The 144179-nt window shown below is 35.3% G+C and overlaps 1 non-coding gene across 1 annotated transcript; it reads right to left on the reverse strand.

Moving 5' to 3' along the window:
* Positions 1 to 21697: 21697 nt before the first annotated feature.
* On the reverse strand, positions 21698 to 21804 carry LOC141694920 (small nucleolar RNA R71). The gene has a single exon (XR_012564199.1). It is a non-coding gene; the product is annotated as a small nucleolar RNA R71 (small nucleolar RNA).
* Positions 21805 to 144179: the final 122375 nt, after the last annotated feature.

Consider the following 144179-nt stretch of genomic DNA (forward strand, 5'->3'; position numbering starts at 1 on the left):
CCATTCATGACATGTTCCCTAATGAAGTGGTACTTGATGTCAATATGCTTTGTTCTTAAATGTTGTACTGGATTTTTAGTGATGGAAATTATACTTGTGTTATCACAGAAAATGGGAATTTTGTCCACTTGTAGACCATAGTCCAACAATTTGTTTTTTATCCACAAAATCTATGCACAGCAGCTACCAACAGCAATATATTCAGCTTCAGCTATAGAAGTGGAAACTGAATTTTGCTTTTTACTGAACCAGGACACAAGCTTGTTCCCTAGAAATTGACAGGTTCCTGTTGTACTTTTTCTGTCTATTTTACAACCTTTATAATCTGTATCTGAATAACCAGTTAGATCAAAACCAGAATCTCTAGGGTACCAAATGCCAAGTTTTAGAGTTCCCTTGAGATATCTAAAAATTCTCTTTATAGCTACTAAGTGAGATTCTCTAGGATCAGCCTGAAATCTAACACAAAGACAAGTAGAAAACATTATATCTGGCCTACTAGCTGTTAAATACAGAAGTGAGCCAACCATGCCCCTATAGCTTGAAATATCCACAGACTTTTCAGTAGTGTTTAACTCAAGTTTAGTTGCAGTGGCCATGGGAGTTTTTGCAGATGTGCAATCCATTAGATCAAACTTCTTTAAAGATCATGAATATATTTAGTTTGACTAATGAATATTCCATCACTAATTTTCTTAACTTATAAACCAAGAAAGTAAGTTAGTTCTCCCATCATGCTCATTTCATACTTTGCATCAGTTTGGAAAACGTTTTGCAAAGTTTTTCTTCTGTAAAGTCAAATATAATATCATCTACATAAATTTGAACAATTATACTCGAGCCATTAACATTTCTAAAGAATAAAGTTTTATCAACAGTACCTCTTGTGAAGTGATTTTCCAAAAGAAACTTTGATAAAGTGTCATACCAGGCTCCAGGTGCTTGCTTCAGTCCATAAAGTGCTTTCAAGAGATAGTAGACATATTTTGGAAAATTTGGATCTTCAAAACCAGGAGGTTGACTGACATAGACTTCCTCCTCCAAATCTCCTTTCAGAAAGGCACTTTTGACATCTATTTGATAGACCTTGAAATTGGCATGGGCTACATAAGCTAAGAAAATTTTGATGGCTTCAATTCTTGCAACAAGAGCAAAAGTTTCATCAAAATCTATTCCTTCTTGTTGACAGTAGCCCTTAACAAGCAATCTAGCTTTATTCCTGACCACTATGCCATTTTCATCCATCTTGTTTCTGAATACCTACTTGGTGTCAATTGGATTCTTTCCTTTAGGTTTGGGTACCAGCTTTCATACCTTGTTCCTTTTAAATTGGTTTAGCTCCTCCTGCATAGCTAAAATCCAATCAGGATCCAACAAAGCTTCTTCTACCTTCTTTGGTTCTTCCTTAGATAGGAAGTTGCTATATAGACATTCTTCTTGAGTTGCTCTCCTTGTTTGAACTCTAGAAGATGCATCATCAATGATGAGCTCAAAAGGGTGATCTTTTGTCCATTTTCTTTGTTAAGGTAGATTAGGTCTAGATGAAGAGGCCTCATTGTTGTCTTGATGTGTGACTGAGTTTTGATTATTAGAAACTCCCCCTGAGTTTGTGAATCTTTGATTTGAGAAAGGGCTACTTTCTGTAAGTGATATGTTTTGACTCTCAGCTTCTCTCATTGTTCTAACAGATGATGCACTTTGTATCTCGACAGATGAAGCTGATTGTCTCCCGACGGATAAGGCAGATTGTCTCCCGACGGATGAAGCATTTTGTAACTCAACATATGTTGAATTATGTGCTTTATTAGTTGTAGATTTTTCTGCATTATCCTTAGTCACAGTTTCTTGATCACTTTCATCATCACTGTCATCACTACCCATCTCCACATTATAAAAGTTGAGGCTTTCATGGAAATCTCCATCTTGCAGTCCTTCAATCTTTTTATCATCAAACACAACATGTACTGATTCCATAACAATGTTGGTTCTTAGATTTTAGACTCTATATGCCTTTCCCACAGCATATCCAACAAAAATTCCTTCATCTTCTTTAGCATCAAACTTTCCATGTTGATCAGTTTGATTCCTTAAGATGTAACATTTGCAGCCAAAGACATGAAGAATATTAAGAGTTGGCTTCCTGTTCTTGAACAATTGGTAGGGTGTCATGCACTTTGCTTGACTTACCAAAGAGATATTTTGAGTGTAGCAGGCAGTATTCACAGCTTCAGCCCAAAAGTATGTTGGTAACTTTGATTCTTCAAGCATTATCCTTGCAACTTCAATAAGAAATCTACTCTTTCTTTCCACTACTCCATTTTGTTATGGAGTTCTTGCTGCAGAAAACTCATGCATAATACCATTCTCTTCACAAAATGATCTCATCACAGAATTCTTGAACTCAGTTCCATTGTCACTCCTGATTCTTCTTACTTTAAAATCAGGATGATTGTTGACATGCCTTATATGATTGATGATGATTTCACTAGCTTCATCTTTGGACTTTAGGAAATATGTCCAAGAGAACTTTGAGAAATCATCTACAATTACTAGGAAAAACTTTTTCTTGAGATGGACAACACATTGACTGGTCCAAACAAATCTATGTGTAACAATTGCAAAGGTTCTTCAATTATTGAATCAAGCTTCTTTCTGAATGATGCTTTGATCTGCTTTCCTTTCTGGAAGGCATCACACAGTCCATCCTTAATAAACTCCACTTGAGAATAACCTCTAACTAGTTCTTTCTTGACATGTTCATTCATGGTCTTGAAGTTTAGATGGGAAAGCTTCTTGTGCCAAAGCCAACTTTCATCTTGACTTGCTTTACTAAGAAGACAAGTGACTGATTCCGCATTTGATGAGTTGTGTAATAACTCAAATTTTTTAGACTTTGTAAAAACGTTTAATGAATAGTAACCCTGACAGACGGGGAAAACTTTTTAGCCCACACTATGTTGTGCATGAGAAAATGAGTTTCAAAGTTGATATTATGATTATACGTACCAAATGAGTGTATGTAAAAGCTATTAGTTTTTGAAGAAAACGAACTTTGAAAAATGACCATAATTACGAATCATCGAGGATTACGGGATCACAATATAATTACGAATTTAAAACCCTACGGATTTATATCCAAGGATGATACTTCAAAACATAAAGAATAAATACGAAAGGATTTACGCCGTGAACCGTTTACGAGAAATTATTACGAGAATGTTTAAGCGACCGAACAAACGCGTAAATGATTAAATAAACGTATCACGCCAACAAACCATGGTAGAAAAGTAACCATGGTTACTTTATCAAATAGTAAGCTAATGTTATAGGCATGATCATCTAAGGCTAGAGAATAGTAAGCTAAAGACTAAACTACTAGCTTAGCTTGTAATCTAGAAAGGGCTAGCAAGATTTGTCCAAGGATTTTCCAATATAAATCTATTATAGGTTATGTACTAGAGAATATACAAGCATATCACAAGTATTATTCAAAGAAGTATCCAAGAAGCAACACAAAAACTCTCTCTCTCCCACAACACCTTCCATTCGACCCTAGCAAGAAACAAGAAGAAATCATTTTCAAAACTTCAAGCTTTAGCCATGGAAAAATTCCCCCATTAATTCTAAAGCTTCATACATCCTAAACTAAGGTAAGATAAATTTTTAAGCTCATTTTATCAAGGTTTGATGAGTGAAATAAATTCAAGAAAGATGATAGTGAATAGTGTGAATAGTAACTCTTCTTTGGTTTCTTGATTTTAATGGTAGATTTACGTTCCAAAAAAAAATACCAAGCACTCCCAAGAGTTCACCATCATCAAGAACACATCTCAAGATCTCAAGAAAGGTATAAATATTTGACCCATCCTTACTTAAGATTTAGGTTAAAGAATCTTTTAGAACATAGTTGTAAACCTAGTTTTGGTGAATGTATTGTTGTAATCTTGATGTTTAGTTAAGTAGATTTAAGGTTGATGATTGTTGCCTCAAGAACATGATGTTATTTAGAGGAGTTAGTGTGGTGATGATGATATGATGATTGTTGGTGGTATTATAAAGATTTAAGGCGTAAACGAAACTCGGATCGTAACCATAATATCGTTAAAATGAACAAAACGTAACATTAAGTTTCTGCAGAAAGTCCCGAAAATATAAACTGTAGTTTCTTGAAAAATAACACTTTATTATGATATAAAATTTTATAAGGATCGTTTAGGCGCTTGAATCGCTTGATTACGATTTCGATTTACGGATCAAAACTTATGACCGTTTTACTAAAAGTGATTTACGCGACAAAAACTGCTACAAGTTATGAACTTTGGAAATAAAAAGGATCGACTTAAAAATGTTTGTAAATCATGAAATTTTTACAGAGAGTAGTAAATAGAGTTCCTTAACTTATATAAAAATTTCAAGTGAAAATAATGATATTTCAATTTTATAAAAATATCGGAGCCAAGACCGCGCGATTAGAATACCGTAGAATCCATAAGCGGAACCGACGATGAAAATGAAAATGGACATAAGGTACTTCAAAAAAGGAAGCGACCGTAATGTGAATAAGGACTTAAAGAAATAATAAGGGTAATACAAGTTGAGAGGGTGCATAATAAGTAGCATATGAGTGCGAGTCGCCGTAAATTAGAACGGGACCTAACAAAATGATTTGTGTTTATGGTTACAGATTTTCGAGCGGAACCTAGAGCATCCTCCACCTCGAGATACCTAGGTAAGTTTACGAACCCAACTCCGTATACTATTGTATTGTGAAAGGATTGTTTTATTATTATTTGCATTAAAGCCATGCTTGCCCTGATATTAAGTAATTGAGTTTTCGCATAATGTAGCAATGTTGTACAATGCGTATATGTCGTAAAATGTTTAATTTCGCCACGAGCGTGACATATAATTATAAGACCGAGAGTCGGTAGGGATTTTAAAATAAAAACCTGAGAATAATTCCGGTGATATTTATAGGATCATTGAAGTCCTTGGTAGTTACGTTTTATGGGACTCAACGTCCAATTACGAAACATTAAAAACCTCGAACTTTTATTAAAATGATTTCCAAAGATCGCATTCTCTCAACTATATTTTATTGTTCGAATAATAAATATTATATAACTAATAATTTATTATGGGAGAAGTATTCTCCAACGATTATTTGTTTCAAACCCGATTAAATATTAAAGATTATTAAATTACTTAAACATAAATTAGTTGAGGAATATTATTTCAATATTCTTTTAGAAAGTATAATTATTCGAGGTTTAATTATTTAACGATTAATATTTAATTATTAATTATTTATTTAATGATTTATTTATGATTTAAAAATCATAAAACCTGATTTGAAATACTTTCTGATTTTCGAAAAATCATTCGAATAATTTCAGATTGTCGGAGAATATTATCTTGACTTATTTTAAATATTTTGATTATAGTTTCAAAAGAAACTCCCCATTTATTTAATTATCTGTTGACAACGGTCAACTCACATCCTTAGTACTTCCTCCGAAAATTCTCGGAAGTACATATATACGTACAAATCAAAGTGTACCTATCAACAAGCAATATGCTTGGGCAACAATATAAGTTCTAGATATATGATGGGATTCTTACAAGGACAAGGAGGGGTAGACTCCAGTACTTCATGGACTGGGAACACTACCAATTTACTACCACATGAGAAGGTATCTTATATACTGATAAACATGTGGAGTATGCGTACCTGAGAGGGATGGACGCAAAACCGTGTCTTGAGAGGGATAGACGCGAAGTTTGTAGCTGAGAGGGATGGACACAGAAAAGGCCCGAATGCGGCCAGGGTGATAACCAATAACAAAAAGGGAATCGTCCTTCTACTAGTAGAAAAGGTTACTATTTCTGTAGTACGACTGATCATCATATGCGGTGGTTCCAGTGAATGTCCTAATCTTCCGATTGGAATTGTAATGCAATACCGTAACCCAAGCCTAGGTGCTGCGTTTACCATTAAAGTATTCGCAGGATAATAAATTCACTAAAGAATTATTTTCAAAAGAAGGTGTGTATCACCAAGGAAAACTATTTTTGAATAAAACATAATTATCATATATGACATTTTTACTTGAGTGTATCATACAGTCATTTCATACTGTACATTATTATGTTGGGAATTATAGCTCACACTTGTTTTCTTAAATTAACACAACACAATAGTGAATCAAAATGCCTATCATGAAACTCACAGCCAGGAAACGGGTAGGAAACGACCAGCTGTTCCGTAGGATATTTGGTGCGGTACCACAGGTAGACCGAATAAGCTGGATTGGTTTTCAGTTGTTTTTAGTCCGGCTTATTTACATGTATGACTTATGTAAGATAATGAATAAGAAGCAAATATTTGGCCGAAGGATGATCCTTAATTAAAGGTTATTTCCTCGGTAAGACTTAATTACTTTTGGGTTGTAATAATTATCACTTTGTGGATTGATTTACTCTATTAATGAATGGTTCATTTCTAAGATAATAACCTATAAGTGTGTGTGTGTGATAAGTGTGGGGTCGTAAAAGTGTGAGTATTTATATATTGTGATACGAGGTAAGTGTTATAAAGTATTCAAGATGGCATGGCCTCCTAGATCCTTGACCCCGGATTTTGGGGCGCCACAAGTAGAAGTCAGCTAGGTACACATTTCCTTTTCTCACTCCAGTGAGAACCACTTTGTTGCTCTTTTTGTTTGTCACAACACAGGCTTCTGAATTTCCCTTATCATAAAGTTGGCTGATACTCAACAAATTATGCTTGAGACCATCCACTAGGGAAACTTCTTCAATGATGACATTGTCTTTTGAAATCAAGCCATATCCCACAGTATAACCTTTGTTGTCATCTCCAAAAGTAATACTTGGGCCAGCTCTTTCCTTGAACTCAGTGAGCAGGGTAGAATCTCCAGTCACGTGCCTTGAGCAATCACTATCTAGATACCAAAGATTCTTTCTGTTTCCCTGCACACATCAAAATCAAATCAAGCTGATTTTGGTACCCAAGTTTCCTTGGGTCCTGCCTTGTTAGCTTTCTTCTTTGGTTTCTTAAGTTTGATCTCATTTGACTTGGGAATTTCTTATTCATCCTTAGTCATCTGAGTTGGACCTTTGAAACCAGTCATTAAAACAGAATTATCATGCACATTTTGATTAACAAGAAAAGGCATGCTATTTGCAAACATGTTATTCTGGTAAGGCATGCTAAATGGCATTTGAGGCATACTAAATGCAGCATAATAAGGATTAGGTGCAAATGGCATATTAGCAAATTGTGCATTCATATTCTGAGTAGACATAGCATTCATAGGCATGGTAGGCATAGCAGTCATGTTGGGAAAAAAAGAGGGTGCGGATATAGGAGTAGGCATGGCAAGTTTGCAATTAACAGACAAATGATTGACACTATCACACTTAACACAGATTTTTCTTGGTGCATATTTATTAGTGTATAGTTGTTATGTTTGTTATTTCCTACTTTCCCATTTCTATTATTTTTATTTTTAGCTTCTATTTTAACCTCAATCTTCTCTAATCTGTCATTTAATTGCTTGATAGACAGATGACCAACATTAACTTTCTTTTCCTTCTTGACTTGACTTGATTCTCCAGGAATAAAGTTCTTAGAAACTGATCCATATTTCTCATTCAACTTAGCTAGCTTAGCTTTGCTAACTGGTTTACTCACAGCCGATGGATGTGGCTCCTTGTCACTCGACATATAATCTTTTTGATTATCCGATGGATGATTTTCATCATCCGTCGAGTCCACATCTATAAGCAATCCTTCAACCAAATTGGACTCAAGCTTCTCTATACTCTTCTTCTAGGCTGCATCACAAAAGGACTCAATACCTTGAACTTTAGTAATTTGAGCATGGACATCTCTGGATGATTTCCATGCCTTAATGACTTCCTGTTCTCGTTCAAGCTACTTCTTTAAAATCTCTTCTTTCTTCAAGAACTTAGTTAATTCATCCTTAGCAATCTTACACTCAATTCTCAATTTCTCAAATTCAATAAACTGAGACTCTAGCACATTATTCCTCTCACTTAAAAACAAATTATTTTCTTTAATTTTAGCATTTACCTTAGTGAGGGACTTAAGTGTAACACGCAGGTGATATAATTATGTGGACATGTCATTTATTGCATCATTACACTCAGCTTTAGATAAATGTGCTAGGTTGGTGGTGATTAACTGATTGCTTGAAGAACTTGTTTCTGTTTCATCAGATTTGGCCATTAGGGCTAGATTGACATAGCTTGTTTCTTCATCTTCATCCATCCCATCTACATCCCAATCATTCTCCTGTATGATGAAATCCCTTTCCTTTTGTTTGAGCAACTCAAAGTATTTTTGTTTATAATCAACAGGTTCAAACTTCTTTTTGATGAAATCAGACTTTCTACATTCACTAGAAAAATGACCAGCCAAGCCACATTTGAAACACTTGAATTTTGACTTATCAACCATGTTTCTATTTGGCTTAGCTGCTTCAAAATTCTTCTTGAATTTGAGCTTGGAAAATCTTCTGGATAAGAATGCTAGATGTTCATCAATATCATCCATGTCATCTTGGCTCAATTGATCTTCATTATCAGCAACCAGCCCTTTACCCTTGCTTTCACAGACCTTTAATGTAGACTCAACAACTTCTACCTTCATCTCTTTCTCCTTCTCTAACTCAGCACCAGTGCTATGGACCCTCCTTTCTTCCTTCCTTTCTCCATCCTCTCATCTTGCTCTATTTCAAGCTCATAGGTTTTCAGGATGCCATACATGTAACACCCACAAATTCGGGGTCGGGATCCGGGTTGTCACGAGTTCCATTTTCCTTAATAACACTTAATCTTAATAAATAACCAACTATTGCGTACTGTGACCCTATAATATACACACACACACCACAAGTTATAGTCTCAGAGATGAATACCAAAAATAACACAAGTCATTTTATTCCACAATTTTAAGTCATTACACCTCAAAAGGATTTCTGAATAAATTTACATATTCTTTGCATTTTTTACAATTCATAAATATAAATAAGTCCGATACAGCAAAAGTTGAAAGCCTAGCCTATTGGTAGTTCCTACCTCAGCTACAGTGGCATCAACACCTACAAGAAACTACAGAATGTTTCCTATCCGCTCGTGAATTGGGAGCTTGGTCCTGTTCATCTTGTCTAGCTGTTGTTGTATGATGAAAGAATAAAGCAATGGTGAGCAACATGCCCACCAAAATAACATGTATAATAATTAACAATAAATGAGCATTCTTATAGTACTCATGAAAGTCATGGTCAAGCAGAATTGAACCAAGTTTGATATCTTAACGCAACGAAGTCGTAAAATATTCAGTATATATACATACATATATAGTTTTAAAAAAAATTTGAAATCCTCTGACATGTATAATATACACAGAGTTCCAATTTATAACTGTCTAAAAATATCGTTGCAAGGTGATTTTATAGATCAAACCTTGTCTCAATGTTTTTCTGAAAATCTTTGTCATGTATAAGATAATCTTTTACTAGATATAAGATGAAAAGATAAAGTTACAAGATACTCCAATATACTTATATCTTTTACGAATACTGTTTGAACTACCACCGTTCAAGGTATAATCAGTTTCAAAAGTTCATCACATAGATGAGACTACAAGATAAGACTTGAATGGAATCAATCTTTGAAATATCTTTTAAAAGAAATGAAGTTACGAGATACTTCACTAATTCCCGATATATATATATATACACCTATACATATATCTCATACACTTCTTGAAAACCTCTGTTATGAAAAGTATAAACAGAGCTGTAATATCCAATAAATTTGGAAAGAAGAAAACTTTGGCATAAACTCGATATCTTGATGATCAGGCAAATATATCCATTAAGTAACCTTTTCTACTAGTAGATGGATGAATTCCTCGCCGATCATCACCCTGGCCGCATTAGGACCTCGCGCTAGACTGTTACCCGTCCACCCACGCGTTGATGGACTGTCACCCAGCCTCTTACACCTTGATAGACCGTACGCCGCGCCCTGTCGCTTATGCCGACTCAAAGGTCAGAATCTTACAGTGAGTTCACGGGTCCTAAAGTTAATGTAATATCCCATATTTTCAAATATTATTATTATTATTATTTGGAATCTTTTATGTGATTTTATGTGAATTTTGGTGAATTATCTGGTAATTGGAGTTGATGCTTTGGATGTTTATATATGATATTCTTTGAGTATTTTAATTTGTATATGTCTAGAATAAAATTTAGATAATGGTGATATTTTCTTGTTAGGAATATGTGTATTAGTTTGATGATAAGTTAAACAAAACACTTAAGTAGAAATCTAATGTTTGTAGCCTCAATGGATAAGACCATTCTGGCTATCCGTTGATGGAGTAGCTTTACTTAGAAATAAGTTTAGTATTGTAGCACATTTCAGTTTCTGTATTTAAGTTATAATTCTTAGATGTTGTGGGAAATTATAAGTCATGTTGACTACTAGTGGATATGCAAATAGGAGGGCTAATTGTAAATATTTCATGCCTTGTAATTTTGTATAAATGAAGTAGTATCAACTGATAAATTAAAGGCTTTCAACGGATGAGACACAAAGCTTCAACGGATGTCTCTAAAGCTTCAACGGATAACATCCATCAACGGATGAGTGCATCAACGGATAAAGCTTCAACTACTAATACATCAACGGATAAAGCTTCAACTGATAAAGCATCAACGGATAAAGCCATCAACGGATGAAAGCTTCAACGGATGCTCAGTTCAATAGCAGTTGACAGTGATAATTCATGAGCTGACAGAGGCACATGGATTGACAGAGACAATTGGAATGTGGTAGCCTCTTGGAGGAATCAAGAAAATGCAGCATTTCCATTCTGGTGCAAACAAGGAAGTATTCAAAGATTCACAGATTATCCTAGATTGCATTGGATAGAGAAATGAAGAAGAAACATGTAAAGAACCTTTTTAATTGTATTTGTACTTTTGTCTTCACTTGTAAACTTGGTGATATATAAACCAAGTTGCAGCTAGTAATTAGATGGTGAATTTTTCCAGAGCTGTTTAGAAAAATCCAGAGAGAAAATCATCTACGCAACTGTGATCAATTCTTTGAATCATAGATTTTCTGAAATACACATCTCTGGTGGAACAACAAATCCACCAGAATAGTTTTTGAAGCCTTTGTGTTCTTTACATTTATGTCTTGAATATATATATCTGTCTGCACCTGCTCAAAACAATTCACACACAACTGTTCATCAAAACACTTAGCCTTTGAAACTGCTCAAAACTTGAAAAGTTTTGAGATTTACATTCAACCCCCCTTCTGTAAATCTCATTGTTAGTTCCTTGGGAATAACAATTGGTATCAGAACAAGCTCTTAACTTAGAAAGAGTTTAAAGATCTATTCTACTAACATCACGAGTAAGAAGGATATTGGTGTAAAGAGTTTAATCCTGGAAAGAGATAATTATCATCACTAGAAAGTGAAGATGCATCTACATCTTATCTCTCAAGATGAAAGCTACATCAACTGCATTGAAAATGGTCCTCACATCCCATACAAGGTGGCCACAGCTGCAACTGCCACAGTTGCTATTTGACAGTCTATTCCCAAGCCAAAAGCAGAATGGACTGATGAAGATATTGAAGATGTTCACAAGGACAAGAAAGCCATGAACATTCTGTTTAATGGCCTAGATCAAGATATGTTTGATAAAGTCATTAACAGCCAAACTGCTAAGGAAATTTGGGATACTGTGCAACTTATCTGTGAAGGTACTGAACAAGTTAGAGAAAACAAAATGCAGCTTATCATTCAACAGTATGAATACTTTCATTTTGAAGAAGGAGAATCACTGAATGATACCTTCAATAGATTTCATAAACTGTTGAATGGATTGAAGCTGTATGGCAGAGTGTACCAAGTCAAGGATTCCAACTTAAAATTTATGAGGTCTCTACCAAAGGAATGGAAGCCTATGACTGTTTCACTAAGGAATTCTCAAGATTATAAGGACTTCACACTTGAAAGATTATATGGATTTTTGAAGACCTATGAACTTGAGATGGAGCAAGATGAGCTGTTGGAAAAGGGAAAGAAAAAAGGTGGATCAGTTGCACTTGTAGCTGACAATGAGAAGACTGAAGCTAGGAATGAAGAAAAGACAATGCCAAGTCTCAAAATTGGCACAAGGAAATCAGAATCAAGCAAGGGAAAGGAGCAAGTAGCTGAGGTTGAAGATAGTTCCAGTCAAGATGACTCTGATGATGTTGATGAACATCTGGCTTTTCTGTCCAGGAGGTTTGCAAAGATGAAATTCAAGAAAAATGCTAGATTCACTAAGTCAAACAAGAACATGGTGGACAAATCTAAGTTCAAATGTTATAACTGTGGCATAAGTGGACACTTTGCAAATGAGTGCAGAAAGTCAGTTTCTGAGAAGAAGAAACTTGAGCAAGTGGATTAAAAAAGAAATATTTCGATTTGCTCAAACAAAAGGAAAGAGCTTTTCTAACTCATGATGACTGGGCAGCGGATGGAGCCAATGAAGATGATGATATGGAATATGTCAACCTAGCCCTGATGGCTAATTCTGATGAAAATGAAACTAGTTCATCAAGCAACCAGGTAATTACTACTGACCTCTCTCACCTTTCTAAAATTGAATGCAATGAAGCTATAAATGATATGTCCAATGAATTATATCATTTGCTTGTTTCCCTTAAATCACTAGCTAAAGAAAACACAAGAATTAAAGTGAATAATTTGTTTTTAAGTGATAGGAATGCTGTGTTAGAGGGTAAGGTAATTGAGCTTGAAAAGATTAAAATCAAATGCTTATCTGTTGAGAGTGAACTAGAAGAATCTGTTAAGAAAGTAGAAATTCTTTCTAAACAATTAGAACGTGAGCAAGATGTAATCAAGGCCTGAAAAACATCTAGGGATGTTAGTGCTCAGATTGTCAAGGTTCAAGGAAATTGAATCACTCTGTGAGAATGCCTGGAAGAAAAACAAAAAGGAAGTAGAATTAATTGATGGATTGTCAACGGATGTGGAATCAACGGATGATGAAAGTTATATGTTGAAGGAAGAAAAGGAGCATCCGTTGAAGGCTCGTCAATTAAAACAGGCAAGTGATTCTAAAATGAATAATTTGAAAAATCTCAATAAGAAGTTTGGTTCAACTTCCAAGAACTTTGTCAAAGAAGAAGCCAGCACATCCAAAGATGCCAGTAAGGTGAATATAGGACACATGACTATAGATCAGTTGAAAAATAGGCTTAAGTTGGTTGAGGATAAAAAGGAAACTAAAAGGAAATCTAATAGAAATGGGAAGGTAGGGATTAACAAACACAATAATTACACACCTGATAAGTATGCTCCCAGAAAAAGTTATGTGCATTGTAAAAATGTTAATCATCTATCTGCTAACTGCAAGTCTGTTAAGAATACTCCCATGCCTCTAACTCCTTCCATGCCTAACATGTCTATGTCACCTTTGCATGCTATGCCTGTTATGTCTCAACAGAATCCTCATGCACATTTTACAAACATGCCATATGTTTATAATCCTTATTTTGCTGCATTCAGTATGCCTCAAATTCCATACAACATGCCTATGTGGAATAATATGTTTGCACAATCTATGCCTTATCAAATTCAACCAAATGTGCTAAATGATTCTGTGACTAAAACTAAACTTCAACCAACTACATCTGAGACCAAGGTTGACCCAAAGTTACCTAAGTCAAAAGATGCAGGAAGTATGAAGTCTAGCAAAAAGACTAACAAGGCTGGACCCAAGGAAACTTGGGTACCAAAATTAACTTGATTTGATTTTGTTATGTGCAGGGAAAAAGAAGGAATCTATGGTACTTGGACAGTGGTTGTTCATGGCATATGACAGGAGATTTCACCCTGCTCACAGAGTTCAAGGAGAGAGCTGGCCCTAGCATAACCTTTGGAGATGACAGCAAAGGGTCCACTATGGGATATGGCTTGATTTCAAAAGAAAATGTTATCATTGATGAAGTTGCATTAGTTGATGGTGTCAAACACAATCTATTGAGCATCAGTCAACTATGTGACAGAGGGAATACTGTTTCCTTCAATTCTGAAGCCTGTGTTGTCACAAGTAAGAAGGACAACAAAGTGGTTCTAACTGGAGTTAGAAAAGGGAATGTGTACTTGGCTGACTTCAACTCTACAGATGCAGAATCAATTACTTGTCTTTTCAGCAAAGCAAGTCCAGATGAAAGTTGGCTATGGCACAAGAAGCTGTCCCATTTGAATTTCATGACAATGAATGATCTAGTCAAAAAGGACTTAGTTAGAGGAATGCCTCTAGTGGAATTCTCAAGGGATGGACTGTGTGATGCTTGTCAGAAAGGAAAGCAAAAGAGAGCATCATTCAGTAAGAAGCTTCAATCAGCAATTGATGAACCATTACAACTGCTACACATGGATCTTTTTGGACCAGTCAATGTATTGTCAATTTCAAGGAAAAGATATTGCCTAGTGATTGTAGATGATTTCTCAAAGTTTTCATGGACCTACTTTCTTGGATCAAAGGATGAAGCTAGTGAAATCATTATCAATCATATCAAGCAAGTCAACAATCATCTAGATTTCAAAGTAAGGAATATCAGGAGTGACAATGGAACTGAGTTCAAGAATTCTACCATGAGGTTGTTCTGTGAAGAAAATGGGATCATGCATGAGTTCTCAGCTCCAAGGACTCCACACAGAATGGTGTGGTGGAAAGGAAGAATATATCACTAATTGAAGCTGCAAGAACAATACTTGAAGAGTCAAAACTCCCAACATATTTTTGAGCTGAGGCTGTTAACTGTGCATGTTACACTCAGAATATTTCTCTAATCAATTAGGCAAAAGGCATGACTATCTGTCAATTGTTCAAGAGAAGAAAACCAACCTTAAACTTTCTTCATGTCTTTCGTTGCAAATGCTACATTCTAAGGAATCAACCTGATCACAAAGGGAAGTTTGATGCAAAGGCTGATGAAGGGATATTTGTTGGTTATTCTGTTGGAAAATCATATAGGGTCTACAATCTAAGAACCAACATTGTTATGGAATCTGTGCATGTTGTGTTTGATGATAAAAAGATTGATGGACTAACAGTTGAGGGACATCATGAAGGACTCAAATTTGACAACAGTGAGATATATTGTGATGATAGTGAAGATGAGAATGATGGAGAAGGCACCTTAAAAAGGATTCAAAATCTGCCTTTGGATAATGCACAAAATGTTGCATCAGTTGAAAGTCATAATTCAGCATCCGTTGATAGAAGTAAAGCAGCATCCGTTGAAAGACAAAGTGCAGCATCCGTTGAAAGATAAAGTGCATCATCCGTTGAAGTACATAAGGAAGCATCCGTTGATCATAGTCTATCAACGGATGATTAATTTACTTCATCAGTTGATAGAACTCCCAGTTCCTTTCAAAGGATCAGTAACTCAGGGGGAGTTTCAACGAATCAACACTCTATCTCACATCATGACAATACTGAGGCAACCTCATCTAGAGCTAATCTACCACCTCAAAGGAAATGGACCAAGAATCATCCTTTTGAATTGATCATTGGTGATGCAACGTCTAAGGTGCAGACTAGAAGGGCTACTCAAGATGAATGTCTATATAGTAGTTTTTAAAAGGAATATGTCCTAAGTCCAATCATGTATTAGGATTTAGGAATAACTCTTTATGTAATCTGTTTTGATTTCATTGATTTTAATAAAAGACTTGTTTTGTTTTTATTACGGGCTCTATCTATTTAAGTGTTTAAATAAGATATACCATAGTTTAGAGTAAAGCTTTTTATGAATTATGATGAGATCATAATAGTGAGACCTAAAAGATGATAACTCTAAACTTAAATAGTTCATGGTCGTAGGATTACTAACTGGTAATTAATAATCTGCAGAGATCGGTACATACTATGCTTGCTTCATTATGAAGGATGTCTGTTCTCATAGACATTTGTGTGGTGACACTATAGCTAGTATATAGGTGCTTATTATAGAATAAGTTCACTGAACATGACTCACACAGCTGAACAACTGATGGAGTTCACTCACGTGTCAGCAGTTATTCACATAGTGATAGTTGTACAAGTATCCTTAGACTTGAGGTCATCATAGTCATCTTGTGTACACTGAACTATGCTTTGGTTTAGTTCTTAGTTTCCAGGGACAATTATTAGGGCTCTACTGGGTATAGGAATTTGTACACGAAGATAGTGTATGATCAATAAAGGATCTACCCCTTCCAGTGAAGGAAGCGAATGTTCAAGGCTGATCCACTTATGCTAGTTCAGGAATCTCTGGCCAGAGTGAATGAAATTAGAAAGGAGTTTCTAATTTGCATTGAACTACGCATAGTAAATGGTAAGCAAGTGATTAAATTAGATAGGCTTGACACGAGATCCATGCCTTGTATTTAATCGGGATATTGTAGGGTAGAAGGAGTTTATTGTACGGTAACTATTCACTGAATAGGTTCTTGGTATTCTAAGCAGTGAATTCATATTATCCGGATAGTCGCGATATGCTGAGAAATATCCCTCACGATGTAGAATAATTGTGATTAATTAATTAATCATATTTAATAAATTAGAGAATTTATATAAATAATGATAAAATAGTTTTATTATTATTTATTTCTACTACTGGCTGAATATTGAACCTACAGGGTCACACCATAAAAGAGAATGATTTAATGGTGGAGGAATTAATTAATAATGGCTGATAATTATTTATTTATGAAATAAATAATTAATTGGCAAATTTAATAATTGATTAAATGAGATTTAATTGATTATAAATTAATTAAGAAAAGTTCTTAATATTATTAAATAAAGGATTTAATTTTTGGAAATTAAATCAAGAGAGAGAATTATTACTAAAGTGTTTAGAAAAAGGATAATAATTAAAAGGTGTTTTAATTATTAATGAGAATAATAAATGGGATAATAATAATATTATTTATGGGAAAATTTCAGCTGAAAATTTTGCCTATAAATATACTATTATAGACCCTATTTTCATTCGAACCCCAAAACCCAAAAAGTTTGGAAAACCCAATTCTCTCCACCTCCTTCCTCCTCCTTAACATCGTTTTCTTGGTGGATACCGGTGGAGTGCTTCACACTTGAGGAGCAACTGCTAAGGATCTCTGATCGTTGTCTCCGAATTATTTTAAAGGTTAGATTCGATCCCTCGAATTTTTATTCATGATCTGTATGCTTTTATTTGGATTTTATATGTGCGAAAGTGTTCTGCCGTGCCCCTGCTGCGATTAAAAATCCAACAATGGTATCAGAGCTTAGGTTGTATGCATATAGATCTGTGGTAAAAATTTCAAAATTTTATGTGCTTGTATGAATTAATTATGATTTTTACAAGTTATATCATGGATTAATTTTGTCTGATGAGAAATCGTTTCTCAGAATAATTTTGAATGTTGATCTGGGTTCTACAAGTGTTGTAGATCATCTGGGTATTTTTTTCATAATTTTATGATGTATAGATTATTTATTATGAATTTTTGAAGTTGTATCAATTAAATTCGTAATTAAATAATCATATATATATAAATTAAAGTATACATATATATATATATGTGTTGCTGCTGTTTGTCTGCTGTGTTAAAGAAAGAACAGGTACGGCTGTCAGTATCAGCACGGCGATCGAGAAGCTGTCCGGCGGCTGCTGCAAGAAAAAAAAATAAAATAATAAAGGGTGTCGCGCATTCCGGGAATGCGTTACACCCTGTGGCGCATTCACGGAATGTGTTACACCTTTTAATTGGTTAAAAGGGTTGTAATGCATCACCGGAATGCGTTACAGGGCTTGTAACGCGTTCCTGTAATGCGTTACAGCCCGACTATTTACATTAAAATTGATTTTCTGGGAGTTTCGTAACTCCATTTTAGGCGTGCAATATACCGTTGGATTCATTTTTCCGAGACGGATCTAATGGAGTGATCAATTTTAGTTTATATAAAAGTTTTGAACTGTTTATATTTCCGAAAGTGTTTTAAAGCTGTTTTTAACTGTTTTTAATTGCTTTTAAATGCTTCATATGATACATAGAGATGTATATTGCTTAGACTAATGTGCTAGATGATGTAACATTCCTACCTTGATGATTATTCATGTTTATATATGTGATATATGCTTAGTTTATCATGCGATGATAGATTTAGGTGAACTTAAATGAACATAAGGCGTACGTTAGACAACCTAGTATAGTGAAATTGTTTCATAACCTTAATAATAATATTATGAATACAATCATGAGATTCTTGTGTTTATGAAATACGTAATTGAATATGAATTTTCGATATGAGAGAAAGGATGATTCTGTCAACAACAGATTTCTATCTGTAAGAAAGGGTTATTAAGTAACGCCTCTTGACAATGCTCCACCCGATCTGGGAATCATCTGATTATTGATTATTGATTTGAAATATTTAATTTAAAAGGAAGAATTTCTTTATAATATGATTATGATTGTAACATAATATAATCCCTCTAAAATTAAATAATATCAAGTAGTAATTGGCCAATGACACAACGGGCTTGTGTCGGTCATAGCCTTCCAACATGATAGAAAAGTAGTTCTTAGTTTTGAATCATTGTCGGTTCGTACTACAGCCGAGGGCTTTGATTTCGAAATAAGAAATACTTGTCTATTACATAGAGATGTGTACATTGAATAAGAATCTAAAGGTTGCTCAATGTTGCAAATGTTGCTCAATGCATCATGCTAGCTTCCATGAACATTGAGCTACAGAAGTAACATGAGCATATGGATGCTCACACTATCCTCGTGCATCTACAAGAGTTGTATGATGTGGCGGGGAGGACAGCTCGATATGAGATATCGAAGGAGTTGTTCGGTTGTAGGATGTCTGAGGGATCATCTGTGAATGACCATGTACTTAAGATGATCAATTTGATTGAACGTCTTGGACAACTTGGTTTTGCCATGGATGGGGAGCTGAGCCAAGACTTGGTCTTGCAATCGCTTCCAAGTTCGTTCTCGCAGTTTGTTGTGAACTTTCACATGAAAAAGTTGGATGTCAGCCTGCCTGAACTCCACAACATGTTGAAGACTGCGAAATCGAATTTTCCCCCTAAGAAGAGTTATGTTCTTCTAATTGGTGAAGGTTCCAATCCAAAGAAAAGGAAGAGGAACTCTTCCAAGAAGAAGAAAGTAGGTGAAGAAAAGCCGGTTCCACCAAAAGCTGAAGACCCCAAGAGCAAAGTTGTTTGCTTTCACTGTAACAAGGTGGGGCACTGGAAGAGGAACTGCAAGGTTTACCTTGCAGAATTGAAGAAGAAGAAGGGTAGTGAGACTACCGCTTCTGATTCAGGTATGTTCATGATAGAAGTGAATATGTCATTAAATCAAATTTCTACTTGGGTATTGGATACCGCCTGTGGTTCTCAAATCTGCAATTTGTTGCAGGGACCAAGGAGAAGTAGGACTCTTGAGGAAGAGGAGGTGATTCTACTGATGGGAAATGGAGCAAGAGTTGCTGCTGAAGATGTAGAATCATTTCATTTACATATGCCTACGGGCAAGACTATTATTTTAAATAATTGTTATTTTGTTCCCTCGATTGTTGATAAGTGGATTTTATATCCACTTGGAACGCTTTATTACAAGCTTAAATTGGTGTTTTGGACTCAAGTTGTTGGTATTTTGATGTGTTTTTGTGTTATTGTATTTCAGGTATCAGTTAAATGAAGAAAAGAGCTTTTAAAGGAAATATGATGAAAAATGATCAGAATTGGAAGCCAAGGCCATTGTCAAGTTGTAGAGAATCTCAATAGCTTCGCGTGGGCAGTTGAATCGCCTAATTCTGACGAGTAGAACTCAAGTTATGGCTAAAACAAGATTCATCAGAATATTTTTCCCAGTCAGTAGCTGAGCGCCCGCTCAGGAGAGCTGAGCGGCCGCTCAGGGCGCGGCTGGTCGCTGATTTCGCTCAAAAAGCCTTTTTTGAGTAGAATTTGACGATTATAAGGGTCCAGGTCCACTAGGGGCGTATATATACTTAAAAAAAGGGTTTTCATCATCCGGGAAGATTGGGATACCAAGGAGAAGACCTAGAAGCACAGAACAACTCCGAAAAAGAAGATCTTGTTTTCAACTTGTGATTCTTTGAATTAGTTGTAACTTTGGATGCTCGTTTTCGTTCTTGTTGAACCTAGATCTCGTTTATTCGTACTTTGATTATTATTTAGTTTATTAAGACCTTGTTTATAACATGCTTTCATTGGAACCCATGGTGACGATGAGTTCGATTATGGGCTAATCGTTGTCATGGGATTCTAGCGGATTTACTTATGGATTTCAATAATTAATTGTTTCGATATCTTGGTGTGTGGTGATTGTATGATATTCTAGTATTGGTTGTGCTTATTCGTCTTATGTGCGTAGCTAACATATAAGATAGCGTGTTAATCTCTATTGAAGCGACAGTGAATATAGAGGTTTAGAACTTGCCATGCTAGCATAGGTTCATGTACGTGTATGCATGATTCGTAGGTAACTTTAACCGTTTTACTTGCCCTATGTAATCAAGATAGATAACTTGTTCTTAAACCGTTATGTTGTCAAATTCTATAGACATATAGGGTCTCAATATAATTGGTGCCTATTCAGCTTCTATCTCTTTTGTGGATGTCTGGTAGAATGGTACTCGTGCAACGAAAGTTGGCGTTTATCAGTTTCGTGTTATCTGATTAGTGTCATCACCATCACATGCTAAGGTTAAAAACAATAAGGCTATTGAATGAAGTATTTAATGAAGTTAGGATCCCATGTTTGTCATATATAGTAATTCAACCTCAATTCTCTTAGTTAATGTTATTTAGTATAATCTCTTAGTTTAATAAAAACCCAATTTGTTATTTGTCTTAGCATTGAGCGATAACCATACATTGTTGCATAGGTGCATAAATTGAACTTAACCTAAACCAGTCTCTGTGGGAACGAATCTGATTTATATCTTATACTACTTGCGAACGCGTATACTTGCATGAATATTAGCGCGTATTTTCGCCCTAACAAGTTTTTGGCGCCGCTGCCGGGGACTCGGTGTTAATTTTTAGTTTATGTGCTTGTCATCAGTGGTCGTTAAAGTTCACTGACTCGGATTCTTTTACTTTCACGGTTTATTTGTTTGTGTTTCAGGTACTCATTACAATGGGAGATCCAGCAGCATGAACGAAAGCCTTGATGGATTTTTCTCAACCCAAGATCAATGACATTCAATCTAGCATTATCCGGCCAGCTATCACAGCTAATACCTTTGAGATCAAGCCTGGCATAATTCAATGGGTACAGACTTCAGTCCAGTTTGGAGGTTCTCCAACGGAAGATCCCAATACACACATTAGGGATTTCATTGAAATATGCGACACCTTCAAGTTCAACGGGGTTTCTGAAGATGCTGTGAAGCTGAGACTGTTCCCATTCTCTCTGAAGGACAAGGCTAAGAGCTGGTTACACTCTCTACCAGCTGGTTCGATTACTACTTGGGAAGATCTTGCTCAGAAGTTTCTTACTAAATTCTTCCCTATGGCGAAGACAGCTGCACTCAGGAATGCTATTACTCAATTTGTGCAGCAAACGGGAGAATCGCTAAGTGAAGCTTGGGAGCGCTACAAGGAGATGCTTAGGAAGTGTCCTCATCATGGAATTCCTGATTGGATTATCATCACTTGTTTTTAAAATGGGTTGGGAGCACAGTCCAGACCCATGCTCGATGCAGCATCAGGCGGAGCATTATGGGCAAAGAGCTATAAGGAAGCTTATGATCTAATTGAACTGATGGCTGCTAATGAATATCAGTATCCAACCCAGAGATATCCACAGGGCAAGGTAGCAGGAGTTCTTGAAGTGGATACAGCTACGGCTATCACTGCTCAACTAAAAGCGTTGTCTATGAAGATCGATTCTCTGGCTAACTATGGTGTTAAGCAGATAATTAGTGTTTGTGAGCTGTGTGCAGGTCCGCATGCGATAGAACAATGCGCTATATCTAGCGACTCAGCTCAGTTTGTGAGCAACTTTCAGAGATCGCAATAGCCAGTTCCTGCCACTTATTATCCTGACAACTGGAATCATCCTAACTTCAGCTGGAGTAACAATCAGAATATGATGCAACAGCCATTCCAGCAGTTTGCAAATAAGCTATTTAATCCTCCTAGTTTTCAGCAACAATTTACACCAAGACAACAACTCCAACTTCAACAACAAACTAATGATGCAGGTCTATCTTTGAATGAAAAATCTGAATTGGAGGAGTTGAGGCTTATGTGCAAAAACCAGGCTCTTATATGCCAAAGCCAGGCTGTTTCTATCCAGAATCTGGAGAACCAAATAGGGCAAATTGCTAATGCCTTATTGAATCGACTACCAGGAATGGTTCCTAGTGATACAAAAACAAATCCAGGTAAGAGGGAAGTTGAAGAACAGGTGAACGCCATCACCTTAAGGTCTGGAAAGGTCGCAAGCCCCCAAGTTCAGCAAGACGAAGAGCCTGAAAAGTCTCAAGTTCCAGAATCTGAAGTTTTGGCTGAAGAAGATGTGCAGAAGGAAGTAGAGGTGGAACCAAAGAAGACTACTGTGGAACACACTCCTCCTGAGAGTAATACAGGGGAGAAACAGATCTATCCTCCACCTCCTTTTCCTAAGAGGCTGCAGAAGAAAAAGCTGGATAAGCAGTTTGAGAAGTTTCTGGAGGTGTTCAAGAAACTTCATATTAACATACCTTTCGCTGAAGCTCTTGAGCAGATGCCTAGCTATGCGAGGTTTATGAAAGGTATTCTCTCTCGGAAAGTGAAGCTCGATGACTTAGAGACCATTGCTCTAATGGAGGAATGCAGTGTTGTGCTGCAACAGAAGTTGCCTTCGAAGCTTAAAGATCCTGGAAGCTTCACTATTCCTTGCACCACCGGAAACTTGTTGTTCGACAAATGTTTATGTGATTTAGGAGCTAGCATCAATCTGATGCCCTTATCTATCTTCAAGAAGCTTGGTCTTCCTGAGCCGAAACCAACATACATGTCATTACAACTAGCTGACCGTTCCATCGCTTATCCACGAGGTATAGTGGAGGATGTCTTGGTCAAGGTGGATAAACTCTTCTTCCCTGCTGACTTTGTAATTCTTGATTTCGAGGAAGATAAGAAGATTCCCATCATCTTGGGAAGACCATTCTTGGCTACAGGCCGAACTATGATCGATGTGCAAAAAGAAGAGCTTACGATGAAGGTTCACGATCAAAAGGTCACTTTTAATGTGTTCAAGGAAATAAAGTTACCCACAGCTAAAGAGGAGTGTTTTAAAGTAGAGCAACTGCAGGTTTTGAATGCACCTCCGTGGAAGAGGAAGTTGGATGTGCCATTCAATTCTCTTGGGTTAGCAGAGCTGAAAATTTCTCAGGAGTGTCTCAAGCCGTCTATTGAAGATGCTCCCACACTTGAGCTCAACCCACTACCAGATCACTTGAGTTATTCATTCTTAGGTGCACCCCCTGACAAGGGGTTGGGATATATCTTTGCTGATGTAGAGGGTAGCCGAACGGATCCTCCAGTGCCTATAAAGGGTTCTTCTCATGTGCAGCAGGTAGTTGATAGGACTGGTGTTGGTGACGAGCAGTACAGGCGAGTAATTAGGCGTATGGAGGCCATACACGACATTCACCGTCATTTTGCTGAAGATTTGACACATGCTTTCGGTACTATTTTCCGAGACACTAGTGGCGAGGTTGATTGGCCACCTGATCCTCCACCCGATGAGGGTGAATCTCCCGCTAATTAGGTATGCCTGAAATCCTTATTATTGCCTTTAATGAGGACATTGAAAATTTTAAGTTTGGGGGTGATAATGTAAGGATTAGTAGTGTGTGTCCATATAGATTCATATAGATTCATGTTGCATGTTTAGTTGTAGTTCATTCATATTTTTGTATGATTGTTCATTTAGGACATATTTGTTTGTTTTTATGTAATTTCATATAGTTGTATTTATATGCATATTTAGCATGATCCCTTAAGATGAACTATGATATTGGATAAGTTGATGTTGATTTGAGTGTGGTGATGAGGAATAGAGGGATGTTTAAGTCTTAATGAATTGATTTGCATGCCAGAAATAAATATTTTCACAAAGTCCCCGGCAGCGGCGCCAAAAACTTGCTAGGGCGAAAATACGCGCTAATATTCACGCAAGTATACGCGTTCGCAAGTAGTATAAGATATAAATCAGATTCGTTCCCACAGAGACTGGTTTAGGTTAAGTTCAATTTATGCACCTATGCAACAATGTATGGTTATCGCTCAATGCTAAGACAAATAACAAATTGGGTTTTTATTAAACTAAGAGATTATACTAAATAACATTAACTAAGAGAATTGAGGTTGAATTACTATATATGACAAACATGGGATCCTAACTTCATTAAATACTTCATTCAATAGCCTTATTGTTTTTAACCTTAGCATGTGATGGTGATGACACTAATCAGATAACACGAAACTGATAAACGCCAACTTTCGTTGCACGAGTACCATTCTACCAGACATCCACAAAAGAGATAGAAGCTGAATAGGCACCAATTATATTGAGACCCTATATGTCTATAGAATTTGACAACATAACGGTTTAAGAACAAGTTATCTATCTTGATTACATAGGGCAAGTAAAACGGTTAGAGTTACCTACAAATCATGCATACACGTACATGAACCTATGCTAGCATGGCAAGTTCTAAACCTCTATATTCACTGTCGCTTCAATAGAGATTAACACGCTATCTTATATGTTAGCTACGCACATAAGACGAATAAGCACAACCAATACTAGGATATCATACAATCACCACACACCAAGATATCGAAACAATTAATTATTGAAATCCATAAGTAAATCCGCTAGAATCCCATGACAACGATTAGCCCATAATCGAACTCATCGTCAACATGGGTTCCAATAAAAGCATGTTATAAACAAGGTCTTAATAAACTAAATAATAATCAAAGTAGAATAAACGAGATCTAGGTTCAACAAGAACGAAAACGAGCATCCAAAGTTACAACTAATTCAAAGAATCACAAGTTGAAAACAAGATCTTCTTTTTCGGAGTTGTTCTGTGCTTCTAGGTCTTCTCCTTGGTATCCCAATCTTCCCGGATGATGAAAACCCTTTTTTTTAAGTATATATACGCCCCTAGTGGACCTGGACCCTTAAAATCGTCAAATTCTACTCAAAAAAGGCTTTTTCAGCAAAATCAGCGACCAGCCGCGCCCTGAGCGGCCGCTCATATAGTTGCATTTGCATGCATATTTAGCATGATCCCTTAAGATGAACTATGATATTGGATAAGTTGATGTTGATTTGAGTGTGGTGATGAGGAATAGAGGGATGTTTAAGTCTTAATGAATTGATTTGCATGCCAAAAATAAATATTTTCACAAAGTCTTATAGGGTTGCTTTTGATCTAGATCATGATCATACTTGTTTATTGTTGAGATTTAATCACTTGGTTATATTTAGAATTTGTGATATTCTCGTAATGACGTAAAAACACTGATTTTTTTTTATTTGGAGAAAAACTTGGATTCCATTGCTAGTTGTTGTAAGGCTAGGTGTCAAATGGCTAGTAGTCGGCTCATATTTTTATGAGTAGTCTAGGGTTGAATGAGATGGAGCGAAACGCACTCATTCAGAAATTGTTGAAAAAAAAAAGAAAAAAGAGAAAAAAAAGTATGTGTTTATGCATAATTGATCAAGAGTGAGCTCTTTCATACTCGAGTTATTAAGTTCTAGGGGACTTTGTGCCTAGTTACCTAAGGCTTTTATAGTCTGGGATCCGCTAACCTAACGCTCGCTACATGGGTATTATTGTATAAGTCTTTTGGGACCTCATTCATTGCACGATCAAATAAGCATCTTTGCTATGTATTCAATAATAGTGTGAATCCTTGTATAACTCTAGTAGAAAGGAGGTGTTGTGAGTCATAATGCGTTTATTGTCTATTCTGTTTATAAACTTTTGATTGTTTCAATGATAGATAAGTTAGGGTTATTGATCTAGTATCGAGAGTATATCTGTTAAGCATCCACACCCGCACGTTTCTGGTTTGTGAGTTGGTTTGTGGGATTTATTTGAACTCCGTTTCAAGTTATTGCATTCTTAGAGGCATTGGTTTATTCACTTGGTTACGGTTATTCTGAGGGGATCGATTGCATTATCATTTAGTTGCATTCACGTAGTTGCATTCATGCATTAGGTTTGTTTTGTAGTTTTGAGTCTGTTTATGCTTGAGGACAAGCATCGATTCAAGTTTGGGGGTGTGATAAGTGGATTTTATATCCACTTGGAACGCTTTATTACAAGCTTAAATTGGTGTTTTGGACTCAAGTTGCTGGTATTTTGATGTATTTTTGTGTTATTGCATTTCAGGTATCAGTTAAATGAAGAAAAGAGCTTTTAAAGGAAATATGATGAAAAGTGATCAGAATTGGAAGCCAAGGCCATTGTCAAGTTGTAGAGAATCTCAATAGCTTCGCGTGGGCAGTTGAATCGCCTAATTCTGACGAGTAGAACTCAAGTTATGGCCAAAACAAGATTCATCAGAATATTTTTCCCAGTCAGTAGCTGAGCGCCCGCTCAGCAGAGCTGAGCGCCCGCTCAGGAGAGCTGAGCGGCCGCTCAGGGCGCGGCTGGTCGCTGATTTCGCTGAAAAAGCCTTTTTTGAGTAGAATTTGACGATTTTAAGGGTCCAGGTCCACTAGGGGCGTATATATACTTAAAAAAAAGGGTTTTCATCATCCGGGAAGATTGGGATACCAAGGAGAAGACCTAGAAGCACAGAACAACTCCGAAAAAGAAGATCTTGTTTTCAACTTGTGATTCTTTGAATTAGTTGTAACTTTGGATGCTCGTTTTCGTTCTTGTTGAACCTAGATCTCGTTTATTCGTACTTTGATTATTATTTAGTTTATTAAGACCTTGTTTATAACATGCTTTCATTGGAACCCATGGTGACGATGAGTTCGATTATGGGCTAATCGTTGTCATGGGATTCTAGCGGATTTACTTATGGATTTCAATAATTAATTGTTTCGATATCTTGGTGTGTGGTGATTGTATGATATCCTAGTATTGGTTGTGCTTATTCGTCTTATATGCGTAGCTAACATATAAGAGAGCGTGTTAATCTCTATTGAAGCGACAGTGAATATAGAGGTTTAGAACTTGCCATGCTAGCATAGGTTCATGTACGTGTATGCATGATTCGTAGGTAACTCTAACCGTTTTACTTGCCCTATGTAATCAAGATAGATAACTTGTTCTTAAACCGTTATGTTGTCAAATTCTATAGACATATAGGGTCTCAATATAATTGGTGCCTATTCAGCTTCTATCTCTTTTGTGGATGTCTGGTAGAATGGTACTCGTGCAACGAAAGTTGGCGTTTATCAGTTTCGTGTTATCTGATTAGTGTCATCACCATCACATGCTAAGGTTAAAAACAATAAGGCTATTGAATGAAGTATTTAATGAAGTTAGGATCCCATGTTTGTCATATATAGTAATTCAACCTCAATTCTCTTAGTTAATGTTATTTAGTATAATCTCTTAGTTTAATAAAAACCCAATTTGTTATTTGTCTTAGCATTGAGCGATAACCATACATTGTTGCATAGGTGCATAAATTGAACTTAACCTAAACCAGTCTCTGTGGGAACGAATCTGATTTATATCTTATACTACTTGCGAACGCGTATACTTGCGTGAATATTAGCGCGTATTTTCGCCCTAACAATTGTGAGGAATATTATTCCAATGTTAGATTTGGCTGGATTTTCATTTATTATTGAGAATAATGAATGTTATATTCTTAGAGATAATATTCTTTATGGACGTGGTACTTTAAATAATGGTTTGTATATATGTGACATAATTTACTTCAGATTGAACAAACTAATAAAAGAAAAGGGATGATGAAAATCTCACTTTATAGTGGCACTGCAGTCTCCATTTAGTAGACATGGAGAGAGGGCTGCAAATTTGCAAGGAATGGTACACACAGATGTATGTGGACCAATGTCTACGCAAGCCATGGGTGGATTTTCATACTTCATTACTTTCATAGATGATAGATCTGGATTCGGATATGTGTTTGATGAAACACAAGTCTGAGGCCTTTGAAAAGTTCAAAGAATATAAGTATGAAGTGGAGAAACAAACCAAACATAGTATTATAATTCTTCGATTAGATCGAAGTGGTGAATACTTGAATGGAGAGTTTCTGGATTATCTCAAAGTAAAAGGTGTAGTCTCCCAGTGGACTCCTCCAGATTAGTATCTGAAAGGAGAAATTGAACTTTGTTAGACATAGTTCGGTCCATGATGAGCTATGCAAATCTTCCAGTATTCCTATGGGGTTATGCATTGGAAACCTCAGCATATTTACTGAATAAGGTGCCTTCCAAAATCTGTTCCTCAAACTTCATATGAGATATGGAAAGAAAGGAAACCGAGTCTTAAACACGTTAAGATTTGGGGATGTCCAGCTTATGTCAAGAAAGTTGACCCAGATAAGCTGGAATAACGATCCGTAAAATGTAGTTTTGTGGGATATCCTAAAGAGACTATAGGGTATTACTTTTGCATCGATCATCGGGTGTTTATCTCCAGACATGCTACCTTCTTGGAAAAGGAATTTATCCTTGAAGGAAACAGTGGGAGCAAAATTGAACTTGATGAAGTTCAAGAAGCACAAACTACTACAGATCGAGTGGAAACACCTGTTCTGACTGAACAACCTTTTGTGGAACAGCCCATTCATAGATCAGTGAGAGTGTCTCGCCAACCTGAGAGGTATTATGGCCTTGTCATTGAGAATGACAATGAGTTGTCGATCATTGATGATGACGACCCTGTAACCTATAATGAGGCTATGAGTAGTGTTGACTCAGAGAAATGGCATAGTACCATGAAATCCGGAATGAAATCTATGTATACGGGATACAAAAGAATGATTAGAGCAGATGGCCAGGTGGAGACCTTTAGGCCAGGCTTGTGGCAAAAGAATTTGCTTGCGATTGCTGCTTACTACGACTATGAGATCTGGCAAATAGCCAGATGGTTTTCTTTCCAAGAGAAATGAAAACCTAGTGTGTAAGCTGCTGCGAACCATATTTGGTTTAAAGCAAGCTTCTCGAAAGATGGAACATTCGTTTTGATGAGACAATCAAAGAGTTTGATTTTATCAAAAACGTAGATGAACCATGCGTCTACAAAAGGGTTAGTGGGAGCGCGGTAACATTTCTTATATTGTATTGAATTAGAGTTGACACACATAACAACATAGCAGACCCACTCACAAAGCTACTTTATGAAAGTCACTTTGATCGTCATAAAGACAAGATGGGTATTAGATACCAGAGTGATTGGCTTTAGTACAAGTGGGAGATTGAAAGGAATAGGTCCTAAGTCTAATCATGTATTAGGATTTAGGAATAACTCTTTATGTAATCTGTTTTGATTTCATTGATTTTAATAAAAGACTTGTTTTGTTTTTATTACAGGCTCTATCTATTTAAGTGTTTAAATAAGATATACCATAGTTTAGAGTAAAGCTTTTTATGGATTATGATGAGATCATAATAGTGAGACCTAAAAGATGATGACTCTAAACTTAAATAGTTCCTGGTCGTAGGATTACTAACTGGTAATTAATAATCTGCAGAGATCGGTACATACTATGCTTGCTTCATTATGAAGGATGTCTGTTCTCATAGACATTTGTGTGGTAACACTATAGCTAGTATGTAGGTGCTTATTATAGAATAAGTTCACTGAACATGACTCGCACAGCTGAACAACTGATGGAGTTCACTCACGTGTCAGCAGTTGTTCACATAGTGATAGTTGTACAAGTATCCTTAGACTTGAGGTCATCATAGTCATCTTGTGTACACTGAACTATGTTTTGGTTTAGTTCTTAGTTTCCAGGGACAATTATTAGGGCTCTACTGGGTATAGGAATTTGTACACGAAGATAGTGTATGATCAATAAAGGATCTACCCCTTCCAGTGAAGGAAGCGAATGTTCAAGGCTGATCCACTTATGCTAGTTCAGGAATCTCTGGCCAGAGTGAATGAAATTAGAAAGGAGTTTCTAATTTGCATTGAACTACGCATAGTAAATGGTAAGCAAGTGATTAAATTAGATAGGCTTGACATGAGATCCATGCCTTGTATTTAATCGGGACATTGTAGGGTAGAAGGAGTTTATTGTACGGTAACTATTCACTGAATAGGTTCTTGGTATTCTAAGTAGTGAATTCATATTATCCGGATAGTCGCGATATGCTGAGAAGTATCCCTCACGATGTAGAATAAATGTGATTAATTAATTAATCATATTTAATAAATTAGAGAATTTATATAAATAATGATAAAATAGTTTTATTATTATTTATTTCTACTACCGGCTTAATATTGAACCTACAGGGTCACACCATAAAAGAAAATGATTTAATGGTGGAGGAATTAATTAATAATGGCTGATAATTATTTATTTATGAAATAAATAATTAATTGGCAAATTTAATAATTGATTAAATGAGATTTAATTGATTATAAATTAATTAAGAAAAGTTCTTAATATTATTAATTAAAGGATTTAATTTTTGGAAATTAAATCAAGAGAGAGAATTATTACTAAAGTGTTTAGAAAAAGGATTAATAATTAAAAGGTGTTTTAATTATTAATGAGAATAATAAATGGGATAATAATAATATTATTTATGGGAAAATTTCAGCTAAAAATTTTGCCTATAAATATACTATTATAGACCCTATTTTCATTCGAACCCCAAAACCCAAAAAGTTTGGAAAACCCAATTCTCTCCACCTCCTTCCTCCTCCTTAACATCGTTTTCTTGGTGGATACCGGTGGAGTGCTTCACACTTGAGGAGCAACTGCTAAGGATCTCTGATCGTTGTCTCCGAATTATTTTAAAGGTTAAATTCGATCCCTCGAATTTTTATTCATGATCTGTATGCTTTTATTTGGATTTTTTATGTGCGAAAGTGTTTTGTCATGCCCCCGCTGCGATTAAAAATCCAACAGTTTTCTATCACAGGAGGAACCTAAGAGAGTGGAAGAAGCTCTATTGGATCCATATTGGATTTTAGCAAAGCAAGAGGAGCTAAACCAATTTGAGAGGAATAAGGTATGGAAGCTGGTACCCAAGCCAAAGAACAAGAGCTCTATTGACATAAAATGGGTATTCAGAAACAAGATGGATGAAAATGGCATTGTCATAAGGAATAAAGCTAGATTGGTTGCCAAGGGCTATTCTCAACAAGAGGGAATAGATTTTGATGAGACATTTGCTTCAGTTACAAGACTTGAAGCCATCAGAATCTTTCTAGCCTATGCAGCCCATGCCAATTTCAAAGTCTATCAAATGGATGTCAAGAGTGCATTTCTGAATGGAGAATTGGAGGAAGAAGTTTATGTAAGCCAACCTCCAGGATTTGAAGATCCAAACTTTCCAGACTATGTGTATTATCTGTTGAAAGTACTCTTTGGACTAAAGAAAGCACCTAGAGCCTGGTATGAGACTTTGTCAAAATTTCTCCTAGATAATTACTTCACAAGATGTACTGTTGACAAAACTCTTTTCTTTAGAAATGTTAATGGCTCTACAATACTTGTTCAAATCTATGTAGATGATATTATATTTGGTTCTACAGATGATAAGCTTTGTAAAAAGTTTGATAAGTTAATGCAAAGTAAATATGAAATGAGCATGATGGGAGAGCTAACTTATTTTCTTGGTTTACAAGTTAAACAAGTTAGTGGTGGAATTTTCATTAGTCAAACTAAATATATTTATGATCTTTTAAAGAAGTTTGAATTAATGGATTGTTCATCTCCAAAAACTCCCATGGCCACTGCCACCAAGCTTGAATTAAACAAGGCTGAAAAGTCTGTGGACATTACAAGTTATAGAGGCATGGTTGGCTCAGTTCTATATTTAACTGCTAGTAGACCTGATATAATATTTTCTACATGTCTCTGTGCTAGATTTCAAGCTGACCCTAAAGAATCTCACTTAGTGGCTATTAAAAGAATTTTCAGATATCTCAAAGAGACTCCAAATCTAGGAATTTGGTACCCTAGAGAGTCTGGTTTTGATCTAATTGGCTACTCAGATGCAGATTATGTAGGTTGCAAAATAGACAGGAAAAGTACAACTGGCACCTGTCAATTTCTAGGGAATAAGCTTGTGTCCTGGTTCAGCAAGAAGCAAAATTCTGTTTCTACATCAACAGTTGAAGCTGAGTACATTGCTGCTGGTAGTTGCTGTGCACAGATACTGTGGATGAGGAATCAACTATTTGACTATGGGCTAAATGTTGACAAAATTCCAATATTCTGTGATAACACAAGTGCCATTGCCATTACTGAAAATCCAGTACAGCACTCAAGAAGCAAGCACATTGACATCAAGTACCACTTCATAAGGGAATATGTGATGAATGGTACAGTGGAACTCCATTTTGTTCCAAGTAAAGAGCAGATTGCAGACATATTTACCAAGCCACTTGATGAATCAACATTCACAAGATTAGTAAGTGAGCTAGGTATACTTAATTATTCATAAATTCATGTCCTTATTATAATTTATTTTGTAGCCTGAAATGAATTTGTTGCAAAAACAAAGTTGGCTTTAAGTAAAGTTAATTCTATCAATGGATATTCCCAATCCGTTGAAAGCCAAAATTGTTCTATCAACGGATGTTCATTATCCATTGAAAGACAAATACATTTCTGGTAATTTTATCCTTCAACGGATAAAACTGTGTTAATCGTCAACGGATAACTGTTTACCTCATCCGTTGAAGTGTCACATCAGTTTTTTTAAGTAAGTCACAGCTGTTGATTCTTTTACTTAACCGTTGATACATATATATATACACAATTTTATGTATTTGTATTAAAGGCAGTTTTTAGAATTCATACGGTTTTCTTTATTCTCAAACGGCTGTAATTTACTTAAAAATATTGTTTAATCATTCTCCTTATGTTTTAATTTGAGAAAGTATAAAAGTCCTTTAAATTCTTATTTTCACTTTACGCTTTCTTGCATTTTTTTTCAAAAGCTTTTACTCTCCTTCTCTCCCAAAACTCTCAACTTTTCTCTGCAACCTCTACCCACTACAATGGCACCAGTAGTAAAGATAATGTCCCAGTCTGGATTTGTCTATGAGAAAAACAATTTCGTAGCTTTGGTGGAAAAGAATGAAGCCCACTCAGATTATCACAAGATGATGGACTTCATCAGGAACTGTAAACTAAGCTATGCAATGCTGGAAGCCCCAACTATTTACTGTGAGGTAACTGAGGAGATTTGGACAACTGCAGAGTTCAATCCCACTAATATGACCATCACTTTCACTCTCAAAGGTAAAGATTACTGTATTAACTGTGATGATATACAATCCTGTTTCAAACTACTTGAGAACAATGCCATGACAACACACACTGATAATGATGTATCTAGAATGTTAGATTCCATAGGCTATTCTTTTGATTCTGCTAGTTTAGGGAGTATTAGAAGAAAAGGCCTTAGGAAAGAATGGAGTTTTCTTGGTGATGTCTTTATCAAGGTTTTCTCTGGGAAAATTAGTAATTTTGATGCAGTAACTTCATCTCTTGTTAATATGCTCTATATGCTAGTTTCTGATAGGTATTTTAATTTTAGCAACTATGTTATGCTGGAATTAGGTACCAGGTTAGGTAACAAAGCTAATAGACCTCATAACATCTACTATGCTAGATTCTTTATATTATTGGCCAACCATGTTGCTGAAGGTTTGGTCATAACCAATGAGAGTAATAAACTCAAGTGCTGGGCACAAGAGAAAAGAGTCCTTGTAGACCTTTTGAGAATTAACCTCAACAATCAGGTGCCATTGGTATATTTACCAATAATGAATGCACCTCAGGTAAGTGAGGTAAATACTTCTTCAACTCCCACTACTTCCAACCCCATTATTTCTTTGCCTTCAAGTGTGGCCATGGAATCTGTGTCTTTGTCCCAACAGATTCCTACCAAGGCCACCAAACCTAAAGTTTCAAAACCAAAGTCAAAGAAAGCCACCTCTGTTGTTTCTCAAAAGACAACAGTTGTAACAACTACCATAAACCCTGAGGGGAGTGAACTGGGTGTGAGTGGTGAGGGGAGGGGTGAACATCAAGAAACCCCCCAGGATAAGGTAGGAGAGGTGAGTGATACCCCAGCTAGCCAAGCCACAGTTTCTCAAAAGACTGTGGTGGTTGAAAAGGATTCAAACTCATCCCTAGTTGCATCCTCCCAAAAGGGTGCAGCTATTGAAAATAGTCCCCAACCAGGGACACAGAACAAAAGAGGGAGGGACACTAAAGCCACACACTCACCTGTAAAAGCCTCTGCAAGAAGAAAGAGGGTCAAAACCTTAGTTTCCACACAGGGTGCACATACTGCACAGATACACCCACCTGTATCTATGCCTTCTCAAATTCAGCTTGATGTGACTCCAACAAATGTGGAGTCACAGCCCCATTCTCTCAAAATTGACACACATCAATCACCAAATTCTTCATCACCATCTCTGGATGTGGACATGATATTCACATCAATTCCTAATTCTCCCTCTTTACAACTCAGGGAGGAGCCCCACTCAAATACTGGTGATCATCATCTTTTAGATGATTTGTTGGATCATCAGCCAATTCTTTCAGACTTAGTTGAAGAATCTGTGTCACCTAAATTAAAATCAATCCACACAGATTCAACAATTATGTCACTTTCAATTTCTACTTCTTTTCCTTCTTCAACGGATATTCCTCATCCGTTGACTAGTGGTTGTTCTTCGACGGATAAGCTTAACAACAGTTATCCGTTGATACCATCCGTTTCTACTTCAACGGATACTCCCTATCCATTGATAGTCTCTACACAAACAACTGACTCAATTCCAAGTGTAGAAGATATGGTTACTGTACAATCACTTCTAGGATTGAGGGAAGGGAGTGAAAATTTGAGTGAGAGGCTGGGTTGCTCCCAGGCAAAAGGAGAGGTGGAGAGTCTAAATATGCATGCTATTTCTTCCAGAATGGCAAAAGAAAGTGAGAGGAGTGCCACCTTAGTAGGTGAAGGTGGGGGTGTGAGGAGTGTGAGCCAGGGGGAGCCCCTGATGCAAGAAAAGAGAGAAATTGAAAGAAAAGCAGGTACAGAAGGTATAAGGGTGGATCCAGCCATTGCTAATGAGTCAATGATTGTGGATGATGCTGAAAAGGAAAGACAATTTCAGTAACATTACAAAGCTGTAATTGATAACAATTCCTTGGATGCTGACACTTTTACTCATCCTGTATCAGCCTATCAATTGTTGGCTACTCAGGGCAATGAGGAGGCAGAAAAGACTTTAAATCTAGTACATACTTCAGAATCTCTACAAAGGGATAAAGTTGTTGTCAACTTGATGCCTTCTACAGCTGGTGAGCCATCTGAAGAATTTGGAGTAAATTATAATGATGATGACCTCTATTTCATTTGATGGAAGCATGAACTTAGGGGGAGATGAAGGCCCAAGTTCTATTCCAGATTTACCTGAATGGGCATTGACAAAGGATTCTACACCAGGACAATTCAATATATCCTTAGTTAAACAAATCATGTATATCCAAAAAGCCATTCAGAACACCTCCAATGCTGGTACCAAGGCTATTCTTCGAGCCCACCTAGATTCTCTACATCTCATGAAGCTACAACAATTAAGACAGAATCTGAGTGTGGATGAACTCAAGAAGGATATAGCTGACTTGAAGTCCTATAATTCTGAGAAGCTGGATTCAGTCATGCCCTATGGTACCATGCAGGACTTGTTATTGAGACTGAGAAGAGAATCAGATGCTGAAAAGAGGATGGCCAAATTGGAGGACAGAGTTCAAGTTATTGAAAACTCTGTGGTCACCATTCTTCAAAATCAACATTCTCAAACAAGTCTTCTAATGCAATTGGCTAAAGTACAAGGCCTGACTCCTCTCCTTGATGATAACAAAAAGGGGGATAATAAAGTGGAAGGGGGAGGGGAGCCAGTTACAAACATTCAAATATCCAAAGTGCTAGTTCCTACCATCACTACTTCTCCAACACTTCAAATCAAAGGAAAGCTTGATGGAATTGATCTAATCCAGTTAGCAGCAGCTGATATGAAGGTGAAGGAGTAAAGGAGAAAAATTGATAAAAGGATGCAACAGGTGTTTGGCTCTACAACTTCAAAATCATTATCTGTGAAACATAGCACAAAGGTTGAGCCAATCATTATGGAGCATAAACCAGTAAGGAGGAATAAGGTTGGAGAAACTTTTTTCAGGAATTTGAAACCCATGGTACTCAAGCCATCCACTACATTCAACAGGGACTCTACAAAGAACCCTCTAAACTTTGGTCAACCAAAAGAAGTGGATTTTCCTCTTCCAAAACCTGATGAAGACAAAGTTTTGGGTGGTAGCATCATAAAGCACAAAGAGACCAATGATGTAGTGGAAAGAATGAATATGGCTATCATTTATAGAGAGGGAAAGAGTATCTGTATGATGCAAGGACATCCCAAATTCTCAAAAGCCAAGAGGGAAGAAACCATGAGGTTAAAGGAAGAAGCTAAAAAGCTGAAGGCTGACAAAAGAGCACAAGCAAAGCTTGAAAAACAGCTAAAGTCAAGTCAAACTGAAGAAAAGAAGAAGATTGAAGACAAGAGTGAAGAAGACAAGATTGAAAGCAGAAATGTGGATATGGGGAATGTAGTTGGTGAGAGTGTGGAGGAAAGAAATGAATGGCAGAAAGGGAACAGAAAGAAGGAAAATGCAAAAAGGAAGAGTGGAGATGACATTGTGGAAACCCAATCAAAATCTAAACCACTACCTTTTATTCATGAACCATTTGTTGCTGATCCTAGTATAAATGTCCATGGTGAACCAATCATCCCTAAAGAGGAACCTATTGATTGGGACACCATCAACTTGCTTACCTTCCTAACTACCTCTCCACCACCAAAGAAACTGAAAAGAAAATCCAAATCAACACCTCCCCCAACCTCAAGTAAATTCACTCAGGAATATAAACCTAAGCCTAAGCCACAAGCCTCAAAGGATGATTATGTTCACATTTATGACATAAAAGAGTTTACAGATATTGAACTCTATCTGGATGAGCTGGAGGAAGTAAGGGGAATAAGTGCATATAAACAGCTCCCATAAAGGCTAGTGTTCAAGTATAAAGGAAGTGAGGAAAGGACTTGGCCTCTTCAAAGAATTCTGAATGAAGACTATTCTACCTTGGTTAGAGTCTACTTAGCTATCAAAAGGGATTCTGGCTTTACCAGGACTGCCAAAACTGAGATTCTCAACAAGATTGCCAGCATAAGGAAAACTTGGTGGGAGTCTAATTCCTTGCCTAGAACATTACTCATACCTGAGCATGGAATTACAATTCATAAATCACCTCATTGGTTGATGGAGTTCAGAGACAATAAAGGAGTCAGAAGATTTTTCAGACTTGAAGACCAGCTTAAAATTGCCAGTAATGAAACTCTCAAGGACATGCAATCTAAGTTGGATATCAGTGAAGAAGATGAAGCTGAATTCTACAGACAACTCCAACTCCAAGTAGAGGAAAATGAAAGGAGGCTAGGGAAAAAAACAAGGGATCAAAGGAAAAGAAAATAATTTGCTTAGCCTAAAGGAGCATCCTTGGAAATAATGTAATTCTTCAATTCTATCTCAGTACATACACTTTTGCAGCACTTTTGAATTTCTACTTGATTTCAGTTCATATATTTGTTAAGTATTTTCTTATCATCAAGATAAACCCAAATTTATGCCTACAATTCTAGTAGACATAAATAGGGGGAGATTGTTAGGAATATGTGTATTAGTTTGATGATAAGTTAAACAAAACACTTAAGTAGAAATCTAGTGTTTGTAGCCTCAACGGATAAGACCATTATGGCTATCCGCTGATGGAGTAGCTTTACTTAGAAATAAGTTTACTATTGTAGCACATTTCAGTTTCTGTATTTAAGTTATAATTCTTAGATGTTGTGGGAAATTATAAGTCATGTTGACTACTAGTGGATATGCAAGTAGGAGGGCTAATTGTAAATATTTCATGTCTTGTAATTTTGTATAAATGAAGTAGTATCAACTGATAAATTAAAGGCCTTCAATGGATGAGAAACAAAGCTTCAACGGATAACATCCATCAACGGATGAATGCATCAACGGATAAAGCTTCAACTGCTAATACATCAATGGATAAAGCTTCAACTGATAAAGCATCAACGGATAAAGCCATCAATGAATGAAAGCTTCAACGGATGCTCAGTTCAATAGCAGTTGACAGTGACAATTCATAAGCTGATAGAAGCACATGGGTTGACAGAGATAATTGGAATGTGGTAGCTTCTAGGAAGAATCAAGAAAATGCAGCATTTCCATTCTGGTGCAAATAAGGAAGTATTCAAAGATTCACAGATTATCCTAGATTACATTGGATAGAGAAATGAAGAAGAAACATGTGAAGAACCTTTTTAATTGTATTTGTACTTTTGTCTTCACTTGTAAACTTGGTGATATATAAACCAAGTTGTAGCTAGTAATTAGATGGTGAATTTTTCCAGAGCTGTTTAGAAAAATCCAGAGAGAAAATTATCTAATTTGTACTAGGACGCAACTATGATCAATTCTTTGAATCACAGATTTTCTGAAATACACAACTCTGGTGGAACAATAAATCCACTAGAAAAGTTTTTGAAGCCTTTGTGTTCTTTACATTTATGTCTTGAATATATATCTGTCTGCACCTGCTCAAAGCAATTCACACACAACTGTTCATCAAAACACTTAGCCTTTGAAACTGCTCAAAACAAGAAAAAGTTTTGAGATTTACATTCAACCCCCCTTCTGTAAATCTCATTGTTAGTTCCTTGGGAATAACATTTCTGGTAATTTTTGGACTGTTAGGTGATTTTATAATGATTTATGGATTTATTAATTATTATTTGAGTAATTACAAAATAATTTTATAAAGCCGGGAATCGTCCAACCTCAACCGTTTTTACGTTTTTACAACCCGAAACTCTTTCGAAAACTCCTCCCTAACCTAATCTGGTAATTTCGAACATTTTCCGTGTTTTGACTTTTTCGATCCGGATTACGGTTTGACACGTGTGCAGCCCGGCGCAAGAATTTCGGTACGATAACCATTTCGATAAATCAACAAAACCCGTATTCTCGAGAGACGGGATATTTTTACAATATTTTCGTATATGGTGTTTTATGAAAAGCTCGGTTTTGATAATTATCCAAATCTGGTATTAAATTGTATCATTTTTATAGTTACTTAGCGGCTAAGTAATCTATTTTTGGATCGTTTTGCAGTTGCTTAGCGGCTAAGCAACTAATTTAATGATCCAAAATGATCCAGAGTGAACCAATATTCCGTAAATATAAATAGCCTATTTCTTATTTCATTTATTTCGTTTATTCATTTGCAACCAGTAAAAATACAGTAAATATAGAGAAAAACCCTAGAAAGCGATACGTTCCTGAGAATCTAACGCACGAACGAGGACGTTACCGAACTCCGATTCGGGCGTGTAATATATCAAATCGAAGCTCTCGAAAAATACTTTCTGATTAAACCAACCATTTCAGTGCAGAAATCAAGGTGATTTTCTTATTTAATTATTTTAATTCAAATTATTTATGAATTAAAATATGAATTTTTGCAGACGTGATTATCTGAGTGTTTTGATGATTCTATGTTGTAGAGCATGTTTTTCTGGTCAATTTCATATATTATACTTCAAAAATAGAGTTCAATATCATATAGAAAAGGGTGTTTGATTTTTGAATTCATGAAATTAGGTTTTTAGAACTTTGAATGTTCTTGATTAAATTTGGGAACTTTTAATTGGTTATACATGTATTTGTTTGAGCATGAGGTTTAGATTGCACAACATTTGAGTGTTATTTTGCACCCAGAATCATCGAGTTTGGTTCACGATTGGCTGAATTCAGGTTCCGGCAGTTTTCGCCGGTTTTCTTTCAATTTAACCGGAGAAATCACGGTATGTTAGATATATTTGTGACGTCATGTATAATATTAATTTGTGTTTAGTTTGCAGATCTTGACTAACAAGACAAATCAAGACTTAACTGGAAATCAGTACTTATACTGAAGTCAGAGCTTAAGATATCAGAACTTAAGTTATCAGAACTTAAGTTATCAGAAGATATTCATCAGAAGATAATATCTGGACTTAAGAAGACATTCAGATAAGAAAGGCGGTTGATTGAAGGAAAGAAGATCAAGACTAAAACAAGAAGAGATATGTATGGAGAAGAATTATATGAAGAATAGAAGACTTGAGGAAAAATAACTAATTTATATATTTTAGGATACATAATTATATTAGATATCAATTAGAAGATTATCTTGTAACTATGTGTCTATATAAACACAACATAGAGTTTACACTATATGTGTTATCATTATCGAGAATATTATTTATTGTAACCCTAGCAGCTCTCGTGATATTTGTTCATCACTGAGAGAGAACGGTTCCATTGCAATATTGTTTTATTAATAAGATTATTCTGTGTTACATACTTGTGTTCTTAATTCGATTTGATTGTACTATACACTGTATTCAACCCCCTTCTACAGTGTGTGTGACCTAACAAGTGGTATCAGAGCCAATATGTTAACACATATACAGTAAAGATCCAAAACAATCATGTCTGAAGAAGAACAAACTCCAACCAAGCCCACCAAAACTGAAGAAACTCCAAAGACTCAAATCCATAATCGATATGAGACAATTAGGGTTCCCATACTGAGACCTTCTGAGTATCCCATATGGAAAGTGAGGATGACTATGTTTCTGGAAGCTACAGATCCAGAATACCTTGACAAAATTCATGAAGGACCACATAAGCCAACCAAGCTCTCTATTGTAGTTGCAGATCAGCTAGCAAAGACTGTACCAAAGGAGAAAAGTGAATATACAGCTGAAGATATCTTATCTATTGCCAAGGATGCAAAGGAAAGATATTTGCTGCATAGTGCCATTGATAATATCATGTCAAATAGGGTAATTAACTGCAAGACTGTAAAGGAGATATGGGATGCCTTGGAGACAAGATGCCAGGGAACTGATGTAATTAAGAAGAACATGAGGACTATACTCACTCAAGAGTATGAGCACTTTGGCTCAAAACCTGATGAGTCATTAACTGGTTTATATGACAGATTTGTCAAACTCTTGAATGATTTGTCACTGGTGGATAAGGAATATGATTTAGAAGATACTAATCTTAAATTCCTTTTAGCTCTTCCTGAAAGTTGGGATTTGAAGGTAACTACTATAAGAGACAACTATGCTCTTGATGAAACTACTCTTGATGAAATTTATGGTATGCTCAAAAATCATGAACTTGAGATGGATCAAAGAAGCAAGAGACATGGGAGAAAGTCAAGAACAGTTGCTCTTAAGGCTGAGGAGGAATCCCCCAAAGTTGCTGTCTTAAAGAAAGGTAAAGGAAAGGCTCTCATCACAAAGTCTGATACTGAGTCATCAAGTTCTGATAATGATGAGGATTCGAAAACTGAAAGTCTATCTGAGATGGATGCTGATGAAGAGATGATGAGATTGTGTGCTCCTATGGTGAAGGGTATCACAAAGATAGCCTACAGGAAATTCAGAAGGGGAAAGAAGTTTTCTAGGAAAAGTGGAAGTTCTGAAAAGAAGGGATTCAGAAAATATGAAGGCAAAGCAGGAAAGTCTGACAGAGGAGATTACTCAAATGTTAAATGCTACAATTGTGGTGAGAAAGGCCACATATCTCCTGATTGTAAGAAAGGAAAATGTGACAAAGGTAAGGCACTTGTCACAAAGAAGAAAAGCTGGACAGATACTTCAGATTCTGAAGATGAGGTAAACTATGCCTTGATGGCAAATGCTGATAGCAGTTCTGATGCTGCCGAGTTAAAGGTACCTCAAACAACTTATGCTTTTCATACTGATGATATTACTGAGTTGAGATCTTATTTTAAAACCATGTTCATTAGCTATAGAGATCAGACTTTAATATGTGATAGGTTAACTTCTGAAAATCTGGCTTTTAAGAAAAGGAATGACTATTTAGAAAAGGAGTTAGTTATGTTCCATCAAACTCAGGAAGAAAGAGATGATGCTTTTTATGTTAGAGATGAAGTGTTAAAATTGAATCAATCTCTAAAAACTGAGTTAGAAAAAGAAAGAGAGATTATCAGGACTTGGATTAACTCTGGCAGAACAAATCAGAATTTAGTAAGTAGTGGAAACTGGAAAGAGGGCTTAGGTTATGGAGATGATAAAGGTGAAACAGGAACTGAACAAATTAAGCCAATTATTGTTAAATAGACTAATAAGCCAAAGATAAATCCTGTTAAGTTTATAGCTAAAACTGTAAAGTCTGATTCTGAAAAGATGGAAGATATTGAGACAGAAGTTAAGGCAGAGTCAACTTCTGACAAATTAAGACAGGATAAACCAGCTGAAGTTAACATAGGCTTGATGACAAAGAAGCAGCTTAAGTACAAGCTGAAAGAGATTAAGAATGTAAACAAGGTAAAGCCACCAAGGAAAAATAGGAATGGAAAGGAAGGTGTGAATAAAAGCAATAATTTTATGCCTGTTCCTAATGCTCCTAGAAAGAAATGCTATAACTGTGGAAATTCTAACCATCTGGCTTCTTTTTGCAGGAAGAATAAGAATATAAATTCCTTACCTTCTAAGTCAGGAGTTAAGAGTCAGTCTGTTAGGTTTAAGCCACAAAATCCTTGTTTTCATTATGGTAATATATGGCATTCCATTTATACTTGTAAGGAATATCATAGTTTGTACTATGATTATTATCAAATAAAACCTTCTTTGAAGAAAGTTGCTATAATTCCTTCTAGTGTAAGTTCTGATGCAAAGTCTGATACTGTAAATTCTGATAAACAACATGTTAGCATAAACTCTGAAATTAAATCCGCTGCAAATGCTAATAAAATTAACAAGGCCAAAGAATCCAAGCAAGTCTAGGTCCTTAAAACTAATCATTACTGGTTTTTGTGATGGCAGGGCAACAGGAAAAATGTAACGCCCCCAAATCCGGGGTCAGGAATCTGGGTCGTCACGCCATCCTTCACTCATGTGTAACCTGGTATTGATTTATTAATCCAACAGACCCCAATCTCATACTCACACATACAAGTTATAGTCTTAGAAATGACATACAAAATGTAATCTTCTTTTATTACACTCAATGTACTTTACAGGATCTCAAACAATTATTTATAACCTCTACATGAAGTTACAATAATTACAACTGATATCTTATATCTATCTGATACTCTAGCACACCTGAGATAAAGCTGCCAGGGATCCTCCCCATGACTGCAAGCGACTAAGTCCCACATCGGCATACTGGTTATCTGTTGTGTTGTGTCATTTAAAAGAAAGCAAGAGTGAGCTATAATGCCCAGCATAATAATGTACAGTATGAAAATGACCGAATGATAAACTTATGTAAAACATCATATTTGATAGTTATGTTTTATTCGAAAATAGTTTCCCTTGGTGATACACACCTTTTACAAAAATAATCCTTTGGTGGATTTTATTAACCTGCGAATACTTTAATAGTAAACCCAGCACCTAGGCTTGGGTTACGGTATTGCATCACAATTCCAATTGGAAAAATAGGACATTCATTGGAGCCATCGCATACGATGATCAGTCGTAATACGATAATAGTAACCTTTTATACTAGTAGAAGGACAACACCTTCACGTCTTGGTTATCACCCTTGCCGCATACGGGCTATGTGTCATCATTTCAGGTATACACACACTTCACAGGTCCATAGGTACATATTGTACCATCTCCTACGGTACCAGTAGTCTATCCAATACACGAAGTACTTGGATCCTACCTCTCCCTTGTCCTTTAGGAAATCCAATCATATCTCGAGAACTCAAACCACATCGAAGTTCCGCCAAGCATTTTGCTTGTTGATAGGCATAGCTTTACTTTATATATATATGTACTTCCGAAAGTTTTGGAGGAAGTACTAAGGATGTGAGTTGACCGTTGTCAACAGATAATTAAATAAGGGGGAAAAGTTTCTCCTTGAAACTATACTTAAGATATTAAATAAGTCGGGATAATATTCTACGATGATCTGAAATTACTCGAATGATTTTTCGAAATCAGAAAGTATGTTTTAAATCAGGATCTATGATTTTAAATCAAAATAAACTCTTTAATTAAATAATAAATAATTAAATGATAATCGATAAATAATTAAACCTCGAATGAGTTTACTCTTCAAAAGAATATTTAAAATAATATTCCTCAACTAGTTTAAGTTACGCAATTAATAATCTTTAATGATTAATCAGGTTTGAAATAAATAATTGTTGGGGTATACTACGCCCACGATAAAAGAATATGTATATATTATTTATTATTCGAATCAATAAAATATAGTTTAGGGAATATGATCGTTGGGAAATCGTTTTAATAAAAGTTCGAGGTAATTTAATGTTTCGTAAGTGGACGTTGTGTCCCTTTAAAACGTACCATTATAGACTTTTAATCGTCCAAAACATCTCCGAGATGATTCCTGGGTTTATACTTTATGAAACAAAACTGACCGACTCTCGGTCTTACGACTTACACATCACGCTCTACTATAGCGTTAATATTCTTAATTAAAACACCTCCGGAATACTTCCGGGTTTTCATCAATTTTTTATTGATCGATCCTCGGTCTAAAATATATACACGCCACGCTACTATAAGCTTACACCGACCTTCTCTCGATCTAAATATAATATTTCGAACTCGATATGAACATATACTAGAAATTATCAACAATTGAGTAATGTAATACACCTCAAAATTCATTAAACAGTTTAAAGCAATCTCATGCATATATCACAGTTTTGTAAAATATTCACAACACAACAGTTCTTAAAAGGTAGGGTTTGAAAACTTTCCTGGGTATCTCGATGTGGAGGATGCTCTAGGTTCCGCTCGGAAATCTATAACCATAAATACAGTTAGGTCCTGTTCTAATTTACGGCGACTCGCACTCATGTGCTACTTATTATGCACCCTCTCCACTTATACTACCCTTATTATTCCTTTAAGTCATTATCCACATTGTGGTCGCTTCATTATCCTATGTATCTTAGGTTCATTCTCATTATCGTCGTCGGCTCCGCTTATGGATTCTTACGGTTTCTACTCGCGCGGTCCGGCTCCGATATTTTTATAAAATTGATAAATCATTGTTTTCACTTGAAATTTTTATGGCAGTTAGGAAACTCAATATTTTACTCTCTGTAAAAATTTCATGATTTATAAACACTTTTAAGTCAATCCTTTATATTTTCAAATTTCGTGATTTGTAGCAGTTTTTGTCGGGTAAATTACTTTTACTAAAACGACCATAACTCTTGATCTGTAAATCGGAATCAAGCGATTCAAGCGCCTAAACAATCCTTATAAAATTTTCTATCATAATCAAGGGTTATTTTTCAATAAACTACAGTTTACAACTTCGGGACTTTCTGCAGAAACTTAAAGTTACGATTCGTTGGTTTTAACGGAGTTACGTTTACGATCGGGGTTTCGTTTACGCCCTAACTCTTGACACAACCACCAACAATCATCATTTCATCATTAACATAAAAAATCCTCTCAAGAAAAATCATGTTCTTGAGGCAACAACAATCAACCTTAAATCTACTTAACTTAAACTTCAAGATCTCAACAATACCACTTCTGAAACTAAGTTTTCTACCACATACTAAATCGATCTTAAAAATGAATCCTAAATAAAGTTGGGCCAATGATTTTTACCTTTATTGAAATCTTGAGGTGTGTTCTTGAGGATGGTGGAGTCTTGGAAGTGCTTGGTATGATTTTTGGAATCTAAAACCACCATTGAATTCAAGAAACCAAAGAGAGGTTACTATTCATACTATTCACTAGTGAGTTTCTTGATTTTATTTCACCCATCAAACCTTGATAAAAAGATATGAAATAATTTTCTTACCGTAGTTTAATTTCTAGGAGGCTTGAGAATTAATGAGATGATTTTTACCATGGATAGATTTTGAGTTTTGAAATTGAATTCCTCCTTTTCTTCTTGAATAGCCGAATGGAACAATGTGATGGGGGGTATTTATACTTGCTTCCCTTGGTTGCTTAGCTTGGTTGCTTTGCTAGATTGCTTCTAGGAAATGGGGTGGAAGATCTTGCACTTGATTTTTATTCTCCTAGGTTGAATCCTAGGTTTATTCTTTGTTGCAAATCTTGGGAACAAATCTAACTAGCTTGCTAGGTTACAAGCTAAACTACATGGGTTAGCTTCCTTAGCACACTATTTTTCTAGCTAGCTTGATCATCCTGTGGTTAGATCACTATTTGATAAATTAACCATGGTTACTTTCTTACCATGGTTTAGTTAGTGCGTTACATTTATTTAATCGTTTACGCGTTCGCTCGGTTGCTTACACGTTTTCGTAATACTTACACGCAAATGGTTCGCGATGTATTTCCTTTAGTATTTCTTCCTTATATTTTTAATTATCATACTTGAATATAAATCCGTAGGGTTTTAATCTCGTAAATATATTGTAATTGTCGTAATCCTTGATAAATCGTAAATACGGTCGTTTTTCAAAGTTCATTTTCTTCAAAAACTAATAGCGTTTACTTACACTCATTTGGTACGTATAATCGTAATATCAACTCTGAAACTCATTTTCTCATGCACTACATAGTGTGGGCTCAAAAGTTTTTCCCGTCCGTCAGGGTTAATATTCATTAAATGTTTTACAAGGTCTCAAAAATTCAAGTTATTATATTACCATTCATAAAGATCTTTTACCGATGTCAAAAATTTGGGTTCTTACAGTCTTCCCCCCTTAAAAGGATTCCGTCCCGGAATCAGTTCAGAAACATGTAGGGATATGCTTCTCGCATGACAACTCGAGTTCTCATATTTGACCTTGAAGTATTTGATCTCTTCATAAAATTTCCACTCATCCATCCAATATATTTCGGGGTACTTGTCCTTGTAGTCTTATGACCCTACACGTCACTCGACCTACGCTAAGTCTGGCTACGAGTTTATTAGCTCATTTTCCATCATATGTTTGGTTTTAACGGTTAAATTTTCTAACCTCGATTCGTGGTACTCGTTATAAACTTGGTGACCGTTCGACGATGGTGCTAATTTATAAGTCAACTTTCTTAGTCCTTTAATTCTTCAACTGGTCCAATAAATCTTGGGTTCATCATTCCTTTCCCTTTCGAATCTCATCACTCCCTCCTCGGGAGGTACTTTCAACAATACTTGGTCCGCTACTTCATACTTTCTATCTTTATAGTTCTGGTCCATATATCTCTATTGTTCATCCTGGCTTCCACTAGCCGGGTTTTGACAAGTTCTAGGAATTCCTTTGGTCTGTTGACTCAACTATGGTGTAGTATCCTCCGCTTACCAATTTCTTCCCAACCTAAGAGATAACGATTCTTTCTTCCGTACAAGCTTTGTAGTCATTCCAATGCACGCATGATAACTCGTTATTGTCGATAATTTGATTAACGTCAACTGGCCACTTCATTTCCCTTAAAAATTGATAACATGGATGATTAGCGCATCTTCTAGTGTTTGGAATCATCTTTCAACTTATTTGTTTCCCCTACATCACTCCTACTAGTGCTAGAGTTTCATTCCATGACGTTTTCCCATTTTGGGCGCATCATCTCTGTCGATTAAGTTATATAAGAAGTTCTCATTTCTACACGCTCGTCTCCTGCTACACGCTTAACGCCAGATTTAACATTTCTTCCCGTGGTAACGTAAGGCACATCCTCGTTCTGTTGCCGTCTTGAAAGAAGCACCATTTCATACGCAATTTATTGACACGTTTTAGGATCGTGCAACGTTCAGCTTCTGTCATCGGTCGGACTTCTTTAATCATTCCCCGTATAATATCTATAGCATATCCATTCATTTAATATCCCTTTGGTGTCATTGACATAACAGATTCTGGGTCGTACTTGTTATTCTCGCCAGTGCCTTAGACGTATTCACGTTTATTGGTATCTGCTACCAGTGGCCTTTATAGGGCGTGTACGATCTTCTTTGCCTTTTATAAGTTCTGACAATGACATTCTTTATTCTTTCACGTTGCCCTTCGTAAGGGATATCGGCGACTATTTTCGTATGCTAGCGTGGTAAGTACATCTACACGAATTATCTGTCCATAATAGATGATTCTCCAAACCTTTCCAAATAAAAGGTTAGCCGCTAGACATATCTTCAATGATCAGAATAGTCCTCTCGTTCTACTTGTCGATTTGAGAACTCTAAGTTGTGCCTCTGTCCGTCCTTTTTCGTAAAATATCTTGGGAAATAGTCCCATTGTGAAATTAAATCTTGGGTCCTTGTGCGGCGCAGTCGTCACGGGGTCTCTCTGTCCCAATTATCTCTTCCGTGTTCATAAAAATTTTGTAGAGTGGACATCTATCCTTTGCATAATAAATAAGCAGTCTTATTTAATCTATCACTCAAAATCCTCAAATAGCACGACGGATAACTTGGTTCTTGATAATCCTCTTTCAAAATTTATTATAATTAACTCTTAACCCTATTTGGGTCATCTACAAGTCAAAATCGCCAAAATTTTAACCCTCGCCTTTCCGTTTTCATTTTCCAACTATGTCGAATACTTATTTACCTACTCGATGATATCCCTTTTCATATTCTGTCATGACTAATATCTGTTTATGTTTTTAGGCATCTTTAAGCCTTCTTATTAAGTAATAAAGCACTCTTTTCATACGATCCTTCTCATCAGTTATTCTGAGATTTGTCATCCTCCATATATCTTTTCCTAGTTAAAGTATCGGCCACCACATTGGCCTTTCCTTGATGATAATAGATTCCTCAATCATGGCCTTTAATCAATTTGACTACCTCCTCCATCTCGTGTTCAGTGTAAAAAAAAATTCCAAAATTTTCTCATAAGTAAACTCCTTGTCTTTTTCAGTCCGAACCTTATCGTAATTATTCTAGATTATTATTAGAAAGCCTTATGTCACGGTCCTTAAGCTGCGTAGACATATCATTAGACTTCACGCAACATCCTATTTTTATCGTCGAGTAATTCTAGCACGGGATTGCTACTAACCTTACCTTCAATTCTTGAAAATCTTATTCCTCAAATTCATACATGCTTGGTTTTTCCCGAATTTATTAGCATCTCTCCCGATAATGTTTCATAGAAGTGTACCTCACCAATCACGTCGTATCCCCATTTTCGTTCTTCTATAACTATATTAATGATACTTATGATAATAACTAAATATGGTATTCTTCTCTTTAAAACAACTTACTCATCACGATGCTCCGATTGCACCATCATAGCATTGAGCTTTTAGTCTCATATTACAACAATCGGTTCTCAACTATACCTCTCTTTGTTGGGAAGGCAATTAGCCTTGGAAAAATGATTTTCATGATATCGATGAAATTTAGAAAATCTTAACAAGATTTCAAAATCTGACATCTGAACAAATAATGAGCTCTGAATAAAAGATTCACAACACTCAAAAGATTTATAACTTGGAAGGAAGAATATAATAAGGATTATCCTTCCATGTCCTTAAAATTCTATATTGTGATATTCTGGAGAATATCCATTGAAAGCAATGATTGCTGAATAATAACATCATACGAATGACACTTGTAAGATTTTTTCATTGAAGGAATACTTTTCTTCTCAAAAAAAATGAAAGAAATATCGAATAACATCCTCAACCAAAGGTTAACCATTGAGGTCTCAAAGAGGAACTATTTTGAAAGAAAGAATTTTATCCAATGATTAATAAATAAGGAAGTATATTGTTCTTCAATCACTTTGTAATTTTAATTGGATATTCGTTATACAAATGAAAGAATAAAATATTTCATGAACAAAATATTTCATAAAACTGAATATGAATTCTCGTTTGAGTGGGCGACCTAGTTAGGTCTCAATTAAATCATTCTTTGAAAATTTCATCAACAATTAAATCTGGCATATATAATGCACTATGGAATAATCAAAATTTTATGGGAAGTGGAACTAGCAAAATAATAACTAGTCCATATCAAGCAATATTATCAACCGGCTAAGAAAATGGCTAGCATAATTGATTTGGCCCATAGCAACTAGCTAGGACGATTAGCTAGGAATTCATCGTATTAATTAAAATTTTGACTAGTTAGGACAATTAACTAGTCATTCATGAGAACATATGCAACTAGGCATATTTCAGTTTGTTTGAAAAAAAATCTCAATATCGTAGTCACTGAAGAAATTGTGGCTACCTGGATGACGATTTTGAAATAAGGAGTTTTTAAATTTGGGTCGAGAAAGACAATTATAACTCTGAATCAAGTGGCCTTGGCATCGCAACAATCGATAGCCTCTTATCAAATATTTCTTTCCAAATAAAGGGTACACTCATAGGTGCCCTAGTTCACATACTTTATCAGATCTTTAAAAAGAATTGAATTCGGAATGCCAATATCAAATTGATACCCTTACTATGATTTCAAAGTTTAATATATAATTTCATCCAGATTAGAAGGAAAGGATTCCCGAGGAATATATGGATATTAGATCATTCATGTTTTTAACAATTTGTTAGATATTTACAATCTCGACTGAGAAGAGTAAGTATGAAAGAAGAAACAAATGAGGATACTCATTATGAATGTTCATCGATGAATTGAGGAAAAATTTATATATATATATAAAAATCTATTGGATAATTGAAATGATGTATAAATATCTCTGAGTTGAACAAGAAGATCATAATCTATGAATGAAAGTTCATGGATTAACTAAAAGAATTGAACAAGTCCTGATACAGAGAAAGACTATTCAATATGGTCACATCAGAAGTTCAAAGTAGGGAACAAAAAGATTGCCTGATATAACTTATCAAGGCAATACGAACGATCAACAATTTGGAGGGAGTAACGGGACAGTGAGTAGGTGCCAAAAGATTTCACTGATTATCCTAACTCTCGTCATTATCCATCTGAGGATGATCCCACCTCTTCTTCTTCTTAATTCCATGTTTCAAATAGTTTCTCTTTCAACATCATTTTAAAATAGTTTACTAACTTGACTGTCGCACGTATATCTGTCATTCCGGTGTTTTACCTCGAAGACCTCACTCAGAAATATTCCAAAAACATCTGTTAAGCCGATAGTTGCCTGCTACGTGCATCCATTACTAACAATAAGTAGTCAGTTCCCCCTGGGAACAAATCAAAGAGATCACTTAGGGATCTCAATGTAATCCATAAGTTCAATGGCATGTGTGTGTAATTGAACATACGTTACCGAATATATTAGAGGTCTATGAGTATATATACATAGCCTCTGACATCATATCTACCGAAGAATTCCACTCTGGACTCACTGGTCTATCCCTTTTAAAAAGGTTCTAAGATCGAACCATCGCTCGTTAGAATCTTACGCCATTTAATTATAGACATGCCATCGATTCTCGATGCTCTTAATTTTTAATCTAAACCATCATATCCTTATATGTTAAGTGCACTAATAATATTATGTAGTGTACTTGTCTTACGATGACACTTGTATATCATATTCAAATCTTCCTTAACGGAAATAAAAATCCTCAAGGGTATATCAGACACTATCTCTGCTGAATTCTTTATTAATACGATATTCACCTTCTCATTGGTAAAATGACACCTTCAACTAGTCTGGGTCAATAACCTCAATTGTATATTAATAATTAGACTTTATGGTTCTCACATGTGATGCCCCTTCTTAGGCAACCTACACAAAACTACAGGTAATAAGGCTCGTGTTATCAAAATTTACATATGGTGTTGGTAATATCGTCTTTACCCCAACGCTCTGGAGACTCAGCTCTAAGTTCTACATCCATATCCTTGGCAAATCAAATATGATTCTAATTTTTCTCCTCATCATTCTGATAATCTCCAATGGTCTCATTAGTCATACCTTAATACCTCAAATATACACTTATCCTAACCTACCCATTGGGGCTACATCCGGTCGTCCAATGATGAACTCTATATGAGCTCTTACGCAATCTCGCATCTAGACAGATTCCTAACACTCTTATCTCTAAGTACTATAACTTAATGCTCTAATACCATTTCTGTAACGCCCCCAAATCCGGGGTCAGGAATCTGGGTCGTCACGCCATCCTTCACTCATGTGTAACCTGGTATTGATTCAATAATCCAACATACCCCAATCTCATACTCACACACACAAGTTATAGTCTTACAAATGACATACAAAATGTAATCTTCTTTTATTACACTCAATGTACTTTACAGGATCTCAAACAATTATTTATAACCTCTTCTTGAAGTTACAATAATTACGACTGATATCTTATATCTATCTGATACTCTAGCATACCTGAGACAAAGCTGCCAGGGATCCTCCCCATGAATTCAAGCGACTAAGTCCCACACCGGCATACTGTTATCTGTTGTGTTGTGTCATTTAAAAGAAAGCAAGAGTGAGCTATAATGCCCATCATAATAATGTACAGTATGAAAATGACTGTATGATAAACTCACATAAAACATCATATTTGATAGTTACGTTTTATTCGAAAATAGTTTCCCTTGGTGATACATACCTTTTACGAAAATAATCCTTTCGTGGATTTTATTAACCTGCGAATACCTTAATAGTAAACCAATCACCTAGGCTTGGGTTACGGTATTGCATCACAATTCCAATTGGAACAATAAGATATTCATTGGAGCCACCGCATACGATGATCAGTCGTAATACGATAATAGTAACCTTTTCTACTAGTAGAAGGACGACACCTTCACGTCTTGGTTATCACCCTTGCCGCATACGGGCTATATGTCCTCATTTCGGGTATACACACACTTTACAGGTCCATAGGTACATATTGTACCGTCTCCTACGATACCAGTAGTCTATCCAATAGACGAAGTACTTGGATCCTACCCCTCCCTTGTCCTTTAGGAAATCCTATCATATCTCGAGAACTCAAACCATATCGAAGTTCCTCCAAGCGTTTTGCTTGTTGATAGGCATAGCTTTACTTTATATATATATGTACTTTTGAAAGTTTCGGAGGAAGTACTAAGGATGTGAGTTGACCGTTATCAACGGATAATTAAATAAGGGGGAAAAGTTTCTCCTTGAAACTATATTCAAGATATTAAATAAGTCAGGATAATATTCTCCGACGATCTGAAATTACTCGAATGATTTTCCGAAATCAGAAAGTATATTTTAAATCAGTATCTATGATTTTAAATCAAAATAAACTCTTTAATTAAATAATAAATAATTAAATGATAATCGATAAATAATTAAATCTCGAATGATTTTACTCTTCAAAAGAGTATTTAAAATAATATTCCTCAACTAGTTTATGTTACACAATTAATAATTTTTAATGATTAATCAGGTTTGAAATAAATAATTGTTGGGGTATACTACGCCTATGATAAAAGAATATGTATATAGTATTTATTATTCGAATCAATAAAATATAGTTGAGGGAATATGATCGTTGGGAAATCGTTTTAATTAAAGTTCGAGGTATTTTAATGTTTCATAAGTGGACGTTGAGTCCTTTTAAAACGTACCATTATAGACATTTAATCGTCCAAAAAATCTCTGGGATGATTCCCGGGTTTATACTTTATAAAACAAAACTGACCGACTCTCAGTCTTACGACTTACACATCACGCTCTACTATAGCGTTAATATTATTAATTAAAATACCTCTGGAATACTTCCGGGTTTTCATCAATTTTTTACTGACCGATCCTCGGTCTAAAATATATACACGCCATGCTACTCGCTAGCGTCAACATTCTCAATTATAAACTTCTCAGGGATACTTCCGGGTTTTTATAAGCTTACACCGACCGACTCTCGGTCTAAATATAATATTTCGAACTCGGTATGAACATATACTAGAAATTATCAATAATTGAGTAATATAATACATCTCAAACTTCGTAAAACAGTTTAAAGCAATCTCATGCATATATCACAGTTTTGTAAAATATTTACAATTCAACAGTTCTTAAAAGGTAGGGTTTGAAAACTTGCCTGTGTATCTCGAGGTGGAGGATGTTCTAGGTTCCGCTTGGAAATCTATAACCATAAACACAATTTGTTAGGTCCCGTTCTAATTTACGGCGACTCGCACTCATATGCTACTTATTATGCACCCTCTCCACTTATACTACCTTTATTATTCCTTTAAGTCATTATCCATATTGTGGTCGCTTCATTATCCTAAGTATCTTAGGTTCATTCTCATTATCGTTGTCGGCTCCGCTTATGGATTCTTACGGTTTCTACTCGCGCGGTCTCGGCTCCGATATTTTTATAAAATTGAGAAATCATTATTTTCACTTAAATTTTTTATGGAAGTTAGGAAACGCAATATTTTACTCTCTGTAAAAATTTCATGATATATAAACACTTTAAGTCGAACCTTTATATTTTCAAAGTTCGTGATATGTAGCAGTTTTTGTCGCGTAAATCACTTTTACTAAAATGACCATAACTTTTGATCCGTAAATCGGAATCAAGCGATTCAAGCGCCTAAACGATCCTTATAAAATTTTCTATAATAATAAAGGATTACTTTTCAAGAAACAACAGTTTACAACTTCGGGACTTTCTGCAGAAACTTAAAGTTACGATTTGTTGGTTTTAACGGAGTTACGTTTAAGATCGGGGTTTCGTTTACGCCCTAACTCTTGACACAACCACCAAAAATCATCATTTCATCATCAAAACACAAACTACTCTCAATAACATCCTGTTCTTGAGGCAACAACAATCAACCTTAAATCTACTTAACTTAAACTTCAAGATCTCAACAATACCACTTCTTAAACTAAGTTTTCTACCACATACTAAATGGATCTTAAAAATGAAACTTAAATAAAGTTGGGCCAATGATTTTTACCTTTCTTGAAAGCTTGAGGTATGATCTTGAGGATGGTGGAATCTTGGAAATGCTTGGTATGATTTTGGAACCTAAAACCACCACTGAATTCAAGAAACCAAAGAGAGGTTACTAATCATACTATTCACTAGTGAGTTTCTTGATTTTATTTCACCCATCAAACCTTGATAAAAAGAGATGAAATAATTTTCTTACCTTAGTTTAATTGCTAGGAGGCTTCAGAATTAATGGGATGAGTTTTACCATGGATAGATTTTGAGTTTTGAAATTGAATTCCTCCTTTTCTTCTTGAATAGCCGAATGGAACAATGTGATGGGGGGTATTTATACTTGCTTCCCTTGGTTGCTTAGCTTGATTGCTTTGCTAGGTTGCTTCTAGGAAATGGGGTGGAAGATCTTGCACTTGATTTTTATTCTCCTAGGTTGAATCCTAGGTTTATTCTTTGTTGCAAATCTTGGGGACAAATCTAAGTAGCTTGCTAGGTTACAAGCTAAACTACATGGGTTGGCTTCCTTAGCACACTATTTTGCTAGCTAGCTTGATCATCCTATGGTTAGCTCACAATTTGATGAAGTAACCATGGTTATTTTTTTACCATGGTTTAGTTAGTGCGTTACGTTTATTTAATCGTTTACGCGTTCGCTCGGTTGCTTAAATGTTTTCGTAATACTTACTCGCAAATGGTTCGTGACGTAATTCCTTTAGTATTTCTTCCTTATATTTTTAATTATCATACTTGAATACAAATCCGTAGGGTTTTAATCTCATAATTATATTTTGATTCCCGTAATCCTTGATAAGTCGTAAATACGGTCGTTTTTCAAAGTTCATTTTTTGCGAAAACTAATAGCATTTACATACACTCATTTGGTACGTATAATCGTAATATCAACTCCGAAACTCATTTTCTCATGCACTACATAGTGTGGGCTCAAAACTTTTTCCCGTCTGTCAGGGTTACTATTCATTAAACGTTTTACAAGGTCTCAAAAATTCAAGTTATTATATTACCATTCATAAAGGTCTTTTACCGATGTCAAAAATTTGAGTTTTTACAAAAAACATCATAGTTCTTGATAGTGGATGTTCAGGACATATGACTGGAAATAAAGCCCTGCTATCAGACTTTGTGGAGAAAGCTGGCCCAGGAGTTTCTTATGGAGATGGCAACATGGGAAAAGCTCTGGGATATGGAAATATCAATCTTGGAAATGTCATCATTGAAAAAGTAGCTCTAGTCTCTGGACTTAACACAATCTGCTGAGTATTAGTCAAATCTGTGACAAAGGTTATCATGTGGATTTCTTTGAAGAACATTGTGAAGTTGTAAGCAAATCTACAGGCAAAGTTGTTCTAAAGGGATACAGGCATGGTAACATTTATGAAGCCAAGCTTTCAACAAGTTCTGATGGTTCTGCAATCTATCTGTTAAGCAGAGCATCAATTGAAGAAAGCTGGGATTGGCACAAGAAACTCTCTCATTTAAATTTTAATAATATAAATGAACTAGTCAAGAATGATCTTGTGAGAGGACTGCCAAAATCAGTATTTTCTCCTGATGGCCTTTGTGATTCATGTCAAAAGGCAAAACAAAGAAAGTCTTCATTCAAGAGCAAGACTGAATCTTCAATTCTTGAGCCTTATCACCTACTACATGTTAATCTATTTGGTCCAGTGAATGTCATTTCTATTGCAAAGAAGAAATATGTTATGGTCATAGTAGATGAGTTTACCAGATACATATGGGTGTATTTCTTGCACATAAAAAGTGAAACTGCATCTATCTTGATTGATCATGTCAAACAACTGGATAAATTGGTCAAAGACTCTGTGAAAATCATAAGAAGTGATAATGGCACTGAGTTCAAGAATTTGATCATGGAAAAGTTTTGCAAAGACCATGGAATAAAGCAGGAATTCTCTGCTCCTGGAACTCCACAACAAAATAGAGTTGTTGAAAGAAAGAATAGAACTCTTATTGAAGCTGCACGAACTATGCTTGATGAGGCAAAGTTACCAACTACTTTTGGGCTGAAGCTGTGTAGACTGCTTGTTTTACTCAGAATGCAACACTTATCAACAAGCATGGAAAGACACCATATGAGATGGTGAAGAAAAAGAAGCCAAATCTGAAGTACTTTCATGTATTTGGATGCAAGTGTTTTGTTCTTAAGACTCATCCTGAACAGCTATCCAAATTTGATCTTAAAGCTGATGAAGGAATTTTTGTTGGATATCCACTTTCCATAAAAGCCTTCAGAGTCTACAATTTAAGAACATGGGTTATCATGGAATCTATCAATGTCTCTTTTGATGATAAGAAGATTACTGGACTTGAAGATTTCAATGATCATGATCAGCTGAGATTTGAGAATGAAGTTTTAAATTCTGATTCTGTAAATTCTGATAGTCTAAATCCTGATACTGCAAACTCTGACAGGTTAAACTCTGATGTTATTAAAACTGTGGTGACTACGCCAAAGGAAAATGCACCTGTGCATGGGGAGCATATTGAAGATCCAACCACATCACAAGAAGCATCAAAACCTAGAACAGGCTCTTCAAGTTCTGATTCATCAAGTTCTGATGGGCCAACTTCTGATAATTCTGGAAACTCAAATTCTGATTCATCAAGTTCTGATGGGCCAAGTTCTGATAATTCTGGAAACTCAAATTCTGAAGAATCCAACTCAGAGAGCATAATTTCAGGGGGAGCATCAGAAGTGGACTAAAGTACATACACCTGACTTGATTATTGGAGATCCTGAAGCCGGTATTAGAACTAGAACAACAACGTCAAATGAATGTCTCTATCATTCTTTTCTTTCTCAGGCTGAACCAAAGAAAGTGGAAGAAGCTCTTCAAGATGCTGATTGGGTGCAAACAATGTAGGAAGAGTTAAATGAATTTGAAAGAAATAAAGTCTGGACCCTAGTGCCAAGACCAAAGAACAGATCAGTTGTTGGTACAAAATGGGTGTTCAGAAACAAAACTGATAGTGATGGCATAATTACAAGAAATAAAGCAAAACTGGTTGCAAAGGGATATTCTCAACAGGAAGGAATTGATTATGATGAAATATTTACACCAGTTGCTAGATCGGAAGCCATAAGGATATTTCTGGCTTATGTTGCTCACAAAAAAGTTTACAGTCTTTCAAATGGATGTAAAAAGTGCTTTTCTTAATGGAGAATTGGAAGAAGAAGTATATGTTGAACAACCTCCAGTTTTTATAGATTCAAAATTTCCTCATCATGTCTACAGACTTGATAAAGCACTTTATGGCCTTAAGCAAGCTCCAAGAGCATGGTATGAGACATTAGCTCAGTTTCTTCTGGAAAGTGGATTTAATAGAGGGACTATTGACAAAACTTTATTCTATCTCAACCATGGAAAGGACTTACTTTTGGTGTAGATATATGTTGATGATATCATTTTTGGTTCTACAAATGACAGACTTTGTAAAAGGTTTTCCAAACTAATGCAGTCAAGATATCAAATGAGTATGATGGGAGAACTTAGCTATTTTTTGGGCCTTCAAGTCAAGCAGAATGAAGAAGGAACTTTTATTTGTCAATCTAAGTACACCAGAAATTTGTTGAAGAAATTTGGAATGCAATACTGTTCAAGTGCATCCACTACCATGTCCACTGCAACAAAATTGGATAAGGATACTGTTATATCATTAGATATTACTGATTACAGAGGTATGATTGGCTCACTACTCTATCTAACTGCAAGTAGACCTGATATTATGTATGTTACCTGTCTTTGTGCAAGATTTCAAGCAGATCCAAGAGAACCTCACTTAACAGCTGTGAAAAGGATTTTCAAGTACCTTAAGGGTACTGCTGATCTAGGATTGTGGTATCCTAGGGAATTAGACTTTAAGCTAATAGGTTACTCATATGCAGATTTTTCAGGGTGCAAAATTGACAGGAAAAGCACAAGTTGTAGCTGCCAATTTCTTAGAGGCAGGTTAGTTTCTTTGTTTAGCACTAAATAAAAGTCAATTTCCACATCAACTGCAGAGGCAGAGTACATTGCTGCAGGAAGCTGTTGTGCACAGATTCTTTGGATGAAGAATCAGTTACTGGATTATGGGTTAGAATTTTCTAAAATACCCATTTAATGTGATAATCAAAGTGTTATTGCTATGACAGGTAATCTAGTGCATCACTCAATGACAAAGCACATCAGCATTAGGTACCACTTCATAAGGGAACATGTGATGGAAGGTACAGTGGAATTGCATTTTGTTCCAACAAATCAACAACTAGCAGATATCTTCACAAAACTACTGTGTGAAGCTACCTTTACAAGATTGGTAAATGAACTTGGAATGGTTTCAGGTTCTTTCTCTAAATCTGTTTAGTTTATGTTCTGATACACCAGACTTTATGATCAGTATTTACAGATATTACTATCTTTATGTAATTTGTGCTTAAATTGAAATTTTCCTAAGTGCTGAATGTTGTCTGATGTGAATTTATAAACTCTAATAGTGATATGAATGTTTCTGTGACTATTCAATCCAATGAGGATAACTGTGCTAGATGCTGACCTAGTAGTCTCTAATATACTAGAGATCCCATGTTTGAAGTAATTGTTTATGTGGAAATCTTTTAACACAAGCAAATTCTGATATTGAGCTTGGTTAGGTTTACTTTGTGTATCTTATTACTAACTCAAAAACTAGAATAGTGCTTCTTATCTGTTAAGTTATGATTTTGGTAAATCTTATGGATGTACTAAGTACTGATAAGCCTCACTTATCAAAAGAAAATGTAGACAAAATAAATAAATATCAGGTACTCCTTTGAGATCTAGAGAAAAATATATGTGGAAGGGAAGACCCAAGTGCATTGCCGGTATTAAGTAATATGCATTAGAAAAGCAAAATAAAATTTTCTTGGTGACTTTTCACATTCTCTGATTACTGGAGAAATACTCTGATAATAGCATAAATAATGATAGAAGTTGTGACTCACTTACACTGAGAAGCCACTGTGATAAAGAATGTTAAAAGATGCATAAAATGAGCACAAAACAGTTGAGGTGGACTCATCAATGAACTCATTCTATAGTAGACTTCAGACTAATGACAGATTTTGAGCAAAGTTCTTAGTTATGCCTTATTTCTAAGATGTACTGAAGTGACTCAGACTTTACTCTTTGTCTGATATTTAACTTAAAGCACACACTTACACTCCATATGAATGATGAAAATTACTGTGGTGATCAATGTTGTTTTAGATGAATAGGTTAAGTGTTAGTTGCATAAATTCTGAGGACAAGTTCTGATGGAAGTTCTGATGATTAAGTTATGTTGAAACCATATCAGTATTTGTGTGAAGCATTACAAATAAACATTCACTTTTTGAGTAAAGGAGCCATATTCTGATGACCTTTAAATTCTGATAATAATCAAGTTCTGATGCTTACGTGGCAGTATTTATTTACTTGATTTATTTTTGGTCAATACTTGAACGGTTATATTTTATCAGGATATTGGTTTAAGTGAGAAAAAGACAGTAATAATCATTTGTTTAGTGGGAACAATTTTTGTTTTGAAAAACTGCATGTGCATAGTAATCATTACTTATTTCCCGTACCCATTAACTTTGTCTTAACTACTGCATGGCTGACAAGTGTAACGTCTGTTCCACTTCTCAATAACTGCTGTCAAGTGGAGTGTAAAAGAGATAAAAGATTTTAAAATATTATATTTACATTTCTTTCTATCTTCTCTCTCTCTTTTCTCTTAATCTCTCTCTGACGGTTTTCTATACAGATATTTTATCAAACACCTTTCAGGCTCTCTTATTTCTCACTTCCTATTCAATGGCACCCAAGGATATAATCTTTAATGGAGCAAAGTTCGTCCCCAACAAATATGCCGCCATTCTCACTAAGAGTGAAGCTCCTGCGGAACTTCATTTAATCAGGATTTCTTATCTCATAGTGAAATTAAGGTTCACTTTGACGCAGCCATCCTATTTATCTGGAACTCAAGTTCTGATGTTTTGGCGTACAGGACTTTATGATGATGGTGGTAAGAATGGGACTCCAAGCATCGTGTTTACAGCAAAGGAGGTTGAGTATGTTGTTACTCCGGCAACAGTTCGAAAAGCTCTACACCTACCTCAAAACTGTCAATTCAGTTCTGCTGTTGAGGAGCCATTGCTACAGCAAATGATGGCTAATCTTGGGTATGAACAGAGTTTGGCTAAATTGGGTCAACTCAAATGTCCATATATTCGAAAGGAATGGAGCTTCTTTTTCGATTGCATCACGAAGACGTTTGCCAACAAGTGCTCAAATTTTGATGCCATTCCTATTCTGACACAACAAATTGGGTATGCACCCCTAAACCAGTCTCATTTTGATTATGCAAAGACTGTGTTATGTTTTATAGGAGATAGGATGAAAGATGACATGAATGTAGTTTACTTTGCTAGGTTTTGTCAGTTAATTTACAGTTACTGTACATCAGATGAACCACAATTAGCAAGTGAACAGATAGAACCATTCAGATTAGCTAAGAGGGCTTTTACTGATCTTTTAACTGCTGACAACAAGAAGGGAGTTTTGAGACCCCTTAGAATTCCTTTATCAGTAAAGTAAGCCCTTGTAAATGCTGATGCTGCTACCTATTCATTGCTATATCCTGATGTCCAACCCACCAACACACAACAGCCATCAGTACCTACTACTGTCACTCAACAAACACTCACATCAGAACCAACCATTAATCAAACACAGCAACCACAGCCATCAGCACAGAATCAAGTGAAGCCTTCTTCTTCTAGAGCAAAGAGGACTAAGACAGTACCTCAGTCACAGCAGAAAAGAAGGAAGATGATCTTAAGAGATGAGTCTGATGATGAAGTACAGGTTCAATCATCAGAACCTATTGTTGAAGTAGCTGAGAAGGTCTCTTCTCAGAAAGCTCAAGAAACTGGGAGTTCTAGGCCCCTAAAAAGGCTTAGAAAGCTAAACTCTGATGATGAAGCTCCCAGAGTCTCTCCATCAACTAAGAGACTTAAAAAGCAAAGAGTAAGGAGGGCTGTAGAATCATCAATCTCTGAAGAAGGAATGGAAGCAGCAGCTGAGGAAGGAGGTCAAGAATCTCTGATCTCAAAAGACCTAATTGTGATTGAATCTCTTCCCACTACTGAACTAGACTTTACTGAAGCTCACAAATCTCCTATTCAAGAGCCAGAGAATACTCAAGAATACATGCCTACACCTCATGTGTCTCCTATCATTGATCAAGTACATGTTGATACTCCAGGTATAAGTGCTGAAATAGATATTCACAACTTGAATGTGCCTGAGGTTCTGTACTTAAGCTCCAACCATTCCTCAGCAAACTCCACCAGCAACTCCACTGCTAGATGTTGATGTCCATGCAGATGACTCTTCTATTGCTTCACATACAATTATTCTATCACAAGATGCTGATACTGAAGATTCTGCAAGTTTTGTTGAAGTAAATGCTGACAATACTGGCGAAGCTGTTACAAATGTAAATGTTGATGCAGCTGGTCCTTCAGGACATGCACCTCTACAAACAGTTGATAAAGCTGAATTGATTAAAAAGTTTGTGAGAGAGGATGCACCAGTACCTTGGAGTAAAACTAATAGAGGAAGGGAATGGATCAAGGAGTGGAACAAAGTTGATTTTGTTCCTACTACAAATATTCTTGCTGAGCACCTGGCTAAAGCTGATGAGATGCTGATGAATGATGACTTCAAAGCACAGCTCAGAGTTACTGCATTGAGAACCAGGAACCTTCAAGGTCAACAATCAATAACTCAATCCAAGGTGGACAAAATTCAAGAAACACTGATTCAGCAAGTCATGAACTTTAAACTGGATAAGAACAGATTTTTCAAGCCTGCCTTTAACAGAGTTGAGGATATTGAGAAAGCTCAGGAGAAACAGCAAGCTCAGATTGCTGAAGTTCTAAAAAATCAAGCTTCTCAACAAGTTCAACTAAATGAAATCCAATCTTCAGTGGAACTACTTCTCTCTCCTACTACCTGATGATGCCAAAAAGGGGGAGAAGGTGGTTAAGTCCAAATGCTTTACTGATTTATCACTGAAGAAAAAGGATGATGGAAATGATGACCAGGGAAACTCTGAAAAGGGTGGAGGTCATGGTCAAGGCAAAGACTCTTCATCTAGGAAAGCAAGAACTTCTACACAGAGATCAAGCTCTGATGCTGATAAAAGAATAATTTCTGATAAACAAGTTCTGACTAAGCCTGATATTCTAATACAAGGTGAAAGTCAAGAATCACAAAAGTTTATGCAGACACTGAAGCTCAAGGGGAAGGAAACAACAGTCTACTATCAAGACCCCAAGATACAGGAGCTGGACTAAGCCTGATGTTCTAATACAAGGTGAAAGTCAAGAATCACAGAAGTTTATGCACACACTGAAGCTCAAGGGGAAGGAAACAACAGTCTACTATCAAGACCCCAAGATACAGGAGCTGGATGAAGAAATTTCAAAAAAATTATTTCTCAAAGACAATCCAGGAATGGACTTTGAAAGTCTGAAGGAAGAAGAAGCCAGACTTAAAGCAGAAAATGTCAAATCCAAGTCTAAAGCTTCTATTACTACAAAGAAACCTCCAAAGCCTAAGGGCATTGTGATTAAAGAGAAGACAAACTCTGAGGCAACTAAATCCACATCCAAAGCCAAATCACAAGTGGAGATAGATCCAAGGTTCAAGGGCAAAGCTAAAGTTGATGATTCTGTAAAAATCTATCTGCCAATCATGGATGAACAAGTAAATGCAGATGAAGATACTAGTCTGATTTTGAAGAAGAAGAAGAAGAATATTCAAATGACCTCTGACAGAGCTCATGTTGTTCAAGATCAGGACTTAGTAAATTCTGATATTACAATGAAGCAAGCAACCTCTGACAGAGCTCAAGTTATCTTGATATCAAAAGATAAAGGAAATAAAACCTCTGACATTGCTCATGTTAAACCTTCAAAAATTCTAATACATGGGTTTACTAAAGCTTAACAATCTGCTCAACCAATGAAGAATTCAATAAATATTTTTAAGGGTAGATTGATTTAAGGGAAGGAAGCTAGAGATAAAACAGGACTGGGTAATGCTGATGAGAGAAGAGTAAAAAACTCTACCTTAGATCCTACATTTCTTTCTGAACCAGGAGTAGGAACAACTCCAGAAAAACTAAATCAATTGGAGTCTGTACAGATAGTTTACAATTCCAAGCTGAAAGAAGATATAATGCCTTATTTTATGACAGATGGAAGAGTATTCCATATAAGGAAGGATGCAATTCGGTTAAAGTATTACGAAGAACTGCAACATGTGCTATTTCTACTTCAAGTAAAGAACATATCAACAGATGGTGCTGCTAGTTAGTTAAAATCTGATATTCAAAGACAGAAGAAACTTTACTCTGTAAAGTCTGACAGACCATACTATCCAAAGTATAGAGTTCACAATGGAGAACTAGTTGAGATGAAGCCTAATACTGCCAAAATCACTACATTTATGGGTATTAAGGGTGTTGAATTTAATCTGGAGTCTGACAAAGCTTATCTGATCATACTGGATCAGGAAATAAGGAAAGCAAAGAATAATGATCTCAGGGCTGCTATCTTTCAGACAGGTGAAGATACAGCTGAACTTAAAGATGCAAAAAGGAGCATGCAAAATGAACTTGAATATGCTGAGAGGAGTTTGTTAAAGAACTATCTCAGAACAACTCCTGATATTCGAGAGATCACACACTGAAGCTAAGTCAAGGACTACGACTGTTAAATTTTGAAGGATATACAGGCTAAAGACTTTAAGGATGGTAAAAGCTACAAGGACTGTGAATTGTAGTTATCTAGTCAAATTCTCATATGCATTTGTACTTAATGTTTTTGACATCATCAAATATCTATTGAACTTGTATATTATGCTAATTTACAAGTTGGGGGAGATTGTTAGATATATTTGTGATGTCATGTCTAATAATGATTTGTGTTTAGTTTTCAGATCTTGACTAACAGGACAAATCAGAACTTAACTGAAAATCAGTACTTATACTGAAGTCAGAGCTTAAGATATCAGAACTTAAGTTATCAGAACTTCAGTTATCAGAAGATATTCATCAGAAGATAATATGAGGACTTAAGAAGACATTCAGATAAGAAAGGCGGCTGATTGAATGAAAGAAGATCAAGACTAAAACAAGAAGAGATATGTATGGAGAAGAATTATATGAAGAATAGAAGACTTGAGGAAAAGATAACTAATTTATATATTTTAGGATACATAATTATATTAGATATCAATTAGAAGATTATCTTGTAACTATGTGTCTATATAAACACAGCATAGGGTTTACACTATATGTGTTATCATTATCGAGAATATTATTTATTGTAATCCTAGAAGCTCTCGTGATATTTGTTCATCACTGAGAGAGAACGATTTCATTGCAATACTGTTTTATTAAAAAGATTATTTTGTGTTGCATACTTGTGTTCTTAATTCGATTTGATTGTACTCTACACTGTATTCAGCCCCCTTCTACAGTGTGTGTGACCTAACACGGTGGTCGTTGTTTGTGATTTTGGTTGGTGTTTTGGGAGTCCTGTGATCACGAGAAACTAATCTCGATTAAGAATCACTGAGAAAGGTTGCGTTTGAGCTCCGATCGGAACTGGCCGGATAACCGATTGTTCGCCGGTTTCAGGAGGAAAGTCCGACGGCTCGACATGTTCTTCGTCGACCCGGTTTTTGACCCGGAAAGTTACCTAACTTTGATCCATTTTTCCTCAATTTCCTACCCTGAAAACTGTTTGTGCAGTTTTATTTTTAAAATAATCCAAAATTCTTATTTTTAATTCCAAAATTCATTATTTATTATTTTGAAAATTATTTTTAATTCAAAAATAAATCTTAATTATTTAATTAGTCAATTAATTTAAATATTAATTGATTAATTAATTTAATTAGTTATTAATTAATTTTAATTGATTATTTAATTAGATTTAATTATTTATTTTTGACTTAAAAATTCCGAAAAATAGTTTTGAGCTTTAAAATATTATTTTAAATTATTTCCAGGCTCGATAATTCTTATAAAATTATTTTCGGGTGTTCGAGCACTATTATTCAATTATTAAATGATTCAAAGACCCGTTTTTATTTCGAAAAATGTTTAAAAATTCATAATAAATCAATCGTTCGTCCGTTTAATACGAAACGAACTCGTATAGACTCAGAAAAATATTCCGTTTCAATCAAAATACTTTCGAGACCCAAATCCTTTTGTTTCGAAAGGTCTCTTGTTTTACAAGTCATTGTGAGTCAATTATTGATCGATAAATCATATATTTGGCCCGAATTCAGTTTTAAGCGTATCGAGTCAAACCTTTTGATGAACCGAGTCATATGTGATATGAATTATTTGATACGTGAGTTATGTATTTATGTGCTATGTGAATTACGTGCATACGTGGGTTAAGAGTCTTGTATTTGACTGTCTTCTTTATGCGTAGGCTATCGTATGGGTAGACGATAGGATTTTGACGCGCAGTTCGTCGAGTAATTATCATTTAGACGATTAAAGTGTTATATTTTAATTATAGATGCGTATCATTCGAATTTATCAGGACAAGACGTTGGATAAAGAGTAGGATGGAATGGTATTGGGTATCTGGCTTTTAGCAATCGTAGGAGCAGCATATCAGTAAAGTGTTGAAAAGACAGACGGAGATGTTTTGAGACAGAATATCAGAATAGATGCGTCATTGCGAGTGTTACTAACTGCTAAAAACCCCAAAGGCAAGTATCCCTATCATCACTTATTGTTCAAGTGATATTTATTTTAAATATTTTTATGCAAGTATTGCTTTCCCTATTCTCAGTTCAGAATAAATAAATGTTTTACATATCGCTGAATTAAATGATTCTGTTTATGCAAGTACTCTTCTGCTATTCTATGTTCAGAATAGCTAAGTGATTTTACTTATCAACTGAATGGATTTATAAATGTTTTGGATTTTGAGAAAAATGATTTTGGTGCAAGTATTCCTGCCCAAGTGAATGGGGGAATAAAATTATTTTGGGTGTCAATTATTATGACCCCTTTTCAATAAAATGTTTTAAGATTGGATGGTTACTGGTTGCGTAAGAGGCCGAGGCACGATCCAGCGTGAGCTATTATACGGAAGTGTAATATCTTACAAGGCGAATATATGCCTTTTTTGGCGCCCTATAGGTACCGTATGACTGCGGGATACGGGTAGTACCTATATTTACGGTATGGCTGCGGGATACCGGTGCTGTTTCGTGACTTATCATCAGGAACATCATAGTGCATAATTGGTTCTAATCTAAAATGTTTTTTCTAAATTTTTTTGATAATCATAGAATAAATGATTTATCAACTATTTCTGTTTTTGATTAAAGGTGAAATATAGTTTTAATTCGGTTGCTGATTGATGTTGATATTTAAGTTGTTGTTAAATATCAAAGGTGGTATTAATTCAGATGATTGATGTTGACTTCCATATTTTAGCGCGGGTAGGTTGTGAGCATCAAACTTCGTATTGATATATAATTTGATATGACATCAAAATGAATATTAATATCAAGAGTTGAGTTTTGAATAAAGTTTATGATCCACTCCATAATCTTTGTTTCATATTATTGTTGTTTACGATATTTCCGTAAATACTGTTTTACGAGTTTTATTCTCGTCGAGATTCAAAGTATTGTTGAATCATTTCACTCGAAAATATCAAAAAGAGTTTTGAATACAATGAGAAACAATTATCCGATTCTTTAATAAATTTTCTGTTTCAGCAATTATGATTTTAAAATGTTCTGCGATATTGTAGATGTCGGTTTTATATCAAAACGACCATATATATACTATGATGAACTTGCTGAGCATTTCCTTCGCTCATACTTGCCTGTTTTCAAATTTAATCTCCAGTGAGGATTAACTTGCGCCGTTTAGCCGCATAATTCAAGGAAGCAAAGAAGAAGATTTTGAAAGGTGTTCGAACTAGTGTTAGTTTTATTGTGTAAAGTTGTTTATATTAAATTATAGTTGTGTATTTTATAGTTGGGCCTAGTATACTTCTTTTCGAAGTTATACTAGCGGGTTAAGTTTTGAGATTGAGAATTAATGAAAAGAGTTTTAAAAGAAAGTGAAAAATTTATTTGTGGAATTTGGATATCTTGTTTCTAGAACTGTAATCTTAAAAGATCTTGGATTAGTTTGGGGTCATAAATGATAAATATCTTCAGCTGGCATTTATTTATTGATTTAATAGATTAATTTGGATTGAGGTTTCATAGTGACGAACAAATCCCTTGACCCCGAATTTGGGGGCGTTACAGGCTGGTATCAGAGCTGAGGTTATAGTAAACTAGAGACGAGAGTGTGTAGGAGTGTGTATAGCTATGTGAGGACGGTCGAGCTCATATCGATTTCCTGTTGTGTTATTCCCAGTGGACTAACAATGAGATTTACAGAAGGGGGGTTGAATGTAAATCTCAAAACTTTTTCATGTTTTGAGCAGTTTCTAAGGCTAGGTGTTTGAGTGATCAAATGTGTGTGAATTGCTTGAAGCTGATGCAGACAGATATATATTCAAACACAAATGTAATGAGCACAAAGAACTTATAAACATTTCTGGTGGATTTGTTGTTCCACCAGAGATGTGTTATTTCAGAAAATCTGTGATTCAAAGAATTAAATCACAGCTGCTTCCTAGTACAAACTAGATGATTTTCTCTTTTGATATTTCTAAACAGCTCAGGAAAATTCATGTCTAATTACTAGCTGCTACTTGGTTTATATATCACCAAGTTTACAAGTGAAGACAAACTGTAAAATACAATTGAAAAGATTCTTCACATGTTTCTTCTTCATTTCTCTATCCAATGCAATCTAGGATAATCTGTAAATCTTTGAATACTTCCTTGTTTGCATCAGAATGGAAATGCTGCATTTTCTTGATTCCTCCTAGAGGCTTCCACATTCCAGTATGTCTCTGTCAACCCATGTGACTTTGTCAGCTTGTGAATTGTCACTATCAACTGCTAATGAACTAAGCATCTGTTGAAGCTTTCATCCGTTGATGCCTTATCCGTTGAGGCTTTATCCGTTGAAGCTTTATCTGTTGATGCATTATCAGTTGAAGTCTTTATCCGTTGAAGCACTTATCCGTTGATGGATATTATCCGTTGAAGCAATAGAGACATCTGTTGAAGCTTTTTTTCTTATCCGTTGAAGGTCTTCAATATCTGTTGACACTTCTTCACTTATACAAAATTACAAGGCATGAAATATTTACAATTAGCCCTCCTATTTGTACATCCATTAGTAGTCAACATGACTGATTATTTCCTAACAACATCTAAGAATTACAGCTTGAAACCAGAGAGTGAAATGTGCTACAATACTAAACTTATTGCTAAGTACAGCTACTCCTTCAACGGATAGCCAAGATGGTCTTATCCGTTGAGGCTACAAACACTAGATTTCTACTTAAGTGTTTTGCTTAACTCATCATCAAACTAATACACATATTCCTAACATGTTGGACTATTGGATATAGTACCAATGAGTAACTTAAGATAGGCGCATTCATTCGAGATGGTTGTGTTCAGCTGGATGGAACTCCGGGAAGCTTCAAACTTCTATTGTGGAATCTTTCGAGACTATGATTCGACGAAGATGGAGCTTATCGATATCCTTGGAACGTGAAGAAGTATCTAAAATCGGATGATGAGTCAACAGAAGAGTTCAAAAAGAAGATAAGTGTTAAGACCTTGACAATACCTTCTCTTTCTATAAATTCTTTTGTCATCTCTCAAAAAGAGGTATCTGTTAAATGACATAGTCCATAACACCCGTTTTCAATCACGTACTGTGCCAAAGGTTGTCATGAAACCTATTTTCTGGTTTTGATAGCTCTTCCAAATTATGATAATTTAACTTCCACTTTTCTTATTTGGTGGATAGTTTCTTGGTGATGTGACACCACTTGCTCATTTGGTGCCAGAGTTTTGTTCTCTGAATTTCATTTCCTTCAGAAATATCAGCTTTGAAATCTTTTCAGTTTTATTTATTTGATTTTGAATTCCTTTTATATTCTTTTATTCTGACTGAGATGAACAATCCTAACTATAGGGGACGCAAGGTATACCTCTCTGTGTGATAGGAGTTGGATGGGACGCCATCACTTGTGTGTGTTGTGACTACAAGAAGGTTAACAACATTTAGTAGTGTCTTAATTTGGACACACAATACCAAGTTCATTTGATCATATTGATCTCTCAGTTATTCTTTTATTTCAACAATACTTGTTCACAAATTCAGATTTTGATCCTGTTATGATATGAAATTCTTTTCTTTTTAAAATTCCATGATTTTATCATCTGAAATATTCGAAGGTATGCCAATCAAGTTGGGCTGAGTTATCTTGGTCAAGTCAAAATAAGGCTATATGATGGGATTACCACTAGCAACAATGGATTGCAATGCGATTAGAATATCAGTGGCGTATAACGAAGTCAATCTGTTTCTTTATTTCTCTTTCTCTCTCTCTTTCTTTCTCTTTCTCTATCTTTCTTTCTATTTTTCTTTCTCGGAATCAGTAAAAGCGATTCTATTGAGAAATTGGTCAAAGTATGTGGAAGGAACAATAATGCGGAGTGAAGCTCATGTGATAACTGTGTGGTATAAGGAATTTCAGTGTTATTTGAAATTTTGAGAAAAGTTACATATGGAAGATTGGGAAGTTGGTTAGAAAACCCTTAGTGCGCTCTTCTGCTGATTCCGAAGACGGAATCCTTATAAGGGGGGTAGATTATAATATCCCATATTTTAAAATATTATTATTATTATTATTTGAAATTATTTATGTGATTTTATGTGAATTTTGGTGAATTATCTGGTAATTGGAGTTGATGCTTTGGATGTTTATATATGATATTCTTTGAGTATTTTAATTTGTATATGTCCAAAATAAAATTTATATGATTGTGATATTTTCTGGTAATTTTTTGATTGTTAGGTGATTTTATAATGATTTATGGATTTATTAATTATTATTTGAGTAATTACAAAAATATTTTATAAAGTCGGGAATCGTCCAACCTCAACCGTTTTTACGTTTTTACAACCCGAAACTCTTCCGAAAACTCCTTCGTAACCTAATCTGGTAATTCCGGACATTTTCCGTGTTTTGACTTTTTGATCTGGATTACGGTTTGACCCGTGCGTAGCCCTGCGCAAGATTTTCGGTACGATAACCATTTCGATAAATCAACAAAACCCGTATTCTCGAAAGACGGGATATTTTTACATTATTTTCGTATATGGTGTTTTATGAAAAGCTAGGTTTTGATAATTATCCAAATCTGGTATTAAATTATATCGTTTTTACAGTTACTTAGCGGCTAAGTAATCTATTTTTGGATCGTTTTGCAGTTACTTAGCGGCTAAGCAACTAATTTAACGATCCAAAACGATCCAGAGCGAACCAATATTCCGTAAATATAAATGGCCTATTTCTTATTTCATTTATTTCGTTTATTCATTTGCAACCAGTAAAAATACAGTAAATACAGAGAAAACCCTAAAAAGCGATACGTTCCTGAGAATCTAACGCACGAACGAGGACGTTACCGAACTCCGATTCGGGCGTGTAATATATCAAATCGAAGCTCTCGAAAAATACTTTCTGATTAAACCAACCATTTCAGTGCAGAAATAAGGTGATTTTCTTATTTAATTATTTTAATTCGAATTATTTAGGAATTAAAATATGAATTTTTGCAGACGTGATTATCTGAGTGTTTTGATGATTCCATGTTGTAGAGCATGTTTTTCTGGTTTATATATTATACTTCAAAAATAGAGTTCAATATCATATAGAAAAGGTTGTTTGATTCTTGAATTCATGAAATTAGGTTTTTAGAACTTTGAATGTTCTTGATTAAATTTGGGGACTTTTAATCAGTTATAGATGGATTTTTTTGAGCATGGGGTTTAGATTGCACAATATTTGAGCGTTATTTTGCACCCAAAATCATCGAGTTTGGTTCACGATTTGCAGAGTTCGGGTTCCGACAGTTTTCGCCGGTTTTCTTTCCATTTCACCGGAGAAATCACGGTGGTCGTTGTTTGTGATTTTGGTTGGTGTTTTGGGAGTCCTGAGATCACGAGAAACTAATATCGATTGAGAATCACTGAGAAAGGTTGCGTTTGAGCTCCGATCGCAACTGGTCGGATAACCGGTTGTTCGCTGGTTTCTGGAGGAAAGTCCGGCGGGTCGACATGTTCTTCGTCGACCCGGTTTTTGACCCGGAAAGTTACCCAACTTTGATCCATTTTTCCTCAATTTCCTCCCCTGAAAACTGTTTGTGCAGTTTTATTTTAAAAATAATCCAAAATTCTTATTTTTAATTCCAAAATTCATTATTTATTATTTTGAAAATTATTTTTAATTCAAAAATAAATCTTAATTATTTAATTAATTAGTTTTAGTTAATAATTAATAATTTAATTAGTTAATTAATTTAAATAGTAATTGATTAATTAATTTAATTAGTTATTAATTAATTTTAATTGATTATTTAATTAGATTTAATTATTTATTTTTGACTTAAAAATTCCGAAAAATAGTTTCGAGCTTTAAAATATTATTTTAAATTATTTCCAGGCTCGATAATTCTTATAAAATTATTTTCGGGTGTTCGAGCCCCTATTATTTAATTATTAAATGATTCAGAGACCCGTTTTAATTCTGAAAAATGTTCAAAAATTCATAATAAATCAACCGTTCGTCTGTTTAATACGAAGCGAACGCGTATAGACTCAGAAAAATATTCCAGTTTCAATAAAAATACTTTCAAGACCCAAATCCTTTTATTTCAAAAGGTCTCTTGTTTTACAAGTCATTCTAATTCAATTATTGATCGATAAATCATATTTTTGGCCCGAATTCAGTTTTAAGCGTATCGAGTCAAACCTTTTGATGAACCGAGTCATATGTGATATGAATTATGTGATATGTGAGTTATGTGTTTACATGCTATGTGAATTATGTGCGTACGTGGGTCAAGAGTCTTGTAATTGACTGTCTTCTCTATGCGTGGGCTATCGTATGGGTAGACGTTAGGATTTTGACGCGTAGTTCGTCGAGTAATTATCGTTTAGACGATTAAAGTGTTATCTTTTAATTATAGATACGGATCATTCGAGTTGATCAGGACAAGACATTGGATAAAGAGTAGAATGGAATGGTATTGGGTATCTGGCTTCTAGCAATTGCAGGAGTAGCATATCAGTAAAGTGTTAAAAAGACAGACGGAGATGTTTAGAGACAGAATGTCAGAATAGATGCGTCATTGCGAGTGTGACTAACTGCTAAAAACCCCAAAGGCAAGTATCCCTATCATCATTTATTGTTCAAGTGATATTTATTTTAAATCTTCTTATGCAAGTATTGCTTTCCCTATTCTCAGTTCAGAATAAATAAATGTTTTACATATCGCTGAATTAAATGATTCTATTTATGCAAGTACTCTTCTGCTATTCTATGTTCAGAATAGCTAAGTGATTTTACTTATCAACTGAATGGATTTATAAATGTTTTTGATTTTGAGAAAAATGATTTTGTTGCAAGTCTTCCTGCCCAAGTGAATGGGGGAATAAAATTATTTTGGGTGTCAATTATTATGACCCCTTTTTAATAAAATGTTTTAAGATTGGATGGTTACTGGTTACGTAAGAGGCCGAGGCACCGGTCCAGCGTGAGCTATTATACGGAAGAGTAATATCTTACAAGGCGAATATATGCCTTTTTTGGAGCCCTATAGGTACCGTATGGCTGCGGGATACGGGTAGTACCTATATTTACGGTATGGATGCGGGATACTGGTGTTGTTTCGTGACTGATCATCAGGAACAAAATGTTGTTTCTAAATTGTTTTGATAATCATAGAATAATTGATTTATCAACTATTTCTGTTTTAGATTAAAGGTGAAATATAGTTTTAATTCGGTTGCTGATTGATGTTGATATTTAAGTTGTTGTTAAATATCAAAGGTGGTATTAATGCAGATGATTGATGTTGACTTCCATATTTTAGCGCGGGTAGGTTGTGAGCATCAAAGTTCGTATTGAAATCTAATTTCATATGACATCAAAATGAATATTAATATCAAGAGTTGAGTTTTGAATAAAGTTTATGATCCACTCCATAATCATTGTTTCGTGTTATTGCTGTTTAGGATATATCCGTAAACACTATTTTACGAGTTTTAATCTCGTCGAGATTTAAAGTATTGCTGAATCATTTCACTCGAAAATATCAAAAAGAGTTTTGAATACAGTGAGAAACAATTATCCGATTCTTTAATAAATTTTCTGTTTCAGCAATTATGATTTTAAAATGTTCTGCGCTATTGCAGATGTCAGTTTTATATCAAAACGACCATATATATACTATACTGAACTTGCTGAGCATTTCTTCCGCTCAAATTTAACCTCCAGTGAGGATTAACTTGCGCCGTTTAGCCGCATAATTCAAGGAAGCAAAGAAGAAACTTTTGAAAGGTGATTGGTCCAGGATTTGCGAACTAGTGTAAGTTTTATTATGTAAAGTTGTTTATATTAAATTATAGTTGTGTATTTTATAGTTAGGCCTTATATACTTCTTTTCGAAGTTATACTAGCGGGTTAAGTTTTGAGATTGAGAATTAATGAAAAGAGTTTTAAAAGAAAGTGAAAAATTTATTTATGGAATTTGGATATCTTGTTTCTAGAACTGTAACCTTAAAAGATCTTGGATTAGTTTGGGGTCATAAATGATAAATATCTTCATCTGGAATTTATTTATTGATTTAACAGATTAATTTTGATTGAGGTTTCATAGTGACGACCAAATCCCTTGACCCCGGATTTGGGGGCGTTACAGTTAAGCACATAAACGGTTAAGGAAAATCGGGCATTATGACGGCTAGAACTTAGCGATTTCCAATATTTTTGCCACTCCAAATCAATCCCTTCCAACTACAATCCATCCACAACTTCAAGATTCAAACCTAGGATACTGATCTTATCCAAAACAATCTCAAGATCCTCAATCCAATTCAATATTATACCATCTCCATAATCAACTAATCTACTTAACAGTCAAAGTTCAATTCAAGCTTAATCATTCAAACAACTACTCATGCATCCAAACCATCCCAAAATTCAAGCAAACAAACTTAGTACTTAAAGGTCCAGAAGTTTTATACCTTTATTTTTTAGGGGAAAGTTTCTAGGAAGCCTTAAAACCTTGATTAATCCTTATACAAGCTTGGATCTCACAAACAATCGAGAAACACAAAGTTAGATTTTGAAGTTTCTAAAAGTCCGATTGAAAGAACTGTAAAAATGAGGGTCTTACCATACTTATTTGGACGAGACTTGTGAACAATAGTTGTAGGCAATCTCAATAACTTTCCAAAAAGCTATAGAACATAATATTTGAGTGAGTATTGAAGGAGATATGTCAGTTTGAAGTTGCTACTCTAGTTTTGGCCGAGAGCAAGGGAAGAAATGAAGAAATGAAAATGCTTCTTGTTTGTCTTGGAAAATGAAATGAATTGCTTGGTTGCAAATTAACATAGGTATTTAGGTGTTAAAAACATGTGGATGGGAATCAATCTTGAACAAATATCTTCCTCATTTGCATACATCATCTTTCTCACATCACTAGCTAGCCATTTGTCATTATCTTGCGGTTTGATGATGTCATAGTCCCTTAACTTTTTGAATAAGCTTGTCTCTTGGTCGCTTATTTTTTTTACGGTTCGCTTAACTCTCATTCCTGTTAATCATTTGAGGGATCATATCCGGGATCTTGTTACTTGGGCTTCCATAAACCTTTCTTAATATTTCATAATCCTTTAATGATCCTCTCTTATAATCCTTGAATTTAAATCATTTTAATCATGTTACCTTCTACTTAATTCTTTTGGTATCTGGTGGATTTTTGGGAAAAGCCAAAGTGTATGGATTCGAATTCTAACGACCTTTACATACACTCATTTACTTTATGGAATACTAATACTATCTCAGAATTTCCATAATAGTACTCCTATATAGTGTGGTCTGATAAGTTTCCTTAATCAGCATCATCAGTAAAAAGTTACTATTCATCAGGGTTTCAAAAAATTCCAAAAATTGGGGTTATTACAGTCTCCCCTCCTTAAAAGGATTCCGTCCCGGAATCAGATATAAAACAGTAAGGGATACTTTTATAGCATTGCACTTTCTAACTCTCAAGTCGATTTTCCCTTATTATGGTTCTGCAACAAAACCCTGACTAGCATGATAACCTTGTTCTGAAGCACTTGCTCCTTTTCGATCTATAACCTCTCCTGGTTGTTCCATATTGGTTATATCTGGTTGAATGTCTATGCGCTCGTATGCCTCTTATATGTCTGACATTCGGATTATACTTCTTTATTATTGATACGTGGAATTTATAAACTTGCTGCAGGTTCGGGGGTAGGGCTAGCTCATATGCTAACTTCCCAATATGTCTTAATATCTCCAAGGGTCCAATAAATCGTGGACTTAACTTTCCTTCATTTCCGACCCTCATCAATCCTTTTTAAGGGAATAATTTTAACAATACTAGGTTCCCTCCTTCATACTCTTTGTCTTTTCAGGCCATACGCCATACCGGCGTACTTCTCCAGTCGATCTTGGGCTGTTACCAATTGTCCTCTGATTAGATCAACTATGTCCTTGGTTATTTGGACTACTTTGGACCTGAGCATCTTGCGCTCTCCAACTTCATCCCAATATAAGGGAGATCGGCATCTTCTTCTTCTTCTTTTTTGTACAGGGCCTCGTAAGGCGATATTCCGACACTGTCATATCATCTATCGTCGCAAGAAAACTCAATCAGTGTTAAGTGATCATTCCAAATTTCTTTCAAGTCTATCACACAGACTCTCATTATATTATCTAGCTCTACAGCTTTTGCTTCTAAATATTTATTCTATTCCAGTTTGCAATCGTTACTATCTTCCGTACAGAATATTATCCTGGATATACCTTTACTCATTAGAGTTTTATAACCTTTTAATAAACGCATCAACCTTAGTATCATGAACGCGTTTCCATTCCGAATACCACCATACTTATACTACTACTTTTCTAGCTGCTTCTATCTTTCAAAGTTTAATCAATCATATAGAAGTAAAAGAATTTATTGAGAGATAACTATGATCATGAACACTTTTTCTATTACATAGTTAGTATAGAAGGTGGCCAGCCTTTAGTACTTGACAAGCAATTAAACATGTGGTATCCTACTAGGCTTCTATCACACAAATACATAGTCATTCGACTATACCTCCCCTTTTGGAAGGGTTGTTTTTCTCAGTTTACACGAAAATGAAAAAAGAGAAAAGAAAGAATTTAAGAGAATTATATAAAAATATTGCCACAAAACATCTGCCTTGGAGTCTACCTCTGAACTATAGAGGTTTATCACAAGAGAAAAAAACATATATATGTATATATCTCAACATCAAGTATTCTATAATCGCAATTCTCATGCCTGAATATTTACTATTCCGTCCATCGTTCTATGGACCCATGCTCTTGCTCGAGCTTATAAACAATCACCGTTGAAACTCCCTCGACAGCGAAAATCGAATCTGGGATTTCATTCTAGACATCATCGTTACTAGAATCCATTGCTACACCGCAACCTTCTTCGTATAATAATACTACTTTTTATCGATAAGAAGGAATTAATATGTCATAGGTAAATGTTCGGCTTAGTTGGTCTATCAATTATAACTTATACATCACCACGACCCGATTAGTGGTACTCAATCTCAACATTCATTCTAATACAACTCTCACGGTTGTAATCGGCTCATTATTCAAAGAATCGTTGATGCATTATTATAGTCCACCATGGACCTACGGTAGTCATTTGTTTTCCTTGGACTCTTAATAGCTAACCATACGGAGTCCATACTTGTCGTATCAAATTCTTCTAAGGAGGTAACATAATCACCATTCATGATTCATGAAGAACACTCTAGATCCTGACGTACATACATGACATGAAGCAGATAAAACTGCAGAAGAGTTTCAATTAAAGCAATGATAGCAGGTTAATTCCATTCTTAATCATATGCCTTCAATAGAAGACTTAACTCAAGGGTTTGTTTAGTCCGTTTTGAAACATGGTCAAGGCTTATCTCAAGATAGGACCCTCTAAGATAGATAGCCCGCTCACGACGATTACATGAATTAAATCTTTACCAAACTAATATTACGGTTAAGTATCGCACAATCATTAGAAGGACTATCTATATTTCACACCATAATACAACCTTTACGGCTTTAACCATCATCACTGTATTCCTCTGGCACGAGCGCCTATAATTGCTCTCTTACACTTTGAGTGTCGTCCACCTCATTGGCCTTTCCTGATAATAATAGTTCCTTATAATCAATGTCTTTTGAACGATCTCCAACTAAATTTTCTACCTCATTCCTAATCACTGCTTGTGTGAAAATGCTCTTCCTTAAGATTTAGTGAGAAAAAATATCACCATTTTTCCATAAGTTATTACCTCGGTCTTTAGAGGCTAACATTGTCACGAATGACTCTCGATCATACTTGCGACGTCTCTTATCCTGGGTCCTTCTTGTTTTCACCAATCTCGACCTTCATTGGGTCGATCTATACTTTCTTATGGTTCAACACGTGCCCACCTGGCATTATTATAATTACGTCATATTTCCTTTATCAAAATTTCTATTCTTCAGAACTTTGAATATTACCTTTCTCCTTATAAAACCTCTAAGGTTATCCTTGAATCATTCCTCCTGTATTCCCTAGATACAGGGCATATCAAAATACCATTTACTAATACTAGAACCATTGTCTATGTACTTCTGAAAAATTTCTCCACTGTTCCTTAAAGGTTGTTGTTACCTTAATCCTTTCCAATTCATACTGTCAAAACTCATACTGTCCCTATTAAGGGTGAAATGCCAACCTTTATGCATTCCCCTAGGGTTCATATCAAGTTATCGAGGTTCTATCCTTAATTACACCTTTAAAAAGGTATTTGCATCCTTCCATGGATAAATCAAGTCATATATCCTTGATATATTATCTTATTCAATCATTCCCACCTCGATAGTCTATACTAAATTTCATAATAGCATCCTTATCAAGCTGAGATCAATCCATATGGCCTCCAAAAGATAACAATGGTTATCCACTTTTCTTTCCTGATTTGGTAATGATAACAGGGATGTTCATAAAGATATTGGTCGTGTTCAATATGAACTTTTTAGTTGTAACTATTCATTTATCTCCATTATTTATCTCAACTGTCATCTCAATGTTGGGATATCTTTTATACCTGACATCTCCCTTTTTGGGTATCAAGCCACCGGTCTTACATACACTTCACATTCTTGAAGGTCACATCTTTCATCCCATTTTCCTAATTTCTTTTTATCATGTCTCCTCAGTCCATCTGTATTTCCTTATTAATCCATCGGTCTATCTTAAGTTTCGTCGAATACTCTCAACTTAAAGGGGATTAATTATACGTATCGCTTACGCCTTCAAACCTTGACTTTATCTCATGATCAATCACCATCACACTGATGATGACACACTTCTCTATATTTATTGCTATGGTATTTATTGCTAGGGTTTCTTAGGGTTTCACATACCTAACTCCCTTATCGCTTCTCAATTCTATTTCCTTTATATCCCTTTACACTCCTTCCCCTTTCAGTCTTTTATTTTCGTTTCTATTACAACCATTTCATGAACCAACACAACATAAGCATTGATTTCAAATATCCCATCATTCTGGATTCGTGTCCTTCAGACAAACCTTGACGATTTTCATAATTTAGATTCATGATTCATCATACTTGTCCACCTCTGGCCTGGTTTTAAAACTTCTACACTATATCTCTATCTTCCTTAGCCTTCCACCAGCGGGTGGCCTCTCTCTTAGGAAGGTAAGTGGAAAAAATAGTCTTTTGCTCTTCGTCAATCACTTAGAGTCTCAAATGATTCCTCTATTTCCTTTAGCCAGGCTCTTGCCTCGACTAGGTCAGCTTGTTTCTTGGAACTCTGAGAGCTTAGCGACTTAAAGGTCCTGAAAGAATTTTCCACCGCATTGTTTTCTCAGGGTGGTGGTTGGGGGTAAAAGTATAAGTTCATTTAGGCAGGTCCATGAATTGCCCCATAGGAATACCGTCCTGGTTCTCCCTATCTTGCTTGACTTCTGTTTTCTTAGTTATAAAATGTTTCATCCTTCTCCCATAATCGGGGTTATCTTATACGTTAAAATACTTGTTTTCCACTTCATTATGTTATGGGTTCCTTCTTTCTTGATGGCGACCTCCCTGACTATCATATTCAGGGTTTTCCCAACATCTTATTCCTCAAACTATGGCTTTCATCTAAGATCCCATCCTTAAGCTTTTGAACATTTGGAACCCAAATTCTGTAGGAATACCTCATTATTCCCTTATCATCTTTCTCGGTATTAATATCTTCTCTATTCATTGGTTCTCTGCCTTCATTAATCACTTTTTCTTGGCATAATATGATCTTTTTCCAATAATTCGGGCTGCATTACAATCTTAAACAGCTTTTCAGTACCGGCTCCGGTTACCTTCAGTTCTATTTCCATTTTCTCAAAATCTCTTATCAACTCTTCCAAAGACATTATCATCTTGAGTCTCTCCTTTCTACTAAGGGCGTCAGCCACCATATTGGCTTTCCCTGGATGATAAAGAATCTCATAATCGTAATCTTTGATTAGCTCTAACCACCTCCTCTGGCGCATGTTGAGCTCTATCTGCGTGAAAATGTACTAGAGCTCTTATGGTTTGTGTAAATCTCTCACTTCTCTCCATACCATTAGTGCCTCCAATCTTTAGGGAAAGAAAAAAAAACTATTTCTGTGAACCCAAGATCATGGGTGGGATATCGAATTTCATATGCCCTAAATTATCTTGACGCGTATGCGATTATCTTTATGCACTTTATAAGAACGCACCCTAATTCCTTGTGTGAAGCGTCACTATAAATCACAAAATATCTTTTTCCATCCGGCAACGCCAATATAGGGTTCGTCACCAATCTTTTCTTCAGTGCTTGGAAGCTGTTCTCGCATTTCTCTGTCCATTCAAACTTCTCAGTCTTACGAGTAAGCCGCGTTAAAGGGGTTGCTATCTTTGCAAACTTGAACAAACCTATTGTAGTAACTGGCCAATCCTACCTCTGGTAGTCGCCCTAACTACTGTCATCAATTCCTCAGCGGTCCTTCCTTCATTCTTGTCAGGATCCTCCACGGAACCCTCCTCAGCAATAATCCCTTCTAGGACAACATCCTCAACCGGTACATCCTCAATATGAACATCATTTGGTCCCTCATTAGGGTGCTCCATTGTATCCATAATCTGATCCCCAATATGTAGTAAAACATCACCGTGTTGTTGCTCTTGAACTTTAGGGTTCGGTGCCCCGCTACCTTATACGATAACGATCTATGCTTCTATCACGATATTCATAAGCTTTCTCGTAAGGATTTTAACTGTTAGTACTACTTTAGGTAGTCCGACTATGAACTTGGAAAGAGTTCTTATTATCTTAGTGAGCTTATTATTTTAACGACACATCATCTCTGAGGTTTATAACACTTAGCTCTGATACCATTTCTATAACACCCCCAAATCCGGGGTCGGGATCCGGGTTGTCACGAGTTCCATTTTCCTTAATAACACTTAATCTTAATAAATAACCAACTATTGCGTACTGTGACCCCACAATATACACACACACCACAAGTTATAGTCTCAGAGATGAATACCAAAAATAACACAAGTCATTTTATTCCACAATTTTAAGTCATTACACCTCAAAAGGGTTTTTGAATAAATTTTAATATTCTTTGCCATTATTACAATTCATAAATATAAATAAGTCTGGTACATCAAAAGTTGAAAGCCTGGCCTATTGGTAGTTCCTACCTCAGCTACAACGGCATCAACACCTACTGGAAACTGCAGAACATTTCCTATCCGCTCGTGAGTTGGGAGCTTGGTCTTGTTCATCTTGTATAGCTGTTGTTGTGTGATGAAAGATTAAAGCAAGGGTGAGCAACAAACCCACCAAAATGACATGTATAATATTTAACAATAAATGAGCATTCTTATAGTACTCATGAAAGTCATGGTCTAGCAGAATTGAACCAAGTTTGATATCTTAACGCGACGAAGTCGCAAAATATTCAGTATATATACATATATATATACTTTTAAAAAAATCTTTGAAATCCTCTGACATGTATAATATACACAGAGTTCCAATCTATAACTGTATAAAAATATCGTTGTAAGGTGATTTCATATATCAAACCTTGTCTCAACATTTTTCTGAAAATTTTTGTCATGTATAAGATAATCCTGTACTTGATATAAGATGAAAAGATGAAGTTACCAGATATTCCAATATACTTATATCTTTTACGAATACTGCTTGAACTACCACCGTTCAAGGTATAATCAGTTTCAAAAGTTCATCACATAGACGAGACTACAAGATAAGACTTGAATAGAATCAATCTTTGAAATATCATTTAAAAGAAATGAAGTTACGAGATACTTCATTAATTTACGATATATATATACACCTATACATATATCTCATACAGTTCTTGAAAACCTCTGTTATGAAAAGTATAAACAGAGTTGTAATATCCAATGAATTTTGAAAGAAGAAAACTTTGGCAAAAACCTGATATCTTGATGATCAGGAAAAGATACCCATTAAGTAACCTTTTCTACTAGTAGATGGATGAATTCCTTGTCCTTCATCACCCTGGCCGCATTAGGACCTCGCACTGGACCGTTACCCGGCCACTCACGCGTTGATGGACTATCACCCAGCCTCTTACACCTTGATAGACCGTACCCCGCCCTGTCACTTATGCCGACTCAATTAGATGGACTTACTTCCCGAACATTGGGAAAGTAATCAAATTGTTTTCTCAAAACAGAAACCTCATTGCGAATATAAAATACACCACAGAGCCGGATCCCTCAGATTTTTGAGCGAGTATTCAAGTCCCCTTCGAAAGGAAGATCTTAAATTTGAAAAAAAGTTTTGGGATCCACTCTAGCCTTTAAAATCATTTAAAAGACTCGAAAATATTTTTGAAAGCGTTTGGTATAGGGATGAATTGATTGAATAAATCAATTCCAAGATAATCAAAGAAAATCTGAATATTATGCTATAATTAATATTCCAATAACGAATAGCTTTTATGAAAGCAAACGAAATAAAAGTTTTGAAAATAACTTTCTGAAAATGTTTAATGTAAGAATGATTGATGATATCAATCATTTCTCGAATACTTGGTGAATAACAAAACATTATTCTTTAAGAAAATAATGAATATTATTTAAGAAAATAAACGGAGTCATAAGTGCTCAAATGAATATTCAAACTAATATTCACTTATAATTTAAAATTATCGAATAAACATTATTCGATTAATAGTTTTGAAAACTATATATATATATAATATATACTCGGAAACATCACCTCCCGGTTTAGAAAAATGTTAAACTTTGGGTCCCCTATACTAAGGGTATACGCAAATGATGCCTATCTCTAGCATATGTATTATGCAATTTATAACAATTAAATCAACAATGAGATATCAAGATTACGAAATAGGCATACATATATATCATATCAACATGCTCCAATATATCACAAGATTTGCTAATAACAATCATGCACTTATCACAAGATAATGCATATACATATATACATCACAACAACAGTTATATGGGTAGAAAACTTGCCTGAGTGTTCCGGGATTGACTTAAGCTTAGAGTGGGTCCGGTAACCTATGAACAACAACATAATCTGAAATTAGACCACGGTCACTTAAGAAACTAGTCAAAACTCACTCATACCCTAACGGTCGCTTATACGCTTAACGATTTAAGTTAATCGCTCGCGTACCCTCAACTCCACCAATTTTAATAAATTAACCGTTACGAATTTTAAGGCGATTCTTTCACGAAACATTTACTAACTGCCTTATTCACTTGACATAATTCTCTCGTGTTTCGATTAATCATTTAAGGGCCTCAATTATGGTCTCAATGTTACTCGAGGTTTCAGGGATTGCTTGTGAAATGTCGTTACTTAAAACGCTCATTTCCCATCGCTCGTAACTCGGATTTAGGCGAATGATATATCAAAACGAACTCGTAACATGAAATATCTAAAAATGGCAAAGGTCAGAATCTTACAGTGAGTTCACGGGTACTAAAGTTAAGCACAGAAACAGTTAAGGAAAATCGGGCATTATGACGGCTAGAACTTATCGATTTCCAATATTTTTACCACTCCAAATCAATCCCTTCCAACTACAATCCATCCACAACTTCAAGATTCAAACCTAGGCTACTGATCTTAGCCAAAACAAGCTCAAGATGATCAATCCAATTTAATATTATACCATCTCCATAATCAACTAATCTACTTAACAATCAAAATTCAATTCAAGCTTAATCATTCAAACAACTACTTATCCATCCAAACCATCCCAAAATTCAAGCAAACAAACTTAGTACTTAAAGGTCCAGAAGTTTTATACCTTTAATTTTTAGGGGAAAGTTGCTAGGAAGCCTTAAAACCTTGATTAATCCTTATACAAGCTTGGATCTCACAAACAATCAAGAAAACACAAAGTTAGATTTTGAAGTTTCTAAAAGTCCGATTGAAAGAACTGTAAAAATGAGGGTCTTACCATACTTATTTGGACGAGACTTGTGAACAATAGTTATAGGAAATCTCAATACCTTTCCAGAGAGCTATAGAACATACTATTTGAGTGAGTATTGAAGGATATATGGCAGTTTGAAGTTGTTGCTCTGGTTTTGGCCGAGAGCAAGGGAAGAAATGAAGAAATGAAAATACTTCTTGTTTGTCTTGGAAAATGAAATGAATTGCTTGGTTGCAAATTAACATAGGTATTTAGGTGTTCAAAACATGTGGATGGGAATCAATCTTGAACAAATAATTTCCTCATTTGCATACATCATCTTGCTCACATCACTAGCAAGCCATTTGTCATTATCTTGCGGTCTGATGATGTCATAGTCCCTTAACTTCTTGAACAAGCTTGTCTCTTGGTCGCTTATTTATTTTACGGTTCGCTTAATTCTCATTCCCGTTAATCATTTGAGGGATCATATCCGGGATCTTGTTATTTGGGCTTCCATAAACCTTTCTTAATATTTCATATTCCTTTAATGATCCTCTCTTATAATCCTTGAATTTAAATCCTTTTAATCATGTTACCTTATACTTAATTCTTTCGGTATCTGGTGGATTTTTGGGAAAAGTCAAAGTGTCCGGATTCGAATTCTAACGACCTTTACATACACTCATTTACTTTATGGAATACTAATACTATCTCAGAATTTCCATAACAGTACTCCAATATAGTGTGGTCTGTAATAACCCCAAAATTTTCAACTTTTTGTAACCCTTGTGAATAGTGTTTTAGCTGAATGAGAAAACTTTTCACGCCACACTATGTAGGGGTTCTGTTATGGATATTCTGGGATATTATTAGTACTCTATGAAGTATATAAGTGTATGTAAAGATCGTCAGAATCCAATTCCGAACACTTTGGTTTTTCCCGGAAATCCACAAGATACGGAGAGAATTGAGTATAAGGTAACAGGATAAAAAGGATTTAAATTAAAGGATTATAATAGAGGATCATAAAAAGGAATATAATGTATTGAGAAAGGTTAAGGGAACCTAAGTAATAAGATCCCGGGTGTGATCCTTCAAACGATAAACGAGAACGAAAGTTAAGCGAACCGTATAACAGATCAGCGGTCATTAGGCAAATGATTAGGAAGTTAATCAAAGGGATTAGTGGGAATGATGTCATCCAACCAATAGAAAGAGGACAAGGAAGGGAGGATGACATCATGAGGACGACATAAGCATGACATGGGAAGGAAGGAGGTGTGGTAGCTTTGTAACCACAGAATTTCAAGGGCAAGAAGGTAATTGACTAAATCAAATACAAAACAAGTCAACCAAGCCAAGTAAAAATCATTCTCATAAAAAATCAAAAAGCAACCAAGGCATTAGTTCTTCATTGCTCTCGGCTTTCTTACTTTTTAAAGGTAAGATTTTTCAAAATCCAAGATCCAAGCTTCCTAAATTGGTAAGATAATTCCCTAATCATCTTCATGCTTAGTTAGGACTATATCATGAGTTTAAGCCATTAATTCTTTCTCAATCTTCTTCATTTAATCAAATAAGAAGACAATGAATAGTGTTTTCAAGTTTTTAACTTGAACTTTTTCTTGTTTTTCTTGAAGATCCAAGCATTCTTAAGACTTCTCCAAGCTTCTTAAGGCTTCCTAGCTCCACCCACCACTTCAAGGAAGGTATACCATCTCCAAACCCTAGATTCCTATATATTATAAGATGATTTTGATTAGTGGGTTGATATTGTAGCTTGTTGTTATGATTTAGAGTTTGGGATTTGGAATGGTAGTGAAATGGAATGGTAATTGTTGTGGTTTTGATTTAAAGGAACTTAAGTATGATTAAAGTTAAGTTTAGGCATAAGTATGAATGATTAAATTGAATTGGTTGGGGTTGTTATGATGTGATAAGGATGGATGTTGGTTGTATGTTGGATTTGAGGTTGGTTTATGGTTGGTTTTGTATGGTTTAAAATTTGGAAATCGCGTAAACATAGCCGTCGTAACGTCCGATTTTCTTTGGACTGTTTTTGTGCATAGCATTAGGACCCGATAACCCCCTTCTAGATTATGACCACTGCCATGTTTAGATAGCTCATGTTACGAGCTTCGTTTTGATATGTAGTTCGTTCGATTCCGATGCACGGTTTAGGAGAAACGACCGTTTCAAGTAACGGCGTTTCGCGAACGAAACTTTTTCCCTCGCCTTACTTTGAAATGTAGGTTAAAGACCAAAAAGGGTTAATTAATGTATGAAACATTTATGGTAAGTGTGTTAGGCAGTTGGTAAGACATTCGCGAAAGAATCGCTTTAAAACTCGTAAAGGTTAAATTATTAAAAATGGTGGAGCCGCGGGTACCCGAGTGACTTAAGCAAATCAGTGAGCGCAAAACAAGCGTTAGAGTCTAAGTTAGTTAAAGTATAGATTTACAAGTGATTTTGGTTTAATTCCAACTTACTTGTTGTTTATAGGATATCAGACTCGTCCCGAGCCTTTCTCACCCCCAAGTCGCTCAGGCAAGTATTCTATCCGTTATACTGTTGTTGTGATGTATACATTTGTATATGCATGATCTTGCGATAAATGCATATTGGTTATTTAGAAAATTCTTGTGATATATTGTAGCATGTGATATGGTATATATGCATGTCTGTTTCATATTCTTGAAATATATATCTGTTGGTTCAGTTGATAATACCTATGCTAGAGAATAGCGGTATCTTGCATATACCCTTAGTATAGGGACCCAAAGGTGAAAATATTTTCTAAAACCGGGAGTCGAGGATCCCGAGTAGATTTTGTATATATATGGATATGGATATATATATATATATTTATATATATATGGTTATAGTTTTCCAAACTATTAATCGAATAAGGTTTATTCGATAACTTTAAACTTTATTTATTATTGAATATTATTTCGAATATTATTCGAAGGCGTATGACTCCTTTTATTTATTTATCTGAATATTATTTGAATATTGATTCGAGGACTTATGACTCCTTTTATTTTATTATTTGAATATTATTTGAATATTCATTCGAGGGCTTATGACTCTTTTATATTATTTATTGAATATTATTTTGAATATTCATTCGAGGGCTTATGACTCAGTTTATATTATTTAATGAATATTGTTTGAATATTCATTTGAGGATCTATGACTCCGATTATTTGCTGAGATATATTCTTTATTTTATTAAAGAATAAGGTGTCAATAATCAAACTTATTTTCGATTATTCAAATAAAGATAGTACTTTCATATAAGTATATCTTTGGTTATTTAATACTCGTTTCAAGTATAAGGTTTAATACTTCTACTTCAATTATTTTTATACAGATTATTCTTTATGGGAATATTATTTAAATAATAATATTCAGTCATTTTCTAAATATTCTGGGGACTGATTTACTTCATTAAATCAGCTTTACTCCAAACACTCTATAAAGTGTTTTCGAGTCTTCAAAATGATTTTTAAAAGTTAGAGCGGATCCCAAAACTCATTTTTATATTTAAGATCTTCCTTTTTAAGGGGATTTAAATACTCGCTTAAAACCTGAGGGATCCGGCTCTGTGGTGTATTTTATATTCGCAACAAGGTTGCAGTTTTGGTAAATGAATTGATTACTTACCCAACGTTCGGGAAGTAAGTGCATCTATTGAGTCGGCATAAGCAACATGGGCTCAGTGGGCGTCCATGATAGTGTAAGTGGCTCAGTGGGAGTCCATCAAATGCATAAGTGGCTGAGTGGCAGTCCAGCATAGGTCCTAATGCGTCCAGGGTGATGACCAGTGGGGAATTCGTCCATCTACTAGTAGAAAAGGTTACTTATGGGTATCTTTGCCTGATCAGCAAGATATCTGGTTTATGCCAAAATTCTTTTCCTTTCCAAAATTCATTGGATGTTTCAAACTCTGTTCATACTTTACATAACAGAGGTTCCAGGAAATGTTTTAGAGATATATATATATGTGGATATATATATATATATATCGGGACTAAATAAAGTATCTCATAACTTTTTCATTCAATAATATTTCAAAGATTGAATCTATTCAAGTCTTAACTTGTGGTCTCATCTATGGGATGTTTTTCTTAAAACTTATAATACTTTGAACGGTGGTAGTTCAAGTAGCTTTATAAATGATATAAGTGTGGTGAAGTATTGGTAACTTCATTCCTTGTTTTTACATTATATCTAGTAAGTAATTATCTTACACACGATAAAGATTCTAGTGAGTATCCATTTAGATACTTATATTATTGTTATCACTATGTATTATCTTGCGAGCTGTAAGGCTCACACTTGCTTTATTTCTTCATCACACAACAACAGTTAGGAGAGATGGCCAGACTTCAGCAGACCCAGCGCAAGCGCGTGGGAAGCGCCCCGCGTCTTCCCGATGATGTTGTAGCTGCTATAGCTGCAGAGGTAGATCCATTGTAGTTCAGACCATCTACTTTTGAGAATCAAATTATGTATAATTATAACTTGTGGCAGATAATGGCAATTAACTGTAAATTATCAAGTAATCATTTTGGGTTGTAATAATTTTAAATTGTGGATTCAAAGACTTGTACTTATTTCAATTTCATCTCTGAGACTATAACGGGTTGTGGTGTGTGTTAGTATGGGGTCACAGCATGAGGTTATTTATTATTAATTAAGTGAAGTGATATTGTGGAAAGAAAGACCGTGACAACTCGGATCCCCGACCCCGGATCTGGGGGTGTTACATGGTCTGATAATTTTCCTTAATCAGCATCATCAGTAAAAAGTTACTATTCATCAGGGTTTCAAAAATTTCCAAAAATTGGGGCTATTACAATACAATCTATCCAAGGTGAACTCCTTGTAATCTTGTGAATTTTTTAATGAGACTATCATTAGCTTCCACTCTTTTGGAAGAGATCTAAGGAACTTGAGGTTAGAGTCTTTTGTTTGATAGACTCTTCTATGTAACTTCAGAGCATTTAGTATCTTTTTAAATCTACTAAAAATATCAGTGAGAGACTCACTTTCTTCACAGTGGAAGTGCTCATATTGCTGAATCAGTAGCTGCATCTTGTTCTTCCTTACTTGCTCAGTACCATCACAAATAATCTGTATTTTGTCCCAAACCTCTTTGGCTGTTTTACAGTTAATGATGTTATCAAACATATCACCATCAACTCCATTGAAAAAATATATTCATGGCCTTCTTATCTTTCCTGACTTGCTCAATATCAGGGTCTGACCATTGATGCCTATGTTTTGGAACAGATGGCTCATTGCCAGTTGCAGCTCTCATTAGTACATGAGGACCTCTCTCTATGCAGTCCACATAGGCCTCATCTTGGGAAAGAAGATGTAGGTGCATCTTCACCTTCCAGTGGTGATATTTGTCTTTGTCCAGAAATGGAATCTTTACTTCAACATCCTTTTTGTTCATATTGTTGTTTGTTGTGATCTTTATACTCTTTGTTCTTCAAGAGCTTGCTCTGATACCAATTGTTATTCCCTAACAATACAACAAGAATTACAGAAGGGGGGGTTGAATGTAATTCTGGCTACTTTTTCAAATTTAAAAGAAAGTTCTAACTTGATAAATATAACAGTGTTTGATTAGGAATGGTACGGAATAAAAAGTGATAGAAATCAAAATACTAAGTAATAAAAACACAGCTTTTAAAACTTTCTGGTGGATTTGTAAGTATCTACCAAATATATATATATATATATCAAATGAGAACCCTGTGAAGCTTTTAATAGCTCACAGCTGCTTACAAGTTTGAACAACTAAACTACAGTGAAATGCTTACAGAATACAACTTGATATGTTTATCTGAAAATAGGCTTGCTTAGTTAATTGTTCTACTTGCTACACTTGGTTTATATATCACCAAGTTTACATGATAATAAGACAAGATAATAAAACAAAACATATCTAGTCTAACTCCATGTTACTTCACTACTCTATTCCAGCATCTTTGAATATCTTCACAATTGCATGGAAATGGTAATGCTTCTTTGTTCTCAAATTCCTGCTTAACAGGCAGCCACATTCCTTTTGCAAACAGCCAACGCATGTGACTGTGTTGTCATTGTCAACAGCTATTTCAACTTGATCATCCGTCGGGACTATGTTTGTCATCCGTCAGGAGCTTTGTTGATCATCCGTCGGGAGTCTTTGTGAACCATCCGTCGGGAGCCTTTTATGTCACTTGACTCCATTTCATTTATACAAAATTACAAGACATCTTATATTTACAATTAGTCAACCTATTTTTTATATCCACTAGTAGTCAACATGACTCATATACTCCTACAGAATCTACACAATGATGCTTGTAAAAATGTGCTACAATTCTTATTTTTTACATAAGCTCTCACTCGATGGATGTCAGTTTGTCATCCGTCGGGACTATAAAGTTCATCCGTCGGGACTATATTTGATCATCCATCGTGTGCTACAAAATTCACTAAGTTGAATCTACTAAGGTGTTTTGTTAACTTATCATCAAGTTCACAACATATTCCTATCATGAGGAATAAAAACTGACAACCCCTTTAATCTAGTATTGACTACCTGAAAGCGAAATTCCTCTAAACTCCGTTTAACTCCATATATATGCTAAAATAATAAAATAATATAAGTATATATACAATTAGTTTTAACCTGTAGGATCCTATATCAGCAAATAATAAGAGAATTCATCAATTACATGACACATCGATATGTACATCCCTACCACCAAGCAAATCTCAATTCTAAATCCTTTGTCACCAAACCCCGAATATTTGATAAGCTATGCGATCAAGAATTACCCACCATTTTTATCTCCTCCAACCCCGAATATATAAGCACGCTATAGGTTGTTTGTGATTATGTGAATCGGGCATTTATTTTCTGATTTTGTGAGGGGGTGTTTGGACACTGTTGGTTGTCAGGATTGGGGGAGTGGAGAGGCAGATATAGAGGGTAGGGTGAATTTATCATTTCAAAAGGAATTAAATGTCTCGACAATTTTATGTCCTTGTTTTGCTATTATATAGATAAAGGATTTAAAATAAACTAAATATAATTAGTTGGATTTGGTTGATCTAATGTGCCTCGGGATATGATAAAGTAATAAATACTATTGATCTGACTTAAAAAATTATATTATCAAAACAATAATTCGACGAACTAATATATATTATTCATTTAGGCTAAAACAAATTGTATAATTGATCGAAACTAATACAAAAATTAAAATCAAACTATAATTCGATGAACTAATACACATTATTGATCCGGGTTAAAAGAAAATTTAAAGTAAATATAATATATTTAGCTGGATTTGGTTGGTATAATGTGCCTAGGGCTAAGATGAAATAATAAATACTATTAATTCAGCTAAAAAAATATATACTATTGAACTGGGTTAAAACAAAAAAAAGTACTATTCATCCAGCTAAAAAAATTGTTCCTCCTAAATCAGAGTTTAGGAATACAATGGTTAGATATAGACTACAACAACCTTATTTTCATTGTGATTGTGTTTGGCATTCCATTTATACATGTAAAGAGTATCACAGATGGTATTATGAATATTATGAACTGAAACCCTTTTTAAATAAGATTAAAGTTATTTCTTCAGGTGTAATGTAACGCCCCCAAATCCGGGGTCAGAGGATTTGGTCGTCACTATAAAACCTCAATCCAATTTAACTTGTTTAATCAATAAACAAATGCCAGTGGAAATTATTCAGCATCCATGACCCCAAACTAATCCAAGATCTTTTAAGGTTATAGTTCTAGAAACAAGAATTCCAAATTCCACCAATAAATTTTTCACTTTCTTTTAAAACTCTTTTCAATACATTCCAATTCAAAACTAACCCACTAGTATAACTTCGAAAAGAAGTATACCAGGCCCAACTATAAAATAACACATCTATAATATAATATAATATAAACAACTTTACATAATAGAACTTACACTAGTTCTCAAACCCTAGACCAACCACCTTCCAAAAGCTTCTTCCTTGCTTCCTCGAATTACGCGGCTAAACAACGCAAGTTAATCCTCACTGGAGGTTACATTTAAAAACAGGCAAGTATGAGCGAAAGAAATGCTCAGCAAGATCATTATAGCAAATATAGGGTCGTTTTGATATAAAACCGACATCTACAATGGAGCAGAACATTTTAAAATCATGATTGCTAAAACAGAAGACTTATTAAAGAATCGGATAATTGTTTCTCACTGTATTCAAAACTCTTTTTGATATTTTCGAGCGAAATGCTTTAGCAAATTTTGAATCTTGGAGAGAATAAAACTCGTAAAATAGTGTTTACGGAAATATCATAGACAACAATAACAAGAAAAAATGATTATGGAATGAATCACAACTTTATTCAAAACTGAACACTTGAACTCTTGATATTAATACTCATTTTGTTTTCATATCAAGTTAGATATAAATATAAAATTTGATGCTCGCAACATCCCATACTGAAGTCAACATCAATCATCTATACTAATACCACCTTTGATATTTAACAACTTAAATATCCATATCAAGCGGAAACTGAATCAAAACCGTATTTCACCTTTTTATTCAAAACCAAAACACTTGATAAATCATTTATTCTATGTTTATCAAAAGCAATATGATAATTTAGATTGAAATCCTCGAACAACGGTGTGTTGCCGCCGGTGATCAGCCGCGAAGCAACATTAATATGCCAAAGCATATCCAACTAAACAAATGGGGCACCCAAGGTATTATATCATGTATAATACCTAAATCTCTGTTGGACCGCCACCACGGCTTCTTACGCAATCTGTGATCATCCAATCTTAAAACCTTTTATTGAGAGGGGTCATAATACTCGACACCCTTATAAAATTTTATTCGCCCATTCACTTGGGCAGAAAACCCAAAACAAAATCATCTTTCTCAAAATCCAAAACATTTATAAATCCGATAATTGGATAAGTAAAAACACTTGACTATTTTGAACAAAGAATAGTAGATGAGTATTTGCATAATAGGCATTTAATTCAGCGATATGTAAAACATTTATCTATTCTTAGCTGGGAATAGGGAAAGCGTTACTTGCATAATAGGATTCAGAATATAAATCACTTGAATGATAAGTGAAGTCAGGCGTACTTGCCTTTGGGTTTTGAGCAGTTAGTCACACTTGCAATAACACAATCCCTCATTCTGACATCTCATGGCATCACCGTCTTTTCTTTCAACAATTCACTAATGCGCTACTTCTGCGATTGCTAGAACCCAAATATCCAATACCATTCCATTTCACTTTTTCCAATGTCTGATCCTGATCAACTCGAGCCATCCGCATCTATAATTAAAAGATACAAATTTAATCGTCTACACGATAATTACTCGACGAACTTCGCGTCAAAACCCTATCGTCTACCCATACGATAGCCCATACATAAAGAAAACAATCAAACACAAGACTCTTGACCCAAGTACACACGTAATTCATATAGCATGTAAGCATATAACTCACGTATCACATAATTCATATAATATAGGATTCGTCTCGTCAAAACATTCGACTCGGTATGTTTAAAACTGAAATCGGGTCAAAAATATGATTTATCGCTCAATAATCGACTCAGAATGACTGGTAAAACAAGTGACCTCTAGAAACAAAAGAATTTGGGTCTCGAAAGTATTTTTAATAGAAGCAGAATATTTTTCCGAGTTTAGAGGCGTTCGTTTCGTATTAAACAGACGTACGATTTATTTTCTACGAATAATTTAATTAATAATAGTTTTAATTGAATATTTAATAGTCTATAAATATTTTTAAAAGCTCAAAATAATTTTTTTAGGAATTATTTGGCTTAATTATGAATAATTATACTTTATTTAATTATTTAAAAGTAAAATTAAATGATTAAATGAATTAATCAATTAATTAAATTCTAAATAAATATCTAAAATAAATTATAAATAATTAAAAATAAAACTAGATTTTTGAAAATAATAACATAAAATAATTTTTGGGAATTTAGAGTTCAGTTAATTATATAATTTTTTGGAAATTTAAAAAAGATTTTTAGAATTTTCAAAAATTGAATTTTGATAAAAAAATAATTAACTGTAGAAACATTTGTTTAAACATAATTTGCAGTTTGAAAGATCAGACCCGGGTCGAATGGGTCGACCAAACGGGTCACCATGAACAACCCCGGGTTTCCAAAAAACAACCCACTGGTTTCTGGGGATATCCAGATTCCGGCCAACGGGGGGTTTCCCGGCGTCTACAGTTCCCGACCGAAAATACCCGGCAAAGCTATGTTTATCGTCCTAATCAATTCGAAACCATCCCAGTTAATCAGACACACCAAAAGCCATTACAAACGGACTATAGTTCGCTTCTTCCGGCGAGAAAAGCCATGAACACCGACCGCAACTCAAGGTTTCCGGCCGAGATCGAACGCACCAATTTGTAATCCAAATCAATGAAATATATACCAAAACGTAGATGGTGATTCGTAAAATCCAAACCCAACAACTATTCAACCGATTACTCAAGAACAAATACAGAAATTGAATTATAAAAGCATGACACAAATCGATTTTTATGAAAACTTAACCAAACATATACAAATTTGATACCAAATCGATCCTTATGATCTACACAATCTCATACAGTCATCAAAACATACAAATAACTAATCATGATTAAAAAAAAATGAAACCAAAACTAAAACTTATAAAATAACTTTGATTTAGCATCTCAGTAATCAAAAAACACAAGTAAATATATAAATTGACTCCAATAGTCATGGTGATGCTCAATCAATCAACAAATTCAATCGAACATTAGTAAATAATGAAGTCCCAAATCCGTCGATTCCGACGAACATGGTACGAGTAAAATACTCGACCTCATATCGTGATTCTGGTGTCAAAAGATTCGTCTTGCTACAGGCTTCAATCCGGTACTAAGAATGCCAAAAACTACTAGGTAAATCTCCTGCTATGGATCGATCTTTGAAACTGAGCTCTAAGGATTTATCAGATAAACGAGAGCAAATTTTAATAATTATCTGATAGTATTTTGATTTATTTTATATATAATGTACATATAACTACAAGGTTTATTTATACCCGCAAAATAATCTCGATAAATTACTATACGATACCTCTTTATTTTCATAATTTAAAATAACTAGCCCGCAATAATAAACTACGGAGAATATTCTTATAAATAATATTTTTATATAAATACAAATTATATACTAAAATTACCCGAAAATTACGAATATTCTAAAAATATGAAAATGCGGAACATTCGAATGATCTTTAAATTTAATAACAGTAACAGTACAAAATTTGCGGGCTTTGACGTCCCGGTCAGGCCGATCCGTTGATTTTTGGAAAACCGAAATATTTCCTAAATTAACAGAAAACCCCGAGAACACATATAATGTATACAAATGCACACAAAATGAGATAAAACAAGTACCTCGATAAAAACGCACTTTGACTCGCGTCCGTATTGCGGGTAATTTGATACAAATGCATTTTAAACACGTAACTAGTATCGGAAAAATACTCTTGTCCTTACAGGACCACATACAAATCTACCGCATGTTAAATCATGGTTAAGCACATTTTAAATAATATTCAACACATAATAATAAATTTAACACGTAACAAAATAGCTATAAAATATTATTTTTAATATTTTTAAACCCCACCCTATACCTGGGTGAACACAGGTAAAAAATTAAATAATATTTCGGACGAATAAAATATTGAAGCGAGTTAAATTGTCCACTCGACCCTCAAGATGGGAAAATATACCCTCAGTTTTACCGCTATCGATAAAACGATCAGTTTTTAAAATAAGCATTTTGAAAATAATACCTTTAAGTAAATATTTTCAGAAACCAACAGGGACTAACACCATTTAACAATTAGCATATTAAGTCATTTAACGACACGAACTCATCAAATAGGAATAAAATATCCACCATTTTATTCCTTTTGCATCAGAAAAGCACATAAAATATTCAAGGAATAAAAATAATAATAATTAAAAATCTGTGATATTACAATCTACCCCCTTATAAGGATTCCGTCCTCGGAATCAGCAGAAGAAAGCACTAAGGGTCTTCTAACCAACTTTCCAATCTTGCATATAACTTTTCTCAAAATTTCACATCACACTGAAATTCCTTATGCCACATAGTTATCACGAGAGCTTCACTCTGCACCATTATTCCATCCACATCCTTTGATCAATTTCTCAATAGAATCACTTTTACTGATTGTGACAGAAAGAAGAATAGAGAGAAAGATAAAGAGAAAGAAAAAGAAAAAGAGATAGAGAGAAATAGAGAAACCGACTGACTTCGTTATATGCCACTGATATTCTAATCGCATTGCAATCCACTGTTGCCCTTAGTAATCCCATCACATAACCCTACTTTTCCTTGTTCAAGATAGCTCAGTCCAACTTGATTGGCATACCTTCGAATATTTTAGATGATAAAATCATGAAATTTCAAAGAGAAGAGAATTTCATGTCATAGCAGGAGCAAAATCTGAATTTGTGAAAAAGTATTGTTGAAACAAAAGAATAACTGAGTGATCAATATGATCAAATGAACTTGGTTTTGCGTGTCCAAATTAAGACACTACAAAAGGTTGTTAACCTTCATGTATTCACAACACACACAAGTGATGGTGTCCCATCCAACTCCTATCATACAGACAGGTATACCTTGTGTCCTCTATAGTTAGGGTTATTCATCTCAATCAGAATAAAAGAATATGAAATTAATTCAAAATCAAGTGAATAATCAAGGGTTTTTGAAAAATGACTTGTTAATGCAATCCTTGGATCAAAATTGAAAAAGTTTCAAAGCTGATATTTCTGGAGAAAAATGAAATCCAGAAAACAAGATTCTAAACGGGTGTTAGAGAATATATCCTCTAAGTGATACTTCTTTTTGAGAGATGTTAAAAGAAATTATAAAAAGAGAAAGTATTTCCAAGGTCTTAATACTTATCTACTGTTTGAACTCTTCAGTTGACTCGCCATCTGATTCTAGACACTTCTTCATATTCCAAGGATATTGATAATCTTCATCGTCGTCGAATCGTAGTAGCCTCAGAAGATTCCACAATAGAAGTTTGCAGCTTCCCAGAGTTCCATCCAGCTCAGCACAACCATCTCAAACGAATGCACCTATCTTAACTTACTCGTTGGTACTATATCCAATAGTACAACAAGAACTCGATATGAGCTCAAACGTCCTCACATAGCTATACACACTCCTACACACTCACGTTTCTAGTTTACTATAACCTCAGCTCTGATATCAACCTGTAACGCCCCCAAATCCGGGGTCAGAGGATTTGGTAGTCACTAGTCCAAGATCTTTTAAGGTTACATCAATCCAATTTAACCTGTTTAATCAATTAAAAAATGCCAGCGGAAGATATTTAGCATCTATGACCCCAAACTAGTCCAAGATCTTTTAAGGTTACAGTTCTAGAAACAAGAATTCCAAATTCCAACAATAAATTTTTCACTTTCTTTTAAAACTCTTTTCAATAAATTCCAATTCAAAACTAACCCGCTAGTATAACTTCAAAAAGAAGTATACCAGGCCCAACTAAACACAACTATAATATAATATAATATAAACAACTTTACACAATAGAACTTACACTAGTTCGCAAACCCTGGACCAACCACCTTCCAAAAGCTTCTTCCTTGCTTCCTCAAATTACGCGGCTAAACAACGCAAGTTAATCCTCACTGGAGGTTAAATTTAAAAACAGGAAAGTATAAGTGAAAGAAATGCTCAGCAAAATCATTATAGCAAATATAGGGTCATTTTGGTTTAAAACTGACATCTGTAATGGCGCAGAACATTTTAAAATCATAATTGCTGAAACAAAAGACTTATTAAAGAATCGGATAATTGTTTCTCACTGTATTCAAAACTCTTTTTGATATTTTCGAGTGAAATGCATTAGCAATACTTTGAATCTTGACGAGAATAAAACTCGTAAAACAGTGTTTACGAAAATATCGTAAACAACAATAACAAGAAAAAATGATTATGGAATGAATCACAAACTTTATTCAAAACCGAACTCTTGATATTAATACTCATTTTGTTGTCATATCAAATTTAATAATATTTTATTAAAAATAATATTTTCAAACACATTTTAAATAATATTAAACACATAATAATTCATTTAACACGTAACAAAATAGCTGTAAAATATTATTTTTAATATTTTTAAACCCCACCCTATACTTGGGTAGCCACAGGTAAAATATTAAATAATATTTCAGACACAGATAAAATATTGAAGCGAGTAAAATGTCCCCTCGGCCCTCAAGACGGGAAAATATACCCTCAGTTTTACCGCTATCGATAAAACGATCAGCTTTTAAAATAAGCATTTTGAAAATAATACCTTTAAGTAAATATTTTCAGAAACCAATAGGGACTAACACCATTTAACAATTAGCATATTGAGACATTTAACGGCACGAACTCATCAAATAGGAATAAAATATCCACCATTTTATTCCTTTTGCATCAGAAAAGCACATAACATATTCAAGGAATAAAAATAATAATAATTAAAAATCTGGGATATTACATGTAAACTCTAATGTTAAGAATGTTAGCTTAAAATCTGATGCAAAGACTTCTTCTGCTAATGTTAACAAACTTAAAAAGGCCAAAGGATACAAGCAAGTCCAGGTCCTTAAAACACTAATAAATGGCTTATCTGATTGCAGGGTAACATAAAAAATTCTCTAGTCTTGTATAGTGGATGTTCAAGACATATGACTGGAAATAAAGCCCTTCTATCAGAGTTTAAGGAGAAGGATGACCCAAGAGTTTCTTATGGAGATGGCAACTTAGCAAAGATTTTGGGATATGGCAACATCAAACTTGGGAATGTCATCATTGAAAATGTAGCTCGTGTTGCAGGACTCAAGCATAACTTTATCAGTGTGAGTCAAATCTATGACAAAGGTTACCATGTGGATTTTTATTAAGAATATTATGAAATTGTCAACAATTAAGATGGCAAAGTTGTAATAATTGGTAACAAACATGGGAACTTATGTAACGTTTGGGAAATTTACGTCTGTATTATATCATATTTATAATAAATTATGTATGTTAATGTGTCATTTATGTGGAGTTAACTGTCAAACCCAGATTTCTATGTGTTACGTGCATTTTGTGTTATCCAGGTATTGTTAAGATATTTTTCAGATATTTTATTTTGCATTCATAGCTTTCATTTCAAACATTTTACGACTCGGATTATGATTTTAAAACAGGTATTTCAAATAAAACAATGGGCCTTATTTTTCATCCAATGACTTTTACCATCGCATTATTCTGAACATCTAGGTATATTATGAATTTTTCGGGCCCCATTGGGTGTTAAAAACCCCACAAAAATCACATTTCTATTTTTATAAAATTATAGGACTTTTATTTATACCATTTCTTTGTATTTTTGCATTATTCACAATTTTTGGGAAATTTTGGCATATATATTGCATATATAAAATATTTATAAATTAAATTTTAATACTCAAAAATTATAAAATTAGGGGCCTAATAATTTTAAAAAGTGTAGAATTAGGGCCTTAATTTTATTTAGGAGTATTAATTTTACTACTATAAATAGCCTAATTTTTATTTAATTAATTATAATTAATCATTAAAAATCAGCAAATTCTGAAAATTCTCTAAAATCAGGTCGGGAAGAACAGGGTCGGGTCGAAAATTCAAGTCGTGATTTCTCACTGATTACAGCATCAAATCGTGTGATTCAAGTACTCAAATCGAAGGTTTTGATCTGTTCTTTCCATTTCCAGTATCAATTTCACGTTTTAATTATTAGTTTTTGATTTTCGATTTCTAGGGTTTATGTTCGAATTAGGGCTTTTTGATTCTAGGGTTATTATGATGTTTTGATGATTGATATAGCTTCCTCATGTTATTTGCAATCAATTCATGGTGTTTAATTGAACAAACGTTGCCTGGATAGTGATTCACGATTATTAGGGTTTATGTTTAATTTTCAAAACATAGCTTTGTGATTTCTGTGAATATTTGGTTCTTATGATGTTAGGGCTTTGATTGTACATGTTTTTAGCTTTAATTTGCACTATAAAGCATCGAGTTTCATGTACAGATGAGTGATTTCGTATTTTTGGCCGAAGTTGATGTCGGTTTGATCGGAGATTGTTATTCAGGGATGTTTTTGGTTGGTTTTGGCCTGAAACAGATTGGTGAAGTGATTTGGGACCAAAAACGATTCTAAACGATACGTTTTGACCCCAAATCAGACTCGCCGGAGTCCGGTGAAGTCGCCGGATTCTGGGTTTCAACCAAGATTCCGGTGGTGTTCTTCACTGACCCGAATTGTGACCCGGTTGACCCGTTTGGTTAATCCGGTTTTGATCCAAAATTGTCAGAGTTTGGTTTCTGACATGTGTTTCTGGATTTAATTTTAATTTTTATGAATTTTAAAAATCTGTTTTATTTATTTTATAAATTGATTAATTAATTATTTAATTAATTGATTTATATTATAAATAATTCTTAAATATTTTCTAAAAATCAGATTTAATTATTTTCTTAATTATTTATTAATTATTTTTTATTTATTAATTATTTAAAGATGATTAATTATTTTAATAATTAATCAAATAATTTTCAATAAATCATTATAAATTCATTTTAATTCCAAAAAATTATAGAAAAATTCTTAAATAATTATTTAAAAATTATTTTAGGGTTTAAAAATTAGTAATAATTATTTATATTGAATATTAAATTGAATTATCCGTGTTTAATTGATATTAATTAGACCGTTAGTCCGATTCGAGCGAAACGAAAGCCCTTTTAATCAGAAAAATGAATTCTTTCATTAAAAATAATATTAAAGCCTAATTTCTTCTAGAAATTACTTGACTTTGTTACTTGTTTGATTATTAGTCGAATCGCGTGCCGAGAAGAGTCCGATAAATTCTGAAAAATAGGAAACGAGTCAGATAATGATCAGTCGAGCAATCAACGAGTCGATTTTGATTTTAAAAATTATTTTTAACTATAAAAATGATTTTGTGCTTATGTGTATTATATGGTTAATCGAGTCTTACTTGCTAATATGTAATATACAAGTCAATCATAAGCGCATGGGTAGACAATAGGAACAATGTGAAGTCGGTTCAAGACGTAATTGAAGTGCGAAATGACTAAACCAGTCTATTTCTCTAACAGAAGCTAAGTCAACAAGGCAGGTTGAGTCGGTAATAGACGAAGGTGCTATATTTGCAGTGAGACCCACAGAAGGCAAGTTTTTCCCCTATTCTACTTTCAGAATAGTGATATTTCTTCAGATTCTTATCACGCTTGCACTCTTTTGATTCTCTTGGTTATATTTCATTTTGATTCTTGATTTCTCCTGTTCATTTGAATTTATAGCAAGAATTACAGAAGGGGGGTTGAATGGAATTCTTGAACCTTTTTCTTAAAAGAAAAATGTTCAAACTCGAATATAGATATAAGTGTTTTGATTAGCACAATGCGGAATAAAAACTTAATTGAATCAAAACATAAGTAATTAAAAACAAGAGTCTTTAAAAACTTTCTGGTGGATTTAAACAATTCCACCAGAGATATATATTATATATCGAGAGAACTCTGTGTGCAAGGATGCTCACGGCTGCTTACAAATTGAACTACTGAGAATACAGGAAAATGCTAATAATTCTGCTTACAAAGATTTCTCTGTTTGTGTATCTCAGTTCTCTTATTTCTAAATGCTACGTTCTTGGTTTATATATTACCAAGATTACAAAGTCAAAAAGACTGAATAAATATAAAAACTATCAGTCTTAAGCTTTGCTACTTTTTGTCCTCTATTACCCAGTTAATGGACTTCCATAGTAGATTTGTATACACCTCGATGCCTGTGCTCTGTTGTCACTGTTCAACTGCTGTTTGAATTCTTTATATGATCATCTGTTGGACTTTATGAACATCCGTTGGATATATGATCATCCGTCGACTGCTATATTAAACATCCATTGATAGTCCTTTGATCATCCGTCGATGGCTTTGTTAATCATCCGTCGGTAGCTATTTTGGCACTTGACTTCATTTCACTTATGCAGAATTACAAGACATCATTTATTTACAATTAATCAACCTATTCTGCATATCTAGTTAAAGTCAACATGACTTATAGGCTACTACAGAATCTATACAAAGATGTATACAGAACTGTGCTATAGACTCATTATTACATAAGCTACTCACTCGATGGATAATAAGTCATCATCCGTCGGGACTATAATGAGTTATCCGTCAGGACTATAATTCTTATCCGTCGAGTGCTACATTATTTCACTAAGTAAAATCTACTTAGATGTTTTATTTATGAAATCATCAAGTACACAACATATGCACAACAATCTCCCCCAATTTATGTCTACTGGAATTGTAGCCATAAATTAAGAGATACTTGATGATAACAAAACATCCTAAACATACAGCTTTAAAGATAAGTAGATAATACTGAAAGTGCTTCAATTAATCAAAATGTACAAAGTTTGGCTCATAGTCATTTCACGATGCTCCCCTAGCCTGAGCAGATTTTTCTAGTTTCTTGAAGGTCTGGATCTTCTTCCAAGCTTTCTGTTGTTTTCATCAATCTGATTTTGGAGCTGCCTGTGGAATTCCAGTTCATCAGATTCTGAGAGATCTAGCTTTTCTTGCATTTCCAAGAGAGTCTCATTGCTAGAGATACTCAATTGGTCTTCTAACCTGAAGAATCTTCTCACACCTTTGTCATCCATGAACTCCATCAGCCAGTAGGGCCTTAGATGCACTCTTCTCCCTGTGTATGGGATTATTAGAGTCTTTGGGAGTGCATCTTTAGCTCTAATACTCCTTAGTTCTTCAATCTTCTTCAATACTAGTCTTCTTGCAGTTACATTGAACCCAAAGTTCTTCTTGAAGGATGAATAAACTTTAATAGTATAGCTTGGCTTTCTTGAAGAATCCTGTGAAGTGGCCACTGAACCTCCCTTCCTCCTTTGTACTTGAACACTAACCTTTCAGGTAGGTTCCTGTATGCATCAATTCCCCTCACTTCATCCAGTTCATCCAGATAGAGGTTTAGATCTAAAAATTCTTTGATGTCACACAAGTACAAGTAGTCTCCCTTGTTGACTTTGGGTTGAACTTTAACTACTGATTTGGATTTGAGAGGTGACAGCTTCACTTTCTTGACTGCCCTTGACTTTGTCCTTTTTGGCTTGCTAAGGATTGGTAAACTAAAGTCAGGAATTGGTATGTTATCCCACTATATTGGCTCATCCTTGGGCACAATAGGTTCATCATGAATATTCCTGTAGGGATCCACCACCTTTATATCTTCAAATACCACAGAGGGCTTTAATGCTTGAGTTGTAATTGGTGTGGGTACCTTAGGAAATTGATCTTCCAATTCCTTGTCAACAATATCCAGTTTTCTTTTTGTTCTTCTAGCCAATTCTTTCTTCCTTGGGGATTTCTACTGTTCTTCAATTTGCTTCCTTGATTCAGTGGCTTCAGATGGTTGAGAGGGAATTTGTTGAGATGAACTTACAGCCTGTAGCTTGGCTAAGATAGAAATCTGCTCTTTCTTTTGTTTAGCCTTCTTTGCATCTAGAGCAGCTTGCTTCTTTTCCTGCTTTAATCTTGCCTTTTCTTCTCTCTTTGCTTGAGCAAATTGAGGATGTCCAGCTATCACACAAATTTCCTTTCCATTTCTGAATATCTTAGCAATTCTTCTTTTTAAAGCTGAATCAGCTGGATCTTTATAGAAAGCAATTGATCTTGACAGAAGCTTCTTTTCATCAGGCTTGGGTGTTTCAAACACAGTATCCAAAGGGTTCTTTAAGGATGATTTTGAATAATTTACCCTTGGTTTAAGAATCATTTCAGCCTTTGGAGATTTGATGCAGGAAGATTGTCCTCTTTCCAGATAATTCATGCTCATCTCATTCACACTGATTTGCTTGACTTGAGAGTGATGGATGGATGACTTAACTTGTAATATCCGGGATATATCGTGTAATTATTTTTGCTATTAAATAATTATTATGTGTGTTCAGTATCTATTCTGTGAATTAACTGTTAAGTGTTATTTGTATTTGAATATTCAAAAATAGTATTAATTGAGTATTTTAATTTTTATATGTCCAAAATAAAATATAGATAATTGTCATATCTTCCTAATTATTATTATGTTGATTTATGAATTTATATGAATCATATGAAATTTATAAAATCTTTTTCCGAGTATTTAAGATCTATTTTATAAAAACGGGAACCAACCGACGTCAACCGTTGTTACGTTTTTGGAACCCGAAACTCTTCCGAAAACTCCTTCCTAACCTAATTGTAATATTCCGAGCATATTCCATGTTTCGACTTTTTCGATCCGGCGTACGATTTGTCCTGCGCGGGTCCCGGCGCAACATTTACGATACAATATTCATTTCGGTAAATCAATAAAACCCGTATTTTCGATAAATGGGAGCTTTTTATTAAATTATCACAATTATCACTTCGTAATACGTGTAACCAGGCGCTGAGACCAAGACTGCAATACAAATTGTACTGATTTGGATAATTATCCCAAAAACCGATACCGTTTGGATCAGTTTTTACAAATAAACGTACCAGTTTATATCCGGAATGATCCAACGGGATACTAATTTCCCGTAAATATAAATAGACTTTTACCGTATTTTATTTCGTATCAAAATCATTTACAGACAGATAATTATATAATTTTACAGAGAAAAATCATATATTCATAAACCTTTCTGAGAATCAAACCACAAATTCAAGGTGTTAGTGAAATCCGTTTGGAAAGTTGGAGTAACCAATTTGAAGGTCTCAAGGAGCACTATCAGATTCCAGGACTCGTTTTACTGCAGAATCAAAGGTTGATTTTATATAAATTTAATTATTTTCGAATAATTTTTATGAAAAATATGAATTTTTGTTCGGATGATTGTTTGTATGATTTGATGATTGCATGTGGTAGAGCTTGTTTTCCTGATGATTTTGTTATATTATACGTCTGATTTGGAGTTCAATAACATGCTCAAAAGTAGGTTTAATTTTCGAATTTCAAAATTAGGGTTTATAACCCGTATGAATGTTCTTAATTGAAATTTGGGGGTTTCTTATTTTGGAATAGATTGATGTTGTGATATAGTGGATTGTGTTCTCTGTGAAATTTGCAATCTAGTCGTATAAGTTTCATGAATCAACGAGGTCTGTAGAGAAGGGAGTTGTATTTTGAATATTTCCGAAGTTCGCAGGAAACTGGCAAACTTCACGGCCAAATTCCGGCCAACTCAGGGATGATTAGAACGATTTGTTGGCTTGGTTGTGTTCCTGGTAAAGTATAGATGTGATCTGGAGGTGTTGGTGAGGTGAGGACGCCGGGAACGTGTTCTCCGGCCACCCCTGTGTTTTTCGGCGACGGGGTGTAAAATTTGCAGTTTGGTCCCTGGACTTTTGGGGACGATACAGTTAGGTCCCTGAAGTTTCCAGACTTTGCAAATTTAGGATTCCTGTTTTAAAAATGTTTAAAAATCATATTTCCTATTTATTTTTATTATAAAAATTCATTTTTAATTTCTAAAAATTCTAAAAATTAGTATTTTAATTCCGAAAATTATTTCTAATTCAAAAATAAATCTGAATTAATTAGTTAATTAATTTTAGTTAATTTTTAATTGATTAATTGGTCAATTAATTTGAAAATTAATTGATTAATTGATTTAATTAATTATTAATTGATTTAATTAATTATTTAATTAGATTTAATTATTTAAAAATGATTTAAAAATTCCGAAAAATAGTTTCGAGCTTTAAAATATTATTCTAAATTATTTCCAAGGCTCGATAATTATTACAAAATTGTTTCGGAGCCAGAATTGGCCAACCGAACCCTGTTTATTAAACCGAAATTGATCCAACGACCCGTATTAATTCTGAAAAATACTTTAAAAATCATATTAAATACCCGAAAGCATATTTATGACCCGAGACTTCTTTATAAATGATATGTCATTGATTACGTGATGTATTATGTGTTATACGTGACTTGTTGATTGACTATCGGTCTATATATTCGGTGTTTACTTGGTTATTGCATAACTTTCAATCCGTTAATCGGATTTAGGTGAAACGAAGGGTAGATAGAAGTATGTGTTGAATAGAATCCTATGAGTTGATGATTTATAGATGCTTATAATATGTGAGCAGAAGAGGCAAGACGTAGGAAAGGGAAACAGGTAGTTGAGGAGTAAAATAATTGTGATTGGAAGCGAGTGCAGGATAGTAAGCTAATACCAGGCAAGTGTTCTGAACTTTCTCGAGATATTGTGGTACTTGATAATCCTGTGATATTGCAAGTGTTTTGAAGCACAGAAACCTAAACCCTGATTCCAGTTATTGATCTTGAGCCGTAACCTGATTCTTTCTAGACCATTGATTGTTGTATACCCAAACACGAACCACGAATCTACGATACTACTTCACAAATACATACAAACTAAATACCAAACGCTGAGCTGAATTACTTATATACTCAATCCATGGTATCTTATGCTTTGAAAGACCAAATTCTTGAAACCATGAAACATTGGTTCCTTTGTTATCCAATTCTTTCATTACCCAACATCCAAGCCTTGAAATTACCTTGTTGATCCATACAAGGGTTGAAACCCTTTCATTGTTAAACACTCACTGTTAATAATGATTCTGATTATTGGTTATTATTGTTTAATCTTGTTATTATGTTAGAATTGGATTGTTTTTATAAAATTGTGGACCAGATTCGTGGTCAGACCATATAATGGTCAAGTTAGGCCAATGTGTGCCTTGGATCCAGTAGTTAGAGCAATGTTGTGTGCTTTGCTCGGGGTTAGTGCGTGACTGATCAGCAGCCTAACCTTGGTTTTAAAATAAAAATATAGTATCCAATTCTAAATCATAATCCATTGTTCACTTGATATCATAACCATATTCACTTGATGATCATTATTCTCAGTTTTGTCATTGTGACTTGCTGAGCTAGTTAGCTCATTTGTGCGATGTGGTTTATATTCTTTCCAGTTAAAAAGGAACCAGTTGGTAGCAAGGATCCCCAGTCCAGTGCGAGAGCTAGGGATTAAGGCTGTTGAAGCTGAGTTAGTAGGCTTCTTTTGGAATAATTTAAGTATGTAAAAGGTTGTAATAATGTTTAATACTCAGTTTGAGTTTGGAATAGTTGGGATTTGAACGGTTTGTAATATATTAGTGTGTTTGGCTTGTGTGCATACTTTAACCTGTTGTGGTCCGTGGTGGTTGGTAAGTAGGGTCACTGCATATATTATCATTATCTTTATTATTGTTATAAGCAGGTTATAAATAAGGTGTGAGTGTAGACCCCAAACTTCTGACCCGGGTTTGGAGGGCGTCACATAACTGGCTCATTGACAAGTTCAAACTTTTTCTGTATCTCCTCATCAATCTTATCCCAGTTGATCAAACTCAACTTTCCTTTCTCAGGAACTTTCAAGTTTGTTGCTGCTACTTTAATTAGATTTATACCATCTGCAACTGGTGGCTTGGAGACAGTAATTGAAGGTACAATTACTTTGCTGATTTGTACTTGAAGTTTCTCCCCCTCACTCGGTCCATTCTCCCCCTTACTTGGTTCTCTCTCCCCTTTTTTGTTATCATCAAGTTGAGGATTTAGGCCTTGTGCTTTAGCCAGTTGTATGAGAAGATTTGTCTGAGACTGTTGATTTTGAAGAAGGATGGCCACAGAATTCTCAATAAATTGAACTCTATCTTCCAGCTTGGCCAGCTTCTTTTCAGAATCTGATTCTCTCCTCAGTCTCAGTAATAGATCCTGCATGGTACCATATGGCATGACTGAATCCAGCTTCTCAGAATTGTAGGTCTTCAAGTCAGCTATATCCTTTTTGATTTCATCTACACTCGGATTCTGTCTGACTTGCTGTAGCTTCATTAGATGTAAAGAATCTAGCTGAGCTTGAAGAACAGCCTTGGTACCAGCATTTGAGCTCTTCTGAATGGCCTTTTGGATAGACATGATTTGTTTGACCAAGGATACATTGAATTGTCCAGGTGTGGATTCCTTAGTCAAGGCCCATTCAGGTAGATCAGGAATAGAACTTGGGCCTTTATCTCCCCCTAAGTTCATGCTTCCATCAAATGAAATAGAGTCATCATCATTAGAATTTACTCCAAATTCTTCAGATGGCTCATCAGCTGTAGGAGGCATTAAATTGACAGCAGCTTTATCCCTTTTTAGAGATTCTAAAGTATGCACCAAATTTAATGTCTTTTCTGCCTCCTCGTTGCCCTGAGTAGCCAACAATTGATAGGCTGACACATGATGAGTAAAAGTGTCAGTATTTAAGGAAATGTTATCAATTACAACCTTGTAATGTTGCTGAAATTGTCTTTCCTTTTCAGCATCATCCACAATCATTGACTTATGAGCAATGGTTGTATCCACCCTTATTACTTCTATACCTGCTTTTCTCTCATAATCTCTCTTTTATTGCATCAGGGTCTCACCCTGGCTCCCCACCCTCACACCCTCACCTTCACCTACTAGAGGGGGACTCCTCTCACTCACTTTTGCCAATCCTGAATAAATGGATTGCTGATTTTCACTCTTTTCCTCTCCTTTTGCCTTGGAGCAACCCAGCCTCTCACTCAATACACTCTCCTCTCTCAGTCCTAAGAGTGACTGTACAACCACTAAATCTTCTGCACTTGAAATAATTGAAGTTTGAAGTTGTGCAGAGATACTCGACGGATAAGTGATATCCATCGAGTGAGTGGTAATGCTATCCGACGGATAACTGCTATTAAGCTTATCCGTCGGGATACAATCACTACTCGATGGATGATCAATATCCATCGAGAGAGTAGAAATGAATGAGGTGGGAAGAGAAACTATTGTTGACTCTGTGTTGATTGAATATATTTGAGGCACATATGTCACAATAGTATCTGAAAGAATTGGCAAGTGAGCCAACAAATCATCTAAAAGATGATACTTACTTGCACTAGATTTTGGCTTCCCCAACAGAGTTAAAGAAGGGGAATCAGGAATTGAACTGTTTATCATATCCACTTCCAGAGAGTTTATTGGTGAGTATGGTGTATTAAATGCTTCTATAAATAGAGATTTTGGCTGTGACTCCACATTTATTGGAGCCACATCAAACTGAATTTGAGAGAGTGCAGGGACTGTGTCTTTACACCAGTTTGCACTGAGTGTGTGCCCTGTGCATCCCCAGAGGTTTTATATTTCTTCTTTCTTGAGTAAGTTTGGGGTGAGCTTGTGTCCCTAACCCTTTTGGCCTGTGCTCTTGGCTGAGAGTTTTGTTCAATAACTGCATCATTTTGGGAGGATGCAGCTAGAAGTGAGCTTTTATCCTTTTTAAGCACTGCAGTTTGTTGGGAAACTGCAGTGTGGCTAGTTTGGGATTCACTCAACTCTCCAACCTTATTCTTGGGGTTTCTTTAATGTTCACCCCTTCCCTCACCTGACTTTCCCTCCTTCACACTCCCCTCTTTTGCTTTTATGGATTTTTCAACTGGAATCTTTTGAGAGATGCCAGAGGGGGTTTTCTTTGATTTAGATTTGGAAATTGTAGAGAGAGTTTGGAGGCTTTGGTAGGTAACTGTTTGGTCATTGGCATAGTTGCCAGAGCTACACCTGAAGTCAAAGAAATAGTGGAGGTTGGAATAGTTGTAGGGATAGATGAACTTACATCACTTACCTGAGGTGCCTGCATTACAGGAAAATAGAACATTGGCACATCCCTGTGATGGTTGGCTCTGTTCAAATCTGCAATGAGTCTTCTCTCTTGAACCCAACAAGCCAGTTTGTTGTTTGGGTTCTCGAGCACAATTTCTTGACATAGGTGGTTAGCCAATAACATGAAAAATCTAGCATAATACACATTCTTACCTCTTTTACCTAACTCGCCTAGTTTAAAACCTAACTCAAACAAGACAAGGTCACTAAAATTATAAAATTTATCTGTAACTAGCATGTATAGCATGTTAAGCATGGAAATATTCACTGAATCAAAATTACTGACTTTTCCAGAGAAAACTTTAGTAACTACATCACACAAGAAACTCCACTCCTTCCGAAGACCCAATCTCCTAATATCACTTAATTTAGTGGTAGGAAGTGCATAATGCATGGAATTATGCATATTGATAATATCAGTGTCATTGTGTGGTGAAGTCACATTATTATTAGGAACTTTGAAACATGCTTTTATTACATCACTATTGATACAGAACTCATTACCTTTGATGGTTAGAGTGATGGTCTTGTCAACAGAGTTGTAGATAGCAGTGGTCCACATCTCTTCAACAACTTCACAGAAGATTGTGGGTGACTCCAGCATGGCGTAATTTAGCTTGCAATTCTTCACAAAGTCCATCATCTTGTGATAGTCCTCTGATTGCTGAATACCCTTATTGACCAAAGCAGTGAAGTTGTTCTTCTCATAAATGAACCCAGTTTGAGACATAATCTTTACTACAGGTGTCATTGTTAGAGAATGAAAGCTTGAAGAAAAAGAGAATACTTGCTTGAGAGAGAATGAAATAAAAGCAGTTGAATTTGAGAATGATAAAATAAAACAATTGCTATGAAATAAGCTTTTATACTATCTCAAAATAACTGATAAAAATAATAAAGTAAAGTAAATTAACCAATTGAAATTGCCTAAAATAGCCGTTTAAAAGTAAACTATAAAAATTCCACCCATTATCCGTCGTGTAATGCTTACAAACTGTAAGTATACTCGATGGATAATGTACAGGGAATTAACGGCTGAGATTTAGACAATTCGTCGAATGAGGATAAACTGATATCCGTCGAGACATAAAGTATTCCAGAAAAATAATTGACTTTTATTAGCAAGTAGTATATCGACGGATGACTAAACTCGATGGATAAGGGTCATCCGTCGAGATGCAAATTTCGACTTAGCCAAAATTTCATCCAATACTTAAAAGTCAACTAAATTTCTGGCTACATTACAACTTGCAAAATAACTCAGATAAATTTAAGAGTAATTAAGCATACCTAACTCACTTACCAACCTGGAAAAGGTGAATTCATCCAGTGGCTTGGTAAAGATATCTGCAAGTTGCTTTTCACTTGGAACAAAATGTAATTCCACAGTACCATTCATCACATGTTCCCTTATGAAATGGTACTTGATGTCTATGTGATTTGTCCTTGAATGTTGCACTGGATTTTCAGTGATGGCAATTGCACTTGTGTTATCACAGAAAATAGGAATCCTCTCAACTTGCAAACCATAGTCAAGCAATTAATTTTTCATCCATAAAATCTGTGAACAGCAACTGCCAGTAGCAATATATTCAGCTTCAGCTGTAGAAGTAGAAACTGAATTTTGCTTTTTACTGAACCAGGACACAAGCTTGTTTCCTAGAAATTGACAGGTTCCTGTTGTGCTTTTTCTATCAATTCTACAACCTGAATAGTCTGCATCTGAATAACCAGTTAGATCAAAACCAGAATCTCTGGGGTACCAAATGCCAAGGTTTGGTGTTCCCTTGAGATATCTGAAAATTCTCTTAATAGCTATCAAGTGAGATTCTCTAGGATCAGCCTGAAATCTAGCACATAAATATGTAGCAAATATTATATCTGGCCTACTAGCTGTTAAGTACAGAAGTGAGCCAACCATGCCTCTATAACTTGAAACATCCACAGACTTTTCAGTAGTTTTTAATTCAAACTTAGTTGTAGTGGCCATGAGAGTTTTTGCAGATGTGCAATCCATTAGATCAAACTTCTTTAAAAGATCAAAAATATATTTAGTTTGACTAATGAATATTCCATCACTAACTTGCTTAACTTGCAAACCAAGAAAGTAAGTTAGTTCTCCCATCATACTCATTTCATACTTACTTTGCATCAATTTGGCAAACTTTTTGCAAAGTTTCTCATCTGTAGAGCCAAAAATAATATCATCTACATAAATTTGAATAAGTATACTAGAGCCATTAACATTTCTAAAAAATAAAGTTTTATCTACAGTACCTCTTATGAAATGATTTTCCAAAAGGAACTTTGATAAAGTGTCATACCAGGCTCTAAGTGCTTGGTTCAGTCCATAAAGTGCTTTCAGAAGATAATAGACAGATTCTGGAAAATTTGGATCTTCAAAACCAGGAGGTTGACTAACATACACTTCTTCCTCCAAATCTCTATTTAGAAAGGTACTTTTGACATCCATTTGATAGACCTTGAAATTGGCATGAGCTGCATAGGCTAAGAAGATTCTGATGGGTTCAAGTCTTGCAACAGGAGCAAAAGTTTCATCAAAATCTATTCCTTCTTGCTGACAATAACCCTTAGCAACCAATCTAGCTTTATTCCTAATTACTATGCCATTTTCATCCATCTTGTTTCTGAATACCCACTTGGTGTCTATTGGATTCTTTCCTTTAGGCTTGGGTACCAGCTTTCATACATTATTCCTTTCAAATTGGTTTAGCTCCTTCTGCATAGCTAAAATCCAATCAGGATCCAACAAAGCTTCTTCTACCTTCTTTGGTTCTTCCTTTGACAGAAAGTTGTTGTATAGACATTCTTCCTGAGTTGCTCTTCTTGTTTGAACTCTAGAAGAAACATCACCAATGATAAGCTCAAAGGGGTAATCTTTTGTCCATTTCCTTTGTTGAGGTAGATTATCTCTAGATGAAGAGACCTCATGATTGTCTTGATGTGTGATTGAGTTTTGATTGCTAGAAACTCCCCCTGAGTTTGTGGATCTTTGATTTGAGAAAGGGGAATTTTCTATAGGTGATCTGTCCTGACCTCCTGCTCCTTTTGATAACCCGACGGATGGTGAATTTTGAGTACCGACGGATGAGGCAGGTTGTTTTCCGACGGATAACACAGATTGCCTTCCGACGGATGAAGCATTATGCAACTCGACGAATGTTGAGTTTTGTGCTTCATTGGTGGTAGATTTGTCTGCATTATCCTTAGACACTGTTTCTTGATCACTCTCATCATCACTGTCATCACTAACCATCTCCACATTGTCGAATTTGAGGCTCTCATGGTAATCTCCATCTTTCAGTCCTTCAATCTTTTTATCATCAAACACAACATGTATAGATTCCACAACAATGTTAGTTCTTAGATTGTAGACTCTATATGCTTTACCAACAGCATATCCAATAAAAATTCCTTCATCTGCTTTAGCATCAAACTTCACATTTTGATCAGCTTGATTTCTCAGGATATAACATTTGCAGCCAAAGACATGAAGAAAGTTTAGAGTTGGCTTCTTGTTCTTGAACAATTGATAGGGAGTCATGCATCTTGCTTGATTAATCAGAGAAATGTTCTGAGTGTAGCATGCAGTATTTACAGCTTCAGCCCAGAAATATGTTGGTAGCTTAGATTCTTCAAGCATTGTCCTTGCAGCTTCTATAAGTGCTCTGTTCTTCCTTTCCACTACTCCATTCTGTTGTGGAGTCCTTGCTGCTGAAAACTCATGCAGAATCCCATTTTCTTCACAAAATGCTCTCATGACAGAATTCTTGAACTCAGTTCCATTGTCACTCCTGATTCTTCTAACCTTGAAATCAGGATGATTGTTGACTTGCCTTATGTGATTGATGATGATTTCACTAGCCTCATCTTTATACTTTAGAAAATGTGTCCAAGAGAACATTGAGAAATCATCTACAATTACAAGGCAAAATCTTTTCCTTGAGATGGACAATACATTGACTGGTCCAAACAAATCCATGTGAAGCAGTTGCAAAGGCTCTTCAATTGCTGAATCAAGTTTCTTCCTGAATGATGCTTTAATCTGCTTCCCTTTTTGGCATGCATCACACAGTCCATCCTTTGTAAACTCCACTAGAGGAATACCTCTTACTAGTTCTTTCTTTACCAGCTCATTCATGGTCTTGAAGTTTAAATGAGATAGTTTCTTGTGCCATAGCCAACTTTCATCCTGACTTGCTTTACTGAGAAGGCAATTTACAAATTCTGCTTTGGATGAGTTAAAATCAGCTAGATACATATTTCCTCTTCTCACACCAGTGAGAACCACTTTGTTGCTTTGATTATTAGTCACAACATAGGCTTCTTTGTTGAAGATTACTGAATTGCCTTTATCACAAAGCTGGCTGATACTCAACAGATTGTGTTTGAGACCATCCACTAAGGCAACCTCCTCAATGATGACATTGTCCTTTGAAATCAAGCCATATCCCACAGTATAATCCTTGTTGTCATCTCCAAAAGTAATACTTGGGCCAACTCTCTCCTTAAACTCTGTGAGTAGGGTAGAATCACCAGTCATGTGTCTTGAACAACCACTATCCAAGTACCAAAGATTTCTTCTGTTTCCCTGCACACATCAAAATCAAATCAAGTTGATTTTGGTACCCAAGTTTCCTTGGGTCCTCCCTTGTTAGCTTTCTTCTTCTGTTTCTTAGGTCTTATCTCATTTGACTTAGGAATTTCAGATTCTTCCTTAGTCATTTGGGTTGGACCTTTGAAACCATTCAATGCAACTGATTATCATGCATATTATGGCTAACAGGAAATGGCATGCTTGGTGTAAACATGTTATTCCAGTAAGGCATGCTAAATGGCATTTGAGGCATACTATATGCAGCATAATATGGATTAGGTGCAAATGGTATATTAGCAAACTGTGCATTCATGTTCTGTGTAGGCATAGCATTAACAGGCATGGGAGGCATGGCATTCATGTTAGGTAATTGAGACTGAACAGACATGGGAGTAGGCATGGTAAATTTGCAATTAACAGACAAATGATTTACACTACCACACTTGACACAGATTTTTCTAGGAGCATATTTATCAGTTGTGTAGTTATTGTGTTTATTAATCCCTACTTTACCATTCCTATTGTTTTTCCTTTTAGTCTCTATTTTTACCTCAATTTTCTCAAGTCTATCACTTAACTGTTTGACAGTCATGTGACCAACATTAGCCTTTTTCCCTTTCTTAACTTGACTTGACTCTCCTGAAACAAAGTTCTTGGAAACAGACCCATACTTCTCATTCAGCTTGATTAGTTTGGCTTTGCTAATGGGCTTGCTCACAACCGACGGATGAGGATTTTCATCTTTCGACGGATAACACTTTTTGTTATCCAACGGATAGTCCTCATCATCCATCGAGTCTACATCTGTTAGCAAACCATCTACCAAATTAGGTTCTAGTTTCTCTTTGCTCTTTTTCCAGGCTTCATCACAAAAAGACTCAATTCCTTGAACTTTGGTGATTTGAGCATGGACATCCCTGGATGTTTTCCATGCTTTAATCACCTCTTGTTCACGCTCGAGCTGCTTCTTTAAAATCTCTTCCTTTTTCAAGGACTCAGTTAATTCTTCCTTGGCAATCTTACACTCAATTCTTAGTTTCTCAAAATCAACAAACTGAGACTCAAGTACATTATTCCTCTCACTTAAAAACAAGTTGTTTTCTTTGATTTTAGCATTTTCTTTAGTAAGAGACTTAAGAGTAACACGCAAATGATATAATTCTGTAAACATGTCATTTATGGCATCATTACACTCAGCTTTAGATAATTGTGCAAGGTTTGTAGTAATTACCTGATTGTTTGAGGAACTTGTCTCTATTTCATCAGACTTGGCCATTAGGGCTAGATTGACATAGCTAACATCTTCATCTTCATCCAAACCATCTGCTGCCCAGTCATTCTCTTGTGTAATAAAAGGCCTTTCCTTTTGTTTGAGTAGATCAAAGTATTTTTGCTTATAATCCACAGACTCAAACCTTTTCTTACTGGAATCTGACTTTACACTCATTTGCAAAATGCCCTGCCAAGCCACATTTGAAACATTTGAATTTTGACATATCCACCATGTTTCTATTTGGCTTGGCTGCTCTAGAGTTCGTCTTGAACTTGAGCTTGGCAAATCTCCTGGAAAGAAATGCTAGGTGCTCATCAATGTCCTCCATGTCATCTTGGCTCAATGAATCTTCACTTTCTTCTGCAAGCCCCTTGCCCTTGTTCTCACAGACCTTAGAAGTTGACTCAACAACTTCCATCTTCACTTCCTTCTCCTTTTTCAAATCAGCAACTAGTGCAATGGGTCCTCCTTTCTTTTTTTTTTCTCTCCATCCTTTCATCCTTCTCTATCTCAAGCTCATAGGTCTTCAGGATGCCATACAGTCTCTCCAAAGTAAACTTTTTATAATCTTGTGAGTTTCTTAATGAGACTGTCATTGGTTTCCATTCCTTTGGAAGAGATCTAAGGAATTTCAGATTAGATTCTTTAGTCTGATAGACTCTTCCATGTAACTTAAGAGCATTTAGTAGTTTTTGAAATCTACTAAAAATGTCAGTGAGTGACTCACTTTCCTCATTGTGAAAATGCTCATATTGCTGAATCAAGAGCTGCATCTTGTTTTCTCTAACTTGCTCAGTGCCATCACAGATTATCTGTATAGTATCCCAGACTTCCTTGGCAGTTTTGCAGTTGATAATGTTGTCAAACATGTTTGCATAAACTTCATTGAATAGAATGTTCATGGCCTTTTTATCCTTCCTAATTTGTTCATTGTCAGGATCAGACCATTCGTGCCTTGGCTTGGGAACTGATGGCTCGTTTCCGATTGCAGCTCTCATTGGAACGTGAGGGCCTCTTTCTATGCAGTCCACATAGGCCTCATCTTGAGAAAGCATATGAAGATGCATCTTTACCTTCCAATGATGGTAATTATCTTTATCTAGAAAAGGAATCTTGACTCCAACATCTTTCTTGTTCATCTTGCTGAATTGTTTTGATCTTTAAACTCTTTGTAGATTAAGAGCTTGCTCTAATACCAATTTTTAGTCCCTTGACAATATAGCAAGAATTACAGAAGGGGGGTTGAATGGAATTCTTGAACCTTTTTCTTAAAAGAAAAATGTTCAAACTCGAATATAGATATAAGTGTTTTGATTAGCACAATGCGGAATAAAAACTTAATTGAATCAAAACATAAGTAATTAAAAACAAGAATCTTTAAAAACTTTCTGGTGGATTTAAACAATTCCACCAGAGATATATATTATATATCGAGAGAACTCTGTGTGCAAGGATGCTCACAGCTGCTTACAAATTGAACTACTGAGAATACAGGGAAATGCTAATAATTTTGCTTACAAAGATTTCTCTCTTTGTGTATCTCAGTTCTCTTATTTCTATTTTCTACGTTCTTGGTTTATATATTACCAAGATTACAAAGTCAAAAAGGCTGAATAAATATAAAAACTATCAGTCTTAAGCTTTGCTACTTTTCGTACTCTATTACCCAGTTAATGGGCTTCCACAGTAGATTTGTATACACCTCGACGCCTGTGCCCTGTTGTCACTGTTCAACTGCTGTTTGAATTCTTTCTATGATCATCCGTTGGACTTTATGAACATCCGTTGGATATATGATCATCTGTCAACTGCTATATTAAACATCCGTTGATAGTCATTTGATCATCCGTCGATGGCTTTGTTAATCATCCGTCGGTAGCTATTTTGGCACTTGACTTCATTTCACTTATGCAGAATTACAAGACATCATTTATATACAATTAATCAACATTTTCTGCATATCTAGTTAAAGTCAACATGACTTATAGGCTACTACAGAATCTATACAAAGATGTATACAGAACTGTGCTACAGACTCATTATTACATAAGCTACTCACTCGATGGATAATAAGTCATCATCCGTCAGGACTATAATGAGTTATCCGTCGGGACTATAATTCTTATCTGTCGAGTGCTACATTATTTCACTAAGTAAAATCTACTTAGATGTTTTGTTTATGAAATCATCAAGTACACAACATATGCACAACATTATGCATGTTCAGTATTTATTCTGTGAATTATTTGTTAAGTGGTATATGTGTTTGGATGTTCAAAAATAATATAAATTGAGTATTTTAATTTTTATATATCCAAAATAAAATATAGATAATTGTTATATCTTCCTATTTATTTTTATGTTGATTTATGATTTTATAGGAAATTTATGGATTTTATAAATTCTTTTTCTGAGTAATTATAAACTATTTTATATAATCGGGAACCAGCCGACTTCATCCATTTTTATGTTTTTATAACCCGATACTCTTCCGAGAACCCCTTTCTAAACTAATTGCAATATTCCGAGCATTTTCCATGTTTCGACTTTTTCGATACGGCGTACGGTTTGTTCTGTGCGGGACCCGGCGTAATATTTTCGATACAAAATTCATTTTGGTAAATCAATAAAACTCGTATTTTCGATAAACGGGATCTTTTTATTAAACTATTACAATTATCACCTCGTAATACGTGTAACCAGGCGCTGAGACCAAGACCGCAGTACAAATTGTACTGATTTGGATAATTATCCCGAAAACAGGTACCGTTTGGATCCGTTTTAATAAATAAATGTACTATTTTATATCCGGAATGATCCAACGGGATACTAATTTTCCGTAATTATAAATAGATTTTACCGTATTTTATTTCGTACCGAAAATCATTTGTAAACAGTATTTACAGAATTTTCCAGAGAAAATATTTATATTCATATAAACCTTTCAAGAATCAAACTGCAAAATCAAGGTGTTATTGATATCCGTTTGGAAAGCTCTGGTAATCAAAACGAAGGGTTTGAGGAGTACTATCATATTATCCAAGTTTCAGAACTGCAGAATCAAAGGTTGATTTTATATATTTTTATTTAATTTCGAATTATTTTGATTAAAATTATGAATTTTTGTTCGGATGATTGTTTGAATGATTTGATGCCTGCATGTTGTAGAGCTTGTCTTCCTGATGATTTTGATATGTCATATGACTGATTTGGAGTTCAATAACATGTTCAAAATTGAGTTTAATTTTCGAAATTAGAAATTAGGGTTTATAATTCCTTTGAATGTTCTTGATTGAATTTGGGGGTTTCTTATTTAGGGATTGTAAGTCATATGTCATAGCCTATTTGTATATTCGAGGATTCAACTCAACTCAAATAAGAATGTAATAAGTATATAGTGGATCTACCGTCAGAGAGATCTCGCAAAGTAACATCTGTCAAAGGATAAAGAAACATTGTTCATCTGCAGACTTGAAGATTCACTGGAAGAAGTTCAAGAATTTGATCATGCCTCAGTGATATAAATCAAGATCGTGGATTTAATCAAGTGACAGAGATCTCGTCAAAGTATCATTAATTACAAGGATTTAATCTGAAGAAAATCAAAGTGTCAAAGTCAAGACATGAAGAAACGTCACGGAAGTTAGTCACTCATGAACCAGACAGTACATCGAGTGTCAACGTTGAAGTGGTGGAATTGATTCATAATTCTCAGTGATTTTTAGAAGATATTCAGAAGAATGGATGCTGCTCAGGGTTAGTATTAATTCTCTATTAATTTAATTAAGAAAATAAATTATATCTGCAAAGATTAATTTATTGATTAATTAAATTAATTGATTAATTAATTCAGAATTAATTTTAGGAATTTTCAGAAGTTTAATTGGATTAAATTCAATCTTAAATCAGCAAGACAATTGAAAATGAACTAGCATGACAATCTGGCTTGTCATACCGATTGTCATGCCAGTTCAAAAGATTGTCCTACCGATAGTCATGCTGGTTCAAACGATTGTCTTGCTAGCTCAAAAGGATAGTCTCACCGATTGTCATACAAGCTTAAAGGATTGTCATTCCAATTCAATTAATTCGGCTGTTGATAAATAGAAGCAGAAGTCATTCAACTCAAAAAAAAATCTCAATCATACAGAACACATTCAAGAACAAAGGAAAAAAAAAAGCAGCCGCCTTGAAACATTTTATTTTCTTCTCTGCTTACATCAAGATCAAAATTCTAGTTTGTTAATGTTAAATCCAAACCACTAGAATTATTTATCTTGTTCTTGATCTAGCGGATCAAAATCTCTAGAACTTAATCTCAAATCGCGTTTAGCATTTGATTCTAATTATTGCAAAAATAGAAAAAGTTCATGTCGAATTTATTCTAAATTTGTTATAATTAATTTGAGATTAATTCCTTGTAATCGATACAGTTGTTGTAACACCTTTCAAGTTTAATAATATTTTTATTTAACTTGAATTTTGTTTCACATTTTTTATTCCGCATTTATTCGATTATTCGGTACTGTTTGTATTCAACCCCCCCTTCTACAAACACATTGGGACCTAACAATTGGTATCAGAGCCTTCTGATTAACGAACAAATCTAGATCCTAGACTTTTGTGATTTTTCAACTCCTTGAATTTTTTTTTATTCAAAAATTCATAATGACTTCACAAAAAGTTGGAACCGTTAAAATTCGACTATTTGATAAAGAAAATTATATCATGTGGAAGAAGAAGATGCTATTATTTTTACAAGTTGCAAATCCCAAATATCTGAACTTGTTAAAGAAGGGTCTAAAAACTCCGATGGTTATTGAACCAGAGGTGATAGTAGATGATGTTGTGATTACCAAAGCTAGAACATATCCAAAAGAGCCTGAAGATTTTACTCCTGCTGAGAAGGAAGAAGCCTCCTTGGATGCCAGCCTTCAATTAATATTAATTGATTCTCTTGATCCCTTGATGAACAGACATGTGATGAACTGTAAAAATTCCAAACAAATGTGGGAAACTATTGAGGTGATTAATGAAGGCACAGAGGAAGTTAGGGAGAACAAGTTGGAGATCCTAACTTTGAGTATGAATATTTTAAATCAAATCCAGGAGAAGGAATTACTGAAGTGTTTGAGAGGTACAATGCGTTGATCAACAACCTGAACATAAATGGGAAATATTATTCAATCAGGGAGGTCAACAAAAAGTTCCTTTTAACACTGCCAACTCATCTTGAACATAGAATCACTGCCATTAGAGAAGCTAGAGATCTGAGTGAGATTTCTTTGGACAGGCTCTATGGAGTGTTAAAAACCTATGAGTTGGAGCAGATTCAACAGAAGGAAGTCTACGGGAAGGATAGAATGGTCAGCACATCTACTGCACTTGTAGCTGAAGGTCAACAACAACAGCAATCTCAACAATTGGAGAGAATGGTACAGTGTTCCAAGGCTGAGGAAAATATGTTAGTAGCAGAATATGATCCTCCTACTACAAATCAATCAAGTGATGATTTTTATTCCTTGGAAGAGCTGGAGCAATTGGAAGACGAGTCAATGGCCCAAATTGTCAAGAGATTCTCCTATGTCAGATTCAAGAGGAATCCCAAGCTTAAGTACAAGTCCAACTATAACAAATTCCAGAAAGGTGGATCTTCATCCTCTAACACCAGCAGTGGTGGATACAAAACAGGGATGGTTGATCGGAGCACCATCAGATGCTATAACTACAATGAGTTGGGACACTTTGCCACAGAATGTAGGAAGCCAAAGCAAGTAAGAAAGAACTCTGAAAGGGCTTATCTGGCAAAGGGAAGAAGCTGGGATGATACTGACAGTGAAGATGAAGAAGAAGGAAATCTTGCTCTTATGGCTATTGATGGAAAAGCTTCATCGTCAAGAATAGAGGTAAAACTTTCTGATGCTGAAATGATTTATCATCTAAGAGGTAACTTAGATTGTGCACGTCGTGATAATGAACTGTTAGGTTTACAGATCACAGACCTTGAGAAAGAGGTCAATGAATTAAGACTTGTGCACATTAATCAAGACAAATTAAAAGAACAGGTATCTTTTCTAGAGAATAGAGTTGACTGTTATAGAAAACTCGAAACTATTCTCAAAGACAAGATCACCGGTCTTGAGACTAAGGTTAGAGCCTACTTCAATTCTTGTTCGAAGGCTAAAGAGTTCTACAGTAAGCAAGCTGTTAATCAAACATCTGGAATAGGTTATGATTACAATGCTGCTATTGGAGAATTAGGCATAAACTCCCCTCCTCATGTATGTGCTAAAGGGAGGGAAGTACCACATGTGCTTAAGGGTGTTGATGAACCCCTCTATAAAGCATCAATTGCTGAACCATTTGATGCGACCTCTTCTGTTATTCAAGAAGAAATACGTGCTGAGGATCATGCTTATGAGAAGATTGTTTCCAAGTCATGTGAGTCGAAAGTTCCAGTCAAAGTCGTGAAAGCAACTGAGATTAACTCAGACACACATGAGTTGGATAACAATAATGCCATGTCTACCATGCATAAATTGCCTGCTGTTAATCACTCTCATAGAGCATGTAGTATTGCTAATTGTATGTCTTGTGCTTTTAATATGATGTATGCTTATTTTAATGGTAAGCATGTATCTAATGATAAGACTACTCCTCGTCAGCATGTGAATAACAAGAAGCATGATAGGTCTAAGACTGCTAGTCCTTCTAAGACTAGAAAGGAGACATTTGTGCCTAAGCTTAAACAGAAATTTGTTAAGGCTGTTTACAAGGTCAAATGTTCAGTCATTGAGAAAGTTGAGGCAATTAAAATTAAAAATGTTGTTTTGCCTGACAAAGGACAGTTCTACAAGTATGTCGGGCCCAACCAAGTTTGGGTTCCGAAGAAGGTCTAATCCATTTGTAGTGCAGGGCATTAAACAGGTGTAACCGGTAGTGTGGATTCTTGACAGTGGATCATCAAGACATATGACCGGAGATAGAGCCCTGCTATCAAATGTGGATTGAGAAAGCTGGCCCCCTGGTTACCTTTGGAGATAACAGCAAAGGTTTATCCGAGGGATATGGCTGTTTGCAAGCTGGGAATGTTATCATTAAAAATTTTGTATAGTGTGCTAGGTTATTATCAGGAAGCATCATCTAACATATAGCACCAGTGACGAGACTTGAGAATATTACGACATATCAGGCACCTGCTGCACATTACACTTGGAATTGGACTCTAGTAAGATGTGTACAAGTGTACTCCTGGTTGGTGAGTCAAAAGAGGAAGTCAATGCACCACAGTTCATGGACTTTGCAGTTGCAGATCTATTGGACTATGCAATCTCTTCTTCACAATCTCACTTCAGGTTGGTATGAACTAGTATACTGCTCAAGCAATCGTCAAGGACATGGTATGGCACTCTAACTGCAGTTACAGTTTTATATGAATAAGTAGAGTCATCATATTTATAACTCTCTTATCACTAGGCACAAACATATTGTTTTATATGTGCAGTGGTATATTGATTATGCAACATAACAATTAGTATCTAAAGTACTTGACAAGTATCGGTCAATGATATGTTGTTAACATTATGTTGCAGATATTTGTAAGCTTTTGATATGAATGAGAATTACTTAGACTTTACCCTAAGTGATCAATGTTTTATCAAAAACTCATTCATATTGAAAAACAAAATCAAACTTCTTTCTACATTAGTGATTTCTTATTTCATGTAAAATCCTTTGAAATCACTATTGTACATCATTACTCTCAAAAGATTAAATGTATAATTTTCATTCATTATAGATCTTAAGTACATTTTATCTCTCTATAGTGCCATATATTCTGTGATACAGGTTCAGTCTCCAATGACTTTCTTTCATTGACAGTCATGAGGTTGAAAACCCACAACGTCTATCCAAGACTGTAAAGACAATCACAAAAACAGAACCAACCAACACTCTCTTACCACTAAATGTAGTATGAATGAGCGTGAGGGAGATAGTGCCTTAGTGCACCACATAAGGAAGGTTCTGTAGTCATCCCAGTAGCTCTGTCTCCTACATAGATAAGTAGTATTTAAACCGAGACAACTGCTAGCCCCCATACATCTTCTCAAAAAGATGTAATGGCTGAAAAGGCACAAAAACAGTTACTAGATTCATTCTCTCAACAGGGTGCGTCTATTGAATTTTGTCTGTCGGCCAGGGTATCCGATGTAGTGTCACCACCTCAAATATAAACAATTCTTGATGCACAAGGAAAGGTTACACACACAAAGGATGAGTTGACGGAAACAAGAGTTTCGACCATTTTAAGGTCAGATTCGATTGTTCAAGGTTCGTTAATGGACCAATTGCCTTTACAGGTGTTAGGAGAGGATACTGATCCAAAAGCCATATGTCAGTGGTCAGTATCTACCTCCCCAGGCTTAAATCCCCTGGATGCATCTGCGGATAGTGGATCTGACATAGGTGCAGATCGGCAACTTGTTGACAATGATTCAGATATTACCTGATAAGTCACAAGGAAATGTCTTCACAGACATTAGAAGGGAACTTTGATCTTTATGCTAAATTCTTTGGATCATTGTTTACCTTCCCAGAATTCAAATCTGCAACCCTAAAAGGGAAACTAGCAACTTGTAGATTATGACTCAGATTCATCTGACGAGTTTAACAGGGATGGGGATTTGTGAACTCCCATTGCACCACCTGTGACCTCCTTAAGGATGGCTAAGGTGATTTTCCTTGCAGGTACAGCTGGATTATGGAGCTATGAGAGAAGAGTGATACACTTGTGAGAATGAGTGTAAACACGAGTGGAGAGAAGAGTGAAACACATGTGAGGTACACTAAACAGAATCACACACTCACAGTGAGGAAGAAAGAGAAACTTCTTGTTATTTCTTTTCCAATTTAGTGAAATATGAGAACTCCTTCAGACGATGGCATACATTCCTTCTTTAAGGGGGAGATAAAAGCTTAAGTAATAGTTTGGAGGATTCCTCAACTAAGGGGGAGAAATAGCAGGGAGGAAGAAAAAGATCATATGTACACTACACCACACCATTGTTGTTTGTAACTACGGATCCTATTGTACGGGAGAGGTGGTAAATACAAGGTGATTTTCTAGTAAGGGAAGAAGCTGTTTTCAAAAGGGGAGTACCATTGGCTTTTATCTGCGGATCTTATTGTACGGGAGAGGTGGTAAACGAAGGTGATCTTTTTTAATCAGTTGATTCTCATAGGGGGAGAAGTAAGAGAGATATGGGCTTCTCAACAGGAAATGTAGTTGTACAAATGAAGATGGAACTACTTGAAGATATGTTCAGTCTAGAGGAACATCTACTTGGAATCTGGAAAATGTTAAATCTAGTCCAGAACTTTTCTGCTATTTACTTTGCATTTCTTTTTATATATCTTTTTCTTATTTGTTAGTTGAGTTATCCTCTAGGTATTTGTGTGTTATTGTCTAACAAACAAATAGGGGGAGATTGTAAGTCATATGTCATAGCCTATTTGTATATTCGAGGATTCAACTCAACTCAAATAAGAATGTAATAAGTAAATAGTGGATCTACCGTCAGAGAGATCTCGCAAAGTAACATCTGTCAAAGGATAAAGAAACATTGTTCATCTGCAGACTTGAAGATTCACTGGAAGAAGTTCAAGAATTTGATCATGCCTCAGTGATATAAATCAAGATCGTGGATTTAATCAAGTGACAGAGATCTCGTCAGAGTATCATTAATTACAAGGATTTAATCTGAAGAAAATCAAAGTGTCAAAGTCAAGACATGAAGAAACGTCACGGAAGTTAGTCACTCATGAACCAGACAGTACATCGAGTGTCAACGTTGAAGTGGTGGAATTGATTCATAATTCTCAGTGATTTTCAGAAGATATTCAGAAGAATGGATGCTGCTCAGGGTTAGTATTAATTCTCTATTAATTTAATTAAGAAAATAAATTATATCTGCAAAGATTAATTTATTGATTAATTAAATTAATTGATTAATTAATTCAGAATTAATTTTAGGAATTTTAAGAAGTTTAATTGGATTAAATTCAATCTTAAATCAGCAAGACAATTGAAAATGAACTAGCATGACAATCTGGATTGTCATACCGATTGTCATGCCAGTTCAAAAGATTGTCCTACCGATAGTCATGCTGGTTCAAACGATTGTCTTGCTAGCTCAAAAGGATAGTCTCACCGATTGTCATACAAGCTTAAAGGATTGTCATTCCAATTCAATTAATTCGGCTGTTGATAAATAGAAGCAGAAGTCATTCAACTCAAAAAAAAATCTCAATCATACAGAACACATTCAAGAACAAAGGAAAAAAAAAAGCAGCCGCCTTGAAACATTTTATTTTCTTCTCTGCTTACATCAAGATCAAAATTCTAGTTTGTTAATGTTAAATCCAAACCACTAGAATTATTTATCTTGTTCTTGTGTAACAATCTAGCGGATCAAAATCCCTAGAACTTAATCTCAAATCGCGTTTAGCATTTGATTCTAGTTATTGCAAAAATAGAAAAAGTTCATGTCGAATTTATTCTAAATTTGTGATAATTAATTTGAGATTAATTCCTTGTAATCGATACAGTTGTTGTAACACCTTTCAAGTTTAATAATATTTTTATTTAACTTGAATTTTGTTTCACATTTTTTATTCCGCATTTATTCGATTATTCGGTACTGTTTGTATTCAACCCCCCCTTCTACAAACACATTGGGACCTAACAGGGATTATCAGATGTTAAGAGATAGTGGGTTTGTTCCCCTTGAAATTTGTAATCGATTCATGTATAGTATATTATCAGACGATTCCTGGTTTGAACGGAGTTGTCTTTTGAAAGTTCGTCGGTGTTCTTCATTTCCCGACCATTTTCCGGCCAATCCTGTAATGGGTTAAGTGTTTTGATTGTATGTACATGTTTCTGGTGATCTGTACTTCGATTCTGGAGAGTTTGATGGCCTGAGATGGTCGGAATCGTGTTCTCCTGCCACACTTCGGCGAGTCGACGACGGGGGTTTGCAAAATTGCAAACAGGCCCCTGGACTTTTGGGGAAGAAACAGTTTAGTCCCCCAGGTTTCTAGAGTTTGCATATTTTGGATTTTTATTTTAAAAATGTTAAAAAATCATATTTCCTATTTATTTTAATTATAAAAATTCGTTTTTAATTATAAAAATTCCAAAAATTATTATTTTAATTCCAAAAATTATTTTTAATTCAAAAATAAATCTGAATTAATTAGTTAATTAATTTTAGTTAATAATTAATTAGTTAATTGGTCAATTAATTTGAAAATTAATTGATTAATTGATTTAATTAATTATTAATTGATTTTAATTAATTATTTAATTAGATTTAATTATTTATTATTGATTTAAAAATTCCGAAAAATAGTTTCGAGCTTTAAAATATTATTTTAAATTGTTCTCAAGGCTCGATAATTATTATAAAATTATTTTGAAGCCAGATTTTGCCAACTGAACCCTGTTTATTGCTTTAAAATTTATCCAACGACCCGTTTTGACTACAAAAAATGTTTTAAAAATCATATTAAATACCCGAAAAACTGTTTATGACCCGAGACTTCCTTATAAATGAAATTTCATTGATTGTTTGACGTGTTATGTGTTATGTGTTATATGTGACTTGTTTGTTTGACTGTCGGACTATGTGATCAGTGTTTACTTATTTTTAGTATAACTTTTAATCCGTTAGTCGGATTTGGGTAAAACGAAGGGTAGATAGAAGTGTATACCGAATATAATCATATGAGTTGAGTATTGATAGATACATATAATATGTGAGCTGAAGAGGCAAGGCGTAGGAAAGGGAAGCAAGTAGTCGAGGAATAGGAGATTGTGATTGAAAGTTAGTAAAGTGTAGCAAGCTAATATCAGGCAAGTGTTCTGAACTTTCTCGAGATATATTGTAGATAATTGATAATCATGTTTTATATTGCAAGTGCTTTGAAGCACTGAACCCTAAACCTTGATTCCAGTTATTGATCTTTGAGCCGTAAACCTTATTCTTTCTGAACCATTGATTGTTGATTACCTAAATACAAACCACTAAGATACAATACTACTCCACAAATACATACAAACTAAATACCGAACACTGAATCAAGATTGCTTACAGATTCAAACCATTGTACCTTATGCTTTGAAAGACCAAATCCTTATAACCTTGAAACTTTGATTCTTTTGTTATCCAATTCTTTCACCACCTGATAGCTATTATCTGAAATTGCCATATTATTTCCTTGTGAAGATTGAAACCTTCTCATGATTGGAAATCCAATATTGTTTATGATTCTGTTTATTGCTTTACATTGTTTATTCTGTTATTATGATAGAATTGGATTGTTTTATAAAATTGTGGACCAGATTCGTGGTCAGACCAAATTGGTGGTCAAGTTAGGCCAATGTGTGCCTTGGATCCAGTAATTAGAGAAAAGCTGTGTGCCTTGCTCGGGGTTTGTGCGTGACTGATCAGCAGCCTAACCTTGGTTTTTAAAAATGAAAATATAATATCCAATTCTAAATCATTAATCATTGTTCACTTGATACTTTAAATCTTTTCACTTGATGATCATTATTCTTAGTCTTGTCAATGTGACTTGCTGAGCTAGTTAGCTCATTTGTGCGATGTTGTTTATGTTCTTTTCCAGTTAAGAAGGAACCTGTTGGTAGCGAGGATCCCCAATCCAGTGCGAGAGCTAGGGGTCCAGGCTGATCGAGTTAAGCTAGCTGACAGCTTTTGGGATAGTTTAAGTTTGTAAAGTTTGTAATGATGTTTAATATTCAGTTATAAGATTGAATAGTTGGGATTTGGGACTTTGTAATATAAGTGTGTGTGTGTGGCTTATGTACATACTTCAACCTGTTGCGATCCGTGGTAGTTGGTAAGTAGGGTCACTGCATATTATTATTATCTTTATCATTGTTATAAGCAGGTTATAAATAAGGTGTGTATGTGTGTGTGGACCCCAAACTTCTGACCCGGGTTTGGAGGGCGCCACAGGTTTGGAATCAGAGCTACAGGTTATAATCACTGACACAAGCCTAGGTTGACGGGAATGGGTAGAGGGTTAGGATTAGAAGTAAGGAAATAGAAAGATAGAACGTCGAGAGGTTGAGTGCGACGGTATAACAGGTATTAATATGATTCGTGTCGTGGTTTGAGATTCTTATTATTGTGATATGATTTCAGATAGCAGCGATGGCCGACTCTTTCATCCCTGTATCAGCTGATCACTCAGAGCCCTCAGTTGGAGGACCATCTTCAGATCCACGTCCTGTTGTTCCACCAGTGCTGGCTATTTTACCTCCACCTGTGTTGCAGCCCGTACCACTGCAGGCTATTCCACCCCCAGGCATGAGGCCACCTATCAGAGGACCCCCACCAGCTGATTCAGATTCCACTGGGCATTCAGTTGCGGGTGCCCCATTCCAGTCTACATTGCATCCTGTTCCTTATTACTTGTATGAGGCTCTTCTATTAGAACTTGATTCCTTGTTGGCACAGATCCGAGAGCTGTAGCATATCATCAGGACTACAGATGTTGATCGTAGTGTGAGGGAGCTCCGAGAGGAGATCCATGTGACACTCAGGATTCTTGAGGCCATGCTATATGGAGCTACATTAGCTGGCCCGAATGCATTTATGGGATGGGCTAGTGAGGTGATGGAAGATCTCGAGAGGCTAGGCGGACCAGAGTTTCCTTAGAGTTAGAGCTAGAGGCACAGAGATGGAGATGCTGAGCAGTGCTGTTATGGTTGTTTAGTATGTACAATAGTGTATAGTGTGTATCAGTAGACTTTTGGGTTATATTTATAGACTAGCTCTGCTGAATAGTGAGTAGGTTGTTGTACCCTTTTGCTTTTACTTCCGAAGCATTTTAACGCTTGTACTACCTAAAATTTTTGATCTATATATATCAGTACCTTTTTCCTTTCCAGTATTGTCATTTACATTACTGCACATGTTTTACTTTACTTTACTTATTGTACCAGTTATACCTCTTGTGATACCATGTACCTTATCCCCTTAACTGTTTACATTCTGTAAAGAAGCATGCAATTTATTTAGTTCAACGTTACAATTGTTTTTAAAAAGAGATATTTCTATTTTACAGAACTTCTCTTTTATGCAAAGGATTTGATTTAAAAGCTAAATAAGTTGTTTGATTCTTTACAGAAAATTCCTCCCAGAAGAAATACCCGCACCAACACCCAGAATGAAGAAAACAACAATAACAATCAAGACAATACCAACCAGAATGTAAACCCAGGACCCATAGACCTAGCAGTAGCCCAGATTCTTCAAATCTTGGCTCAACAAACAGTTCACCTGACTCAACAACAACAAAGACAGACCAGTCCCCATATAACTTTCAAAACTTTTCAGGCGGTAAACCCACCAGAATTCAAGGGTTCCTTAGATCCGATTGAAGCGAATGTTTGGTTAAAGGAAATAGAGAAGTCGTTTGCTTTAGTTAAAGTGAAGGAAGAACAGAAGGTTGAGTTTGCAAGTTATTATTTAAAGAATGAGGCCACCTATTAGTGGGAAACTGTGAAGACATTGGAAGGTACAGATGTTATTACTTGGGAGAGGTTTAAAGAATTGTTTCTAGAAAAGTATTTTCCCCAGTTTGTTCAGGATCAAATGAAGCTGAAGTTTTTAGAGTTAAAGCAAGGAAATATGTTGGTAGCTGATTATGAGAGTAAGTTTGAAGAGTTATCAAGGTATGTGCCATCATATGTAGATACTGACATGAAGAAGGCCAAGAGATTCCAGCAAGGTCTGAAGCCATGGATCAGGGGGAAGGTAGCCATATTTGAATTGGATACCTATGTAGGAGTTGTATAGAAAGCTATGATTGCAGAAACAGAGAGCGAGATGTCACAGAAAGAGAAGGAGAGTAAGAAGAGAAAGTTTGAAGGGAATGAAGGACAGGCACAACTAGGAAAGTTTCCAAATTTTAGGAAGGGTAAGTTTCAGCCAGGAAGGAATTTTAATTTTAAGAAGCAAAATGCAGGCGACGGAGGTCAAGGAATCCGTTCAGTCAATACAAATCAGTCGAATCAGTTGAGGCTAACTTTTCCAGATTGTCAAGTATGTGCGAAGAAACACGGAGGAGTTTGTAATAAGTTGAAAGTGGTTTATTTCAAGTGTAATCAGAAATGGCACTATTATAACGACTCGTGTATTTCTGTATTATTTAAATACGTAATTATGGAATTATTAAATGAATAATATATGTGTATAACTTCTGTCAGCTAGGTGTTGTTTGATTATTATTTATGTGTGATTTATGAGGCATAGGGTCGTTCGTGTAATTAATTACGGACTTGTATTAAATTGTTTTCACTTTTAAAAGTGGATTTAATACAAGTTTATTTGTGTAAATATGCGTATTGTCTCTAAAATTGTTTTTATGGTTTCATAATTACAATAATTATTTTTGGGATTTTATAAAATTTAGAAATCAACATTTTATCAATTATTTAGCCCTGTATGAATTTCTGGTTGCCTTTATTTGTAAAATCCGTATTTAATTCCAGAATTCTTTAAAAATCATGAAACTCATATTTATTTAAGTTTGGAATATTCCGAGAATTTTAAAATTATTTTGGAAATTTTCAGGATTAATTTTACCCGCGCATTATTTCGTTAATTGTTAAAAAGCGGGTATAAATTGCATTTCAGAAATTATCTTAAAATTTCAAAAATTATGTTTTTATAAACTTCGGGATATTTGTAACATTTTAAGACTATTTTCGTGATTTTTTGAATTTGTTTTAAGTGCAGCTCTGGTCGTTATTTATTAAATGCGGGTTCGAGTTGCGCTTTAAAAATAATCTAAAAAATTTTGGAAAAAATTTATTTTAAAAACTTTGAATTATTTGTGATATTTTAATAACTAATTTGGTAATTTTTCGATCATTTCCATTCGCATATTATATCGATTAAATTTAAAATGCGGCATAGTCAGGGGCACAACACGTGTTTATATACATGTTAAGTTTCTAGCAAGTGAATTGATACGTGGCACATGCTAAGCTGTTGTTAATAATAATAATGGAAAAAAAAACAACAGAGGAAACACCCCTGTTCTTCTCCACCCCATTTCCTCTCGGTTTCGATCTCTCTCTGTGCGGATTATGGGAACTTAGTTTTTCTCTTCCCTGGGTTCATTTTCTTGCTTCCCCTGTGATTTCCCCTCCATCCCGACTTCTCTTCCCGGTGTTGCCGCCTTCGTTTTTCTCCGGTAAGCCGCCGCCGGAGTTCCGGCCGGCTATGGCTTTTTCGGTGGTGTCTTTCTTGTATGTGTATGTATAGTTGATATGGCTGTGTGTGGTTTACTATGTGTGCGGTGCCGCCCTGTTGCTGTTCTCCACAAGGGGGATGGTGGCACGTGTATTGCCGTCCCTGTGCACGTGTATTTTGTTTTTGTGGTTTCATTCGAGTACTCCTGACTTGAATTTTTTTTATTCTGCAGTAAATACTTGATTAGCATCCGTAAAGAATAATAATAATTTCATGCGAGAAATTAATAATTATCGGTGAAATTTGTGACAGAAACCCGACTTTATCGGGTACCCGCAAATTTTACTGCCGTCGGCGATGAGCCTCGGCGAGCCGATAGTGGACGGTGATGATATAATTCTGAGTCCTAATATTTTAAAATAACTAAATATAAAATACGAATAATTAATTATTTAAAAAGTTGTATCGTTAATTGAATTATGATGGTGGTTATTGGATTGTGTGATTGGTTGTGAATTGACGTCGAGTTGTTCGACGGGTAGACCGATAAATAGGGGAAGTGCTGCCCGAAATTTTTAAATTAAATTCGAAAGTTCGGGACATACCCTGTGATTGTCGGAACGTCGAATGAGTATAAATAAGTATATATACATATAAATATTCTGTGTGAAATGTGATTGCATGTTGTGGTGAATGTTTTGTTAAAACCCAATGACCCTAATTTCGTAAAAGGACGAATAAGCATATTTTCTGAAAATGAACACCAAACTGATTTTGAGAACGTGAACCCTAAATTGATGCGTGTATTATAATAATATATATAATTAAGAGTCAGGATTTGATATCGAGTGGGTAGATGTGTTATTGAGGATATGTCAAGCATACCTAGACGTCTAACGTAGGGTATTTCGACTCTGTAGGCATTAGTCAAAGGACTCAAAAAGTGATATCGAACTAAAGATAATCTAGTGATCAGTCGACAAGCACAGCGAGGTTCCTAAGCGAAGGACCTGGGCATTGAAGTCGGATCCAGGATAGTCAAATAGTAAAGCGATAAAGCCGAGTGTTCCGAATCGGTTCAAGGTCAATCAGAGATAGTTGTATCGCTCTGCAAGGCAAGTACCCCTGACCATTCTTTTATGGTTCAGTATATGTGAATAACTAAATGTTTTATTCTCGTAATGGAACAAAAATGTTTTAAGTTACATATCCCCTGTGTTTGAAAATGTTGTTAAATATGTGTTTTTGGGGAAAAGTAACTTCTGAAAATACCTATCTCTAAAGTGTGATTAAAAATGAAAAAGAGATTTTGAATAGTGTGCTGTGATAGAATTGAGTTTTAACAAGAGATAGGTAAAAGTGATTTTGAAACTGGATAAAACGAATCAGATATTGGATAATATTGCGTAAGTGGCTAATTCGGTTGCGCGCATTACATAACCGATTAGCCCAGCATAGATAATCAGAGACCTAGCTAGTCTCTGCGGATCCGGTGATTTTGTGTGAAAGCCCGATCAGCTTTCCTAGACATTTTGTGTGATAGCCGGCCAACCATCCTAGATAATTTGTGTGGAGGCCTGATCAGCCGTCCCTAGATAACATCCAATACATATCTGATTGTGATTTTTGGTGATTCCATTAATGGAATAAATGGCTTTAGGTCCCCGTAACGGGACAGATGGTTATGGTTCTTGTAGTGGAATGGAAGGTTTGAAAATGGAATAGCATGCTAAAAATTGAACTATGGTTTTTATGCACAGCACACGACTGTTGATCTTGTTTTACAAAGCATGCTAGTTTTGATATCCAGTTTATACCTGTTTATATGTTTCTGGCAAGATATGAATTATGTTCCTATAACTGCTTTACTTTAAACTGTTTTGCTTGTTATTCATATAGCGGTACTGCTGAGCAAGTAATTGCTCACCCTTGCAGAATGTTTTATATATGTATTGCAGATGCCTAGGAGATTCTTCGGTGATAGTCGGGCAGAGTTCCAGTTCCCTTCGTGTCAGACTCCTCTGAGATGGTTGTGCTAGACCAAGGGTGGTCTGTTGAGTTGCTGTGTTAAGTTAGTTGCGTCGAGATAATTGTTGTAAGTTTGAGTTGTGTTAGTTGAGTAACCTAAGTCATACTTAAACCTGGCAAAGGTCTTGGTAAAGGGGTCGTAGTTATGTATTATTAATGAGTTGGACTGAATTATTATTATTAATTATTGTTGTTGGTGACGTCAACTTCTGACCCTGGGGTTGAGGCCATCACAGTTGGTATCAGAGCTACAGGTTTGAGTCCCTGATTTAGGTTATGGGTAGAGTCAAAAGAGTGAATAAAGGTTTATAGATAGATGTAAGTCAGTAACTCAACCAGAGGAGCGAGTCTAGAAGTTCAGTCAAGGGTTTCGGAAGTATAACCCTAACGTTATCGAGGATTGACTGGAACTGCCCTAACCTGGGGTACGTCTTCTTTGTATATGTATTATTAGTAATGTTCGATAGAGATTTTTAGTTTTCCCTCGAGAAAACGAGTTTGATTGCGAGGATTCAGCATTGAGCGGGCTCTTGTTGTGCCAGCTGAGAGGACGCCAACGTTATTTCTAAATATCACATTTTCTGTGTCAAAGAATGTTATTGGACTGATTGTGTGACCCTTGGGAGTTCAGATAGCGTGATAATAGTCAGGGGCTATTATGACGACTAAGTTTGGTAGTGAAGGTGGGTTAGAACGGGAGGTGATATCTTTGAACTCTTTTATTTCTTTCCTTGAAATGTATTTTATCTCCAGAGTAATTGTTTCCTTATTCCATAAGTTGCTTATTTTTCTGTGAGAAAGTTGAGAACTCAAAGTAAGCAACCTAGGATTCTGTTGATCCTATTATAAATCAGATTTTCTCCCTCCCTATTGGTGAATTTTCTATTTAATCATTGTCTCTTTTCTTTGTGATTCTATTGGTTAATTGGGGCAAACAATGCATATGAATTGACCATTAGTCTATGTGACAAAAGGGTCTGGTGGGACGCCACCAAGTTATGTGTTGTGACCGTATGGTACTAAGACTGGCCATCTTATGTACTTTTATGGTTGCTCTCAGTCATACATATATCTTCTTCACAGTTTCTTCTTATCTGATTCCCTTGAGTTAAAAATTTCCTTTGATATTCGATGATAATGAATTTTTGCGATTGGATGGCCCTCTTTATGGAAAGCAAGTCAGAGTAACCGTCAGGAAGAAGGAAAGCTTTATTCCAGAATGTTATTGGAGAGTAATGGTAACCGTGAGAGTTCGCGATCTAAGGATAGAGTGTAGCCCCGAGAAAGGTAACTCAGTGATGATTGAATTACTTGAGGGTGATAAGAAATCATCCTTAGAGAAATGGTTGGTTGAAATTTAGACTATGGTGCCTAGAGGAGTCTAGCATTCCTTAAGAGCGACTTGAATTACTAGTGGGCTCTGTGTAATTGGTGGCTGTTATAGCCAGCCAAGTTTCATTGTATACCAGATTGGGTTAATGTGGTAATAGAGTAGTGATGGGAAATGGTCAGTTGTTGTCGTATTAAGGATCTATACTATGGTGAGCAGTATTCTAGTTTTCCTGAACTGTTGTTGATTCTGCTACTGTCATTGTTGTTGTGATTGCTAGTGCTGTTAACCTAGATTTCTTTTATAAGTGGACCCCGATATTAAGAACTTGGGTACTCTGATTGGGCAATATTTTCCTGATACAGGTATACCATTTAAACGGTGATATTTTTTTAAACATTTTGTTATATTTTGAATAAACTCATTTATATATTCCAGGAAAATGCCACCCAAGAAAGCTACCCAGTCTAAAGAAAATAGTAGTACTTTTGCGGAGGGTCCAACTATAAATGAAATTCTAGATTTGTTGCGCCAGCAGTAGCAACAACAGTTGTAGTTAATCTAACAGGTTCAGCAGCGGTAACTACTGTTGCAGCAGCAACAGCAAGGAGTGAACCCACGTGTGTATTTTAAATCTTTTCAGAATGTTACCCCTTGTAAGTTTAAACGTGAACCTAATCCAGTAGTTGCTGGAGCATGGTTAAAAGGAGATGGAGAAAGCTTTCAATTTTGTCCAAGTAAGTGAAAATTTTAAGACCGAGTATGTAAATCGCTTCTTAAAGAATGAAGCGAATTACTGGTGGGAGTCAACCAGAGAGTTAGAAGGAGAAGGCCATGTTTCATGGGCTAGGTTTACTGAGTTATTTTTGGAAAGGTATTTCCCAGATTATGTGCGGAGTCAAATGAAAAAAAAATTGAGTTTCAAGAACTGAAACAAGGTGAAAGCACTGTGTTGGAATATGAGGCCAAGTTTATAGAATTGGCCCGATTAGTTCCTGAGTATGTGAGTACGGAGAGTCAGAAGGCAAGGAGGTTTGAACAAGGGTTGAAGCCTGAGATTCGCAGATGAGTTGTGGCATTGCAACTCAAGACATACTCATATATGGTTCAAGCCGCCCTGGTAATAGGAGGTGACCAAAAGTTAGCTGCCAAGGAAGGGAATAATAAGAAAAGGAAGTCTGGTGGTGTAGGGACAAAGCAGATCAAGAAGAATCTAGACAAGAATTGCAGAATCAGTTTGGCCGAAGTAGGAGTAAGAGATTCCGGAGACAGAGTTTCTCTCAGGCTAGGTCTGGTGCTACCTCAGTTGCTTCCACTTCAGCTCAGTCAGTCAAGTGAGCAGTGGATTGCAAGTTCTGTGACAGGAGATGCAGTGGTGCGTGCAAGAATGTGCAATGTTTCAAGTGTGGACATAAGGGTCATTATGCATCGGAATGTAATCCAGAAAATCCAGGAGTTATGTATCATAATTATGGAAAGAGTAGGCATATTGCAAGGAGTTGTAGAACGGTTATTTAAGATACTACATCCCAGGGGCCAACATCCAGCTCAGCTAGAGATAGAACTTTCAAAAGATCCAAGAAATCAAGCATTTAGAAGCTGGACGTATTTGCAATTGATCTGACACCCTCCGAGCTAGAGAGGTTTGATGTGATTTTAGGATTGAGTTGGTTGTCCTGTATTATGGCAAGGAGTGGTTTTAGAAAAAGGGAAGTGTAAAGTGTACAAAAGCCAATAGTAAGGTAAGTTTCTGGATGCAGAAGCAATATAAGGAATTCTTCCAATTATGCGAGAAAAGAAGTAATAAGCTAAGGATATAAGGTAGATCCGCCATCTGTAAAGATACGAAGAAGTGAATACTTATGCTGGAGGAATTTTGGGTAGTATATAAATGCTCTGGAGTCTCTGGAGGCCAGTGGAATGAAATAATTAGTTTGATAACGGTAAAAGTTATTAGAAAGGAAAGTGAGCATACTAGATATAGTTCTCTTGGGTGCACCAGTGATGTTGCTAAAAAGAGGAATGAAATTATGAGATTGTGTACTGATTATCGGGAGTTTAACAAAATGACAAATAAGAATACGTAACCTTTATAAAGAATTGATTACTTATGTGACCTAATTCAAGGAGTGTGTGATTTCTACGGGATTGACTTAAGATCCAGCCTGAGGACATATCAAAGATTTTGGTTAGAATGAGTTGTGAGCATTACAAGTTCTAGTGATATTATATGGAGTAACAAGTGTATCAGTTGTCTATAAGGATTTAAAGAACATAGTGTATAAAGAGTACTGGGATAATCAAATTGTATTTATTAATAACATCCTCAACTATTCAAAGATTAAGGAAGTCTGTGTAGAACGACCTAGGATTTCCCTACGAAGATTACAAGGGAAGCAAATATATATTAAGTTTTCAAGTATAGATTTTGGCTGAGACTTACAAACAATTCTAATCATCCTATTAACGATCATTTAGGCAAAGCCGGTGTAGTAATAGATGCCCTGAGTAGAAGAAAAGAATTGAACGTGATTAAGATTCCTGAGGAAATTGAAAAGAGTAAAAGTTGGAGTTTGAATACCGAAAGGTGATAAAAAGTGAATATATGAAATTACTTTCTAGCATAGACGGATGAGAATGAGTAAGAGGTGTTTGGATGTTGGAACTAAGTTGAAAATGAGTACAACCTATCATCTTTAGATGAAGGGTCAAAGTGGAAAGGTGATTCGGATAATATAAGATGTGGAGAGTATATATGATGGGTTTAAAAAGGAAACTGCGGTAATCTCCTACCATAGATTGAGGTTCTATGATTATAGTTATCATGTTAGTAAGAAAATGTTACTTTGCGAAATGTTGTATGGATATAAGCGTGGGTCCTCACTCTATTGAGAAAGTGGGAGTAGAGATATTGTTAAGTCCCGAATTAATTTATCAAGAGTGTGGTGGTGTACTCGGGAAAGAGTTGAAACAACTCGGGATATACAAAGAGAGAAAGCGGATTTGCATTGAAAGGATATGAATATATAGAATGATGATCGAGGTATAGGCAAAAAATTTACCTTGAAAGAGATTGGTTAAGTTTGAATAGAAGGGACAAGTAGAGTCCTAATTGTATTGAACCGTTCGAGGTATAAAAAAATATAGGTAGAGTTGTCTATAAGTTGGTATCACCTCCGCAGTCATAGTATATATATATAATATGTTATATGTGTCAATTTTAAAGTGATATATTTCCGATTTGAATCAAGCCATTGATTAGGAGCCAATGGGCTCTCATCCAAATTTATTTTGCATGGAATAATCGATCCAAATCCTAGATTGTTAAGAGCGAGTCTTTAGTAATGAATTTATGTTTATAGTATGTATGCGATGAATAAATCCTTGAGTAGAAAAGTCTACCTGGAAGTTAGAGTTAGATATGCTTGACAAATATCCTCACCTGTTTAGTTAGATCAGATTCTGAGGACAGAATCTTTTTAAGGGGGAAGGATGTAACGACTCGTATACTTTTATATTTAATTAAAGTGTAATTATGGAATTATTAAATGAATAATATATGTGTATGGCTTCTGTCAGCTATGTGTTGTTTTATTTTTTTTATGTGTGTGAATTATGGTGTCCAGGGTGGTTCGTGTAATTAATTATGGACTTGTATTTAATTGTTCTCACTTTTAAAAGTGGATTTAATACAAGTTTATTTGTGTAAATATGAAAATTATCTCTAAAATTGTTTTCATGACTTTATAATCTCAATATTTATTTTTAGGATTTTATAAAATTCAGAAATCAATATTTCATCAATTATTTAACCCTGTATGATTTTATGATTGCATTTATTTGTAAAATATGTATTTAATTCCCGAATTCTTCCAAAATTATGAAACTCATATTTATTTAAGTTTGGAATATTCCGGGAATTTTAAAATTATTTTGGGGATTTTTGAGATTAATTTCACCCGCGCGTTGATTCGTTTAATTGTTAAAAGTGGGTATAAATTACATTTCAGAAATTGTTTTAAAATTTCGAAATTCATATTTTTATAAACTTCGGGATATTTGCAACATTTTAAAACTATTTTTGTAATTTTCTGAAATTGTTTTGTGGGCATCTCAGTCCGTTAATATTGAATTTCAGGATAAATCGGGTCTTAGAATCTTCGTGATTATCTATGAGTACACATGTTTCCTTCCTGTTAACCAGCACACAATGTGACAGGCTGTGATTAGTTTAAAAAAATAATAATAAAATAAACAACAAACCACCAGAAATACACACACGAGCACTGTCCATGTGCTTTGGTCTCTCTCTCGGGTTTTAATCCTGTGGGTCGGAGATTTCTTCTCTGTGATTTCTCTGTACTCTTCTCCTGTTTCATCTGGTCGCATCCTTTCTTCCTCGAGTCCCTGTGCTTCGCTGCCCTGTAGCTCCGTCCGCCGCCCTCTCGGTTTTTCCGATGAGGTGGTGGCGATTGGGTGCGGGTATGTATGTTGCTGATTGTGTATGTATATACCAGTGTGTATGTGTATATCGTGTGTATGTTCTCAGTTGCGGTTGCAGGTTGGTGGCGGTGTTGTTCTATTTCCGGCTTCCCTTGCATACTTCCGATTGTGTCTGTGTTGTGCGCGTAGGGAGGCGCGTGTGCTGTTGTTTTCTTTTTATTAATTAGATTAATTATTATCTGTAGGAAATTTGTTTGATTGGATTTCGTGAAATAAAATATTCTCGTGCAGAAATTTTTATTAATCGGTGCAGTTTATTTGGAAACCCGTATTAAATCGGGTACCAATAAATTGTATCGCGGACGACGATGAGCCTTGGCGAGTCATCGGTGGACCGTGATGATACGTTATGAGTCCTAAACTTATAAAATAAATAAAGTAGTTCATATAATTATTTTCGGAACGAAAACTACTATTTACTTTTAAGTCATATTGAGCCTTGAATTACGGATTGTGGATTGTGAACTGTATTGATTGGTTTGATTGATTGATTGTTGTTAGTTTGACATCGAGTTGTTCGATGGGTAGGCCGATAAACAGAGGAGGTGTTGCCCGAATATTTGGAAATTAAATTTAAAAATGCGGGACATCCTGTAATTATCGGAATGTCAAGCGAGTATAAATACGTATATACATATATTTTGAGCGGAACTTGATTGTATGTTGTGCTAAATATTTTTCCAAAACCCAATAACCCTAATTTTGTAAAAGGACGAGTATGCGTATTTTCTGAAAATGAACACCAAACTGATTTTGAGAATGTGAACCCTAATTGTTGTGTGTGTTATTATAATATGTGTAATTACGAGTCAGGTTTGGATATCGTTGGGTAGAATTGGTATCGAGTATACGTCAAACATACCTAGGCGACTAAAGTAGAGTATTTTGGCTCTGTAGGTTCAAGTCAGGGAAACCGAAAGTGGATGTTGGATTAAGGATAACCTAGTGGATAGTCGACGAACACAGTAGGGTTTCAACCGAAGAACCTGAGTGTTGAAGTCGAATCCAAGGGGATCCAGTGGTTAGACGATAACGCCTGAGCGTTCAACTCGGCTCAGAGTCGATCAGTAATAGTTGTAAAGCTCTGCAAGGCAAGTATCCCTGACCATTCTTTTCTGGTTCAGTACATATGAATAGCTAAATGTTTTATTCTCGTAATGGAACAGAAATGTTTTAAGTTACCTGTAGTTATAAATCACTGTTTTGAAATTGCTTTGGGGAAAAGTAACTTTGAAAGGTACCTATCTCGAATGAAATGAATTACGAACTGGATTTTATATGTGTGCTGGTTAAATAAAATGGTTTTGAAATGAGATAGGTACAAGTGTTTTGAAAACTGGATAAAACGATTAGATATGGGATACATAGGGGCCAGAGTAGGCCTATTGAGGTGGCGTAAGAGGGTAATTCGGTTATGCGCAATATATAACCGATTAGTCCAGCAGGTCAGAGACCTAGCTAGTCTCTGAGTTCCGCAACAGGTACATAGGATGGCAGTGAGAGCTGTCCGGTATTGATAACCTGATCAGCTGTCTTCACATATCCGTAAGTATCTGATTTGGCTTTGTGATTTTCATAACGGAACAAGTGAGTTATACAGTGGATTCGGAAATGAAAATGGCAAGCTAGAATTAAACTGTGGTATTTGTACATAGCACACGACTATTGATTTATTTGTTAAAATTATGCTAATTTTGAGTATCCAGTTTATGAATGTTTACCATGTGTTGCAAATGAGCTATAATCTCTGATCCTGTCGCTATTTTATCATAAACTGTTTTTATCATGTTATTCATATAGTGGTACTGCTGAGCAATTAATTGCTCACCCTTGCAGAATGTTTTATATATGTATTGCAGATGCCTGGGAGATTCTTCCGCGGTAGTCGGGGCAGAGTTCCAGTTCCTTCCATGTCAGGCTCCTCTGAGGTAGTTGTGCTGGATCAAAGATGGTTTGTTGAGTTGCTGTGTTAGGTTAGTTATGTCAGGATTGTTTGTAATTAGTTGGGTTGTAATGGTTGTAACCTAATTCATACTTAAACCTACAAAAGGTCTTGGTATAGGGGTCGTAGTTATGCATTATTGATGGTTTGGATTGAATTATGATTGTTATTATTGTTGTTGGTGACGTCAACTCCTGACCCCGAGGTTGAGGCCGTCACAGTTGGTATCAGAGCTACAGGTTTGAGTCCCTGATTTAGGTTAGGAGTAGAGTCGAAAGAGAATGGGAAGGTTTATATATAGATGTGAGTCACCAACTCAATCAGAGGAGCAAGTCTATGAGTCTAGTCAAGGGTTTCGGAAGCGTAACCCTGACGTTTATTGAGGATTGACTGGAACTGCCCTAACCTAGAGTATGTTGCCTTCGCATATGTATTATTAGTAATGTTCGATAGAGATTTCCAGTTCTTCCTTGAGAAAATGAGTTTGATTGTGAAAAATTTAGCGCTGAGTGTGCTCTTGTTGTGTCAGCTGAGAAGACGCCAATGTTGTTCCTAAATATCACATTCTCTATGATGAGGAATGTTAGTGGACTGAATGTGTGACCTTGGTGAGTTCGGATAGCATGATATTAGTCAGGGGCTGTTATGACAACTAAGTTTTACAGTGAATGTGGATCAGAACGGGAGTTGGTATCTTTGAACCCTTCTATTTCTTTCTTGAAATGTATTTTGTTTCCAGAGTAATTGTTTCCTATTCCATAAGTTGCTTATTTTCCTGTGAGAAAGTTGTGAACCCGAAGTAAGCTATTTAAGGTTTCCGTTAATCTCATTACAAATTAGGTCCACCCCTTCCTATTTGTGAATTTTCTTTTTAACATTGTTTCTTTTCTCAGAAATTCTATCGGTTGATTGGGGCAAACAATGTAGATGAGTTGACCATTTGTCTATGTGGCAAAAGGGTCTGGTGGGACGCCACCGAAGTATGTGTTA

Source organism: Apium graveolens, chromosome 10 (genome assembly GCF_009905375.1).
Source record: "Apium graveolens cultivar Ventura chromosome 10, ASM990537v1, whole genome shotgun sequence".
NCBI lineage: Eukaryota > Viridiplantae > Streptophyta > Magnoliopsida > Apiales > Apiaceae > Apium > Apium graveolens.